The sequence below is a fragment of the Ahaetulla prasina genome, chromosome 1 (assembly GCF_028640845.1).
Source record: "Ahaetulla prasina isolate Xishuangbanna chromosome 1, ASM2864084v1, whole genome shotgun sequence".
Taxonomy (NCBI): Eukaryota; Metazoa; Chordata; class Lepidosauria; order Squamata; family Colubridae; genus Ahaetulla; species Ahaetulla prasina.
The window spans coordinates 174,039,693-174,183,305 of record NC_080539.1 but is presented as its reverse complement, the minus strand read 5'-3'; the positions used below and the strand labels follow the sequence as shown (position 1 = coordinate 174,183,305).

The 143,613-nt window shown below is 38.4% G+C and overlaps 5 protein-coding genes across 14 annotated transcripts in view; 2 read left to right on the top strand and 3 right to left on the bottom strand.

The window, feature by feature from the left end:
- The window catches only part of CNRIP1 (cannabinoid receptor interacting protein 1), a 9,333-nt gene extending 5,521 nt beyond the window's left edge, over positions 1-3,812 (bottom strand). Inside the window, exons 1-3 of one of the 2 annotated variants that reach the window (XM_058182094.1) lie at positions 3,589-3,812; positions 2,859-3,062; positions 596-740 (exon numbers count right to left, since the gene is read on the bottom strand). In XM_058182094.1, the coding sequence (XP_058038077.1) occupies positions 596-740; positions 2,859-3,062; positions 3,589-3,674 (435 nt within the window). In that variant the 5' untranslated portion in view covers positions 3,675-3,812. Of the gene's footprint in view, positions 1-595; positions 741-2,858; positions 3,476-3,588 lie in introns of those variants that run through there. The other variant, XM_058182101.1, reaches the window with a different exon arrangement.
- An 18,648-nt stretch (positions 3,813-22,460) lies between these two features.
- PLEK (pleckstrin) lies at positions 22,461-46,548 on the top strand. The gene is made up of 9 exons (XM_058182039.1): positions 22,461-22,654; positions 33,327-33,482; positions 35,774-35,955; positions 36,837-36,928; positions 38,006-38,190; positions 41,069-41,173; positions 42,975-43,058; positions 45,167-45,236; positions 45,897-46,548. Exons 1-9 carry the CDS (start codon positions 22,595-22,597, stop codon positions 46,034-46,036), a joined length of 1,074 nt encoding a protein of 357 aa, XP_058038022.1. The 5' UTR covers positions 22,461-22,594; the 3' UTR covers positions 46,037-46,548.
- On the bottom strand, positions 35,875-60,375 carry FBXO48 (F-box protein 48). 6 transcript variants are annotated; one of them, XR_009155008.1, is made up of 6 exons: positions 60,257-60,375; positions 58,420-58,780; positions 55,692-55,884; positions 41,479-41,571; positions 38,480-38,656; positions 35,875-36,633 (listed from the first exon to the last, which is right to left on the bottom strand). XR_009155008.1 is itself a non-coding variant. In XM_058182073.1 (4 exons), exons 2-3 carry the CDS (start codon positions 58,744-58,746, stop codon positions 55,705-55,707), a joined length of 507 nt encoding a protein of 168 aa, XP_058038056.1. In that variant the 5' UTR covers positions 58,747-58,780; positions 60,257-60,375; the 3' UTR covers positions 41,188-41,571; positions 55,692-55,704. The 6 variants fall into 6 exon arrangements, 4 of the variants coding, with proteins under 4 accessions (XP_058038056.1, XP_058038051.1, XP_058038065.1 ...); XR_009155006.1 differs by lacking the exon at positions 35,875-36,633 and having other exon boundaries at positions 38,421-38,656; XM_058182073.1 differs by lacking the exons at positions 35,875-36,633; positions 38,480-38,656 and having other exon boundaries at positions 41,188-41,571.
- A 52-nt stretch (positions 60,376-60,427) lies between these two features.
- APLF (aprataxin and PNKP like factor) lies at positions 60,428-89,944 on the top strand. Of its 4 annotated transcripts, none has more exons than XM_058182002.1 (12): positions 60,436-60,562; positions 61,722-61,818; positions 64,650-64,721; positions 65,943-66,109; positions 67,686-67,857; positions 69,542-69,659; positions 71,105-71,184; positions 72,062-72,462; positions 79,375-79,497; positions 81,414-81,460; positions 85,765-85,806; positions 89,336-89,944. In XM_058182002.1, the coding sequence occupies exons 2-12, from the start codon at positions 61,729-61,731 to the stop codon at positions 89,542-89,544; spliced, it is 1,521 nt and encodes a 506-aa protein (XP_058037985.1). In that variant the 5' UTR covers positions 60,436-60,562; positions 61,722-61,728; the 3' UTR covers positions 89,545-89,944. The 4 variants fall into 4 exon arrangements, with proteins under 4 accessions (XP_058038011.1, XP_058037985.1, XP_058038002.1 ...); XM_058182019.1 differs by lacking the exon at positions 89,336-89,944 and adding an exon at positions 86,598-89,324; XM_058182010.1 differs by lacking the exon at positions 60,436-60,562 and adding an exon at positions 60,590-60,727.
- Positions 89,945-122,032: 32,088 nt separating this feature from the next.
- On the bottom strand, positions 122,033-130,961 carry PROKR1 (prokineticin receptor 1). The gene is made up of 3 exons (XM_058164623.1): positions 130,848-130,961; positions 128,239-128,865; positions 122,033-122,852 (listed from the first exon to the last, which is right to left on the bottom strand). The coding sequence occupies exons 2-3, from the start codon at positions 128,730-128,732 to the stop codon at positions 122,156-122,158; spliced, it is 1,191 nt and encodes a 396-aa protein (XP_058020606.1). The 5' UTR covers positions 128,733-128,865; positions 130,848-130,961; the 3' UTR covers positions 122,033-122,155.
- Positions 130,962-143,613: the final 12,652 nt, after the last annotated feature.

Sequence of the window (143,613 nt, the reverse complement as noted above, 5' to 3'; positions counted from 1 at the left end):
CAAGAGGAATTTTTCAAGTCAGAGATGAATGCATCCAGCTCTGACCATAACTCTTCCAAGCTAAGGACCTCTGTTCTTGCCCCATTTGCCATTTCAATTTCTGATATTTTAATCAAGGATATACTTTGAGGTTATGGGCTTGGCAAAGTAAAGGTGAGTTGTAGTTATAGCTGCAAGCTTCACAAATGCTTAAAAGGTGAAAGTTCGTTGTCAGAAAAAATCAGACAGGACATCATCTGAAATAAAGATTGTGCATTCTGGGAAGAAACCCCCTTCTTTCGAGTAGCAAGTAGGAGTCAGAACAATCTTAGGGTCAGGAAGCAAACTGCATTGTAGTTAGGGGTTTCTTTTCCATAACAGCAGACCACAAAATTAGTTTGCCTCTTTTGGAAGCAGGGAAAAAGGCAAATATAAAAATCTGAAAAGGTGTACACAGCCCAAGCACAGCTCATTATCATAAAAATGAATATGATCAAATCTATTTCATATATCATACAGTTTACTGTTTTCACTCTTCTTTCTACTAACTTTATTCCATTTATTTTTCATCCTCCTCCTCCTCTTCCTCCACCCTCCTTTCAGAGATATACACTACCTGTAGGTTGACTTGTATAGGTTGTCTTTCCCCACTTTTGGTATGAGGAACTCCTTCTGTGTCATAGATGCCAGTGTAAGTAACAAGTTGTGGTTCTCTTGCTGTTTCTTCAAGGGGCACATTGACTCCACCTATTCCCATTGTCCTGAAATAGAGTTTGGTAATCTTAATATCTGTTAATACTTAATGATCCCATTGTTTTGAGATGAGAATTTTTGTTTAAAAAAATATCTGAACTGTGATGATTTTCTATCCATGTGGTCTATCCACTGCTTTCTCCCATGCAATAAGAATTGAATAGATGATCAGGCAGAAAAATCTATCAGTATGGACTCTAGGTATCAAAAATTACTTATGGCACATAATCAATTAAACTGTGATGGGGAATAACCTCTTAAATGATCTTTCACTCAAGATGAAATATTGAGGAGGAAACATGTAGAAAATGGTTATGTACTGCCATGGAAAGAGGGGATAGGAAGGAAAAATAATGCTTTTTAAAAAAAATTTACATTTATATCCCGCCCTTCTCCGAAGACTCAGGGCGGCTTACATTGTGTAAGGCAAGTCTCATTCTATTTGTATATTTATATACAAAGTCAACTTATTGCCCCCCCAACAATCTGGGTCCTCATTTTACCTACCTTATAAAGGATGGAAGGCTGAGTCAACCTTGGGCCTGGTGGGACCCGAGCCTGCAGTAATTGCAGGCAGCTGTGTTTAATAACAGGCTATCTTACAGCCTGAGCCACACCGCGGCTTTAAGTCTGTCTTCATCTCTTTTGACTAAAATCCATAATGCTGATTCCACCATCACTTAAATAACATTAATCTAAATTAAGACAATTGAAATAAGGAAGATAGCATGCTCAAAGAAAATTGTGAAGACTTAGTAATCTTGGATGCTGCTAGTTCAAAAGGCAGAGAAAGGCAAGATACAGCCAAACTCTGACATAGCTTAAATTAGGAGGATGTGAATCACCCAGCTCCAACGATTTAAATAAAGATTCAATAAAGAGGAAGCCTGTGCACAGCTGTCTACCAAATTGCTAAATTATAGACTAAAAGTGTTCAAGCTGATCCAGTACATCAAATCAATTCAGCAATTCAATTTGAATATTTTATTTGAAGGCATAAGTTGCCTCAACTGGCGCAATCATTTATATTAAACCTGTGCATTGCCCTGTTATTACAAAGCAAAATGTCCCCATGTCCTCAGGACCCCAGGTCTCACACATGGCATCAGGTCTCCAGATATTCAGAAAAGAGAATTTTCCTAGCTTTACCTGGAAATACTCTGCCTGTAAAGCACATGTGCACTTTCAGGCTACAGCCTTTACTGTTGTACTTCTCTTCACCTAGAATAAGCAAGCAACCTTGTGACCTCCAAACAGCAACCTCCCCGAGCACCATCAGTTGCAAAGGAACATGGGACTTTTAGCTACAACATCTGGAAGGTGCACACACATACACACCCCTCCCAATGCTTCGAAACAGGAGCCTTGGGAAGCTGGGCCACATCTTACCCTGTTCCCCAAACACAGCATAGCTGTATAATCTACCCTTTTAATACAAGCCATGAACTTGCTGATCTCAAGGGGCTGAAAAGATACCACAGGGCGACTGTATTCTAAATAATAGAAATTGGTCACAGATGAAATCTGGTTAGGCCCCCAACGTAGAGCCGCACCCAACAGAGAAGAGGCTGGGTGAGCCGGGCGGAGACCGTTATATAACCAGAGTTGGAAAGCTTTCGTCCATTAACCAACCGGCTTTCCCGCATTCATTCAGGACTGCCACCGTTCTCCTCAACGTTTCTTGCAGCGGTCTCTATTTTTTTTCGTCCCCGGCCTAAAGCCCTCAAGATCATGGCAGGTTTAGGCCTGGGTCCCCAAATTGCTTCCCCCCCCCCGCCCCCGCCACCTACGCTGTATGGTTTCACCTAGCAGGGCGCGACTAGGGCGTTTCTCCGAGCCTTAGCGCTCTCCGAGAAGCGGGGAGGCAGGATGGGTGTGTTCGATCACTACGGTTGCTTGCCGGGGTTGTTTAGTGAAGTGCGTGTGGGGAGAGGAAAAGAAGGGAGCGAGGCATTGTCCGAAACCGGCTAAGAGAAGCTGCAAATCCCACGGCGGGAAAATGGAAGCGCCTGCCTCATCCGCTCGCCAGCAATAAATCTCGGCGCTGTACAAATAAGGGCGGGCGGATTAACGAGGAAGAGAAAAGCGGCTGGCGGGGAAGGCGAGAGAGAGGGATGCGCACTTACGTGGCGTGGATGGTCCCCGGCTTCACGGCCACCTCCACCTTGTATTTGGCCCCCGTCAGCAATTTGATGGTGCGGTTCTGACCGAACCTCTGCCCGTCCACCTTGAAATAGACGGGCCCGTCGTTCGGTTGGATCTTGAGGGAGACCTTGATCCGGACCACGGGGGGCACCTCGGCCATGGTGCTGGCGGCGCGGCTGGAGGAACTACAAGAAAGAGGAGGAACCCGCGCTCAGCCCCCCGCGAGATGACGATCGCGGCCCGTTAAGCACCCGCTCCAATCCGGAATCGACCAAACCGGGCCCATCTGTGCCTGGTCGGTTTTTCTAGCCGCGAAAGCGAATCCGGTTCGGCCTGCTTTCTGCGCTCGCCCAATCCACGGGGGGACCGAGGGAGGGGCTCAAACCCGAACAGCTGGAGCGCGGGATAAGGTGGGCGGAAAATCGGCCGGGGAAAGGGGGGGTGGAAAGCGTGGATTCGAATTGACCCGATGGAAGAAAAGAGCTTCAGCCGCTTGGCCCGGCGTCGTGGCTATAATTCGCTCCCTTCGCCCGCGGAGGGCGAAGTTGATCGGCGGTAGCTCTTGCCTCGAACAAGCGAGCGTAGGCGCCCCCTGCCCGCCTAGATCCATTGCTCTTGCACTGCATTGGACTGGTGCAACGGAGACTGCTTTAGTTTCTCGGTACCGTCTCCTCCCGCATTGCTAGCTGATGGGGAAGCAAGTTGGCCTACCTGAGCTTTGACCTTCTGGCCCTTTGGAAGATAAGACAAGATAGTATGGGCAGGGGTTTGTCTTCTTGGTATCCCGCACGTTTCATTAACCCAAACTAGGTAACCCTTCAGTGGGGTTTTCAAAGTGTCTTGTGCGTTCATATATAGGTCCTGGGTAATCGATTCATTTCACACACACACCCTAAAAAAAACCCCGCTTAAGATGTTACCTAGTTTGGTAAGGAAATGTCTGGGAGCCAAGCAGCAAGCTCCGAGGACAAACATCTGCCCAAATACCTTACGCCACAAAATAATATGCAACAAGATACCTTATGCCACCAGACTTGAAATTCTGGGTTTAGAAAATTTAGAACTACACCGCCTGCGGTATGACCTGAGCATAGCTCATAAAATCATCTGCTACAATGTCTTTCCTGTCAATGTCAACAATACATGTTCCTGTCAACAATACATGAGCACACAATAGATGCAAACTTAAAGTGAACTGCTCCAAACTCGATTGCAGAAAATATAACTTCAGCAACAGAGTGGTCAATGCCTGGAATGCACTACCAGACTCTGTAGTCTCATCCCAAAACCCCAAAAACTTTAACCTAAGTCTGTCTACTGTTGACCTCACCCCATTTCTAAGAGATCTGTAAGGGGCATGCATAAGTGCACCAGTGTGCCTACCGTCCCTGTCCTAATGTTCCCTTTAATTGTGTTCACTTTATGTATTCAATTCATGCTTATACTTATATATATTATTTAATATGTACTCGACAAAAAAATCTATAACCGGAGCTATGAATATTTTCTACAATTTTCTAATAAGATGGTATGTTTTCCATCATCACCAGCCTTTTTCAATCTGGTGCCCTACATATGCCTTAGAAGTGTTTGTGCTTGTGGCTCTCAGCCGGCCTTCTCCAGTGGAACCTATATGGGAGGCTACAGGCGCTGGACAGCCAGGGATGATAGAAAGGGAGCTACATTCAAAACTGCTTCCAGACTGGAGAGAATCTTTGGTTTCATTGCCAAAATTAAAGAAGGCACCTGAGCAGACACAGAGCATTGCTCATATGTTTTTCTGGGGAGCTTCCCAGGGCCTGTCCTCTTTGTTCAATTGCTCAAAAGAAGGTGAGCAAGAGAGTGAAGACAGAAGTAGGAGCAGTTTAAGTAAAGAAAACCTGACCAATTAATCCCTTTCTTATTATCCTAAAGTAACGATGATTACAAATCATAGATAAATTGTTGGAATTCCTTTATTAGTCTTCTTAACTGGTTTTTATAGCAAATGCAGCACGGTGGAGGCAAATTCTTCATTCCTGATCATGCCCATTTTCTTTAAGCATTCAAATAATGGTAGCAAACTTGAATAGAATAGAACAGAATAGAATAGAATTCTTTATTGGCCAAGTGTGATTGGACACACAAGGAATTTTTCTTCAGTGCATATGCTCTCAGTATACATAAAAAGACAAGATACACTTGTCAAGAGTCACAAGGCACAACACCCAGTGACAGGCTTTAATAAAGTTCATAGCTTGAACTGCTGCAGAATGGGGCTCTGACAGCAACTTTGGGTGTCCCAAGAATGGTGCGTGTAAAACCTTTGATATGAGACTTTCATTGTGTGTCAGTTTGCTTTCAGGTCCAATTCAAGGTGTTGATTATCACATTTAAAGCCCTGCATGGCAGTGGGCCAGATTACCTGAGAAGCCACCTTACTTCTATCACATCAGCTCATCCCATCTGGTCAGGCAGGGAAGGTATGTCCAGGAGTTCCAGGCTTCCATGACAGCCTTGGACCTGATTCAAGTAACTGATGGCCCTACACACATTGGGGGAGCCACACTGGACTTGATTTATATCTCTGGACAGTGGTTTAATGATCTGGTATTAGGAGATTTAGTGACGGAACCTGTGTCATGGTCAGATCATTTTCTCCTTCGCCTGGACTTTCGGACCGCCGCTCACCACCGCAGGGAGACGGAACCAATGCGTTGGTTCCGTCCCAGGCGCCTGATGGACCCCGAGAGGTTCCTGATGGAGCTTGGGCTGTTCCCTGAGAATCTTGCCCACGGCACGGCTGAAGAACTAGTTGCGGCCTGGGAACAGGCTGCGGCTGGGGCTTTGGACCGTGTCATGCCTTTGCGGCTTCTGACCTGGCGTAGATCTCAATTGGCCCCTTGGTTTTCTGAGGAGCTGAGAGAGATGAAACGCCGGAGAAGACGCCTAGAGAGTACCTGGAGGTCCAGCCGTTCCGAGGCTGATCGGACACTAGTTAGGTCTTTTTCGAAGACCTACCTAGTGGCACTGAGGGAGGCGAAACGTTCTTACGTTTCCACCCTCATTGCGTCGGCAGATAACTGCCCGGCCACCCTGTTTCGGGTGACCCGCTCCCTCCTTCATCAGGAGGGGCGGGATGACCCCTTGCAGGGACGTGCCGAGGAGTTTAGTGGTTATCTATACGATAAAATCATTCAGCTTCGGGATAGTTTGGACCAAAATTGCGATGATCCAAGTGAGATGACGGAGACGCGTCTTGTTGAGGTTGTCTGGGATGAGTTTGATTCTGTGGCTCTCGAGGACGTGGACAGGCTACTGGGGAGGTTACATGCCACTACATGTTTACTGGACCCGTGTCCCTCCTGGCTGGTGCTGGCCACTCAGGAGGTGACACGAGGCTGGCTCCGGGGAATTATAAATGCTTCATTGTTGGAAAGGGTTTTCCCCGCCGCCTTGAAAGAGGCGGTGGTGAGATCCCTCCTCAAGAAGCCTTCCCTGGACCCAGCTATTTTGGGAAATTATCGTCCAGTCTCCAACCTTCGCTTTGTGGTGAAGGTTGTAGAGAGTGTGGTGGCATGGCAGCTTCCCCGGTACCTGGATGAAGCTGTCTATCTAAATCCGTTCCAGTCCGGCTTCCGGTCCGGGTATAGTACGGAGACAGCTTTGGTCGCGTTGGTGGATGACCTCTGGAGGGCCAGGGATAGGGGTTGTTCCTCTGCCCTGGTCCTATTAGATCTCTCAGCGGCTTTTGATACCATCGACCAGGTATCAAAAGGGTGCGCAACTTGGGTGTTCTCCTGGATGGACGGCTGTCGTTTGAAGATCATTTGGCGGCCGTCTCCAGGAGAGCTTTTTACCAGGTGCGCTTGGTCCGCCAGTTGCGCCCCTTCCTTGACCGGGATGCCTTATGCACGGTCACTCACGCTCTTGTCACTTCTCGTTTGGATTATTGCAATGCTCTTTACATGGGGCTACCCTTGAAGTGCATTCGGAGGCTTCAGTTAGTTCAGAATGCAGCTGCGCGGGTGATCGAGGGAGCCAAACGCTGCTCCCGTGTAACACCGCTCCTGCGCAGTCTGCATTGGCTTCCTGTGGTCTTTCGGGTGCGCTTTAAGATTTTGGTTACCACCTTTAAAACGCTCCATGGCTTAGGGCCCGGGTACTTACGGGACCGCCTGCTGTTACCTTACGCCTCCCACCGACCCGTACGCTCACACAGAGAGGGTCTTCTCAGGGTGCCATCCGCCAAGCAATGTCGGCTGGCAGCCCCCAGGGGAAGGGCCTTCTCTGTCGGAGCCCCTACCCTCTGGAACGAACTTCCCCCTGGTTTGCATCAATTACCTGACCTTCGGACCTTTCGCCGCGAATTGAAAACGCATTTATTTATTCAAGCGGGACTGGCCTAAATTTTTTAAATTTTTTTAAAAAAATTAAATTCTAAATAATTTTAAGTGGGGTATTTTTTATGAATTTTATGGGTTTTAAATTTGATGGTTTTAAATTTTGGGCATTTTTGGAATATGTTATTTTAAGTTTTTGTTTTAATTTGTATATTGTATTGTTTTATAATCTGGCTGTACACCGCCCTGAGTCCTTCGGGAGAAGGGCGGTATAAAAATCTAAATAAATAAATAAATAAATAAATAAATAAATAAATAAATAAATAAATAAATAAATAAATAAATAAATAAATGTTATAGAGTCTGTCAATTAAAGAATTTCAGCTGGTGGGGTCAAGGAAGAGGGCCTTCTCTACTGTTGCCCCTGCCCACTGGAATATCCTCCCCTCAGACGTTAAGTGGCCCATATTCTCCTGGCCTTTCAAAAGAGTTTGAGGACCAGGTTCTTCCAACTTGGATGGGGCTTGTAGAGTGGCACATAAGCCTGGAGGTAGTTAGCTCCCTGAAGTCCCTTCCCCTCCCTTTTAACTTTTAACTTAGAATTGTGGAGTGGGAAGAGACCTCAGAGGTCTTCTAGTCCAACCTATTCTTGGTTTTTACCTGGCTCCTTTTATTGATGTATTGCATTTTATATTATTTTTATGTTTTAATGCTGTTAATTGCACCCCAGCCAGAGCCATTCTGAGAGTGAGATGGATGTTATCTACGACAGACAGACAGAAAATGGGGAAAAGCTTTTCAGCTGGAGGGCTACATTTTTTAATGAATAAGCATCTTGGTTCACATGCTATCTGTGAATGGGAATGGACAATCTTTCATATCCTTGGTTCATACATTAAAACTGGTGTCTCAACTCAACTCAACTCAACTCAATTTTATTGAGAGCTGCATCAGGGTTGTGTTTGGCCTTGGGGCAGCCAGGCTGGGCATAGTGAAGGTGGGCATGGCTGGCTCAACATCACTTGTGTCAGGGGTGCCTGTGGTGGCCTGAGTGCTCTGCCAGTGAAAATGGGCTCCCAAGCTCCATTTTCGGCTGCAACGGCCTCCTGTAACCCTCTGCCAGCAAAAACAGAGCTCTGTTTTTGTTGGCAGAGAAACCATGGGCCAGTACTTTGCTGTTTCCAGGGTGGCCCCGCGGACTAGATCTAAGCAACCCGTGGGCTAGATCTGGCCCCCAGGCCCTGAGTTTGACACTCCTGCATTAAAACCACCCATAGCTTTCTCAACCAAATTATTTTCCCAGTAAGAAAGCTACCTAGAGAGAAAGAGAAAGAGAGAGGAGACAGAGATAGGAGAGAGAATAATTCTCTTCTAAAGCAATACAACTTGGGAAAAGATATATTTCAATGACATCAGTGGAAGTTTTGGAGAAAATCCTAGCTGCATTATTGGAAACCCAATTCCTGCCTAAATTGTTGAATTGAACTCATCTCCTGGAGAGCATCTTGTTTTCTCAGTAACCATGTAGACATGGATTTTAAATGCTTTCTTTGATTTCCTGGTTGTCTCTCATCCATGAAAGTGTTAACCAGAACAGTCCAAGGTTTTTAAATATGGCCTGCCCACTACAAGATTGTCATCTGCAGGGTATGTAAAAGTTGCTGTAATGTTTATGGCTTCAAGACTCAGAAATCAGTATAGTGTGAATTACATTGCCTTTTAAGAAAAGTCTATGGATACTTGGTGAGAGAGAAAGAAAGAGGAGCAAATTCTTATGATTAGATTCATATAGAATTGTGTAATCCACATTTGCAAAAACTGTCCATTATAAATTTACATTTCCCACTTAATAGATTATCCTGCTAGTCTTATCAGCTTCTCTTAGAAAACAAGAGAAAACTAGTCTGCTTCCTTTTGATCCCCTATTATTAGTAACAATACTATACAATATATTTTAAATTTGAATATGTTTAAAAGATTTATTCAAAAATAATTTGAATATGTTTAAGAATATGTTTAAGAAAATAGATGGTGTAGATATACCATCTATATCTAATGCCTTTCTGATGTTGAGACCCAAATCAAGTGAACTTCCTAGTATTGTTTTCAACCGGGTTTGATTACAACCGATTACTGACTGTTTTAATCATGAAAAGAATAATGATGGGGAATAGATACACAATTTTATTTAAGTTGCAGAGTGGGGAAGGTCCAGCTTTAAATATAGTTTCATTTGATATTCTTTAAAAAAAAACAAAAACAAAAAGTTCATTATATATCCAAATATCAAACTACGACATCTGCTACTGGTTGTTTCTGTTTATATTTTAACTTTTAAAAATAGTAGGCAAAAAAGTTTAAAGCATATATAAGTATTTTTATCTGGGGACTTGATTTTATAGTGAAATAGGGGAATAAATCTGCCTTGAAGTAACTTATTTGTGCAGAGGAATTAATCAAATACACATACACAAATGCTATAATGTATCTATTTACTCTGTTATTACCACACTGCAAGATCTGGTTAATAGATCTTGTAGTTTCGTAATAACAGAGTAAATACACACATCATTAGATCAGTCATGGTTAACAAGTGAAGTTAATAATTAACAAAATGCTTAGCAAAAAATGCAGGAGCTAGGAAGAAAACTACCGCATATTTTTATTGCACAATGAACTAGACTTTGTAAAAATTGGGTAACTATATTAGCTTTGTTAATATTCACTTGTAATATTTAACAAAAAAATCTAAGTTATGACCTAGATGACCTGCATTATTGTCAGAAAATCAAATAATGGGTCTCATTTTTATTTATAAAATGTATTGGCTTCCCATCTTACAACAGGGTAGCTCTTCTGACAAATGTCCTTTCAGCACCACAGGTGTGGATAGTTACCAGGGAGGCGATATTTTTAAAAGGTTATTCAAATTAATGCATTGGTACAAACATTCAGATAATTTCCTCATATATATGTTTATATACTATATAACCATTTTGTGTGATGCTTATGTATATTGTGACAAAAATAAATAAATAAATAAAATAAATAATGTTAATTCATTCTGCTAGCGTCAGCTTTGTAATCAAACTGGGGGTCAGTTTTGAAAAAAAAAAAGTTTAAAAAGTGCTACTTTAAGCCTTTATACAATGAATGTGTGCATTACAGTTACCTTATTTTTTCGGAGTATAAGATGCACCGGAATATAAGACGCACCTTAGTTTTTTGGGGGGGAAATAAGAAAAAAGCTGATTGGCAGGTGGATTGGCCTCCCGGAATACCCCCAATCAGCTGTTTCCAGAGGTGAATTTTAGCAACAGGTTCCTTGGTTGTGAGCTCTGTGCCTTGCTTTTTTTTTTTTTTTTTTGCTTTTTTTTCTGCCTCTGAAACTCTGTTTCAGAAAAAAACTTTTTTCTGCCTCTGAAACAGAGCTTCAGAAAAAAAGCCTCTGAAGCTCTGTTCAGGAGCTTCTTTTCTGAATATCCGCTTGGGGCTTTTTTTCTAAGATTCGTTTGGGGCTTTTTTCCTAAGCTCCATTTGGGGCTTTTTTTCTAAACTCCGTTTCTGATGCTTTTTTCAGTCTCTGAAACCTCCATTTGAGAAGCTGGGTGGGGCTACATTCGGAGTATAAGACACACCCAGATTTTCACCCTCTTTTTTTGGGGGTGAAAAATACGGTACTTATGACTGAAAGAAAATCTTCAGTTCTGAATATCTGAATAACATGAGAAACTGTATGTAAGGATAAATGACTAAATTTGTACAATCTGGTAAAAAGTAATTGGAAAACAAATGTATGAGAAAATAGCAGTGATGTCATTAAAGTATAAGTTTTAATTTACTCAACTTAGTAACAAAAAACACTTTGTAATGGTTAATGAAATGAACATAGATTTATGCACACTTTACACCTTTATAAATGCAGAATCCACATTTGTAATTCTGCAAAATATTATTCACTGATACATTAATATGTGCTCTCTCTTCCAGATTTGTATATGGCTTTTAAATACCACTGATCCAAATTAAAAATGTAAAACAATATTTTTCCACAAAGTGTCACATGTAAAAAAATAAAACATAAAATATGTGATTGTTATTTGAAGGATATTCCTTTGGTGACTGGACAAAGAATGTTTTGACTTTTACAGAAAAAAAATCAAAATGTGTTTGATATTTTACATATTGACCATAAACTTTGAAGGCACAGGTCACTCAGTACACAAGCATGACATTATTCCTTTCAGCTTTTTTTAGTTTGCTTGATTAGTATTGGAAATGTATAGTTTGAAGATGTCATTGAACACACAAAATTGGTCAAACTTTATTAAGTTTATCAGACTTCAGTATGTATCATTCCAATGATATCTGATGGCAAAACAAATGCTTGATACTAATCCTTGAGAAACAACAATTTCTCAAGGAATCTTTATTAACAGTCTTGGTTAATTATGTTGTACAGTTGGAAATGGGTGAAATTATTATTATTATTATTATTATTTATTTGATTTTTATACCGCCCTTCTCCCGAAGGACTCAGGGCGGTGTACAGGCAACAATAAAATACAAAACACCACAATATACAATTTAAAATACGAATTAAAAAACTTATTATAATTAGCCTAGAACCTTAAAATTTATAAAACCAAACCCCATTTAAAATTAGTAGAAAATTTAAAATCGATAAAATTTATATAGTTAAAATTTAAAATTTAAAATATAAAATTTAAAATTTAGGCCAGCCCCGCGCGAATAAAAAGGTATGTCTTCAGTTCGCGGCGGAAAGTCCGAAGGTCAGGTATTTGACGTAAGCCTGGGGGAAGCTCGTTCCAGTGTGGAGCCCCCACAGAGAAGCCCCTTCCTCTGGGGGCCGCCAGCCGACATTGTTTGGCGGACGGCACCCTGAGAAGTCCCTCTCTGTGAGAGCGTACGGGTCGGTGGGAGGCATATGGTAACAGCAGGCGGTCCCGTAAGTACCCAGGCCCTAAGCCATAGAGCGCTTTAAAGGTTCGCTACTATGCTACTGGTTCGCACCAGTTCGCACCGGTTCAGGGGAACCGGTAGCGGCGGTGGCAGGTGGTTCAGAGAACTGGTAGCGGCAGCAGCGTGAGGCTCTACCCAGCCGCCTGGACATTATTAAAACCAGGAATTAACCTGTTTTTTTACCCTCTGTGCAAGCCCAGAAGGCTTTGTGCATGTGCAGAGGGTCCAAAATCGCACGTGAGGCGCACACACTTCCAAACTGGTAGGGAAGGTAAGTAGATTTCACCCTTGGTTGGAAAGCAACAGGTGCACTCTTTAATAATGAATATGATGGGACTTCTGTATAGCATTATATGGTTATGATCACCTAAACTTTGGTTGAATCCATGTCATTTTATACAAGATGATTGTAGAGAATTAAACTCACTACCTAGGTACTTCTAAACCAAAATAGGCAGCTTGCAACTGTTTCCTTCTTTGCACTCCCAGAAATTCTGGTAGTTGAAGTCCACAAGTCTTAAAGTTGCCAAGGTTGGAGACCCCTGCTATAGATTCCCAGTATTTTGGTTTCTCCAGAACTCTATTAGATTATGGCAGATGAAATAAAGGAGGAGAGAAATGGGAAAAACCTCATATAACTCAGCATTATCGAAACCCCTTATCCACTCCCATCTCTATTGGTTTCGTCTGTCATCTAAGCTGGAGAACAGTTCTGAAGAATTTGAAAATTGCTCATTATTTCGAGCTTAGGGCTTAGCTCACTAAAACTGTAGATGTAGTCATTTTTCCTACAGGGAATATAGCACCCATTGCTGTGAGGAACCTACATTAATATAAGACAAAAATCTTATTTCCAGTACCAGAAGAGGGCGCTTTTGTTATTAATGTAAGACTTCACCGTAATTCATGTAAGCATAGAATTACAAATCTTTAGCACTTTGCTAGAGCTTTGTAGCCATTTATTTTGTTTTGTAAAATAACAGCAGAGTTATTTCATATTTACTGTGGGCTTTCCAATCTCTTTCTTCTAAACCCTCCTTTTAGTGTGATAATATTTTTTTTCAAAAAGCAAATGTTAAGTCTTATTCTCATATTTTCTTCCTGCGAGAATGGGAATAGCTTTTAGACTTCGTTAGCACATTCACCTCAACTGAGAATCTTTTTTTTTTTTTTTGTCTTAAAAAGTTTTATTTTGACATTCTTATCCAATAACATATCCAATAACATATTTAATGTACCCTCATATACAATTAATCGGATCTGCCTGGTCACCACCCCCTTCCTTTTCCTTTTACTCTCCTTCTTTACCTTCTTCTACTTACCCCTGAAGGTTGGACAGAAAAATTAAAGAAACTAAGTCGGAAATATGAACTATTTTTGAGAGATTGCTAAGGGAAGAAAGACATTTTAGAAGAAACCTTGGTGAATATTGGAAGATGGAACGTTGTTTTGATATTGATTGATGAAGGTTGGATATTAAAAACTACGTACTTTATTCAAGAATAAACACTAACTCAATTGGAAACTTTGGAGAATTCTAGGAGTGGAATGGTCTGATATATAATGGAGTGGAAGAAAAGTATCTTCTTTGTCTTTGGAAGGGGAGTGGAGGTTTTAAGGAACGACTATGGATTATGATTTGTGCTAGATTTTAATTTTTGTTGTTAGTTTTATACCCTGTACTCGGTTCTCGGAAGTCCTGGGGGGTGGGGGGAGGAAGGGGAAGGGAGGGGGAGGGGGTAGAAAATGGATTGATAGTTAATGTACAAAGATGATTGAAGATGTATAATTAATGTAAGATCGGACCTGCCTGGTTACTACTTTAGAATGAAGGGAAAGAAGGAGTAGAAGAGAGAAGGAGGAAAGAGAAGAGGAGGAGGAGGAAAGGAAGGAAGGAAGAGGGGAAGAGGGAGAAGAAAGGAATAGGGAGGAAAGAGGAGAGGATGTAGATAAGAGAGGGGGAGGATGGTTATGGAAACCTCAACTGAGAATCTTATAGACGATAGTATACACAATTCTCTAACTGAGCAATACTAGGCTGACAACTTTCTTCAAATTGGAACTGTTTCATTATTTTTCATAAGATTCATTCCAGGTGCTTTTTCCAAATGATGCTCCCTCCATTCACCGAGAGATATGAAATATAGAAACAGGTCTTGCAAAGGATTGGGAGACATCAAGCCTTCTCCATCCCCTCCCCTTTTCCAAACATAGAGCTTGATCCCATACAGCTTTTCAGGAATAAAAAAAGCTATGGGAAAAGGACGAATTGGCAGAACTGATCTCTCAGCAGAAGCCTTGTATGTGTTGTGTCTGCGCCCCCTGAGCCGGGCCTCCTGCCAGAAAGTGACTTGGAGCCGGGCCTGCTGCCAGAAAGTGACTTGGAAAGTGAGGGGGAAGAGCCGTCAGGACTTACCTCGGGAGCACCAGCTTCCCTGGCTCAGCTCCAGGAGCCAGAAGCAGGCCAGGTGGAAGAGACAACACCTTCAGACCCAGCTGATAGCAATCAGGCTTGGTTGGACCCTAGGTTTCGTAGGCAGGAGAGGAGGGAACAACAGAAGCAGGGGTGGGGCAGGCCTAGGAAGTGCTGAGTCATGGAGCCACACCCCACAGAATATAAAGGCAGTGAGCACTGCTGTGTCTCTTCGTAGCCGGCAAATCAACTGATTAACTAAGAGCTGAAGTGACTCACCAGCATTGAGGGAGATATCAGAGAACTTGGCAGACGTTCGCTATTCTGCTGCCAGAGCTGATAGTGCCGGCTAATTAAGCCATCAATCGGACGGAGGCGAAGGAGGACAGAACAGTATGAACAACAAGGGTGGGTTCTACTTACCTTTACTACCGGTTTGCATTGTGCCCGCACATGAAGCTAATGCGCATGCGCAGATCACTTTTGATGACATTCGGATCCATGGGCGGAGCCTCCCGCCAGTTTTACTACCGATCTTATAGAATCGGTCCGAACCGGGGACAACCCACCACTGATGAACAGGTCTAAATCTAGGGGCCTTTCTCCATTTGCATCAAAGCATGACATAAATAGGGCATGCTTTTTTGTCTGGCTATATGTCGGAGAAAGGCTTAAGATGTCCTTAACTGTAATGCTATCAACTACAGCAGAGGTCTTCAAACTTGGCAGCTTTAAGACTTGTGGATTTCAACTCCCAGCATAGCTATGCTGGCTGGAGAATTCTGGGAGTTGAAGTCCACAAGTCTTAAAGCTGCCAGGTTTGAAGACCTCTGAACTACAGGAATCTTTCCTCTGCATATTCCAACATCCCCCAGAAGGGGACTTAGCATGAGTAAGATCTGTAAGGCTTTGTAACTCGTTACCATGGAAGGAAATCCGAGGACAATAGGTTCTTGAAAGAGAGTCATTTGAGACAGAATAAAGATGAACAATGGGTACAATAGATTTCATTCTTGCATAATTTTTCACCAGAACAGAGTTGATCAGAGAGCACTTGAGTTCAGCAATGGGAAAACCTCTTGCTCATAATGTATTCATGATCTAAAAATACCATTACTGAATGAAGGGAAAACCCATCTAGGTATTTCTGCTTTCTTCTCTTCTGAGGATTGCTTGAGAAGGTAGGCTACATTTATACTGGGCTTTTATGGTGTTCCAAGCTTCTCTCATACATTATTGTGTCAAGATCCATAATTATGATCCTTAATTAACAAAATTCTTAAATAATAAAATCAGAATCAGAGCAACAGATCCTTCTCTGTGGGGGCTCCCACACTCTGGAACGAGCTTCCCCCGGGTTTACGCCAAATACCTGACCTTCGGACCTTTCGCCGTGAACTGAAGACACATCTTTTCATTCGCGCGGGGCTGGCTTAGATTTTATCGATTTTAAAATCTTTATTATTAATTTTAAATGGGTTTTAGTTTTTATATATTTTAAATTTTTAGGCTAATTATAATAAGTTTTTTAATCTTGCATCAGTTTTTGTCAACAGTGATGGCACTCATCCCACATTTCCTAATTGTATAAGCAATGAGCATGACAACTTAACTAATGTTGATTTTACAGAAGAAAATGTTGGTAAAGCTCTAAGTAAATTGAAGCCATCTCTATCCATTGGACCTGATGGACTTTGTGCTTACTTTTTAAAAAAACTCTCTAGTAATCTAGCAGAACCCCTAAGTATAATCTTTAATATAGCTTTTACTACCAGTTCCCTTCCCAGTCTCTGGTCACTAGCCACAGTCATTCCAGTTTTCAAAAAAGGCGACCCCAGCTTAGTTGATAATTATAGACCAATCTCCCTATGTTGTGTCGCCTGCAAGGTTATGGAATCCATCATCAACCAATCCATTACCTTACACTTAGAAATACACAACCTTCTCTCAAATAAACAATTTGGCTTCAGGAAAAAATTATCTTGCAATTTACAACTTCTCCACTGTAAAAACCTATGGACTACAAATCTTGATCTAGGTAAATCAATAGATGCAATATACATAGACTTCTGTAAAGCTTTTGACTCAGTAGTACATGATAAACTTCTCCTAAAATTAAAATCCTATGGCATTTCAGGACCCTTACACAACTGGATATCTGCTTTTCTGTCAAACAGACAACAAATAGTTAAAATTGGTAATGCTCTATCAAATCCTGTTCCTGTCAAGAGTGGTGTTCCTCAAGGCAGCGTTCTTGGACCTACTCTCTTTATAATATACATAAATGATCTTTGTAATCATATCTCAAGTAACTGTGTTCTCTTTGCTGATGATGTCAAACTTTTCAACACCACTGACAATACATCCACAATTCAAAAGGACCTTGATCATCTAACTGCTTGGTCTAAAATTTGGCAACTACAAATCTCAACCAGTAAATGCTCAGTCTTGCATATTGGAAGAAAGAACCCAATCACAAAGTACATGCTTGATGGACATTGCCTCAGATGACCCCACCCTGTCAAAGACCTTGGAGTTTTTATATCTAACGATTTAAGTTCCAAAGCCCACTGCAACTATATAGCTAAGAAGGCTCTAAGAGTTGTTAACTTAATTTTACGTAGCTTCTTTTCAAAAAACACCACGCTACTGACCAGAGCATATAAAACATTTGTTAGGCCAATTCTCGATTACTGCTCTCCTGTCTGGAACCCATATCATATATCTGACATCAACACAGTTGAGCGTGTCCAAAGGTATTTTACGAGAAGAATTCTCCACTCCTCCGAAACTAATAAAATACCTTATTCCACCAGACTTGATATCTTGGGTCTAGAAAACTTGGAACTTCGTCGCCTTCGACAAGATCTGGGTTTAGCATATAAAATCATCCGTTGTAATGTCCTTCCTGTCAATGACTTTTTTAGTTTCAATAACAATATCACAAGAGCTACCAATAGATTTAAACTTAATGTCAACTGCTCCAGTTTAGATTGCAGAAAACACGATTTCTGTAACAGAATTGTATATACTTGGAATGCATTACCTGACTCTGTAGTTTCTTCTCATAACCCCAAAGGCTTTATTCAAAAACTGTCCACGGTTGACCTCACCACTTTCCTAAGAGGACTCTAAGGGGCGTGCATAAGAGCACATATGTGCCTACCGTTCCTGTCCTACTGTTTCTTCCCCTATGTATATATATGTTTTTAGTACCTCGTTTCTCCTCGTATATACGTTCATATATTATATAACCCTTTATGCAACACTTGTATTATATATATTGTTATATTGTTATGACGAATAAATAAATAAATAAAAAATAAATAAATAAAATAAGATTGGCCTCCCGGAATGCCCCCAATCAGCTGTTTCCAGAGGTGAATTTTAGCAACAGGTTCCTTGGTTGTGAGCTCTGTGCCTTGCTTTTTTTTTTTTTTTTTTCTGCCTCTGAAACTCTGTTTCAGAAAAAACTTTTTTCTGCCTCTGAAAGCCTCTGAAACAGAGCTTCAGAAAAAAAGCCTCTGAAGCTCTGTTTAGGAGCTTCTTTTCTGAATATCTGCTTGGGGCTTTTTTTCGAAGATTCGTTTGGGGCTTTTTTTCTAAGCTCCATTTGTGGCTTTTTTTCTAAGCTCCGTTTCTGATGCTTTTTTCAGCCTCTGAAACCTCCATTTGAGAAGCTGGGTGGGGCTACATTCGGAGTATAAGACACACCCAGATTTTCACCCTCTTTTTTGGTGGGTGAAAAATACGGTACTTATAAGTGAAAGAAAATCTTCAGTTCTGAATGTCTGAATAACATGAGAAACTGTATGTAAGGATAAATGACTAAATTTGTACAATCTGGTAAAAAGTAATTGGAAAACAAATGTATGAGAAAATAGCAGTGATGACATTAAGGTATAAGTTTTAATTTACTCAACTTAGTAACAAAAAACACTTTGTAATGGTTAATGAAATGAACATAGATTTATGCACACTTTACACCTTTATAAATGCAGAATCCACATTTGTAATTCTGCAAAATATTATTCACTGATACATTAATATCTGCTCTCTCTTCCAGATTTGTATATGGCTTTTAAATACCACTGATCCAAATTAAAAATGTAAAACAATATTTTTCCACAAAGTGTCACATGTAAAAAAATAAAACATAAAATATGTGATTGTTATTTGAAGGATATTCCTTTGGTGACTGGACAAAGAATGTTTTGACTTTTACAGAAAAAAAATCAAAATGTGTTTGATATTTTACATATTGACCATAAACTTTGAAGGCACAGGTCACTCAGTACACAAGCATGACATTATTCCTTTCAGCTTTTTTTAGTTTGCTTGATTAGTATTGGAAATGTATAGTTTGAAGATGTCATTGAACACACAAAATTGGTCAAACTTTATTAAGTCTATCAGACTTCAATATGTATCATTCCAATGATATCTGATGGCAAAACAAATGCTTGATACTAATCCTTGAGAAACAACAATTTCTCAAGGAATCTTTATTAACAGTCTTGGTTAATTATGTTGTACAGTTGGAAACGGGTGAAATGCTACTGGTTCGCACCAGTTCGTACCAGTTCAGGGGAACCGGTAGCGGTGGTGGCAGGTGGTTCAGAGAACTGGTAGCGGCAGCAGCGTGAGGCTCCACCCACTCGCCTGGATGTTGTTAAAACCAGGAAGTAACCTGGTTTTTTATCCTCTGTGCAAGCACAGAAGGCTTTGTGCATGTGCAGAGGGTCCAAAATCGCACGTGAGGCGCACACACTTCCAAACTGGTAGGGAAGGTAAGTAGATTTCACCCTTGGTTGGAAAGCAACAGGTGCACTCTTTAATAATGAATATGATGGGACTTCTGTATAGAATTATATGGTTATGATCACCTAAACTTTGGTTGAATCCATGTCATTTTATACAAGATGATTGTAGAGAATTAAACTCACTACCTAGGTACTTCTAAACCAAAATAGGCAGCTTGCAACTGTTTCCTTCTTTGCACTCCCTGGAATTCTGGTAGTTGAAGTCCACAAGTCTTAAAGTTGCCAAGGTTGGAGACCCCTGCTATAGATTCCCAGTATTTTGGTTTCTCCAGAACTCTATTAGATTATGGCAGATGAAATAAAGGAGGAGAGAAATGGGAAAAACCTCATATAACTCAGCATTATCCAAATCCCTTATCCACTCCCATCTCTATTGGTTTCGTCTGTCATCTAAGCTGGAGAACAGTTCTGAAGAATTTGAAAATTGCTCATTATTTCGAGCTTAGGGCTTAGCTCACTAAAACTGTAGATGTAGTCATTTTTCCTACAGGGAATATAGCACCCATTGCTGTGAGGAACCTACATTAATATAAGACAAAAATCTTATTTCCAGTACCAGAAGAGGGCGCTTTTGTTATTAATGTAAGACTTCACCGTAATTCATGTAAGCATAGAATTACAAATCTTTAGCACTTTGCTAGAGCTTTGTAGCCATTTATTTTGTTTTGTAAAATAACAGCAGAGTTATTTCATATTTACTGTGGGCTTTCCAATCTCTTTCTTCTAAACCCTCCTTTTAGTGTGATAATATATTTTTTCAAAAAGCAAATGTTAAGTCTTATTCTCATGTTTTCTTCCTGCGAGAATGGGAATAGCTTTTAGACTTCGTTAGCACATTCACCTCAACTGAGAATCTTATAGATGATAGTATACACAATTCTCTAACTGAGCAATACTAGGCTGACAACTTTCTTCAAATTGGAACTGTTTCATTATTTTTCATAAGATTCATTCCAGGTGCTTTTTCCAAATGATGCTCCCTCCATTCACCGAGAGATATGAAATATAGAAACAGGTCTTGCAAAGGATTGGGAGACATCAAGCCTTCTCCATCCCCTCCCCTTTTCCAAACATAGAGCTTGATCCCATACAGCTTTTCAGGAATAAAAAAAGCTATGGGAAAAGGACGAATTGGCAGAACTGATCTCTCAGCAGAAGCCTTGTATGTGTTGTGTCTGCGCCCCCTGAGCCGGGCCTCCTGCCAGAAAGTGACTTGGAGCCGGGCCTGCTGCCAGAAAGTGACTTGGAAAGTGAGGGGGAAGAGCCGTCAGGACTTACCTCGGGAGCACCAGCTTCCCTGGCTCAGCTCCAGGAGCCAGAAGCAGGCCAGGTGGAAGAGATAACACCTTCAGACCCAGCTGATAGCAATCAGGCTTGGTTGGACCCTAGGTTTCATAGGCAGGAGAGGAGGGAACAACAGAAGCAGGGGTGGGGCAGGCCTAGGAAGTGCTGAGTCATGGAGCCACACCCCACAGAATATAAAGGCAGTGAGCACTGCTGTGTCTCTTTGTAGCCGGCAAATCAACTGATTAACTAAGAGCTGAAGTGACTCACCAGCGTGTAGGGAGATATCAGAGAACTTGGCAGACATTCGCTATTCTGCTGCCAGAGCTGATAGTGCCGGCTAATTAAGCCATCAATCGGACGGAGGCGAAGGAGGACAGAACAGGATGAACAACAGGGGTGGGTTCTACTTACCTTTACTACCGGTTTGCATTGTGCCCGCACACGAAGCTAATGCGCATGCGCAGATCACTTTTGATGACATTCGGATCCATGGGCGGAGCCTCCCACCAGTTTTACTACCGATCCTATAGGATCGGTCCGAACCGGGGACAACCCACCACTGATGAACAGGTCTAAATCTAGGGGCCTTTCTCCATTTGCATCAAAGCATGACATAAATAGGGCATGCTTTTTTGTCTGGCTATATGTCGGAGAAAGGCTTAAGATGTCCTTAACTGTCCTTAACCAACTACAGCAGAGGTCTTCAAACTTGGCAGCTTTAAGACTTGTGGATTTCAACTCCCAGCATAGCTATGCTGGCTGGAGAATTCTGGGAGTTGAAGTCCACAAGTCTTAAAGCTGCCAGGTTTGAAGACCTCTGAACTACAGGAATCTTTCCTCTGCATATTCCAACATCCCCCAGAAGGGGACTTAGTATGAGTAAGATCTGTAAGGCTTTGTAACTCATTACCATGGAAGGAAATCCGAGGACAATAGGTTCTTGAAAGAGAGTCATTTGAGACAGAATAAAGATGAACAATGGGTACAATAGATTTCATTCTTGCATAATTTTTCACCAGAACAGAGTTGATCAGAGAGCACTTGAGTTCAGCAATGGGAAAACCTCTTGCTCATAATGTATTCATGATCTAAAAATACCATTACTGAATGAAGGGAAAATCCATCTAGGTATTTCTGCTTTCTTCTCTTCTGAGGATTGCTTGAGAAGGTAGGCTACATTTATACTGGGCTTTTATGGTATTCCAAGCTTCTCTCATACATTATTGTGTCAAGATCCATAATTATGTTCCTTAATTAACAAAATTCTTAAATAATAAAATCAGAATCAGAGCAACATCAATATCCCAGTTTCTTAAAAACTCAGACATTAAAACTGCTAATAAGAAAGTAAGATTTTCAACATTCTGAAAATTTAAGACAGAGGCATCTGTAATAAGCTTTTCCAGAAAGGCAGCACCATTTTTTCCAGAAAAGAAAATATGGAAAATTATGCTGAGAAGGCGACATAAAAATCATTCCTATTAATAAGAGCCCTAAATAAGGGCTTTTATTAATGGGATTATCAAATAATCTTCATCTGGATCTAATTCAACAAAAGCAAAGTGCCACGTTTATTTCGCTTTATTTGTTAAGATAACTGTTTTTTGATGACTGACAAAAGTTAAATAAATATCTCAGGTTGGTAATTGCTGAGTTGTCCTCTCATTTAATGAAAAGATGCCTCTGGGTTCATGTTATTTGTGTGTACTTAAAAGAGAAAAACATTCTTAATTTAACCTTTACATTTGCTTCTACACGTCCTTCTTCCGGAAGAGGAAGTGAGCATGCTTTCATGTGATTAACAATCAGAGGAACTTGTGAAAGTGATAACTATATAAATGCAACTTACAAAGCTCTACTGAACTCGACTAAAGAAGAACAGTGCAAAGATGGAGCAAGGACCTGAACGAGAACCCCGGCGGATAAGGGAAGGCTATTTAGTGAAGAAGGTACGTGAGGATTATACGGAATTACATTCCTATGGAATTACAGCTGTGTATTTGTCTGTATTTATAATATACATACATTTATTATACTATACATATAAGTATAATATATTTTTTCTTTTTCTTCAATTGTGTCTGAATCTTGGAGACTGTCTGGATGAATCTCTGCAGTTTTCTTAGCAAGATTTTTCAGAAATGATTTGCCTTGCTTTATTTCTGCAATATTTTAGAGATTAGTACCTTTCAGGCTTGTTGGCATATGATTTCCATTTTCTACCAATGCTAAGACTGAGGAATGGCAAAAATGTAAATTGGTACTTATTTTCCTTGAGGATACAGGGATTGTGATAGTGCCAGTATCTAAACCCGAGAAATGTACAACCAGAAATATTAAATCCTCCAAGATTTAATATTATCATCCATTTGTCTGGCTGATTGACTGACTATTTGGCTGCCAACTCAACACTGTCACTCACTGAAAAGACTTCTGCAAGCATGGCTTTCTCTCTCTCCAAGATTATGGGTGTGTTACTGTCCCCATCCTCACCTGATCCTGAATGACATGAAGTGAAGGGAGGCTGAATCACAGAATGCTAAAGGAGCAGTTGAGTATGTCTAGTTTAATGAAAATGGGGAGACATGATAGCAGTGTTCCAATATCTCAAGAGTTGCCACAAAGAAGAGGGAGTCGGGCTGTTCTCCAAAGCACCTGAGGGTAAGACAAGAAGCAAACGGGAGGAAACTGATCAAGGAAAGAAGCAACTAAAACTAAGGAGAAATTTCCTGACAGTCAGAACAATTAATGAGTGGAAAACTTGCCTGCAGAAGTTGGGAATGCTCCAACACAGGAAGTTTTTAAGAAGAGATTGGGCAACTATTTGTCTGAAATGGGATAGGGTTTCCTGCCTGAGCAGCGGATTCAATTGAATCTCCAAGGTCCCTTCCAACTGTATTATTCTGTTCTCTTCTGTTCTCTTCTGTTCTTAGTAATCAGAAAGACAATGTAATTTCCCTTTCCTAGTAAGAATTAGTCTTAATGGCCAATTCTCTAGGTTAATGACCAAAACTATGCTGTCTTAAATTTGTAGTTGCAACAAATCTTTCTAATCATCCAGTCTGTGGTGGAATTTTAATTGATATCTTGCATTTTAATCAATCATTTAATTTTTTTATCTATTTAAGCAATAGTGGGATTAAATGCAGTATAACCCACAGTGGAAAGCTCTCTTTTAAAGCATGTTTTTAATAAACAATTATTCCAAAAGTTTTTGTAGGAAGAATTAAATTAAATTAAGACAACTTAAAGCTCTGAGTGATCAGGCTTCCATAAAATCTGGATAAAACTATGCATTATGACAAACCATACTATTGAAAGTGATACGTTGGTTTTGGCTTATCATGTTGTATGAAGTTCACTGTTTTGGTGTATGATCCAGAGTATGGCTTAGTGTAGTGCAAAAATCTAGCTCTGTATGGTTATAGAAAGCATTGTTAGCCCCCAAAAACAAAAAACTGCCACTGAATTCTTCTTAATTAGGGCTTCAAAGACAAAAACTGAAATCCTGATTAGGCATGAAATTTATCATGTGATTAGCAACCTGTTTGAGGTTCCACCCACGCCTCCTTGTTATTCAGTTCCAGCTATACCATGAAACTAGATTTCACTGTTAGTAAGATTGCTTCCTTCTCAGTTGCTGCCACTTTGAAAATCAGCCTTTGAAATAACACACCTCATCTCTAATCAGCACTAAGAAAGTGTTTCCCCACTTCTAATGTTATTTGCATGGTAAAATTTCTACAGAGAATGTGGTTAATGAGCAAAAGGCTTAAACTTTCTCTTTTACCCTACTGTGATTTTGGTAACAGTTGCCTCTTTTCACTAGTCCTGTGCTTGGTATATGCACTGTATATAAAATGGGTTCTGTTGTCAGAACATTTATCTCTTATAAAAAGAAAAGGCTTGGCTTATCAGAAAAATTTTCCCTTGTGTAATGGCAGCTTCTGATTTTTTGTGTCCCTAGTGCAAAGACATTATTACACAGATGTTCCTTTCTTTTTTTCCTCCTTTCATGGTTTTCTCATTGCGGTAATTTGATACTAATTAAAGCAAAGGGGGACAAGTTTCTCTTTCATTTTTATTTTCCCCTGTAGATCCATAAAAACTCCATAACATGGAAGAACTGGAGTAAAGTTGAGTCCACTAAAAGTTATTTCTAGTATATTTGCGTTGGAGGTTAAAGATTTAGGGGAAACAAGGAAAGGGGAACTTTTGCAATACCGTGGGCAGGGATAGGAAAGTATGGAGGCAAACTACTTCCAATACAAGTAGAAACTGAAAAGAGATCCAGCAACATACCATACGTAAGGGCTGAATGGAGAACTGAGCTTCTAAAAATGATTGGGAAAACACAGGGTGAGGAAAGTTTTTTGACTGAATGGACCATCATTCGATTAACTACACGCTAATAACTAAATGGCAGCTGCTGACCAGCAGAGAATGTAGCAATCCTGGACAACATTGCTGCACAGAGAGTGTATGTGGGCTTAGAAGAGAAGACAACTCCCAAACCTGGCAGAGTTTATACATTTACAATGGCCCGGGAGTGGGTAGAGAATTATTTTTTATCCATTGCTGCATTCAAGAAGTGACTGAAAGTCAACTTGCCTTCAACTAATGGGAATTTGGACAATTTAAACCGCAAAATCAAGGTTGTGTTCATCCAATTCACTGATCTACATTTTAATGCTAGTATTCAATTAACACTAATAGCTAAATTTGTACAAGATATTACTCCCACTTGATCTACATAACACCCCCAGCTAAAATAGTAAATTGTGGTTTGTGGATCACTGGGACTTACAGGAACCCAGCCCTGAGGGATGATTAGCAAAGCTGCAGAGACAGTCAGGAAATGCTAAGACCACAAAAGCAAATTAAATGGAATATGGACGGAACTAAAGTAGGGCTCCTGTGTACAGATAAGATATTTCAGTTCATGGAATTATAAGAACAATGACAAGAACAGAATCCAAAGCACTGGTCTAATATTGTTCTTTGCTGGTTTTATTTTGCATTCCTTTTCTCCATTTCCTATAAATGTAAAGGCTTAGGGGAAAAAAGCACTATGTGATAAATGGAACATTATTATTTTTTTGCACGTCTCAGTTTTCTCCTCCTATCCTCCTTTCCATACCTTCACCTCCTTAATGCTGTGTCAGTATGGGAGAAAATCCTCAGATGATTGTTAAACATACATCATTTGAGGGGTTATTTTCCCATACTGACATAGTGTTGAAGATATAGACAGATACGCATATAAAACTGTAAGCAAATTAAAAACAGCGCTTCGTAAAACTTAGTCAAAGAAACCATGTCAACAGTAATTGAAACAAAAACTCATACAAAGGCTCAATTTTTTTTAAAAAAACAGTCTGCAAAAATCACATTTGTAGGTCTCATTTAGAAGCAGGGAAGAACCTGAAAATGAATTGAACTGCGCATGGGGGAAAAAAAAAGAATTCTCATTGAAATTGGCACAGTTCTGCCAATCCCTCATTCAAACTACTGCATTTGGCTCATCTGAAATGGAGTGCCTTCAAGGGCAGCTATATAGAGTGCCGCACATTGCCATGGAAATTCAGCCAGAAAAGGAGTAGTAGTGCAATTCCAGGCATATGGATGCTGAAACCAGAATTTAATGGGATTTAGATAAGTGTGTTTAGGACTGCATTAGGGGAATGCTTTATTTAATTGTGCTTGCAGGCTGTAACGTGCTTAACTCCCCAGCACAGTATATGTGATAAGATGTTTGGTTCTGAGAGGTGGTTTAAGCTGGGGAAATTACATCTTTGTAACAGAAAAGAGAAAAAGAGAAGTAAAGATTTAGGGAAGTGGCATGGATGCTATTTCTTCATTTTATTTAGTGTTGCCTTTTTTTGTCACACCAATATACACAAGTATCAATATAAAATAACTACATATCATATAAGCATATATATGAGCAAAAGTATGCAATAACTATATTAATTTGATATAATGAAAGGAAACAATAGGACAGGAACGGTAGACACTTTTGTGCTCTTATGCACGCCCCTTGTAGTCCTCTTAGAAATGGGGTGAGGTCAATAGTAGACAGTTTTTGGTTAAAGCTTTTGAGATTTTGAGAAGAGACCACAGAGTCAGGTAGTGTGTTCCAAATGTTAATAACTGTGTTGCAGAAGTCATATTTTCTGCAATCAAGATTGAAGCGGTTAACATTAAGTTTGAATCTATTGTTTGCTCTTGTATTATTGTGATTGAAGCTGAAGTAGTCTTCAACAGGAAGGACATTGCAATAGATGATTCTATGAGTTAAGCACAGGTCTTGTCGGAGTTGGCGGAGTTCTAAGTTTTCTAAACCCAGGATTTCAAGTTTAGTGGTATAAGGTATTTTGTTGTTTTCAGAGGAATGGAGAACTCTTCTTGTAAAATATTTCTGGACACGTTCAATTGTGTTGATGTCAGAAATGTGGTATGGGTTCTAGACAGGTGAACTGTATTCAAGAATAGGTCTAGCAAATGTTTTGTATGCTCTGTAACACCATTCCTGTGGCAAGAATTTATCCCTTGGCTTTGATCTTTGTTCTGGGAAAATAGTTGATTCCAGAGTTAGTGAAATCTATACAATTCCAGCTATCTGATTTTTTTTTTCAGCCTGTCAAGGAAAATGCAATACAGTTGCATGGGTTCAAGCTATTCACTAAGAAAAACCTTATACATAATGTGGTTACAGATTTCATTTGAACTTTGGTGTATTTTTGGGAGACACAGATCCTTCTTGATTTTGCAAAAGAAGCCATATAAATTGTATAACTAAATAGTAACACATTTTGGACCAGGCATTTTTGACTATTTTTAGATGTCTTTTGCAATCAGGATGCTATGAATTGGGAACCACCAACCATGCAGCACTCATTCTTTCTGGTTAACTTGACACAGTATTGTCAGCCAGTCACTCTATTTGCCAATACTCAAGTGCTTTTCCTGCTCCCTGCATACACTTTCTGTCCCCTGCTTCACAAAAATAAAACAATTTCCTCACTGTTTCTGGGCTCACCAAGGTGGCAAACTTCTATTACAGTGGAACCTTGGTACTCAACTGCTTTGAAACTCATTGAATTTGGTACTCAATGCATTTTGACTCAAAAATTTTGTCCTGGTACTCATCATTTGTTTGGTACTCAACACAAAATTTATAACTTGTCAGTGTCAGCTGCCTTGTGACTTACTACATTATTTCTTATAGGAAAAATTTTGTTTGGTACTCATCGTTTTTAGTATTCATCACGCCTCCCAGAACCAATTAACGATGAGTACCAAGGTACCACTGTATTTTCAGAACTCCTAGTGCCAGTCTGCTGTAATTCTGCATTTATTACTATTTTAAATTTATTGGCTGTCCAACTCCAATGGACTCTACCTAATTAGGTCAACTCAGTTCTAAAACAAGGGTTATAAACATCTATGTTCTACAAATGTTTACATTTGTAAGGGATCTTGAGGTCCCTGTGGAAATTTATACAAACCATTTTCTGGACCACAAATCTTCTAATAATCATTCCCAGTTCAGAACACATAACCTTCTTTCTGATTAGTTCAAGGAATGGAAGGAGTTAAGAAATCTATGCAACAATGTTTAATAAGAATCTGCATGGTCATCTATGCAATTTCTCCCAAGGTGGTTTGATTCAGGTAGTAATTCATTGTAAATGCCAGTGGAAGAAACCAACCTTGGCAGCACAGGGACAGAGAAGTGAGCTAAGTATGCAAAGAATGCCAATTTTGTAGCAATTTAAAAGTGCTCTTCAGCCTAAGACCAGTGAACAGAAACCTCAAGCACCTGCTAGAGCTCCAGCTGATATTTGTTGGATATTGGCAGCTGCATTTTAATTTTCCACAAGATCACCAACAAGGCCCCCCTCTGAAGGGTTGTAGGAAATTTAAATGGTAGTTTCTCTAGCATTCATCTGCAGATGATGCAGTAAAAGAGACAATCGGGCACACTGAGCACCAAAATGATATCACCCAATGCTCTGAATCCTATCACCAATTATTAGACAGTCTCAAGCCCTCTGTTGATGGTTAATCATCCAATTTAAGCAAATAGTGCTTAGTGGGCTTTTTCTAGAGCACGATTTGATGCCCTCCCATCAGCTCTACCCCATGGAAGATTTCATAAGACCCCTGATTCACAGAGTCTTTGCCCCATCCGGGAAGGTAGAAATTCTCGCCCATGTCCTCATATAGTGCCCTTTCTATAGTGCACCAAGATATGCCCTGATTGCCCCAATCAATTTCCAAATATGAGGGCCATGCAAATAAATTTTACGTTTATTATTTTTTAAGGGATGCTAACCCTACACACTTATATTAGGTGGTCAGATGTTTTTGCCAAGTTACAAACCTGTGCACAATTTTTAATTAGACATGCTGCTTTATTTTTCCCCTTCCCTAATATCTAATTGCAGTATTAAACTGTTTTCTTTTTACTGTAACCTTTTATTGTAAAGGCTGGTCAAAGGCCATAATAAAAGTATTTGATTTGATTTGATGCTGCTGCTACTACAGCTCATAACCTGTTTTCAAGTGCCTGTTATCAGCGTTTAGACTTATGGAGAAATTAAATCATTTTCCTATAAATTCTGCTTCTGTGTATCTATTGATGATTCAGTTAAGGAGGAGCTAAAGATGTTAGATATACTCACAGGGCTTTTTAAAATTATTCACATAGTTCAAGACTTCAATGCGTAAAAACAGATTCAGATCCTGATTACAGTGAATTTGGGCACAAATTAAGCCTTTATCGCATTTTGAAATATTGTTCCTTAGCTACTGCACATATATACGCACATTTTCAAACGAAATCAGTTATTCTGATCAGTAAGCCCTATTCTTCTTTACCATTAGTAAGTTTGATGAAAAGGATTCAATCATACTAGGCAATGGCAGAATTTTCTAGAAGGGCACTGCTGTTGCTACCATGTAATATATTCACTTGGGTCAATACTGTTCCAGAAATTTCCCTTTTGCAGCTCCAAAAGCTTTCCAGAACAGGTGGTTCTGAGTTTTTCAGATTTCTATTTTTCTTTTTTGTATTTTGTGATGAGAGGAGCATGCTTTTTAAGGAACATAACCGGTACCTTAAACTTTCGCAAAAGCTTAAGACACCAATTGCAATCCTTTGCCCTCTGCAAAGTGGCTGATTTTATAATCAACTATGCACCTTAATTATTTTCTTAATAGTAGTACATTAAATTTCCTTTTCCATGCCTCTTTTCTGTGAGGGCTTAGGCAACCGTATCAATTGCTTCATGTTAAACACCAGAAAGATCATTTTAAGGTAACCTCTCTCTCTCTCTCTCTCTCTCTCTCCCCCCCAATGTTTCTTGTCCCCCTATTTCTTTCCCTCCCCTAATCCTCCCTGAATCTTCTGTTTGGTTTTTAAAATGTCTCTGAAGTAAAGAGGGGTGGGAGTAAGCTCTCAACCTGATCCCTTGGCTGTCTGGGAGAATCAGAAGTTTTGCCTTTGGGAACCCTAGCTGAAGCAGTAAACATTAAAATGTCATTCCCGCATGAGAAAGCCAAACAAAACACTAAAGAAAGAAAAAGCTAATGTAATGGTTTTTAAAGAATAAAAAAGCTCCTCTAATGGAATGTGTGAATGACTTTGAGAGGGGAGAGAAAGAGATACTATCTGGGAACCAATCAGACGGGAGAAGGGGGAGCCCCCAAGTGTTTAACAGTCAGAGGAAGGACTTATCTTAATGGAGCAGTTAAAAGTGGCAACAGGAAGTTTGTACCATCAGATTTGCAAGATTCTATTAATGTAGTCTTACAAAAATGTGGAGTCAGCTTATCTAGTCATGTTTCCTATCTGGTTTATCCCAGACGGCTATTAGCTATTGCAGTGACTAAATTTGAGGAATAGCAAATGGCAGCATCTGGTTAACTGTGTCTATACTCAGAAGCTATGCAGGATCAAGCCTGCTTAGTATTGGATGGAGTATATATGTATATGCTCAGTCTATTAATTCAAAGGTATAAGTTTCCCCTGTTCAGTTGTGTCCGACTCTAGGAAGTGTTGCTCTTTTCTGTTTCTTAGTTGAGGGAGCCATGGAAGATGAGTCCGTGGTCATATGGCCAGCATTTATTTATTTATTTATTATTTATTTATTATTATTTATTATTTTATTTTATTTGAATTTATATCCCGCCCTTCTCTGAAGACTCAGGGCGGCTTACATTGTGTAAGGCAATAGTCTCATCCTATTTGTATATTTATATACAAAGTCAACTTATTGCCCCCCCAACAATCTGGGTCCTCATTTTACCTACCTTATAAAGGATGGAAGGCTGAGTCAACCTTGGGCCTGGTGGGACTCGAGCCTGCAGTAATTGTAATTGCAGGCAGCTGTGTGTTAATAACAGGCTGCATTAGCAGCCTGAGCCACTTCCCAGGCCCTATAACATGACTATATGTTGAGGCGCACAGAAAGCTTTCCACTGAAGTGGTACCTATTTACCTCTTCATATTTGCATGCTTTCAAACTGCTAGGTGGGTAGGAGCTGAGGCAAGTAACAGGAGCTCACCCCATTGCATAGTGCTCGGTGCTCAAACCTGGACTGTCAGCTTTCCAGCTGACAAGCACAGCATCTTTAGCTGCCAAGCCATCGTGATCCCGTCAGCCTGTTAATATTCAAAATACACCTCTAGGCTTTTTAAAGTAATTTAAAATCTTTGCTTTTTCTAAATCGTGGCACTTGAAAGTCCTCTTGCCTGCTTTTGATAGCTGCCAACCCACAAAGCAAATGTCACCTCTGCTGCTTCATCTGTAGGCCATTTGCTTTTACTTTCCTTGCTACACTCACCTTTTTCTCACTCTGTCTTAGCATTTGTTTTTGTAAACTCAAGACTGGGTGGGGTGAAATTGCCTCTGGCTATCAGACCCGTCAAAACTCCAGGGTGTGGCTCAATTAGCACAGGCAGCTGCAACATCATCTGGCATGCCTGTGAGTAAATTTATGAGTGTATGTCACAGTGCCTGAGGGAAGTGTGGAGGCAGGGTTTCTGCAGCTGATTTTCCGAAACACAGGCCACCTTTACTCCCTCACAAAGATGATCAAGGGCTACCAAAACTCTTAAAAAAAAAAAAAGATTCAGAGGAGATAATGGCAAACCCTTCCTGTTCCATGGCTAAAGAATTCATGGTTGTGTCCATGTACCAGTAGTTACCCAGGGCCAAGCTTTATCTTTTTTTAAAAAATCATGTGTTTTATTGAAGTTTGTTTTAACATAAAATATAATGAAAATAAAGATGAAGAAAAAAAAGGGGGGGGGATGCAGGATATTTTTTTAAAAAAAGAGAAAAGAGAAAAGGTGTTGACTTCCCATTCTTTCTAAACAGTAAGAGACTAACTTACAACCTCAACTTTTTATATTACCTATAATTAGTACAAGCCAGCTCTGTAACTACGCAATTATTAAACCTTCAAACTAGATTCTAAATTTCATTTTTTTCCCCCTATGGTAAGCATAAAAACCAGAAGCAATATCCCAGTAGAAACAAGGTCAAATAAAATCTCTTTGTTTAAAACAGTTGACATTGTCATCTTAACCAAATCCAAGGGCCAAGATTTATTTGAAGACTTCATTATTTTTGAAAACGTAGAAGCACTCCCCCCTACCACCACCTACAGATTTTGAAGCTCAAGCCTGTGCCCCTTGGATGTATTGGCTGTGAAATTCTAAAAGTTCTAGCTTTAATGCATTTCAAAGAATCAAGGTTGGGGAAGTTAAGGCATGGCCAACTGTTGGCAGGTTCATAGATCATGTTTAGTGGTGTCATATGGCCCTACCTATGGGTCTTGCAGTCAAGAACTCCCACCCCATCTCATGTTGTCTTACACTAATTTTCAATGCAAAATACTGAAACTCCAGAAGCATTCAGAAGCACTGTTGTCTGATTATGGGGGGAGGGAACATTGGAATGAGTTCAAAGAGTACAGAAAGAAAAAAGTGATAGAAAGGAGAATCTAAACTGCTGGAGTGCCTAAGAGAGAGCATAGAGCCCATTATAGGACATTTTCTCAAGTCTCCCCACTGTGACCACAAGCCAATCCCATTTGTAGCTACCCAGCATTCTGAAATCACCTGTTGATATTTAGTGGAAAAATGGCTGCAAAGCAAACTGTGTATATCAACTCATTCCTAGAATGTGAATATTCATTCTTATAACCTTTCTTTTGTTGTTACTTGCGAAGTCATGTCCGACCCATCGCAACCTCATGGACAACATTCCTCCAGGCCGTCCTATCCTCTACCAACCTCTGGAGTCCATTTAAGCTCACACCTACTGTCGTTCCATTCTTCTTTTGCCCTCAATTGTTCCCAGCATTAGGCTTTGCTCCAGTAAGTCCTACCTTTTCATTAGGTGGCCGAAATATTTGAGTTTCATCTTCAGGATCTGGCCTTCTAAAGAGCAATCAGGATTGATCTCCTTTAGGACGGACTGGTTTGATTGCCTTGCAGTCCAAAGGACTCAGAGGAATCTTCTCCAGCACCATAGTTCTAAGACCTCAATTGTTTTGTGCTATCCCTGGCTGTGTAGTTAATACTCTCTTAATTGATTGATACAGGGCAGTATGTTTAATACCTGGAAGCCCATGTGGGTAGTGCTGTCAGAAGATGGAATCGAATTCTTTAAGAAGAAGACTGATAACAATCCTAAAGGAATGGTTCCCCTCAAGGGCAGCACACTGACCAGTCCCTGCCAGGATTTTGCTAAAAGAACAGTGAGTATTTATGTTTTTTGAAGCATGCTGAAGTAAGGCCTAACCCAAGAGTAGGCAACACCTTTTATATTCAAGGGAAATGGGTAGGTATGTATTTAAGGACTGTATGTACATTGCCTGTGTATTTGTGTATGTAAATATGTAGCCTTCTTGGGCCAAATGATATTATGATATCACCAAGTAGGATGGGATGAAATTATTCTGAAGGCATCATTCCAAGCTATGGTGCATTTGGAAGTTGGGATGGTCTAAAAAGCAGAATCAATCTCTTAAACCTTGTGAAATCTTACGATCATTTATTTTGTTCCTGATTACCTCACGGGAACCATCCCATCCAACCCCAAAGCCCCAAACTTTTGCCCTTAGGATGTAATCTGAGATTCAAGTGGCTGTAAGAGAAGCGATGGAAGGCTGCACATGTCCAATAGGCTGTGCCCTAGTCTTGGCCTTTGGCATCCGGCATATATGACCCCAGCACATTATATTTGTGGTCCTCAACAGGAAGTGTTGATAGGAATAAAATCTTGACAGCACAGGTAACACCATCACTAGTAATCACAAATAGTATTTTTTATTTACTGCCAAAAGAGCCAAATAACTAATCACAAATAGAAATTGGATTGGCCAGAGTGAGTTTTGAACAAAATGGTCTTTGGGTTGGATCTAGCACAGCTGTTTTGTTCCTATGACTGAAGAATATAAAAAATCAGCAACATTAATGGAAAAGCTACTGATCTTAGAGACAATTTCCCTTGGCTCGGTAGTTACCACAATACTTCTGATATACTGCTAACTACTGTGTTCTCTTGTACTTTTAAGAAAAAAATAACAAAATCATTAGTAAAAAAAATGGATTCACATGCAACCGATGTACACATTTCCTCCCCCCACCACCTCAAATCATCTGCGAAGATCGTTTTTACAGTACTATGGTTTTGTTACTTACACATTTCAAATGACAGAATTGCTCTGGCATAGAATGCTTAGTACAACAGTATTTCCTCTCTTTTCAGCTGAGCCCTTTAGGCTGGTTGTGCAATATTTTCAGAAAAAGAAGTTTTCCCTTTCCCCATTCTCTGTGCGTGACAGGCCAGTGAGGATGGGATTTAAACGCTGAACTGTACTGCTTCCACCCACATTTCTTCTGAATTTTAAAGTTCATTGAAATCTTTAAACTGTGGATAGATTATTTATTTTCTATCCCTGTCCTTGTAGCCATTTCAGGGTAGATACTTTTAGGTGAATTGATACATAATGAATCAAATCTCTCTTCAGACAATCAGAACTCACTGAAACCTCCTGTCCAAATAATAGGGAGATATTTATCTACAAGTTATATGATAAAATAAAAAGGAGAAAGTATTTTGGTGCATCCTATATAGAAGTAAAAGGGATGCAGTGGCTCAGTGGCTAAGACGCTGAGCTTGTTGATTGAAAGATTGGCAGTTCAGCGGTTTGAATCCCTAGTGCCACGTAACGGGGTGAGCTCCAGTTATTTGTCACAGCTTCTGCCAACCTAGCAGTTCGAAGGCACGTAAAAAATGCAGGTAGAAAAATAGGGACCACCTTTGGTGAGAAGGTAACAGCACTCCATGCACCTTTGGTGTTTATTCATGCTGGCCACGTGACCACGGAGACATCTTCGGATAGCGCTGGGTCTTTGGCTTTGAAACGGAGATGAGCACTGCCCTCTAGAGTCAGGAACGACTAGCACATATTACGAGGAGAACCTTCACCTTTTATATAGAAGTAAATAAACTGAATAACGCTTAAGGTTCTTCTTGTTCCTTAGTAAAATCTATGGATCATCTGAGGAGAGTTTCAGCTTTGAAGTATGGTATTATCCACTTCTTAGACTGTGTTGGTATATACAAGGGCAAATGGATAAAAGGCAACATATTTATTACAACTGAGGGGAAATGTGTTTTCCCTATTTCAGCAGAGATTGGACCATATCTACAGCGCTTTGGAATTGGTTCATTTCAGTGGCCCATTTGCCACTGAAAGATGCCAAAAGATCCAGAACTGAGCACTCTTCCTTTTTTCTATCACCTCTTTTCTTTCTAACTCTGAGCTATCGAAACTAGGCACCCATCTCTCAATAAAAGAGTTCTTGCTGTATATTAACAATAAATAGGATTGTTTTCCCCCCGTTGTTTTCATGTTATTGCCTATTTAGACGTTTTAGCTGGGGAATAAACTATCTGTTCTACACTGCTTGCTAACATAAGCTGCCTACAAAAAAAAAACAACACTATACGGGCTCACAATCAAATGTGTTTCTATTCCAGTTTGTCTTTAAACTCACGACAGCCAAACAACAGGATCACATTTTCCAAGCGTCTCATCTTGGGGAGAGAGATGCTTGGGTGAAAGACATCAAGAAGGCCATCAAGTGCATTTTGGGAGGGCAAAGGTTTTCCAGGAAATCAACGAAGAAATCTATCAGGCTTCCTGAAACCATCAATCTGAGGTGCGTTCCAAAGCTAAGCATTGCTTATATAAGTGGGATGTGGGAAAATACTTCTATTTCAAAAGCTTTATTTTTATGAGGCCGCTACAGAAGCAGCTACTTGAATTGTTCTCTGTTGAAACTTGCCATCCAAATTCCTAATTTTTCTATATCAACAAGCTGGAATTAAAAGCATACCTTATATATTTTCTGGTCTCAGAAAAATAAAAGGGTGTCCCCCTCCCCTGTATTCTTGTTCTTGGGGAGCTTAAACACTTCTTTTGGCAGCAGTTCTGAGCCAACTTCAATCAGGTGAAGTAGCTATCTTTTTTTCTTATCACATCACAGATCGTCATCTCCAGCTTTCTGTTGCTTCCTAAGTTGAAAGTTGAGTTACTTCACATTTCTCTCCCGAGTTTAAAGAGATGTTTGGAAAACTTGGCACAAGGAGGTTTGCTTGAGATAATACCGAATATTAATAACTGGAAGAATATTAATTTCTTATTACACTCAAACCTTGTTCCAATGCAGATTATGGATGTAATCATGAGTGTTTGTCAACCTCAACAATTTAAAATGGTGGATGTCGTGCAAGCCAGGGAGCACAGATCTAGACAAAACCATTGTTTGGAAGTGTTGATCTATTCCTACATGTTCTTTCAGGCATAAGAATTTAAGCTGTCCACAGGATTGAGAAACCTGGAACAAAATCAATAATCCATTAGCACAATAAATAGCCAAGTTCTTTAGATGCTTTCCTGGGAATCTTAAAAATTTTGTGATTTTATTTAGCAGAAAGCTATATCAACAATGTTGCTGCTTTGTTTTAAAACATTTATTTACTTGCTGTTTTAAACAAATCACAATGTGGTTATATTACAACTCTTTTGTTTTCTGCACAGTGCTTTGTATCTCTCTATGAAGGACCCTAACAAGGGGATACGGGAAATGAAGCTGGAAAAAGACAAGAAAATTTTCAATCACTGTTTTACAGGTAGGAAGTTGTTAAGAAGTGCTTAAACAACATAAAAACAGGTAAATTAAAACATATACTTTAAAAAATGGAGCTGTAATGTATTCCAAGAAAACAGAATTATAGTGATGTCATAAAATAAGGAATAAAGGGCAGCAAATAAACTGCACAAATAAATAAAATAATCTGACAGATTCAATTCTAGTAGCAAGGATATCCTATCCTTGTCCTATCCTATCCCTATAATCAAATTGCATTCCAATATTTCTCAAAACAAAGAAACTTTTCCAAAAGCTTGGTAGCCATTAACTATTACATTTTTAATCCCAGGCATACCTAACATTCATTTCATACCATCCATCTTCTTGTTGCAAAACATGAGTTACAAAAATAATTAAGACTGTATGCTTTCCATAAATGGATGAGTCTACCAAAACTTTGTGAATGGAATAGAGAAATGATTTCAGTTGATTGAAGAAATTTGGAGTACCCTTTATAATGGTTTGGGAAATATTACAAGGAATTGCTGGGACTGAGTCCCTCTTCCTTTCCTCTTCCTTTCAGTTGCTAATGCTTACAAAAACTTTCTCTGAAGACATCAGAAAAACATTAGCTTCAGTATCCATTATAGCAGAATAACAGAATAAAGAGTTCTAGTCCAATCCCCTGCCCAAGCAGGAAACTACCATTTCAGACAAATGGTTGTTTAATCTCTTCTTAAAAACCTCCAGTTTTAGAGCACCCACAGCTTCTGGAGGCAAGTTGTTCCATTGATGAATTGTTCTAACTGTCAGGGAATTTCTCTTTAAGTTCTAGGTTGCTTCTCTCCTTGATTAGTTTCCATCCATTGTTTCTTATCTTGCCTTCAGGTGCTCTGGAGAATGGGTTGACCCCCTCATCTTTGTGGCAGCCCCTTATATTGGAATACTGCTATCACCCCTAGTCCTTCTTTTCATTAAACTAGAACTTTGTAATCTATTCAGATTCAGAGATAATCATCATCAGGGGATTTGCTTTTTTGTTTTTTTAATCCTTACTATATGTATTGCTTTTTAGGTATCTTTAGTGACCATCCTTTGTTCTTCTCCTTGTCATCAGGTGGTTCTGTGATTGATTGGTTACTGTCAAACAATGCATTACGAAATCGCCAAGAGGCTTTAGTGCTGGCATCTGCCCTATTGAATGAAGGCTACTTTCAGGCTGCTGGTGATACATCAAAGAATGCACTTGAAGGCCTATCAGAAAACCCCTTCTTGGATATGGAGGATGCCTATTATTATTTTGTAAGTGTAGTTTTCTTTATCTAAATCACAGAAAATTTCTGAAGTATACCTATCAAACAAGCAATAAGAAAAGCATCTGGTGTCATCTAATGCAGGGGTCTCCAATCTTGGCAACTTTAAGACTTGTGGACTTCAACTCCCAGAATTCCTCAGCTTTGCTGGCTGAGGAATTCTGGGAGTTGAAGTCCACAAGGCTTAAAGTTGCCAAGGTTGGAGACCCCTGATCTAATGAATTGCTCGCTCTCCCTATCTCACTCTTTTTAAAACAAAAAATAAAAGCTGTACTCACAGATGTTGAGGTGGGTATGGATGGGTGAATGAATCTTGGTGGCGCAGTGGTTAGTGTGTGGTACCAAGCTACTTCTGCTGCCTGTTGGCTGCTTGCAATTTTCCAGTTCAAATCCCGCCAGGCTCAAGGCTGACTCAGCCTTCCATCCTTCCAAGGTGGGTAAAATGAGGACCCAAACTGTTGGGGGCAATATGCTGACTCTGTAAATCACTTAGAGAGGGCTGTAAAGAACTGTAAAGCAGTACATAAGTCTAAGTGCTATTGCTGTATCTACAATTCCTTTTTTTTTAAAAAAAGAAAACATTGCATTAGGCCAGACCAGATGCTTCTCCAGCTGCCAATCTGAACATCATACACACTCTATAAATTGAAAAGTCTACTTTTTATGCTTCCATGTGCAACACATATAAATTCTGCACTAAATTTACTCTCAGAGTGATTTGGGTGTAAGGTTTCAGTAAATTAATAAAAATTGATAACTTTTACCCACCTCACCCCTAAAAAGCTGCACCAAATTTGTAGTCCAAAGCCATTCCCTTGAATTAATTATCTTTATTTTCATACATGGGTGATGGCAATTTAGTATACTTCAGGTACTTTAAGTATCTATTAGAAGACTTTTTTTTTTACTTTGAGGCTGAGCATGTGTTAACACCCAAGCTAATTTATATATTTGATTTATTTATTTATTTATTTATTCATATTTTTATACCGCCCTTCTCCGAAGACTCAGGGCGGTGTACAGCCAATAAAACGACAAGAAACCTAACAAATTAAAATAAAATATCAAGTTTAAATGATGATGACAGTAACAGCAGCTTGCATTACAAAAGTATAGTAATTGCAGAATGATTTAATAATTGTGTCTTAAAATGAAATTCTAAGCACATCTATATCAAAGAGTGGGGATTTACTTAATTTTGAATGGATATGCATTACCTTGTCCTGTTAATCTGTCAGTCAGTTATAATGGTTTCCGGCATTTATTAATTAGAAAATACTTTGACAGCTTCTTCTGAATAGAAATGTGATTCAGTATTTTATGCTGAAAATCACAGCATATAGGGAGAATCAGCCTCTTTATGGAGGCTCTTAAGCTGGGTCACTACAGTATAGAATTCCTTTGTACACATTTCATAGGAATGTGTAACTGTTGACTACAAACATATAGACTTTGCTATTCTTTTTTATCATGTGATGGTTAACCATAGATATGAGTCCAATATATATGCTTTCTGGAAATGGAGTCAATCCAACCAGAGTTCAGATATTGTTGTTTCTTCTCTATGAGAATTGCTTAACTTGTCCCATAAGTGAGCTTCAGGGATAAATTAACCATGGATCTGCTTGCAAAACATCTGCTGATCAATCTGATGACAACCACCCAAGGGGAGATCTGTTTTTATCAGCACCTGGAGCATGATCTATCATTTGAACCATGCCCTGACCAATCTACCACTCCATATCTCGCACCTTAAAAACTTTTTCCATTTATATTTTATGACATGGAAGATTATTCCAGGTGGGAAAGAAAGATGAAAGCAGCGTAGATGTTTTACTGCTTAAATTTCAAATAATGATAAAAGTTGACCTCTATCATCTCTGTTTTATAATCAGACCAATAAATCTCTTTAGCATGTGTACCTCTAGTTTGGCCTAAAACTGGACTCACACAACTTGTCCTCTACTAGCTAGAAAATAGTCAGCAATCTGATACCATCGGTATCAGTGACCATAATCTCCATAATGCCATAAACCATAGTGGCTAAATTGATGGAAGTTGATTCAAAAAATTGGAAGGTGACACATTACCTACCTTTGAGTTTCACTCTACATGTTTGTGCAAATGCAGTGTAAAAAAAATACTTAGGATCCTGATTAGCAAATCTCTAATTCATATAAGTTTGCTAACATAGAGTGGCCGCACACTACTTGGAAAAAGATAATCTTTTACTTGAAGGACTTTTAAGAGATGGATTTAATTATTTTATTTTGGCTGCTGCATTTTCTACCTGGCCATAGCCATCCTAACCTGGCAAAATATGTTAATAGTGTTTCAAGAGACCATATTTGATTGATTGAACAATACTCATGTCAGTCCTTATTGTCACCAAGCTGAATAGCTTCTTTTTATCATGCACCTTCACTTTTCCGTCCAGCTATATAATTCTGTGAATTAAGACACAGGCAACAAACTTTACAGTGTCTTCTAACTGAGCCCTTCTTTCGATTGATTGATTGATTTCATTTGGGGGTTACAGGTAGGTTGCATAGGACAAGGCAAAGTCTGCCAAAATCTGTTTATAACATAAAAGATAAAGTTAGTAATATATTTGTCAAGAAGGAAAAGCAGCTTTGGCAAACTACAAAAATAAGTTTTTGTCTGTTTGTCCTCTGTTCTAAAGACAAAGTAGACACACAAAAAATGTCCCTATTGGAATAATGGGTAGATAAGCCAATGGCTTCTCCATTCTCTACAACAAATAGGGTGTGTTTTTTTAAAAAAATGTCGAACTAATGCTAGCATTATGTAACAGTCCAATCCTAGGAGACATTTATCAACTTGGCTTCTTCAATGTCTTAAAATAGGCAGACAGTGGTTTCTTCTGTGAGGGCAACTCCAGTGATGATGACTCGGTCTTCAAGGAAGAATTCAGAGGCCTGGTGGTCAAACAGGGTTGTCTGCTGAAACAGGTTAGTGTATATCTTATTTTTTTGTCACATAAAATATAAACTTACGTCATACATATGTATGAAATCAACCGGTCTAAAAATATCACTAAACTACTGAATATTCTCCGAATTTTTCTGGCTATATTCTGCCTCTGCAGCATCACGCACTGTAGCATTGCTAAGCAGCGATCAGTTGCTAGTAGGGATACAGCCATTCTGCAGGTTTTCTGAGCTAGAACCCTACTCACTAGCCCCTAACTTGTTTCAACCCACAGAACAGAATAAGAGGTGGAGGGCTTTTTTGAAAAGGGAAAAACAGAGCTCACCTGCTTTTGAAGCAAGAAATATGCATCAGAAGGCAGGCCTGGAATTGAGAAGTCTAGATTTACTGTACATCCAGTTCTCTGAGCCGGTTGTTACTGGTATATGAGTAAATGTAAAAAAGAAAAAAGAAAAAAAGAAAGATGTCATCTGTTTTTGCAACAGTTTTGGAAAGAGAGCTAAAATATAACAAACAACCAAAAGAGTCATTTTCCTCAGTAGTTCAAATTAAATGTAACATTCATCTGATGTCCCAATGGTTCCAGACAGATGTGGATCTGGCTTTAATAGAATTATAATAGGACTTCACATAAAAGATCACTCAAAGATTTAAAAGCATGTGACTCATTGAGTTTCCAACTTGATTCATGCTGTTCTGACAGAAAATTAAAAAGTCACAACGTTTTGTGGAAATGATCAAGACCTACGGCAGAACTAAAAACTGATGATCAGTTTTTAAACGAGTTTCAAAGACATAAAGTTTTACTCTTATTTTTTGTTACCCATATTTAATAGACTGGTAAATCTTACTGAGAGAAAAATGTTTAACAAATTAAATGTGAAACATGTTACATCTATTTCATTAAAATCACAAATCACCAGATGTAAAGGTCTACTGCATTGCCTTTCATGCTGTCCATTTTGATTTTTGACACATTTTCTTTATTTTTCAACAAGCTTTTTATTAAGCTTAAGAAAAAAGAAAAAAGATACACAAAAAAGGGAAAAAAGAAGCAAAACTGATATTTTTATTCATATATTTATTGATAAAAAGCAAGCTTGACTATAAGTTAGGAAGAAAACTCATGTACTTGAAAGGTTGTATGCACATGATATAATTTATGTGATATTCGTATTGCATGTAATTATATGATAAATACATACAGGTGGCTGAGTTTAAACTAAACATGGAAACATTTTTGGTGGCCAGGATCTAAAGTTGAGGCAACAAGGCAAAATGAACTGGATAGAATCAGACATACCTGAGAGAAAGACAAAAGTGTTTCTGCTCCTCCCCACAATACCCTCCCATCCTATATTTGGAGGAAGGGCAGATAGAATACATTGTTTTAAAATAATAAATCCATTTTCTAACTTGCACTACAGCTGGTTCTGTTTGTCCCCCCCACTCAACATTATGGGATTATGGAATCATCCGGTCAAATGGTGGTAATCCAAAGCAAGAAGGCTCTAAAACCTGCAGGCAGGGAATTCAGCAATCACTTGTAATCCTAAGTATAGAAGTTATTGAGCCTGGTTTATATCAAATGTAATAACTCTAGTGATTTAATTGAGGGTCCCTCAAATATGAACAAAATAACCAATTTGATCATCAGAGTAAAGTCCAAAAAAATCATTGGAATCTTTGCTATTGATTTTATCAGAATGAAGATAATTTAAAGCGACTCATTCCATTGTGAGAACAAGGCTTGGTTATAGTTTGACATTTATGCCTGCATAGCAGAAAATTAAAAATTATGCTTTGTTAATATTTGTTTAGGGTCACAGAAGGAAAAACTGGAAAGTGCGGAAATTTGTTTTGAGAGAGGACCCTGCCTACATGCATTACTACGATCCTGCAGCAGTAAGTGTATATATAACTCAGTTTTGTTGAAATGCTATGTGGTGATGAAATCACCTAATGAACAATATAGGAATAGTATGTTTACTGCTAATTTACTATTAGCACCCATAATTTACTACTAGCACCTATCCTTCTTCATAACAAAGCTCAAATACATTTTATCAGCATTAAATGATGCAGTAACTTTTTGCATCACTTAATGATGCCACTTTCCTGAGTAGACAACCCTTGTGGATTTGTATAGTTTTGCATATTTGTCTCTAGTAGTACTGAACTTCAACACGCAGAATCAATGGTAGTTGAGGGTTCTAGTTTTTGGAGTCCAAAACATCTGGATGTCACTTGTGTGGAAAAGAGTGCTCCATTGTCTCTGTACATGAATACATTTTGTTATCCTTCAAACACTTGGACAACCAAAAGTATTCTTTATGCACACGTGAAAACAAAACTTCACAGAAAATGGGACTGTGCCTCTTATATCTTTGAGTGCCATCTCTATTTCTCCCTGACTTCCTTGTCTTGAGCAAAGAAGTCCGAAAGGGAGCTTGGACACCTCTTGTCTTACCTACTCCTCTTCAGCAGTTTTTCTTCTTGTTATTAAGTCAAAGGTCAACCAAAGAATTTACTGAAAGAAAATAGATTCTCATTTAGCTGTTGAAAATCCAATAAGGCACTAAATTATTTGTAATAATAGGACTGTAATAATAAAACTGTGTCTTAGAGCAATTTGTTGTGAAATGGTTCCTCACAAGGAAGTTCCCGGGGTCAGACAGTTCATGAAGAAGATCTCTAAATTAATATGATGCTGTTTCTTCCAAACCACAGATCTGACTAAGACATGTGAGTCCCTTCCTTCCTTCCTTCTTAAGAAGATCCCTTCTGATATCTTGATGAGGTCGGGGAAGGGATAGGCAATATATAAGGAAGTAATCTTAGGGCTTGTGTGCAAAGTCCCGTTTTCTACAGTTTATTCTTCATATGTTTCCTTAAGAATTTCTATAAAGACTCTGTCTTTGCTGGAGATGTCAGCAAAACTACTCATACCTTTAATCTATATGCCAAAAAATGTCCTAGAAGTTGATTTCTTTTCATTTTTTTCTTTATCCATTCTCCCAAAATACAAACCATTTTTGTAAATCCAATAGAGGAAAATTATCTCCTGGTTATTTGTACATCCCTTTTAATTATTAATTATTCAATTATTAAGACATCAACTGGTTTCTCTTGTATGTGTGATCTCTTTTTCCATGTCATTCTTCTAGCCTGCCATTTTTAAATCCACTTTCAAATGAGTCTCAGTCTTATCACATAAGACTTGTTCCTCTTTGGTAACTTCTTTAAAATATAGTCTATAGAGGCAGACACTCTTAAAATTAACTTTTAGGTCTAGACTCTAGAATTTAAAAATATCCTTCAGTACATCTAATGTTAAAATATTTGTCTTTAGTTTGCACTAATAAGTCAAATTTAAGTGTACTTCTCCTTTAATTGCAATTGTTCTTTCTGGTTTTCTCTAGTGTTCAACCTTCAAAGTCTCATCTTACCTTTAAAAAAAATTAAAGAGAATTTGAAGCAAAAGTATTTTCCTGTGGGAAGGATTTTTATGATTAATTCCAAAATCTTATTTCAAATCCACCTGGACTCTTAGTTTATTTGTAACCTTCCAAAATCAAAGTTCTAACTACACTTTTGCTAGTAACTTCAAAAAAACAACAACAAATTAAGTGCTTAGTTTTATTTAAAACTTCTCTCACTAAGGATTGAAGGAGACTCAGCTGGTACTGTAAAATCTATTGATCCAAAGATTCCTAGTAGCTGAAAAGCAGTTAACAAGCAACTTACAAAGTAATTAGAAAAGAGATTATGAAATCCAGTTTCAGACGGCTATACCCTCATGTCCCAGAGCTCTAAATCCACTGTAAAACAGTCCCCTTACAATCCCCTCACGAGGAGCAACTGTATGGAGGATTTATGGTCAATCTCATCCTTATCCAGAGAGAAATTACAAAGAGCTGGTCTACATGCCACTTCTGCATACTACCACTAAAAGCAGAGCTGTCTTTCCTGGAGTTTCAGTCTTCATGAGTATTAAATGAAATTTCTTTCAGGGAGAAGATCCACTTGGAGCCATTCACTTGAGGGGCTGTGTAGTGACAGCGATTGAAGACACATCAGATGGTAATCATTAAGCAGGAGTACTTAAATTAAAAGCAGTAGTGCAATTTTGGAGAGATTTGCCAAAAGTGGGGTGTGTGTTCCACATGATATTTTGTACCGAGCCTCTCTTGCCTGATTTTCAGATTAGCATTCTGAAAATTATAGCATAGCTAATAACATTGTCTTTTCACTCCCAATATCTGAGAAAATGTTGCTTCCAAGGCAAGCCTGATTCATTTATACATTAGTTCATTTATACATTAACTATGAATAAATATAAATATCTTAATAGTAATTTATGCATGTGCATGCTGTATACTTAAATAGTATATTTTATATATTGTTGTATTCCTACTGTCTGGAAGGAGGTGAGGTGCCCTCCCTCCTTCCTTCTCTCTCTCTTTGGGGTGGAATCCGATTCTGGAAGGTGGCAGGGCTTAATTTGCAGCTTAACTTTAGACCGAAAAAAAAAATTGGACCAGTTGGTTCTACATAGATAAGCAGAAGGAGAGCCTTATAAAGGTAGAAATTTTGTGTGTGGATTAAATGAAAGTGCGAAGAGTTTCATTTATGCTTGTTATCCAGTGAGAATGGAAGTGAATTATTTCTTCTGAGGCAGAAGTGCTGAAAGAAGTCCTCTCCCTGGTCCTTTGCTCACTTTTCCCCCCCTCTCCAAATCAGGCAAGAAAAATGAAGTGGAGGGAAACCTCTTTGAGATTATTACCGCAAGTGAGGTGCATTACATCCTTCAAGCAGCCACCTCTGCAGAACGTACAGAATGGATCAAGGCCATTCAGCTTGTCTCTAGAACTGGAAAATGAAAGACTCTTGGTTTTAGCAAAAAAAAAGAATAAGAAAAATCCTCAAAAGCGATTTACCAGCTCAGTAGCTCTCTGGAAAGGAACATCATCTGGTTTTAAATTTAAACTGTTATTTAACAATAGATTGTTTTAGAATTGGCAGAATATTTAATGTTGTGTAGATCAGATGTTTCTATTTTCCTCTATTCCAAAGAAGAATGGTAATCTATAGATCTTCAGATGCTGCTGACGAACACCTAGCAACTAACAATATGGCCAACGATAAGGGATGGTGAGGGAATCAGTTTACTAGCATCTGAAAGATCCAAAATCCCCCACTTTTTTGTTTAAACCTCAATCTTACATATGATTAGGATCTTCTATTACACTTTCTTTTTATGGAGCAACTCTGAAGCAGATGAATGAATAGCTATGATATCTGTGTTAAGATTGCTGCATGGTGGTAGGGGAGAAAAATGTTTTCCTTGTAAACAGTATTTTCAATAAAATATATTTTTAATAAAGTTTAACAAAATAAAGCTAGCATTATTGTCTTTGCTAAAAACACAAACCTTCAGTTCTTTTATTCAATCTTGGCAATTTTAAGATGTGTGGACTTCAACACGGTGGCTGGGAAATTCTGGAGTTGAAATGTATGCATCTTAAAGTTGCCAAGGTCGAGAAACACTGTTCTATGTCATAAATACCTGAGAGCTTGTAACTTAAACACAAAATTATGTCAATTATATTTTTCTGTTTGATAATAATAGTACTATTATTACATCTTACTAACATATACATCATATCCTCCGATACAAGTTCAACAAAAATACATTTTTGAACTTTTGCTAATTAAGGTGTAAATTTGATTCTCCTTCAATTTTTGTATAAAATGGGGGGGAGGTTGTTTAGCACATAGTTACAAAGTCTTTATAAAGTTTTCCTAACAGATGTTTGGGAATTATAACTTCCAAAATCTTTCCATTCCCAATACCTCTGGAGGGTAACGTATCGGAAAAGCTGAATTGCAATGATCCATTTTTATTTCAATTAGATAAACAGAGATGGAGATAAAGATATAAACAAAGTTTTGAAGACATTACTACTACTACAACTAGTAAACAAGAAATGTGCACCTTTTACACCTTTACAAGCCAAAAGAGCAATACTTGCAAAGTCAGCATTTTAATAGCAGATATTAAGATATTTCACACATCAGCTATTATTTTCCATATAGCCAAGTATGTAGTGTGACCAACTTTAACAATCATTCATTCTAGGAAATATAAGCTCTAGTCCATCTGCATATGTTGAGAAAACAAGTAGTCCTCGACTTTCAACAGTTCATTTAGTGACCAATCGAAGTTAAAACGGCATTGAAAAAAGTGACTTATGACCCGTTTTCACACTTATGACCATTGTAGCATCCCCATGGCCAAGTGATATACATTAGGGTGTCTGACAACTGGTTCATATTTATGATGGTTGCAGTGTCCTGGGTCACGTGATCATGTTTTGCGACGTTCTAACAAGCAAAGTCTATGGTGAAGCCAGATTCACTTAACATCAGGGGTGAAATGCTCCCAGTTTGGACTGGATCATCTGATCTGGTAGCGATGGCGGCGGGTGGGTTTTTTTTTTTTTAACTTTTAAAAACATTTTTTCTTCGGCCAAAAAAATGCTTTTAAAAGTAAAAAAAAAAAAGCCCCTGATGATAGCGCAGCTCAGCTGGGATCGTCTGAACCTTTTAAAAGCATTTTTTCTCAACCTCTTCGGCCGAAGAGGTTGTAGAAAAAATGCTTTTAAAAGTTAAAAAAAAAAAAGTTGGCCATGCCCACCTAATCACATTACTCCCGCCCCCACCAAGCCATGCCCACAGAATCGGTAGTAACAAATTTTACATTTCACCCCTGCTTAACATCCATGTTACTAATTTAATAACTGCAGTGATTCACTCAACAAATGTTGAGTGTCCCCACCTTATAAAATGGGGGAAACTCACTTAACTCACTTAACAATTTTCTCAGCAGCATAAATTCTGGGCTCAATTGTGGTCGTAAGTTGAGGACTGTCTGTAATATGAGCAGCAGAAGAGGGGTAACAGCTTGCCCCCTATCTCTTTTGTTATTTGATAACTAGTCTTTGCCATCTCTGTGCATGAAGTTAGGCCTTGAATAACAAGAAGACTTCTCCCACCAGAGGGTTAGAGTATAGCATAAAGCAGGGGTCTCCAACCTTGGCAACTTTAAGCCTGGAGGACTACAACTCCCAGAATTCCCTAGCCAGCAAAGCTGGGAGTTGAAGTCTCCCAGTCTTAAAGTTGCCAAGGTTGGAGACCCCTGGCATAAAGAAGGTCTCAGAAGGAATCAGATAAGCAAGAGTGTTTCATTTTCTGGCTGACTGTGTGGAGCTTTTCTGAACAAGGTGAAAGTTGAGTGAGTTCAAGAATTTCTACTGAGTTCCAGTTTCCTAACTGCAGAATTTGATCACATGAAGTAAATTATCATCAGAAACAATGTATTGCATAATTAATACTAGGTCAAAGAAAATGGATCTTGTGTTTAATCAGCCACCAGAAGGTCAAAACTGGTGTTACGGCAGAAAATCAGGCTACAGAACAGTTGATTTTCAGACAGGTTCTACAGAATTGTAACTCATTCTTTTCAAAAACTGACCCAATGGATTGATAAGACATTTTCCAGCAACTGACCAGAATCATTTCTTTCTTTCTTGGAAATGATGCTTTGGAAATACGCATTGAAATTTATAAGGAAACATCACATTTCTAGGTACATAGCAGTAGTGTGTTTCACTTACCTTTGCTACCAGTTTGCTACTGGGACTACGAGCATGTGGTGCTTCTGCACATGCGCAGAGTGTCTGTGATGATGTCTGGGCAGGTGGGTAGAGCCTCCCGCCGCCGCTGCTACCCATTCACCTGTACCAGGGCAAACCTGTAGCAACCCACCACTGATACATGGGTAGATAAATAATTTTACCCAATCATCTGAGAACATTTCCAAAATAGCTCAATAGCAAAAGCAATAGCACTTAGACTTATATTGCATACTGCTTTACAATGCTTTACAGCTCTCTCTAAGTGGTTTACAGAGTCAGCATATCGCTCCCAACAATTTGGGTCCTCATTTTACCTACTTTGGAAGGATAGAAGGCTGAATCAACCTTGACCCTGGTATGATTTGAATTGGCAAATTGCAGGCAGCCGGCAGCCAGCAGAAGTAGACTGCAGTACTGCACTCTAACCACTGTGCCACCGCGTCTTATCAAGCATCAACAGAAATAATATCTGGGATTATAATGTATTCCAGAGGCTCAAAGTGCACTACATGTATTGCCTTATAAATAAGTAACAGTTATAAGAGGTGAGCCAGTATTATTAACATCTATTGGAGGTGAGAACTCAAAGAATGGCTAATTTAAGTCCATTTAGAAGTTGTAATTAAGATACCTGTAGAGAGAAATAATTTTCTAGGTAATTCACAATTTAATCTTTTTGAATCACAATCCTGTAACATTTCTAAGATGAAAGTATATAATAATATTTCTAGTTGATTGGTATATTCTTACATTTTTACTAGAGAGCAAATTTTGCTAAACACAGACAGCTGACTTCTGACTAAACATGTATTACATTACAGTGAAAGATTAAATTTACTTTTCCATAATTCAATAATTCTATAATTTAGAATTTACTATTCTAAACAAATATGTATAACTACTGTATGTATATGTGTATGTGTGTGTATGTGTATGTGTGTGTGTATACACACACACACACACACACACACATACATACACACACACACATACATACATACATACGTATGCATCCTGAATCAATTCAAGGTAGGATATAGGCTTCTTTTCCTGAGCTAAAAGTAGGGGAATCGTCCCCAATCCTGTGCTGAACATGGACAGAATATTGATAATATGTGTCAAAATACTCCATTTTAAAATATTCGAGATTTATATTAATTTAACTAAATAAATAAAAATTTAAAATGGAGGGGCATAATATAGATTTATTGTCAATCATGCCTAAGTAAATAAATAATCCATTGCACTGCTTTTAAAGTGAAATCAGATGTTGACATATGGTACATTTCTGTGCTGTGCAGATAGAGGGTGGGTATTTTGAGGTGTGAATAATTTTATTTATTTTTCATGACTTCAATACAACTAGAATTTCACATCTCGGGGTGGTTCATTCAGACATCTAAATTAGAATGCAAGCCACATCATAATACACATTAAAAGGAGCTCAAAATTAGGATAATACAGTATCAAACAGATGGCACCCAACATAAAATTCTAATCTCCAAAAGCTTTTTGAAATAATCAAGTTTTGATAGCTTTCCAAAATATGATTGAATTAGAGTCCATCTGGATCATAGACTAAAATACAGTGACGCTAATTTCACAGCAATACAGAAACATTTTTCGGTATCTCAAATCTTCACCTCCTGGATTAAGGATTTAATTTAATATTTATTTTTATTAATTTTAATCTAATCTAATTTAGTCTAATTTAATCGGTTATAATTAATTTTAATTTAATATTAGTAATTTCAATAATTTTTAGAACCAAGTGTTAAAAGATAGGTCAGAATTACAGAATTACAGTAACCCAAATAATTGACATAATCAGCTGATTTCAACAGCAAAGGTCTGTTGAAATCAGCTGATTATGTCAATTATTTGGGTTACAAGACTGAAGTGGGGGAAGCATCACTTAATACAAAGGGAACAATGGAAATCCACATTCTCTAGTTTCTTTGCCTAGAAAGACTGTTTGACTTCTATAAAATGCAAATCTGGTGATTCTCAGCTTATGGTTCTCCATATTAAGGTCTCTACTGTAGCAGATTTTACTTTATGTTGTGCAGTTCTAATTTTGAAACCTCTTTTAAATGAGAAAACAGCTCAGGAAAAAATGATCATAGGAAAAGTACTCATCTGGACATTCATACAAATTCACAGTTTTTTGGAATGAGTTGTAAGAATATGCCTTCCAAAGAAACCTACTCACAACAACCCATTATGGTAAATCAGTCAATGCTGACAGGAACATGGATATTTCAGTGACTCAAAACTTGAAGGAAGCCACAGGAAGAAGATAAAGCTTGCTCTGAGAGCTACTGCCTCCTTGATAATTTGCAATGTGGTTGTTACCAGTCAAGTGCTCTCACAATTAAAAATATACTATCATATGTTGCAAACCAAGGAAACAGGATATCTAATTTATTATTGTACAGTATCTGTTTTAAATAGTTAAAAGAAGTCACTGGGGCTAAGGTCCACACCAATGCAGAAAGAAAATTTATCTCACCATTATGGATTCAAAACATAATCATCTGCATTAAATGTGTGTATGCCGATAGAAAGGCATAAATGTAGTAGCAACACAAATACAGTATCTCTGAGAAAATTCAGAAACTATGTGACCTGCTGGCTGCAATCTCTAGAACCCAGCTGAGCATTATTGGAATAGCCCTCTAGATATGTTGAATTATTATGCTTATAGTTTCTCTGGTTTGGCACTATGGAAGTTGTGATACATTACCTCAGGAAAGTGCCATGTGAGAGAAAACTGAAAACATATCACAAACACACTTGTGCATTTCAATGTATGTATGTATATACGTAGGTATGTATGTATGTGATATTCACTTACCCTTGCTACCAGTTTGCACATGTGAGCACGCATGGGGTGGGGGCACAGAGCTGCAACCATTGGAGCTGGTGTGTTCAACGACGAGCACGACTGTGGTGGTGGCGGTGGGACACGTCAGGACAGCGCTGACCACCCACTTGTCAGCAGGCCACTCTCCTGGCCAGGTCTGACCACAAGTGGCACTGGCAGGCAACGAGGTGTGTGGCTGGCGTGAAGTACAGGGAGGCGGCAGCAGCGGCAAGACTTCTGGCAGCAGCACAACACAGCCACTCGTCAGCTGTTTGCCCCTGCAGCCATGCATACACTTCCAGACATGCTTCCCAGGACTATGCACCATGTTGTCAGCCCGGCCACGCCACTGAGACCAAATGTCCCATCGCAATTGCCGCTCGGGGCAGACCTGATCAGGAGAGCAGCGTGCTGACAAGCATTTGGCTGCTGCTGTCCTGACAACGCTGTCCTGACACGTCCTGTCACCTCCACCTCTTGGAGCAGGACTCTGTTTCTGCTTTTGACTGTATGCAAGGAAAGCAGCAGAAGTCTTTCTTTCTTTTCCTAAACTCAGCCAGAAATGAGTCTTTGTGAGACTCGGCATGCTGCCAAACAAGGCTTGCAGAGTCCTGCTCCAAGAAGCGGCAGCAGTGGGACCTGTCAGAACAGCACCATCAGGACAGTGGCAGGGTGCGCCCCCCCCATGCCTCGTTTTGGGCATGGAAAACCTCCTGCACCAACCTGGAAGCCAAAATGGGGAACGGGGGTGTTACACGAGGCCCCCCCGCACCCCATTTTGGGCCTGGAAAGCCTCCTGAACCAACCTGCACCCCCCCATGCATGCAACCCTCCCTCATGCATGCGCGGCAGAGACCAGAAGTCCAGCTGGCTGGCAGCATGCACACATGCGCTGTGGAGCTGGACTGAGGCAATGGCTGGGGTGCCCGCAGAGAGGGTCTACATACCACCTGTGGCACTCGTGCCATAGGTTCGCCATCATGGTTCTCCGAGCCACAAAAGTGATGCTGGGGTTGCATGTACACCATTTTGCACCACTATGGGCCACCATTTTTTATACTCCTAGCTCATATAAATTTCTGGTCATCTTCCTCACCTCTGTTTTATGAACAGCTTAAAGCTCCATTATAGCCCATTATTTTCCTTTTGAAGAATTATTATCAAATTGTTTATTTTTGTCATAATTGGCTTATTTAGAGATGCATAAGTGAAGTATAGACTGAGGTAAGAGGCACACCTAGCCTCTTAACTTTTTAAACTTTTTTTAAACTTTTAAAACTTTTTAACTTTTTAAAAAAAAGATGTAGGGAAGTTTAAAGATCATAATATAATAAACTTAGCACGAATCTGAGGTCACTGAAATCCTAACATTCCATATATTTGAAACGATGTTAATTGTAGCCATTGAAATGCATCTAGAACTAAATTGTTCTTGCACGACAACAGCCATTATTATTTTTTCTTTAATGTTATTACAGTATGTAGTTACTATTTTTCGTTCTTCAGTCTTAAAAAAGCCCCACTAAAATTATAATAAACATTTTTTAAAGTTGGGTGTTTTTCCCCAATCATAAATCAAGAGTTGCGTTTTTTCTTTTTCTTTTTCAAGCTAAGGATCACATATGACTTTTGAAGAGTGTTTGTTTTAAGCACCATCTTGGGCAAGGGAGAGCAAAATTAGAATATATAGTGTCCCTGAAATATCAACATCTTTCTATTTTTTTTTAAAAAAATCTTATTTCCATCCTCCCTTTTTTTATTTTTCAGCTTGGTTTTAAGCTAATGTTGATTAAACATTATTCTCTCCGCCCCCCCCCCATGCTATGCATTTCTGCTATTGGTTGATAAGATATTTTTTAAACAACTATTTTATTATTCTCTCAAACTGTTTGCATTAACTATTTTAACATTATTTTCCTTTGACTCCTTTTTAAAAAGTTCATGCTTGAGGCTGAGTCACCAAAAAGTGTATTCAAATATGTGTTTTTGTGTTTTCTCTGCTTCATTTCTGGCTTTGAATTTATTTGCTTTTGAAAAATACTATAACTTGTCTTCATCTCCAGCTTCTTCACTTATCTGTCTGTCAATGATACATTCTGTTCTTCTGGAAATACTAGTGAGGAAGTAAAGAAACTGCTCCACTGAAACTCTTTGCACAGTATAGCATTGCACTCTGAATGTAGATGAGCAAGATCCATTGAATTCATGAATAAATGTTCTATTGGTTCGATGGCTACCTAGAAGTAAATTCTACTCCTAGCTTAGCTCAACCTATATCAGTATCATCCATCTACTGAGAGAAATCCAGAATTCCACAGTCCAGAAGTTCAGACACAATAAATTTCAGACTCCAAATTGACCAAATGACTGTGATCGTATGTTGTAATATAATATTATTTAGGTATCTCGCTTATACAAACTAGAAATAATAACTTATGTTCTAGTTTACCTTCAATGAATGTATGTGGTCTAAAGGACAGTTTGTTACAAATGTACACACGTTTTCATTAAAAAAAATCTCAAGATTTAAATGTTAGTTTACTGTCAGATGTTAATTCATTTGTAAGAATACTAACCCAGCCAGAGTTCTTATTATTCAATTATCATGTTACATAATTTTTTGCATACTTTAAAGAATTCAAATTCCTCAACATTAAAAAAGTTAAAGAGAAGAAAGAATAGAAAGAAACAGGTCATTGAAGTGACACAAAAGAAATACTTCAAGGAAAGCTTGTGCAGTACATTTTTTCCTGCCTCCCTCTTGTGCCCTAAAATGCCTCTTGTACAAGAGGAAACTAAGCCAATAAGTAATCTTACACAGCCATAATAGGAATGGCCCAATAATAACTACAACAAATGAAGAAAGGAATTTGCAATGCTGTTGCACCATGAGTGTTGCAGACCTGTCAATTACTCCCTTTCTTGCTATAGCTCAGTATGACATTGCTCACAAAGTTTATCAGATCCTCAATCCCTGGATACCTACCAAAAATTTATTTTTGGGTGTGGTGGGGAGTAGATTCAAAGATCTGCAGATGAAAAAATAATTGGCTATAACAAAAATATTATTCTTCATTCTATCAACCCTTTCAGACTTCAAATTGCTGTGAAAATATCAGTTGCTTTTTTTTGAAGGGACGTAATTTTTTTTTGTTTAAAGTTGACATAGGTCTATTGAACTTAGAAGGAAGTATCATGTAATTAATAGGCTGTGGGTACTTCTCACTAAGGTTTTAGTATGACTCATTCATAGGCTTAATTCTCAGGAGTTTGATTTGTGATAAAATAACAAGTATTGTCTCTGCAGAAAGTGTTATAATTTTCAGATGATATTTTTAAATAAGAATTCTATTCAACTGTCTTAAAGATATATTCTATGTCAATTAGGCTTTGTGGGTAAAAACTCTTATCACAATTTTGACTAATATTTTGGATTTTAATCCTAATCTATACATCCATATATACACACACATATAGGCCTATTTTAAAATTTAAAAACCATAGTGAAATTTAATTTCAAATCAATACCTTTAATTACAATCTTGAAACAAAATGTTTAAAAGCAGATAAATTAGTCAACCATTCTTTATTTTGATCAATGACCAAAGATAAATCAAACTGTTTAGCAAAGATCTTCCAAATCAATGTACTTTAAGGATACATAACCTATATATCCTCCGTAAGTTTTACATTACAATTTCCATCATTTCCATTAATGGACTTGCAAGTTTGCAGTTCTAATCATTTAGAAGCCACCTACTTAATAAATATACATTATTTATAAAGTGCCTTTAATGAGCATCAAAGAACAATTTGTGCATATAGCCTGTCAAATTATGTAATAAAGTATTAAAATATTTACAATTCTGAAAGTGTAAAATTAAATAAACATGTATAAAGCAGCCACAAACCAAAGTAAAGAAAATGTACACATATACAGGCACACACACACAAACACATATATGAACTCACAATTTCCTCTTCTCTAATTTCCTCTGTATAAAACTCTTTCCAGTTCAGCTTCCAAGATTTCTCCCCAGGTATCTACATCCATAGGGTACATACATTTTTCTGGCAAATTACTCCGTGACTGAATATTGCTATATTTTCCACTCAGCCATTCATACTTTACTTTGCTTTTCCAGTAGTTTCTATGCAGCGTGACCTGATAAAAGCAATTAGAGGAAAAAAAGGAAAGAGATATAAATGAAGATACAAAACATAGATTTCTTATGTATAAAAAGCCTTATCTTGCAAGCAATTCCATAATGGGGGGTGGGAGTGGGGGTGGAATCAACTCTCATCTTCTTAAAAGCTGGTTTCAAGCCAGATTATTCCAATTTTTCACATGTGAGATTCTTAATTACCTTAATTCTTAAAATTATTAAGAATAATTTCACTATGTGAAAACTCTCTGAATTCCCTTCATTAGTATTGCAAGTCTTTTGAAACCAGTATTTTAAAGATGATTTATTTTAGGGAAAAAAAAGATTAGAATGGACTTCTAATATATTGCTGCCCACTAGTGATTCATGGAAACTATTACATTCTCATGCTAGAAGATTCAGACCTTAAACCATTAATGTTACAAGCAATATGGTTACTGGTTTTTTTAATATAAAAAAGTAGTTTAAGCAGAAGTGGATTAGGTTAAAGAAATGGAGAGTCGTATGAAGAGTTTCATTGTTTCTCTTCTGAACCTAATCACATCATCAGCCAAAAGGTCTTTCCCCCTTTTTTTAATATCTACATCCTACAACATCTTGAGTCTCCAAAGACCTATGCAAGGGTCCTTTTTGTAGACTTTAGTTCAGCATTCAATACCATCATTCCAGACATTCTTCTAACTAAGCTAAACCAGCTACAGGTACCGGAACAGACTTGTAAGTGGATCACAAGCTTCCTAACAAACAGGAAGCAGCAGGTGAAGCTAAGCAAGATCACATCAAATACCTGTACAATTAGCACAGGGGCCCCCCAAGGCTGTGTGCTCTCCCCACTTCTCTTCTCTTTGTATACCAATGACTGCATCTCCAATGATCCATCTGTTAAGCTACTGAAGTTCGCAGATGACACAACAGTGATTGGTCTCATTCGAGACAATGACGAATCCGCATATAGACGAGAGGTCGAACGACTAGCCTTGTGGTGCAACCAAAACAATCTGGAACTGAACACACTCAAAACCGTAGAAATGGTGGTAGACTTTAGGAGAAACCCTTCCATACTTCCACCTCTCACAATACTTGACAACACAGTATCAACAGTAGAAACCTTCAAATTTCTGGGTTCTATCATATCACAAGATCTCAAATGGACAGCTAACATCAAAACATCATTAAAAAGGACAACAAAGAATGTTCTTTCTGCGCCAACTCAGTAAGCTCAAACTGCCCAAGGAGCTGCTGATCCAGTTCTACAGAGGAATTATTGAGTCTGTCATTTGCACCTCTATAACTGTCTGGTTCGGTTCTGCAACCCAACAAGAAAACACAGACTTCAGAGGATAATTAGAACTGCAGAAAAATAATTGCTACCAACCTGCCTTCCACTGAGGATCTGTATACTGCACGAATCAAGAAGAGGGCCATGAAAATATTTACAGACCCCTTGCATCCTGGACATAAACTGTTTCAACTCCTACCCTCAAAACGACGCTATAGAGCACTGCACACCAGAACAACTAGACACAAGAACAGTTTTTCCCCGAAGGCCATCACTCTGCTAAACAAATAATTCCATCAACACTGTCAAACTATTTACTGAATCTGCACTACTATTAATCTTCTCATAGTTCCCATCACCAATCTCTTTCCATTTATGACTGTATGACTATAACTTGTTGCTGGCAATCCTTATGATTTATATTGATATATTGACCATCATTTGTGTTGTAAATGTTGTACCTTGATGAACGTATCTTTTCTTTTATGTACACTGAGAGCATATGCACCAAGACAAATTCCTTGTGTGTCCAATCACACTTGGCCAATAAAAATTCTATTCTATTCTATTCTATTCTATTCTATTCTATTCTATTCTATTCTATTCTATTCTATTCTATTCTATCTATTTGTTCTAATATTTAATTATACCTGTGCAACTTTGACAGCGGATTCTGCTAGGTTTTTTTTGTTTTGTTTACATTTATACCCCGCCCTTCTCCGAAGACTCAGGGCGGCTTACAGTGTATAAGGCAATAGTCTCATTCTATTTGTATATTTTTACAAAGTCAACTTATTGCCCCCCCAACAATCTGGGTCCTCATTTTACCTACTTTATTTTTATTACATATCTTGAGACCCTTAGGAACATGCTGTCACATTTTGATAGTAAAATGACAGTTTTAGTCATTGCAATTTATTGCTGTCAAGATATATTGTAAAATAGGTATGTTAAATAGAGTTATAAGGATTTTTGATCTATAGTGATTGCCAATTGCTTACTAGACATAATTTAAGCTGCAAAATCTTAAAAACAATTGATTACAGAAATATATTGTCTCCCCTCATATTTCTTTCTAGTTTTAACAAAAAATAAAGTAAGTAAAATAGTCTTATACTACAAATCAACCTGACAAGTAAAAACCCGAAAAACTTGACGAAGTTCAACGGTGCCAAAAGACTTAGTGATACTGTGCCTGCAATATTAGATCTGGATATAAGAAATCATAATATAATCAAGCCTCAATTAAACTTACCTTCCATGAGTACCCTTTTCCTCTGTCACCATCAACCTCTCGCTGACAGACCGCTCTTATATTTAAACAATGTTGTTTCCATAAATCATCACAATGCTCAATGGTTTGGTTCCAGCTCTTGCAAGTTATTGCGGCATTGCACAAGCTGTGAATGTCAAGTTTGCTAAAAATCTTTATGTTAACTTCTAGTGGAAATAGTTTCACAAAATCCCCTTGACTGTTGTGTTTCTTCTGTTTGGAAGATTTAAAGAACAATTTCTTACAAGTAGTTGTTGCATCAGTCTGCTGGTTTTGTTTAGAGGATTTCTGTTTAGACCCTTTTTTCATAGTTCAGACTTTATTTAAATACCAATCAACCTTTCTGAAAAAAATAAAAGTATCAGATATGAAACTGTAATCAACTGTTTAGATACATTTGCTGCTACTTAATGTCATTAAAACATTATTTCTGGCTAAATATCAGTGCTTAAATATTTCTCTGTATATAGTGACTGTGAGCACAATCATTTTGGGAATTTTGGCTTTAATACTACTGCTTATTGCTTTTTCTGAATGATACCTTGCCTTTCTTAAGGAACATATTTATAGATATATGAGTGTGTGTCAGTGGTGGGTTGCTCCCAGTTCTGTCCAGTTCTTACGAATTGGTAGTAAAAGCAGGGGGAGGCTCTGCCCACCTGCATGTCATAATGGACAATCTGCGCATGCTCCCGTTGTGAGCCGGTAGTAAAGGTAAGTAGAACCCACCACTGGTGTGTTTGTGTATGTGTCCACAAAGGCAGGCATATTTTTTTCTATTCAGTTAAAATGGAGCATTTTGAAGTGATACACTAACTGAAAAGTAGCAATTATACAGAGACAAATTTTCCAATCTGAGCCACAGGAAATAATATATATATATGTAGCTTAGGGATGAACTGTGGAGTCCTTAGCACTCCCAGAAGTTTGTTCACAGGATGAGTTGTGTTTGTGGGTGCATATACAATTGTTAGGAATGCCAAACTTTAAAGGAGCCTATTTGTACCCTGTTTTCCCCAAAATAAGACCCTATCTTATATTTTTTTTGAACCCTGAAATAAGCACTTGGCCTTATTGCCATGGGCTCAAAAACCCAATTGGGCTTATTATCAGGGGATGTCTTATTTTGGGGGAAACAGGGTAGTTCAGGGTTGAAACGAAGGATCCTTGATGCTCTCTGAGCTTGGTTTTCTACTTGGGTAATGAAACATCTGCAAGAAAACAACCTCAGAGACCACCAAAGATCCCTCATTTCAACACTGAGCTACATTCTCCTTTATTGAATGGAGAAAGATTGCACATTTTTGTTCTCAAGCAGATTTGGTGAAATTTTGGTGTTCCAGAAATCCCAATAACCCCAGCTAGCTGGAGAGGGAGTATTTTGGCAACATTTGGAGAGTCAGGGGGTTGGGCTTGAAATTTTCACTTTTAAAAGTTAGATACATGTAATTCTGTATCAACATCTGTTTTGCAATTCATAAAAAGTTGTCTTCTATAAAACATGTTTCCTCAAGGGGTGGGGAACGGAGCACCAAGGACCCCTCATGGCGAATTTTGGATATTATGACGGGAAATTTGTGCACTTTCCATATCAGTTCTGTATAAGTTACGAAACTGAAAGGAATTCGCCTCAGAATGTACGTCAACAGATTGCCAGAACCTTCTCGAGACACCTTTGTTCCCAAATGACGGCTGGGAATCCCATTCCCGAATAGCCTATCGGCGCTATTTAATTGCCCCGTTCCCAGCTCCGCCCTATTCGGTGATTGGATGCAATCGCGACGTCACAGAGGAACGCAGGAGGCTCGAGGCCGCTCACCTGGCTCCCGGCCCTCTGTTTCCGCCAACGGCTTTAACGGCTTCTCCATTCGAATTTGTTTATTTACTTTTTTGTTTGCTTGTTCCTTTCCCCAATTCCAAATTACGTAACCAGAGGTTCCCGAAACACCCGCCTTTGCCGATAAGCATTTTGGGAGCTGTAGTTTGGTGGCGAGGCAGGAATTTACGTAGTGGATTTGTGGCGCAGTTACGGGTGTGTTTCTCTTAAAAGGCAGCGAGCTATTGGTTACTTAGGAACGGTATGTTTCAGCTCAGCAGATAGGAGGGATATATACAAGAAGGGACGGTATGTTGCTCTTTTTTCTTCCCCCTTGTGGAATCTTGCATCCGGGGGGAGGAAATACGAGAGGCCTGTTACCAAGTCTGGTTTCAGTTAGTGCCAGTGGACGGGAGCTGCCCTTTGCCGCTGCCGCTCGGGGAGATAGTGATAGGAAGAGGCTCTTTTTTGGGAGTAAGTGTCACAGCGGTGCGCCAAAGGAGCGCCAGTTTGCATTAGTATGTTTGTGTAGTTGGCTGAGGACGAACGGCACTGGCAGCGAATTCGCGGCAAATGAAGGGAAGATACACGCTTCCAATTGAATCAGACTGTCCACTCGCGAAGTTTACCAAGAAGGCTCTTTACTGAAACAAATTTGAGTACCTTATATCTTGATGGAGGCTCTTCAAGACTTTTGGCATGCTTTTACAGGGTCTTATTACAGCGTCCTTGCATTCAAAGCAGTGAGACCGTCCCGCTAGTCTATTAGGGGTTTGTCTTTTGCAAAAGTTTGGTGAAGTGAAACCGTTAAATCAATAAGATTTAATGGACTTAGTTTGCAAGCTAACAAAAAACAAAACAAAACATGTAAAGGTGGAAGGGCTAAAAGAAGTAATGTTGCTTGGTTGAGTCACTTAAGAATACGGTTAGAGTTCATTGCACCAGATCCAGGGTGCATAAAAAATAGATTTTAAAAAAAATTAAAAATGGATTTATTAAAATTTAAATTGGATTTTTATTTTTTTTATCAAATTTATTTTAATAAAATGCTTTTGGAGTAAAAATCTATCTAAAGATACTTTTCTATTTAAGATACATTAATAATTTAGTTTACTCAGCATGAAATGGAGCTTAGTTGTTATAGCATGAGACTGTATATTCTGCAATTACATTTTTGGTAGACTCCATGAATCTAAGCTCTACAAGCTGAGATAACATGCACTGCATTGATGCACTCACACAAATTTCACAGTAACCATGAGATAAATTATAAAACAAAGTTCAGGAATATTCCTTTATCCTATTGTTTTGCAAATCTATGTACACTACAAACTGTATGATTGTTTGAAGAGAAATGCATCTGTGCCACCAGGCTTAAGTGTGAGGAGGAAGGGCAAGCAGTAAAAATGAAAGTGAAACCTTCTAAGCAGCTTATGGGTATAACATTAAACAGCACCTGTCATTTCAGATCCATCATGGCAGTGCCTGTTAGCAGGCATCCACTCAGCTGCTGCCTGCCACATCCCTCACCTGGTATCACTGCTGCATCACCAGCTGTCCCATTAGTGAGTCAACAGTGGGTCAGCGGAGGAGCCGCTGCGGGAAGAGATGACAGTTGCTCTTTAAAAATTATGGTTTAGATCAAGTTGATTTAAATCAAGCCTTTTTACTAGTGATTTAAATCAAATTGATTTAAATCAAATCCACCCTGATCAGATCTTACATGCACATTGTAAATTATATGCTGAATACACATTTTATTCCCATTGGGTAGAGCAATACTCTTAGAGCATCTGATAACTTTAATATAGCTTGTATTGTGGCTTGGTTGACATTAGAAGAATAATTTGGGGTTCCAACTTGAGCTGGGGTTTGATTTGAGATGCTCCTGACTAAGGCTTTGATCCTGAGGTCATTTGAAAACTGGAAAGGAAGATTGCCCTCAGATATGTAGATTCCTTCCTAGGTGTGGATTTATTATGAAACGATATGGTTTCTTCCCTTATCTTGAGAGGATTGCATAGCACTTGGATGGAAAATGCAAAGTCCTGGATCTAATGGCAGTTCAGCCATAAAGTTTGCTGGAGGTTCACCAGCTGGTAGCCATCTCTCAAATCTAACTTCTAAAAGAAGGAGCAAAAAGTAAAGATTCTAGAGCTGAATGCAACTCTTCCCAGAAATCTCTGGGTGCAGTGCAGTGCAAATGCAACCAGTGACTCTGATTTATAGTAATTTTATTAAAGTGTATAATTGCAATGGTAAAAACTAATTCAAACTATAAAGAAAAATAATGTAGAAAATAAAAAAGGAAAAATAGAAGAAAAATAGAAAAGAAAGAAAACCATGCATGTAGCAAAGAAAAAAAATATAAAAGTAGTGTCCTTTCAAAACTTCAGACTGGGTTTGAGCAACATGGCTGTTCCTCCTCTCTTAGAGTTTTGAACCAGCAGGCGACTCCTATCATGTCTCCTTGTGAGGAACAGCAGTCTGAAATACTTACTTACCAGAGTTCTCAAAACTCCTGTTTATCTGGTGAGGAATAATCAAAGAGATTTAACGTCTCTTCATTCCACTGCAGTCATCTGCTCTGCTTTTCACACAGTCATTTTCAGTCTATCATTTCTTCCACCAGAATCCTTTTGTTTTATCCTCTTTGAATTAATTCTTATGGCATCCTTCAGCATATTAACCTCTTTCTGAGTTCAGAAGCATACATATATTAATCATAATTTCAAGAAAAAATATTTCTGATAGAAGCAAACATTTAAAGGCATATAAAGATGTAAAATGCAAAAAGAAAAACCAACATAAGCAATAAATACAGCTAGATAACCATGAAATCTCAAATACCCAGGTTTACTACTGGAATAACATCTCAGTTTTCAAGTTATTTCTGAAAGTTATAACATTTTCTTTAACAAGAATGTTTTGGGCATTTTTTATTTCATCAACCCTTGCGATTGTGCTTTCTAATTTGCAGATTACTGTTTACTTTCAGTAGTTGAAAGAAGACTCATACTGATAATATGCTATGTGTCTGATTGAGTACATATATCATATTTTCCACTAGAGGTCACAATATGCAAGTTCTGTGCAGGAACCCCGTCCCACAATTGTACTTCATGAAGTGCATATTGTGTATTATAGTTATGTAGTATATAACATACTTGAAATTATAATTATGTTCACTATTTTCTTTTTAGTTTAATAACAGTTTTTCCAGTTATTTAGATCTATGTAAAACTAAATGGATGACCACAGTAAAAGAAACCACAAGACAATTTGTTATATGGTATTTTTGAGCTCAGATTTTATGGATCACAGTTGAAATCATTTAGGAGTAATGTTGTTTCATGCTTGTATTTTGACCCATTAGCCATGATGTAATATATAGATGGTCCAAAAAAGGACAAGGCTTTTGTATCTTTAATAGGAGTGCACAAATGAATTTACTTAGATATTGTTTGCATGATTATACATATCTTCTGAAGCTCCCATTCTATATTGCTGTTAGGGTGGAAGAGCTCTGTCTTTAGTTGTTTTTCACTGTCTATTTCAGGGGTAGTCAACCTTTTTATACCTACTGCCCACTTTTGTATCTCTGTTAGTAGTACAATTTTCTAACCGCCCACCGGTTCCACAGTAATGTGCCATGTATCGTCGCCTGCGCATGCTTCTCGCACATCGTGGATTGGGTTTGGGGGGGGTGCCAGCTACCAGTTCTGCTTGTCTGTTACAGCTGGGTGGTGTGGGGGGAGATGCGCGAGCTATTCTGGGATGAGGCTCTTTTTTTTGCAGTCGCACTATAGCGCCATTTAGTTTCACTTACGTAATGTAAACTAAACTTATGCACGGGCGATACAAATAGTATATTTTTAGAAATTTAAATTGTCAAGGGGAATTTTATGAAAACCTAATGAAAATATTTTTAAATAATGCTATGAAATTTTTTTAAAAAGTCAATTAAATAAAAAAAAAGGAAAATGCTTCAGTATCGAACAAAACCCCTACCGCCCACCATGAAAGCTGGAATGCCCACTAGTGGGCGGTAGGGACCAGGTTGACTACCACTGATCTATTTTATAGATAGTGAATATAAATATAGAAAGTAAATGGAAGTGATTTTTGGTTTTGTTTTCTTCCTTTCTCTCTGCCTTAATATGACTATGTATTTAAATTAGCCCTTTTAGTTCTTAATTAGATATCTTAATCGGTATTCGGCATGAATTGCCATGCACACTTTACTGTGTACAAAAGAATGAATAGAATGTTCATAGGTAACAGTATTTTCATAGGTAAAACTAAAGAATTTCTCTTTGAAGGAGATAGTTTATTGATACAATGTTTTTTCCCATCCTATTATCTGCTGAGAAATAATTGAATTGTCTATTTCCAGGTTACAGATAAAAACGTTCCCAGGAAGCATGCTATTCTGAAAGTAGTTGGTGACCAGCTTAGCATCAAACTGGTGGGTAGTATTTGCTATTTTTCAGTGTAAAACAAACTAAAAGAAAAATCTAAGTTTTGTACAATTTATTCTAATATTGACTATCCCTTTCATTTTTAGCCTTATATTGAAAGAGGTTAAAATGATGGAATTCAAAATATGTATATTTACATATAGAGATTAAGGATTAAAAATAATAAACACTTTTTCAGAATAAACTTTTAAGTCTGTTTTGTATTTAATTAAAATACAATCTGAATCCTTGATTTGGTTCACATATTGCAAGCCATAGATTGTTCAGGAGGTTTGAATCAGGCATATGTTGCTATCCTGTTATTACATCATGTCTGCAAATATATTTCTAAAACCCGCAAATAGATACAATATTGTGCAAACCCAGGAAAAATCATGTTTTCTTTAAAGAGCTGCAAACAGATACTGAAAAAGTATCTGCACTGGATCCAAAGCACATTTACCGTTTCTATTCTTTTAGTTCATATGCTATAATGACCAACAGGTTCGCCAATTATATTTGCACCTATCATGATACACCAGCTGAGCCTTTTATTTAAGAATCAATTACTACTATTAAAAGAGCTACCTATTTTTCTAGACTTACATGGAAAGTTGAAAAGAGAAATGGCTATTGAAATGAACAACCGAAGTGCTGTGCTTCAAAATACAATCAGCCATTACTTCAAATTTCTCTTTTCATTTCCTAAGAATCTAGTGAATATATTTGTGAGGTAGGATTGAAAGAACAGCTATTTATCTTCAGTAATCCAATAGTCTTTAGTTTCCTTATTTCCACTATATCATTCATGGTAGGTGAAAAACATTTATACATGTGTCATGATGTCAGCAAGAAATGTTCTGGTTTGCATATCAGATATAATTGTGCCATTTGTGCAAAACAATCATTTGACATCATCGTGGCTTGTGATCATTATTGTTCAGCTACCCACAAGAGAGCCTGAACTTCTTTGTAGTGGCATTTGGCAGGAGTGTAAATTGATGGATATACCTCATGCAATGAATTTTCTTGATCCTGTACTAGTAAGCTTTATTTGTGGTCTGTGAATGCAATATATAACAAGGATTTTCTCATTGTAGTTTAAAATAATTACAGTATCTCTCCCAGAATAAGCTGCATTGTAATAGAATCAGTGCACATTAATTAAACCTATTATGTCCTACAAGGTCTTCACTAATATCTATACTAAGTATCTTCTTAATTGCCAGGTCCATGTGAACCTTTGTTTTTATTGGCCTGTTGAAGATGACCAACTATTTCCATTGGATAGAGATAAGTGGCATCAGTTGTGTCCAGCTGACAGTTTTTCTCTGTTGGTAGACAAATATATCTTCAAGATTATGTGTACTCCACTGGAAAAGGAAAACCTACTAAGGTAATGAGATTTGATGTTGAATCAATGAGTTTCAGTGCCAAATTGCCTCTTACAATTTAGTCTGATAGGCAATACGCTAAATGAATCAAATTATGTTTGGCTCATTATGGTAAGTGGTAGCTATTCTTTATCTCAAGTTAGCTGTAATTGCAGGTATTCCTTCCTTCTCCATAAAAAAATTAAGACAAATCCTGTAACATATGCAAAGTGTAATTAGAGATTTTGATACCTATATATACAAATTATATAAATATATTAATATTTTAAATATTCAATGTTCTTGTATTAGGTAATTGAAATATCAGGGTTCTTTTTCCAAAATGACAAAAAGTAACAAAAATTGTAATGACAGAGTTCAAGGACAACACTGCAGAAACTTCTGTATAGTATTTCAGAGCAAAAGAGATTTTTTTTGGTCAAAAGTTCATTCCAGATATAGAATGAAGTAGGAACATTAGCTTTACTAAAATAGCAGGGGAAAAATACCTTAAATTTATAGGGCATTAAATTCATAGTATTTAACATAAAATACTTATTTTTCTCCTGTCTATGAACAGCGTTTGTTTGGTACTAAAAAAAAAAATACTGTAGCACTTGTGTACATGCCTATTATCATGGAAAAACTATCAGAAGATTATATAGCATATGGATTCATTACATTGTATTGTACAAATTCTTTAAAAGGCGTTCTTTGGAACAGGCAGGATCACATATGAAGCAACCATCCATTGTTATATTTTCCTGGCTTGCACAGCTGTTTTGAAGCAGCTTCCAGCTATCCCTCTGCGCATGCAGAACCACTTTGTTTAGCAGCAACAATGGGATCAGCTTTCCAAGCAGCAAACAAGCCTAGAAAAAGACATAGCTCCTTTAAGATTAAAGAAAAAAAGCTTCTTGTAGATGCTGCTTTTGATTCCAAGACACTTATTTTGAAAGATTTGCACATTTGTTTAATGTATATTTTTCCATAATTCATATTAGCACATCACCAGTTTTAGGCAACTTTAAAAGAAAAAAAAAAACTTAGGCACAACAACAAAGTAATGCCTTCCTTCAATTCCAAAGTAAGGGGCACTATAATGTTTAATGTTTAAGACATGGGTTTGCCTTCATCTATAGTTTAAAAGTCAAATTTGGAATATGCTGAAATTAGGCTGTGTCAAATATTTAAATGTTTCCGGATACATCCAGGATTGCCCTGATGTTTGGTAAAATTATTGAATTTGTTTATTTCTTCAATCTGTGTTGGTAAGTTTGGGCCGGTCACTTTCTCCCAACCTTAGAAGGCAATGACAAACCCCTTCTGCAATCTTGCAAAGAATACTGTAGGGACTAGTCGCCAGATGTCAAAAACTGACCTGAAGGCACAAAATAAAAAGGGTTAAAACAATAATAAAATAAAACAACAGCAGCAACAATAAGAAACAAATAAAAATAATTCCACTGAAATAATTTGAGTTCCAAATCATAACTTTGGGTAGACTTTTATATTTATAATTCTTCATTTCTTTTACTAAGTAATGTGTAGCAATCTGTGTCAATCCATTGCCATTAAGAGGTTTATTATTTTTAATAGGGAAAATGATAATTGTGGTGTAGAAGACCTACCAGATCAAATCCCTACAACTCTGCAGTCTACTATGAAATCTCACAGTCAGCCTTCGGAACAATCAACAATCCCTTCTAGCAAAAAACAACTTCCAGAAGTACATTCACTTATGGAAAAAGCAACCGAAATCCCAGAGAAGGTACTTTTCAATTTTCGTGTACTGCAATTTTATTAATAGAAAAGTAAATGAATTTTATGATGAAGATGCTTTTTGCATATAATAAGAAATGTGAGGTTATAGAAAACCTATTTTCAGAGAGATTTTAGTGGCAGGACTGGGCCAGTAGGGTAAAATGGGTCCCCAACCCCCAGGCCATGATCTACTACTGGGCTTTGGCCTATTCAAAATGGGGCCACATGAGTGGTGGGCGAACGCATATGCATAATTCCACTTGTGTGAGTGGCGAGTGCTTGTGTGCGAAGCTCCATTTGTGCCTGCCACTCACATAGAACTATCCCCATCCCCCCCCCCCCACTGGGTTGCCAAGCCAGAAAGCTGAGCTAAAACATAGATCTCAATCTATTATCCAAGATGTCCTCAGGTATTACTGGATTATTAGTTTAAATCTTGTGATCACAGGTGGCATCTCAAGAGAGGTTGTTTTGGATGAAGTTACTTCTGTCATATAAAAAGTGTCATTACCCAGTGAAAGAGTTAGGTTGAAAGTATATCTCTTTAGTGTGAGTGGAATAGTCTTTGTTGAATTTGCTGGGAATAACGTTTTTAGAAGTTTTTGTTTGGGCTGGAGACTAAAAGCAACATAAATAGGGAGCAGTATGGTAACTTTGTTCTTTGAGTTATGAAGCGTCTAGCAAGGAATATTTTATAATCCTCTCCTCCCCTCCCCTCCCCTCCCCTCCTCTCCCCTCCCCTCTCAAGAGCCAGTTTGGTCTAGTGGTTAAGGCTCCAGGCTAGAAAGTGGGCGACTGTGAATTCAAACATCCCACCATAGTCATGAAAGCTAGCTGGATGACTTTGGGCTAGTCCTTTTCTCTCAGCCCAGCTCAACTCACAGGATGGTTGTTATGGGGAAAGCAGGAAGAGGAAGATGTAATAAATATGTTTGCCACACTTTTACATATGTCACTTGTAGAAACAATAAAGGCAGGATACAAATAAATGACTCTTGGCAGTTTGCCTCCTCTGAATCAAGAGCAATACTCAGTAAAAACCAAGAAACAGATCATAGTCATCAAAAAGAGAACAGAAACCAAATAAAAAAACAACAATAACTTGTAGCCCTCAGTTTATGATCACAGTTGAGTCCGGAATTTTGATTGTAAGCTGTTATGGTCATCACATAACCAGACTCAATTTAACAATGACTTACACAATGGTCATTGAGTTACCATGGTCATTTAGCAAATGATTTGCTTAATGCCCATGGCAAAACTGGCACAAAACTTAATCATATGACTGTGGGATGCTACAACTAGACATAAATGTGAGGCAGTTGCAAAACACCTGAATTGCTGTCACATGATTGGGGTGATGCAGCAATAGTAATTTCCCGGACAGGTTGTAAATAACTTTGAGTCATCATAACTGAATGGTTGTTAGGCAACTGCTTATGAGTCAAGAACTACCTGTACTCAACTTCAGGGCCAGGGAGGACAGTTAGGTTTTCAGGGACTTTCAGAACATCCATACGTGAGTTGGCTAGCGCATGATGCAGTTGCATAAATATAGGAATTTAAGGTATATTGTAACAATATTACGGCAGTTATGGAAAAAGATCATTTATCTCATGTGCATTATTGTTTTTTTAATCTCTGTGCAAAATACTTAATAATATATTTGCTTTTTTTAAAAAAATTTTTAGTTTACTCTTCCTAAAAAAGAAGAATCAAGGCCTGCTCAGCGAAAAAGACAGCTTCCAGAATGGATGCTGCCAGCAGATCTAATGGTTTCAAGCCAGTCAACCTCTGACTCTAAAAATGGTAAGTGTGGAGATTTGTGATGGAAGTCATCATAGCAGTTGCCTTTACTAAATTCTCCTTTTGGAGTTTGGAATAATAGAATTTCATTTACTTTTGCTTGAGATTCGATACTGTGTCAGCAACATAATTGAGATATATAGTGAAAATACTCCACTGAGATCATATAAGATCAGCATAATCAAGATTTTATACTATGTTGATTATAAAGTATTGTTGTTGCTTACAAATATAGGACCAACTAACTATATTTCTAATTAAGTAATGAAATGGTAATCAGACATGAGATTGATGATGGCTCCCATTAAAAGACAACACACCATTATTAGTTGATTTTCTTCATCTGAAAAAGGTTTTGAAAATAATGAGCAAAGATTCTTCAATAATATATTTTGTTTGGTTTAGTATAGACAAAGAACAAAACAGATTGTATCTGATTCTAATGTGTTTTTAGGGTTATTTTAAATGTAAACTGCATTTTAAGAATTTCAGAACATCAGAAATTAAAATAATTATGTAAACAGAAGTTGTAAACTGTATGTCCTTAAACATGCATCCATCTTGTACAAAGCTGTAATTAATATTAGAGTGTTTACACATGTTAAACCTTACAGAATGTAAGTCTTCTAAATTATTGCTTGTCTGCTTAGGTAAGGACGTAGTTAGTAATTACTGTTTATATAAATTATATTGAGCAGTCTTAAAGTCTTAAAATATTTTATTTTCTTATTAATATGATAATCCAAAACACACTTTTTTTTACCTTGCTTTGAATAGAGCCAATATACTTTCCATATTTTGTAGCTTTTATTATAAACCAAGGAAAATGGTTCTGAACATTGATAATAAAAAAGACAGTTAAAATTAGTATGCACTAGTTGGTAATATTTTTTTTTAGAAATAAATTTCTGACTTTATGAAGAAGGCGGGGAAAATTTTGTCACTGATACAGTAGGGTATAATTTATTCATTAAAATATGATCTTTAAATAACTATAGACATACTGCTGAAAATTGTGTCTGTTACAATGATGAATGCTTTCTCTATCTCAGCAACTTTAAAATATGTGGACTTTAACTCCCAGAATTCCCTAACCAGCATGAGGTACACTGACCTATAACATATACATGTTGTTATACATATAACTATTACATATATATATATAGACATATAACTATATTATAATTATGTGTATATATGTTATTACACACACACACACACATATTGTATCACCTATACCACACAATGATTGTTGGATTCTTCGGTAAAGCATTGTTTTAGTATTTTACAAATCAATAAAATTGGTCTTAAGTAAAAAGAATTTTGATACATTGTAATTTATTCTTAAAACAAGGCAGTATGAAATCTTTGTGATATGTGCAGTTATTCATAGCTTAAATGATAAAGTTGTTCTGTTCAGCAGAGTTTTTTTTTTTAAACCAAAATAGGTAGTAATGAAGAAGTAAAGCCAGGTGTAAGTAAAAAGCAGAAAATTATTGAAAGTGAAGATTCTGCCCTTCTAAAAGAGGTATTCTTTTCTATTTTTTCAATTAATACTTCATATTATTAATATAAAGGACAAGACTATACTGGGTTTTGCTATTCTGTTCATAGAAATGCATAATACTTATATTGAAGAACCTTATCAGTAGAGAAGCAGCTATCAAATATTAGGGCCAAGAGAGTGATTTGGTTCAGTCCAAAAGGTTCATCCTGTTTTCTACTTCTGAAGCACATAACAGCCAATTCATTTATTTCAAACATGTTCCTATTTTCTTCTATCTGATATTTTGTGCTAAATTTTTTTCTCATAAAAGTCACTGGTTGCTTTTCATGCTATTAGAAAAGTCAAAATTGTATAGCCAATATTAGAACTTTAAATGTCCACACTTTTACTAGCTAGAGGGAATTAGTCTTGAAATTATTTTTGCATATTCCTAATTAGGCATTCCATTGACTTCCCTTTTCTGTTCTTTCCTTAAACTAAATTCTGCTTATGACTATTTTCTTCTATCCAAATTCATTTTTTAAATCTCAATTTCAAGATCCTACTGTCAAAAGCAGTCTCTTTTCTCATACTTCACACTATATTTTGCCCAGGTTTATGATTTACCAACTTCTTGTTATTTGGAGAGAGGGTATTTGCTAATTTTCAACTTTCTTCCAAAATTTCCTCATTTTTCCTTAATATTGTTATTTTTTATTCTCTAGCATTCATTGTCCTCATCGTTGTTTTTCTTTATGTACGTAAGATCCATGAAGCAGGGACCTGTCTAATTTTGATTGTGTTATGTCTTGTATACTGATTAATTAATCTATTTTAAATTAACTCTATTTTCACATAAATAACAGTAAATTATAATCTGTTTCATGAACAATTTCATACCTATTTCCACATGATATAGGGAATATTTACTAAAGATGTTGTGAAGAAAATACCAAAGAATGGAAGTAAAAAAATATCTCAGAAAGCTGAAAGTTCATTTGAACAATTTAACAATGAGCTGGATGATGAAGAGCTGGACCTGGACCTCAAGTCAGATGGACAAGCATCTCAGCCTGCTCAAGTACATACAACAAATATAAAAGAAAACAAATTGGAGAGTGTTGACTCTAAAACCAGGCAGGTTTATAAGGAAAAGCCATCACAATCATTACTCAATCAGGGTGATATTCAAGAGACTACTCTGAATCAGGCTACTGGAATAGATACTTCGAATATAACAGAAAGTCAAGAGATGCAACAGAGTTCTCACATAAACAAACCCCTGAGGACTGCTTGCCAGTATGGGAAAAGCTGCTACAGGTAAAGTCAAGTTGTTAAACTTCTAAATGGCAATTTACTGATGCATAACTATATAGTCTGTGGACAGGGGGTTCTTTTTATTTATATTAAAATCTAAGCTGTTGACAGACTGTATTTTGCTTATGTTAAATATTTTGCTGAGTTAATGCAAAAATAACTTTATAGCACTTAGTCTTATTTACCAATCCAAAGTGCTCTCTGAGTGATTTACAAATGTCAGCATATTCCCTTCAAAAATCTGGGCCCTTATTTTACTGACCTCGGAAAGATGGGAGGGTGAATCAACTTTGAGCTGATCAGTATTGAGCTCCTGGCTGTGGGCAGAGTTAGCCTACAATATTGCACTGTAATCACTGCGCCGCCAGGGCTCCTTTAAGCTACTAACAGTCATACAACTTGAGAGTTTGTTTGGCATACTTCCATTTGTTTCCATTGAGTAATGCTGTTCACCTTCTCACATTTTTAAAAGAGAAATTTAAGTTCTTTCAATATGTAATTCCAAGATCCTTTCCTCAGAATATTGTGTATCTAAGAATTGAAATACTGCGATGCATAGCTTACTCGGTATTATGAGTGTTGCAGTTACATGATATGTGCTGGATGTGTAATTACATAAGTAATACTGGAAAAGAACATCAGTGTTCAGACAAAGTAATGTTCAGGAATTTTTAAGAATCTCTATATTCTATAAACGATAGGAGAATGCATTGTGTTCATACAATATGCAGAGTTTAAACTTACCGCTGCTCCAGAAGTTTAGACTGGAAGAAATGGTAGGCAAAACAAAATATTGAAATATGATGGTTCTCTACTTATTTTCTTCTCATTATTTTATATTATATCTTTATATTATATTTTATATTTATATTTTATATTATATTATTATATTATATCATTATTATAATTATTATTATTCTTATTTTCTATTCTCTTCTCTTCTAAATGGATTGAGTTTCTTTATAAAGAAACGTATGGGAAAGAACTATCTATACAGGTAATCCTTGACTTTAGAATATTCATTTAGCAGTCTTAAATTATGTTTTTCAGTGCTGTTATTAATTCTGAACAGTTGATATCAGCACTGAAAAACATGACTTAAGATCAGTCCAGTGTCCCTGCAATCATCTGATTGCCATTTGGGCACTGGGATATATTTATGACAGTCATAACATCCTGGTATCATGTGATTGCTCTTCAGCCTTCCCAGCTGGCTTCCAATAAGCAAAATGAATGGGGGAAGCTGGATTCACTTAATGACAATGACAAAAAAGGTTGTAAAGTTTGACAAGATCATGTGATGATTCACTTAACAACTTCATCAAATTGTATTAGTGATCAGAGTTCCAGTCCCAAGTGTGGTGTTAAGTCAAGAACTACTTGTATATTGAAAGTATATAAGAAAAATGGAATGCATCAAATTATTATTGCAGCCATTTTATTTGATTTCATACATTTACCAAAATAATTTATACCATTGGAGCTACCTTATATTTATTGCTCTGAAAGAGATCTCTGAACTCTTAAATAACTTCCATGGAAATGTGTATGGCTGTTACTTGTATTTGTTTATGGGTACTACAATTAGTTGCATAAGAAGTTTGTTTTGTGTTTTCTGTCAAAACAGTTTGTCTCTTTGTAACAATAACACAATGAAAAATAAGAGTATTTAGTCATATGTGGTTGCAACTTAAGAAGCTTCTGTTTGTGAGTGCTGTAAAAACACTTCTCTCAAGGCGAAGTTGATTCTCATTCTTTTAGAATAAATGGTACGGAAGAGAAAAAGGCAGAATGCTTCTTAAGAGAATAGCTGATTCTCTTTGCACACCAAAAGTAGACCAAAGCAGAAGATAGTCATTAACTATTGACTCTTGACTCTTGAGCAAAATCAGGTGCTAGGAGAAGTGTATAATATCAGTTTGTGTTTTCATTTTTTTAAGTTTTTCCCATCACATAGGAGGCACATAGTTTCCATATGTGATTCTTAAAAAGTAAAGGTTCCCCTCGCACATACGTGCTAGTCGCTCCCGACACTAGGGGGCGGTGCTCATCTCCGTTTCAAAGCTGAAGAGCCAGCACTGTCCGGAGATGTCTCCATGGTCATGTGGCCGGCATGACTCAACGCCAAAGGCGCACGGAACACTGTTACCTTCCCACCAAAGGTGGTCCCTATTTTTTCTACTTGCATTTTTTACGTGCTTTCGAACTGCTAGGTTGGCAGAAGCTGGGACAAGTAACGGGAGCTCACTGCGTTATATGGTAGCACTAGGGATTTGAACCGCTGAACAATCAACCTTTCAATCGACAAGCTCAGTGTCTTAGCCCCTGAGCCACCACGTCCTTCTTTTAATACATGGTATTAAAAGCATGCTGTATATGCTTGCAATTTATATGCATGGTTGTAATACCATGTAAGAATAGATGAACATAAATAGTATCCTGTTAAATTAGAGCCCTGTTCCATCTTGTTCAGCAGTTGGTTCTCTCAGTGGCCAGCCAACTGCCGAAGGAAGCCTACTAGTCTCCAAGCAGATGGTCTTCAGAGGCAGTCACATTGCCATCAAGGCTAATAGCCATTGATCCCCACAACTTCCTTGAATTGGTCCAATCTTTTTTTTAAAGTCAGGCAAAATGGTAGCCAGCTCCACCTCTGGTGGTAAAAGTATATGTCTTGACTGATGCTTCTGTGCTTTGATCAAGTTTGATCTCCAGTGCAGTAGATAAATATAGCAAATCCACTATGATCAAGTACATTCAGAGCTTGGAGAGCTGGAAGAAGAGAGAAATTTGTCTGAGTTTTAAAATGCACAGTATTGCTATTCTTCATGTGTTCACCCGGACTAGCATTGCCAGATGTGTGCTACAGATAGAAAGAGGGGGAGAGATAATACAATACAAAGCTTTATAATTCTGTAAAAAATTACTGTCTTTTCAATTTGCACTGTTTCATGCCTATCTAACATAAGCTTTATGAGAGACAGTGTATTCTCTGTCTCCAGAAAATTAAATTTTTTTTTAATATATATATATATATATATTATATATACATACATACATACATACATACATACATACATACATATATATATATATATATATATATATATATATATATATATATATATATATATATATGTTTTCTGAGGTTTTCACGGGTGTTTGTATATAGGTCTTTGGTTGTTCGGGTTTTCTCCGTAAAATTGGAAGTGTCTTGGCGACGTTTCACGAAGTCTCATTTGTCATCTTCAGGCTTCAGCTTCGTGCTTCTGGGAGCAATGTGTGATCGCAGCTGTTTCTTCCTTTTAACTGCTAGTGGGGTTTGAACTGATTGGGTGGGAGCTTGGCTGTGCTCTGATTGGATGGGGTTTTCTGTGCTCTGATTGGCTGGGGTGTGTCCTGTGTTGGTGGGGGCTTGGTTGTGCTCAGTCTAGTCTGTGCTGCAGGGGATTTGAGCTGGTGAGCTGCATAGCTGTTGTTTGGCTTTGTGGTCCTGCTACATCTTCATAGTGGGTGTCAGTCTGCTGCATGAATGGATTGGAGGGGTTTGAAATGGCTAATGTTGCAGTGCGGTCTGGCTTCTGGTCCTTGGTCGTGCTTCATGATCAGTGTGGGTTTGGGTCTGCTTTCTGGGTGGATGTGCGGTGGTGACATCCTGTGTGGACCTTGTGAGTGTGGGTCTGGTGTCATTCCTCGTGTTAGGGACTCGTTTGTCAATAAGGGCAGGTTTCCAAATGGCTGGTAGGCGGAGGTGTCATCTCGCTTGTTCATGCTGTGTGGGCGTTTATCTCAATGGCTTCTCTGATTATTCTGTTGTTAAAGTGTTCAGTTTTGGCGATAGTTCTGGTCTTTTAAAGTCAATATCATGTCCTGTGACTTTAAAGTGTTGGACCAGGAAGAAGTTGGTTCCTCTTTTGAATGAGTTCTTGTGTTCTTCAATGCGCACTTATTCTTCTGTTGGTTTGTCCAATGTATGTGGTGGGGCAGGCGGTGCATGGGATTTCATATACTCCTTGATTTTCTAACTCAATTTTGTCTTTGGGGTTTCTTAGGATGGTGGATATTTTTCTGTTTGTGCAGAATGCTGTCTTGATGTTGTGTTTGTGGAGGATCTTGCTGATTCTGTCTGTGGTGCCTTTTATATATGGGAGGAGGGCTGTGCCGTTTCTTGTTCTCTGTCTTGGATTTTAGTGGGGGTTCTTTTGGATTAGCTTGGTAATCTTATTTGTTTTGGAATCCATTGGATGTTAGTACGTTAGTGAGAGTGTCCAGTTCGGGTTTTAGGTGTTGTTCATCAGCTAAGCATTTTGTTCTAGAGATGAGTGTCTTGGCTACGGAGTTGATCTGTGCTGGGTGGTGGTGTGAGAGTGCATGCAGATAGCGGTTTGTGTGTGTTTTCTTCTGGTAGATGGTGTGTCCTAGGAGCCATTGGGTTTCTGTAGACTAAGACATCCAGGAAGGAAGTTGGTTATTAACTTCTGTTTCCATGGTGAACTGTATTTTGGGGTGTAGGCTATTGAGGTGTGTGAGGAAGTTGTCAAGTTTTTCTTTCCCGTGTGGCCAGATTATGAAGGTGTCGTCTACATATCTGAGCCAGAGTTTGGGTTTGTGATCAGATTTTTCTAGTGCTTGGGTTTCAAAGTGTTCCATGTAGAGGTTGGCAATGACAGGTGAAAGGGGTGATCCCATGGGTGCTCCTTCTACTTGTTTGTATTTTTGTCCATTATAGATGAAGTATGTGTTGGATAGGCAGTGGTTGGTCAGATCTAGGATGTGCTTGGGGGGGTTATATTTGTTTTGGATAGCTGTCAAGGCTTCTTTGATTGGCACTTGGGTGAAGAGGGATATGACATCAAAGCTCACGAGTAGGTCGCTGGGCTGTAAGTTTTGTTTCTTTATGATCTCTATGAACTGGAATGAGTTTTTACGTGTGAGGTGATGGATTCTGCATAGGGCTGTAGTTGTTTGGCGAGAAATTTGGCTAGGTTTTGTAGAGGTGAGCCTATGGAGCTGACTATGGGTCTGAGTGGGGGTTCCTTCTTTGTGTATCTTGGGAGGCCATAGAGCTTAGGGCATCTGGATGATTTCTCTGGGAATGATTCTTTGTTGGATTTCTTCGCTGATGGGGAGGCTTTTATTTTGGATCTAGTGGTTTTTCTAGGTAGGTGGTGGGGTCTGTGTTTAGGGGCTTGTATGCAGGGTCTTGGAGTAGGTTGGTTAATTTGGTTTGGTAGTCAGATGTGTTCATAACCACCGTGGCGTTGCCCTTGTCTGCTGGTAGGATTATTATGCTGGTATCTTTTTTCAGGTTAAGTAGTGCTGTCTGTTCCTCTTTGGGTAAGTTGCTTTTGGGTGGCTTGCTGGTGCAGAGGATGTTGGAGATCTCGAGTCTGATTTTGTTAGCGTCATCGGGGTTGATTTTGGTCAGGCTGGTTTCAACTCCGCATATAATGGTTTCGTGGGGTTGTTTTGGGGAGTGACTGCAAAGTTGAATCCTTTGGAAAGGACATCGGTTTCAGCTTTGGTGAGGATCCTATCTGAGATGTTATGCACTGTTTGTTTCATGTGTTGCTGTGAGGGTGGAGGGGTTTGTTTCTGGCGTTCTTGTAGTCTTCGGAGTTTGTTGGTGTGCGTGTCTGTCTTGAGGGTGGTCTGTGTTTCGGCCCTCCAGACGGCAAGTTGTTTGGATTTGTCCCAAAGTGCAGGGTGCATCTTGTTGCTGAGTTTGAGGTGAAGTGTGAGGAGATCTTTGTTGATTTGATCTAGGAGGAATCTTTTTGTGTGAAGTTCATTTCTGATTAAGGCCAATTCTGTTCTTTTTAGGATGCGTTTGGTGGCTGCAGAGTTGGAGTGGAATTTCAATTGGAAGCATTTGGGGATTAAATTTTGATCGCGGCAGTTTCGTAGGAATGCGAGGTCACATAAAATGGAAGCTCTTTGGACTTCTAGTTTTTCATAGGTCCTGGTCAGATGGTGGATTTCCTCCCCGTTCCTCACACCCACACAGCATGAACAAACGAGATGACACCTCCCGCCTACCAGCCATTTGGAAACCTGCCCTTATTGACAAACGAGTCCCTAACACGAGGAATGACACCAGACCCACACTCACAAGGTCCACACAGGATGTCACCACCGCACATCCACCCAGAAAGCAGACCCAAACCCACACTGATCATGAAGCACGACCAAGGACCAGAAGCCAGACCGCAGCTGCAACATTAGCCATTTCAAACCCCTCCAATCCATTCATGCAGCAGACTGACACCCACTATGAAGATGTAGCACGACCACAAAGCCAAACAACAGCTATGCAGCTCACCAGCTCAAATCCCCCTGCAGCACAGACTAGACTGAGCACAACCAAGCCCCCACCAACACAGGACACACCCCCAGCCAATCAGAGCACAGAAAACCCCATCCAATCAGAGCACAGCCAAGCTCCCACCCAATCAGTTCAAACCCCACTAGCAGTTAAAAGGAAGAAACAGCTGCGATCACACATTGCTCCCAGAAGCACGAAGCTGAAGCCTGAAGATGACAAATGAGACTTCGTCAAACGTCGCCAAGACACTTCCAATTTTACACGGAGAAAACCCGAACAACCAAAGACCTATATATATATATATATATATATATATATATATATATATATATATATATATATATATATATATATATATATATATATATATATATATATATATATATATATATATATATATATATATATCAAAAAGAACTATTTGCTTCCTTTTATTTTAATTGAAATAGTTTTGTAATATATATTCCTTCTGTTTTTTATTGTTTTATTGTCCTTTGCATTAGTTTAACTGAATTAATAGTGTTATATTTCTCCCAGCTGCATACATTTGAAATATATCTTGATAGTTGATGTACTATTTCTAAATTTCACAGAAAGAATCCTATACATTTCCAGGAGTTTAGTCACCCTGGTGATAGTGATTATTATGACTCAGAAGCTTTAAGTCAGGTTGATGATCATAGGCCTGAATGTCCTTATGGAACAGCTTGTTACAGGTAAGACTGATCATTTAGAATAATTTCAAAGTTTAATTTACAGTTTATAGCAAGAAATTATCTTTTACAAAGAGCCTTGGTGGGCCATGTTTTAAAAGCATAAGTTCCATAGGGTACATTTTTTAGCAATGTGTATTACAAATGACAATTATCCAGTATTTTTTTTAATTAAACAGCTGCTTAACTCTCATTCAAAGCTTTTTATAAGCTTTTCTACATGATATAACTGAGATGATGGTCTTTTACAAAACAATGATGGAAATTTCTAAAACTCTGGAATATTTTAGCTGAAAGCTAACCCTTTAGAGCACTGGTGTCAAACTTGCGGCATCACATTGCCGTCACGTGATGTTTAGCAATGTTTTTCCCCTTTGCGGAGCTGTGGTGGGTGTGACGCATCTGGTCCGCAGTCAGTCAGTTTGACACCCCTGCTTTAGAGCATGTGCTACTGGGTAGAGTTCTTGTCTGTCCCTTCAGTATTCATTTGATTTCCATATCAGCTATACTATCTGGATTCTTGTTTTTGTTTGCCATTTTTAAGTCTTTGCAAAATTTGTTGATTCTTTTTATCTCTGGAAGATTTAACTTTTTATTGACTTTCCTGCAGACAAAATTTTGTTACACTGAGGTGCCTACGGCAACAAGAATGCCTTTCAGAAAGAGGGTCTGAAAATTTTCCACCACTAATGAGCATTCATTTTGTTTCATTGATTTAGCAGAAAGACACAGCCAAGGCTTTTGCTGATTACCAGTAACTCACTAAAAAGGTCACAATGAATTGTTCTTCTTAATTCCCAACATAGGAAATCCCTGCCTTATCGTGACTTCAATAGCTTTGGATTCCATAATAATAATTTCAGTACAAAAGCCATCTAACTTATTTACGGGACCGCCTGCTGCCACCAGTAGCCTCCCATCGACCTGTGCGCTCTCACAGGGAGGGCCTCCTTAGGTTGCTGGCCAAACAATGTCGACTGGCGGCCCCCAGGGGAAGACCGTTCTCTGTGGGGGCTCCTGCCCTGTGGAATGAACTACCCGTGGGGCTACGCCTACTCCCTGATCTTCAGACCTTTAAGTGCGAACTTAAGACTTTCTTCTTTCATCAAGCAGGGCTGGCCTAATGATAAATTTTAATTGAGGGTTTTTTAGTGGGGTTTTTAATGGGGTTATTCTATTCTATAATTTTATCCACGTATTTTAAACATTCAGCTTATGAAATTAGATTTTTAACTACATTGTATTTTAATTTTTTTGTATCTGTGTTTTATCTATGCTGAGTCTTCGGAGAAGGGCGGCATAAAAATGTGAACAATCAATCAATCAATCAATCAATAACTGACCTTCTATCGTGATCCTCAGCAAAGTTGGGTTTAATGGCTCAAGCCTCTGTAGATGGCATTCAGCCATCCACATTGGGCAAACCTGTTGTTCTTCCCTCAAAGCTGAAGAACAACAAGTCAAACTCATGTACCCCTCCCCTTCTCCATTGCTTTATTTGTGGCGCCTCCAATAATGCCAAAAATCAAGGGAGAGCAGTTTTCTTGTATTCTGGACACCCTATTTTGGTTGCAGGCCTCTGAAAAGACTAATATATTGCAATTCCACCCTGGCCCAATTATTTTTCAAGGAGGAATCTTAGGCATAGGAGCCTATGATAAATGGAGAAATACTTCGAAGTTTTACCAATAAAGATGGAACTGGCTAAAGTTGCCACTCCTCTCGGAAATGAATGGCTCAAAAGTTATTTTTTCAAAATGAGAAAATCATATTTTCAGTATGATTATAATTGATTTGCTTCCCTTTGAAACAAAGTTGAAGAATTGTTTGCTTTGTTTTTTATTTTTATTTTCATTCGAAATTTCAGACGATTAGATGAAAAACTCAGGTTTATCTTCTCTAACTGTTTCTCTTTGCAGAAAAAATCCACAGCACAAGTTGGAATATAAACATACAGCTCCTCCTGGTAAAGTGCTTTTATTCTAATATATATGAAGAACAGGTCTTTTTTAATGTAACTAATGTGGTAAAATTCCGCAAGTAGTACTGTGCCAAGGTAGTACCGTGGAAGTGTTGTTGCTTCTGCAGTACGGTGCAATTCTGCTGGAATGGGAATTGATGTGATTTTGGAAGTTGGAGCTTTTGATTGTAAATTAAATAATCAAAAAAGATGTTGCTTATTAAAACTATACTAACATAATACATTAAAATATACTGTATTTTAGTAAAGTTAACAGATATTAAAGACTGAACAGAAGTGTCATTTGAACCAAGTTTGGTGAGCATTCTGGAAATCTCAGATTACCTGCCAGCTAAAAAAATGGGTTCTCTTCTGAGCTACCATACATTTGAATTACTATAAGCACTTTTAGGTCCAATGGTTAAGCCAAACAAAAAGAATTCATGGCAAAATTGTTAATTTTCCCATCCAGCAGAATATTAAATCAAGCAGATGTAAGGATTTATCCATAAATCGGCAAAACGTATTAACTAAGCAATTGACAAGGGAGAAGGAGAAGGTCAGTTATGATAAAGAGTGGAGAATTATATTTAAAATATAACTGAATTCTGTTGTCAAGGATGAATTGCTTTAGGTTTAACCAAACTTTCTTAGAACCAAATGAAGTAGCTGTTAAGCTGTAAAATTTAAAGCTGCTATAGATTACTAACTGCCTTCCATAATGACATAAATTCACAAAGTTAAAGAACTTAGTCAACTGTGAATAAAAACTAATACGAGCCAAAATTTTAGGGAGCAAAGCTCTATGTGAGACTTTACAAAAATTAGACCAGATTCTAATCTTAATGTGGAATTAGATACTCATCAAGGATTTTGCAGCAGGGATTTAAAAAACTAAATTAGACAGTATAATTAAATTATGGTAACACATTTGCACTCCATATAAAATATCACTGATATATTAAATATAATTACACACAGAGATTTTATTCTTCTTGTGACTAGAGCTAAAGCTATTGCATTATCAATATATGAAAAAGGAGCTGACTGTATATAATAAGAAAGATATGGGGCAACTTTGGCAGGCAGGGAAAGGGTATAAAAAATCAAGATGATAGGCATGATCACCTTTTTAAAAATATGGGATTAGATACATGAAAAAGGACTGGGGCTTTGATTATGTAATTTTTGTTGCCAGGATGCTTTTTTTATTAGCCCCACCTGTGTGAGTGTCTCTGGCCATCTATATTCCAGTCGTGTCCATAGAAATAGCTTGAAATCAATAAAGTATAAATTTGCCATGGCAGAGTAGAGTGTTTCATACCTTAATCCCTTTTCCCTGCCGTCTTGAAAGAGGCGGTGGTGAGACCCCTCCTCAAGAAGCCCTCCCTGGACCCAGCTATTTTGGGTAACTATTGTCCAGTCTCCAACCTTCGCTTCGTTGCGAAGGTTGTAGAGAGTGCTGTGGCGCGACAGCTACCCCAGTACCTGGATGAAGCCGTCTATCTAGACCCGTTCCAGTCCGGCTTCCGACCTGGATACAGCACGGAGACAGCTTTGGTCGCATTGGTGGATGATCTCTGGCGGGCCAGGGACAGGGGGTACTCCTCTGCCCTGGTCCTATTAGATCTCTCAGCGGCTTTTGATACCATCGACCATGGTATCCTGCTGCGCCGGTTGGGGGGATTGGGAGTGGGAGGCACCGTGCATCGGTGGTTCTCCCCCTATCTCTCCGACCGGCCGCAGACGGTGTTGACAGGGGGGCAGAGGTCGGCCGCGAGGGGCCTCACTTGTGGGGTCCCGCAGGGGTCGATTCTCTCGCCCCTGCTGTTCAACATCTACATGAAGCCGTTGGGTGAGATCATCAGTGGCTTCGGGTGAGATACCAACAGTACGCTGATGACACCCAGCTGTACTTTTCCACCCCAGGCCACCCCAATGAAGTTGTTGAAGTGCTGTCCCGGTGTTTGGAAGCCGACGGGTCTGGATGGGGAGAAACAGGCTCAAGCTCAATCCTCCAAGACGGAGTGGCTGTGGATGCCGGCATCGATTCAGTCAACTGCAGCCGCAGTTGACTGTTGAGGCGAGTTATTGGCCCCAAAGGATAGGGTGCGCAACTTGGGTGTCCTCCTGGATGATCGGCTGTCGCTTGAAGATCATTTGACGGCCGCTCCAGGAGGGCCTTCCACCAGGTCCGCCTGGTTCGCAGTTGCGCCTTCCTTGATCGGGATGCCTTGTGCACAGTCACTCATGCGCTGCTACCTCTCGCTTGGATTATTGTAATGCTCTCTACATGGGGCTCCCCTGAAGTGCACTCGGAGGCTTCAGTTAGTCCAGAATGCAGCTGCGCTGGTGATAGAGGAGCTACGCGTAGCTCCCACGTAACACCGCCTCCTGCGCAGACTGCACTGGCTACCTGTGGCCTTCGAGTGCACTTTAAGGTGTTGGTTACGACCTTTAAAGCACTCCATGGCTTAGGGCCTGGGTACTTACGGGACCGCCTACTGTTACCACATGCCTCCCACCGACCCGCACGCCTCACAGAGAGGGACTTCTCAGGGTGCCGTCCGCCAAACAATGTCGGCTGGCGGCCCCAGGAAGGGCCTTCTGTGGGGCTCCCACTCTGGAACGAGCTTCCCCAGGTTTACGCCAAATACCTGACCTCGACTTTCCGCGAACTGAAGACACATCTTTTCATTCGCGCGGGGCTGGCTTAAATTGAATTTTAAATGTTTAAATTTATATTAATTTTAAATGGGGTTTTAGCGTTTGGTAAATTTTTAAATTTTCAGGCCAATTTGAATAAGTTTTTTAAATTCCGTTTTAATTGTATTTTGTATTGTTCATTTTATTCTGCCTGTACACCGCCCTGAGTCCTTCGGGAGAAGGGCGGTATAAAAATCAAATAAATAAAATAAATAAATAAAATAAAATCCCAATAAAAAAGAGTATGAAACAATAATACATCTGGGCCCTTTTTCTTTTTGCCACAAATCTTGACAAAATTTGAATAATACAGTCCCCTAGTAGTAAGAGGCAAAAAGTTCTGTTTTGGTTCTTTCATTCTAAAAACACTTCAATCTCCTTTATAACCTAAATTGGCGTGAGATGAAGTCTGCAAGCTCTTACCATCTAAAGTACAGAGGAACAACTAGTTGTCAACTGTGATAAAAAGAAAACAATTGTTTTCTCCCAAAGTCCTATCATCTGCTGTTTCCTGTAAAAATCAGTGGTGCTAGTATCAATTTTAGGTACTTAACTATTTGCATTTTTTTTTCAACTATGAACAATCAAGTTCATCCAGGCCAAGCGCTGTCATACTTCGCATGGTTTGAATGCTGTCTTTCAGTGTGCCAATTGCACAGCAATGTTTACCGTATTTTTCGGTGTATAAGATGCACCTATTTACCCCCCACCCCAAGAGGGTGAAAATCTGGGTGCATCTTACACGCCGAATGTAGCCCCGCCCACCAGCCGGCCCCCACCCTTCGGAGGTTATGCATCACATTTTCTGGCGGCGGGGATCCTCACATTAGGGTGCTGTTTGGAACTGGCTGAAAATCCCTGCTGCTGCATTTTCATGAGGACGTGCGGTTCTGCAAATTGCATCGGGGAATTGAGGAGAACGTCGGAAAACACAATGCATGGAGGCAACGCTCTTTTTCCTCCCCGATTGCCCGAAGCAATTCGCAAAGCCGCACACCCTCCTCCTCCTTTTCTGCAGACTCACTTTCTCTTTCCTCCTGGCCAAATCCACCTCCTGGGCCAGGAGCAGAAGCTGACTTCAGAAAAGGAGGAGGAGGGCGCGTGGCTTTGCGAATTGCTTCAGGCAATCAGGGAGGAAAAAGAGCATTGCCTCCCTGCATTGCATTTTCCGGTGTTTGTTCCTTTGTAAAGTGTTTAGATTGTACACTTGGACCCATCTGTCATAAACAGGTGTTCTCCTTAAATGCTTTTAAAATGAATGGAATGTCAAACTGGTGGCTATGGTATGAGTCAGGAATAAAATTTTCAAGAATTACTGATGCATCTTTCCTAAAGATTAAATATCACTATGGATGCATAAGTTGATTGGTTTTTTGGGTAACTGGAAGAGCCCTGATACAGAACATGTTTGGCTATTCTGTGAACCAATATAAATAAATAAGTTACAAAACCTCTTCCTGCGATTTGGTGGCGATATGAGAATGGTTAGAACTCCAAAGAGATGCACATAAGTAGAAAATTTACTGGTGTTCGTTTTCAGTTATAATAAAATTCCTAGCGGTTTGGGTTGTTTTATTGGTAATAATTTTTTTTCTTTTCTCTAGAATCTGAAAGAAGGCAGACAAGATCAAAAGTTACAAGAAAAGGTGAGATTCTGTACATTTTCAAACAGCACTGGCCTATAAGCATACGGGAATTCAGTAATTAGTTTTGGTCACCATTCTACCCAGATAAATTAGTATAAAAATACTAAATCCATCATTGTAAAACAAAGATAAAATGGCTTCGAGGGGAAGTCCTAGTTTGTTTATATAGGTGATACTGTTCAGAGGCCCTCTAAAATTAGAAAGGAAGTTCATTTTTCTCAGTATCCTAACTTTATATGGATATGCTACATACATGTGCTTTGTACAGGTAGCCCTCAATTTACAACCATTTGTTTAGTGATCAAAGTTATAATGGCACTGAAAAAAGTGACTTATGACTGTTTTTTCAGAGGTGAGATTTTTAGAAAGAGAACTACTGTTGTGCTAGAGAAATAATTACCCATATCAACTTGAATTCTGCAACTTAAATTCAGGTTATGTCAGGCTACAAAGTTGACATCCCTGTAGAAAAAGAACACAAAACAAATAACTGGATCATTTTGTCCAAAGAAGGAGCATTCATATAAGATGTTAAGTCTGCAACAGAGATGAAATCAAAGGATTTATGGAAATTGAGTTGTATTATTATTATTATTATTATTATTATTATTATTATTATTATTATTATTATTATTATTATTATTATTATTATTATTATTATTATTATTATTATTCAATGTATTCAATAGTTAGCTGTTAAAGGTGCTTCAAAGAAGTAACGTTCAAATAGAGCTAGATAAGACGAAAAGAGACAAAATTGACTATATGAGATTATTTGTTTCATTCTGCAGAGGGAAGGAAAGGGACAGTTGCTCTTGGAATTGTAAAGCAGGCAAGAAGAGGAAAGAAGATTATGCTTCTTTATATTCCGTTTAAGTACTGGTACTGTAGAGGAAGCAGTGATCCAGTGGTGAGGAGAGAGGCAGCCAGACATACGAAAGGATAGAGAGGGCAGAAAACGTAACGGGAGTGAAAGAGGTCTTGATTACATTAGAATGCAACAAAGAGGACTTGGAGTTTTTCATCATCCAGCATACAAGATGTTCTCTTTTCTAAGATAGTAGAAGATGTAATCACATTCTGTCCCCGATTGCCTGTTCTTGCCAAATACATCATTTCAGGCAAAATGATGAATGAAAAATAAAATGGGATTACCAGAGCAAAATTGTGATCAATTCACTCACTTGTCTATTGCTTCCTAGTGTTTCTTCTGAAGGTTAAAAAGCTTATCAAAAGCTAGAGCTGATGGTTTGCATTTCACATAATCCTTTTCAAATGTTCTTGGTAGAACTATGTGACCTGGCTAAAGTCTCTCTCCAGTCCTGCCTCAGTAGTTTTGCATTATATATTGTGATACAGGAAATTGAAAAGGCTATTCTTAGGAATGCTTTAAAGAGAGTTTTCATTCCAGGATATCTGACTTATATGTATCTTTAGAGAAAAAAAAATCATATTGACACACTTGGGAAATTGAATCATTTTTGTATACAGGGTGGTCCTCGACTTACGACCACAATTGAGCCCAAAATTTATGTTACTAAGTGAGACATTTCTTATGAGTTTTGCCCCATTTTACGACCTTACTTGCCACAATAGTTAAGTGAATTATTGCAGTTGTTCGGTTAAGTGAATCTGGCTTCCCCATTGACTTTGCTTGTCGGAAGCTTACAAAAGCTGATCATATGACTCTGGGACATTGCAACCGTCATAAATACGAACCAGTTGCCAAGGAGCTGAATTTTGACCACATGATCAAGGGGATGCACTTTTTTTAGTGTCATTGCAACTTTAAAAAGTCACTAAATGAACTGTTGTAAGTTGAGAGCCTTAGGAAAGAAAACTAAACTGACAAAAAAATTCTGGGTTAGCATTGTGTCTGTGGGCCCCGAGCCGGGCTTCCTGGCAGAGAGTGACTTGGAGAGTGAGGGAGAAGAGTTGACAGGGCTTCCCTCTGCAGAAACTTCCTCTCTGGCTCTGCTCCAGATTCCAGAGGCAGGGCAGGTAGAGGAGGAGGAACTGACATGGCCTCTTTCCCCTGACTCCTCCTTCCCCCTGGCAACGCCCCAAGAGCCAGCTGAGGAGGATCAATTGTGGCTAGGTGCAAGATAGTGACGCCGAGTGAAGTGTGCGCAGCAAAAGAAAAGAAGGGGCCGGCCCAGGGAGTACTGAATCACGGAGCCACACCCCACTGGGTATAAAAGTGGGTGGAACTGCCTTTGGGCTCTGTGACGGACAAAAACTGACTTTTGGAAACTTCGGCTGCTTTATTGCGAGACTCAGGAATTGGCTTTTCAGACTTCTGTTTACTTCTGAACTCTGGGTTGCTCCAGCAACAGACCACAGTAGCATTGAAGAGATAAGGAGAACTTGGCAGGCATTCGCAGGTTCGTTGCCAGAGCTGATATCCGTAGCAAGAATAAATTGCTGGCAAATACAGTCAGCTCGTGTGTCTTCTGGGGGATGGTTGAGGGGGGGCAGAACAGTTAGCTTTGACTAACCCAGAATAGTACAATATATACATACATATATCTTGAGGCTTTTCATCTAAATGTGAATTTTCTAAATATGATGATAATATCCCATCTATTACATTGAATGTGTAAGGTCTAATTATCATTAGTACTGTGCAAAGTTTTAATCTCAATGTCTTTGGTTTTAAGTTCCAGTTTAACAAATCAGAAATAGGCAAAGTTATTTTGTTTCAGTAGTTTGCATATTTCTGATTTGTAAAATGGAACTTAAAACCAAAGACATTGAGATTAAAATATGCTTTTAGGCCAATAATTTCTAAAAATATCAATCTAAAAATACCAGCTTTTCCATAAATAATTATTATTGTTGCAATGCCAGCTAATATTTAAAATAGTACTACAAGTCCTCTACTAACAAATCACTACTTCTTCAGAAGAGTAAAATTTTTCTATATGCTATTGGCAATGCTAGCAAGAAATACTGGCTGGTAAGGTTGTGTGAATATTAGACTCAGAAAAAAATGTTCAGGTGGGTTTTAGTTGATGTAATGATATCAGTTAAATATTTTTATTGCCTTTCATAACATTAGGCCACAAGAAATCAGAGAGGAGTTTGGTGGCCATCAATGTGGAATAATGACAATCAATTCAATTAGCTTTTGTGCATAAAAATGGATTTTCAAATTTGTTTAGAAATTGAGATAAGATCAAATACTTTCCAAATCAGAATTTGAGTGGTTTGTATTGAGAGCATTAAAGCTGGAATGATGCCACTATCAAATACGATGAGATACCAGTGGACTTGTTCTCTTGTTTCACTAAGTAGATAGATTGAAGAGGTAAGGCTGCATCAATTTACTATACATATTTTCATGCAGTTTCTGATAACTCTCTTTTCTCACCTATCCAAATTGTGTTTCCGTATTGGTAGAAAAAACTAATTTATTTGAACATCAAGTATGAACTTATTAGGTTTATAAGAAAGGGTATATTACTCTCATTTGGCATTGGACATTGAAGCCCAAGATTTTAATTCTTTATTGTTGAAAATTATATAGAAAGAAGTGTTCTTGCGGATGAGAGTGATGATGATGGGGAAGCAAATGAATATAACTTGAATGACAGTTTTATAGATGATGAAGAGGAGGAAGAGTGTGATCCTACTGATGAAGATTCTGATTGGGAACCAGATTTTCAAGACAATGATGGTGAAGATATGGACATGCTTCTCAAAGAAGCACAGAATTTTGTTAAAACCAAGAACTAACTGCATTCAAATATTTTGATAAGAGTTTATAAAGCATCATTCACAATATGAAACATGTATCCAATTAGGTAATGTCACTTTTTAAATAGTGACTTACTTTAATTTTACTTCATAAAATTGGATTATATGTACATTTTCAAAATATCATGACTCCATAGCTGATAATGCTTGTGAAAAAATCTTATGTGTTAGGTAGTATACTTAAGATTGCTGGATTAAAACCATTTTTGTAGTGATAGATGTGGCTTTGTGATTTAAAATGATGAATGCTTTCCTAAACTTTGTATTATTAACACATTTCATTGCACATATGGATAAATAATAATTCCATATGGCACTAATTTGGATTTTATTTCTTTATTCTGTCAGATTGATAATAAAACTATAAATAGTAACTGCATTTTCTTGTAATATGCTGTTTAAATATTTTCTTGTAATATTTAAGTAATATTTCTATTTGAGAAGAAAGTATATAAATTTATTCTGAAAGACAATTATGTTCCCAATCTCTCTTCAATGTTTAAACTATTATATTCAATGGGCTGAAGCTGAAAAATATCCTAATTTTATCAGCTTTACACTGCAACATCATAAAATGTCTGAATTGCACTTTGGATTTGTTCTATGCAGATAGCAAGTATGAATATCAAGAAACGATTCCATCTGTCATTCTCCTGAGCAAAAGCAGTAAACTCTGGCAGACATTAGTGTCCAAAGTGCAGTACTTTCCTAAAATGTCAGAACTGTATTGCAAGACCTTTACAGTTATGAATCTTAGCTCTAAAGAGCCAGGAGTCAGTAGATCTTCATGTCTTGTGTTAAACCATAGTATGATTTGTATGGTTTTGGCACCTCATGTTGTGCAAATCCAGCATTTCTGGACTTTGTGGCTTAGAGTAAGGTGGGAATCTAGCCAGTGTTTCATGGACTGTTTCCAAGTCACAAAAAGAATACTGCAAGCTTTATTTTATTTGCGCTTTATTTTCAGAGCTTTTAATAGTGATTTTAAGAGGTATGGACAGTTTATTTTTTATTCTATTTAACTCGTGGGATAAAATAAAAGAAAATAAAAGATCACAATGTACCTGGAACCGGTTATAAAAAGGTAATCCTTTAACAAAAGATCAGATTAAAAACCTTGCTCAAATTCAAATTTCCCTCAGTCCTAAATAATATTCAATAAGCTGATTCAAACTGGGTAATTAATGCTAATTTGTCTCAGCCAATTAAAATGAGCAACATACTCTATTATTTTGGAGCAACTTTAATTTTCTAATTGTGCCTCTTTGCATCTTATATTTCTGACACCTTCCTTCCTATATGAGACAACTGTTATTTGCTCCTCTCCTATATTACTATATTTCTCTTTTTTATTCTTTCAAAAGATACAAATGGAATTGTCCCCACCCTAATAATGTTTTAGAATTGGGTATAGGAGTGGGAGAATAAACTATTCTCATTGCAAATTCCTTCTGCGGTTCTATTTAGGGATTTGAAGAATCATTCAATTTTTCATGAAATATTTCTAAATAATATATAATATGGTACATAGAACAGTAATGCATTGATAGATGGAAAAGATGACAATTGAATGCAGTACATTTTTTAAAAATAGTTCTTAGCTAGTAAATTAAATGCAAAATCAAAGTTCATAGCATAAAAATGCAGTTCTTAAACCTAATAGAAAAACTAGCAATGTGATGTGACTGGAATAAAAATCAAAATATAGTATATATGCAATTTCTAGAAACCTCATCCAGGTCAAGTCATTTTGGAATGTTCAGTATGGCTGCACCAGATGGTTTGTTGAGTTCCTATATGAAGTATTTTCAGCAGAAAAAAAATGAATCGGTAGCCTCAATTTTTAAATAAATGAATGTGTGTGTGTTTAAATAAATAAGCTGAACATGTGGAAAGTAAAATCTGCCTCTTCCAATAGGCAGTTTTATTTTACACAGTGAAATGTCAAAGGCTGCTTCTGCCAAATAAAGTTATGTGAGAGGAACTATATTTGTAATATGAAGGAATAAAAAAGACATTTTAAAATACAATGAATTGAAGTGAATCTCATCACATATTAATTACTGAATGGAAATCTAGCCTGTGTTTAATTTATGCCAAAAAAAATGGGATTAGGTTCAATTTTTCTCAGTGGAGAACATTTCCTAGGAATTTTATGCTAAGATAAAGGAATAAAAATTCAGCCTAAAACCTCTAAATATCTCAAACTATTATTGAGACAATTAACATTAACTGTGATTAACTGCCTTTTACCAAAAAAGATAAAATAATATCACTTGTGTAATGGAAGAAATTAGGATGGAATTTTCCAGTTTATCTATAAAACATAAGTGTCTGTACATCAAACTCATATCTACTGGCTAATTAACTCAAATATCCTTTATGTTCTCAACATTTCTAATGAAGCAACTCTGCAAGATTCCTTTTAAACAGATGTCTCCTCATGGAATAATTTGGCTAAAATTCCAAAATATCTAGGGTGCAGAATGAATGAGGAAGAATTACTAGGCAGAAAGGAAAGATGGGAGCAGAAACTCTGCTGTTTATGTGATAGAATTAGCACATATAATTTCATTGTGTAAATATGTTTTAAAATGGCTGCCAGTAATTCAAAGTTTGGTCAGAAGTGAGTGTATCCATTTAATCAGGTTATTTAGAGCTAGGGTTTTCAAACTTCATTTTGCAGAACCTGCTTGTTAAAACAAAAATCCTCAGAACCTCTGTTTAAGAAAGGTGAAGCTTCTGAAAGTTAGCTAACAAACCTTCCCCTTTCAACTATATCTTAGTGACTAAAAGAAAAAAAAAGTCTCTGCAAGGGACTCATGAAACAATATCCTTTCTATAAAGGACTAAATCTTTGTCCCTTGTGGAGAAATTATTTTTAAGAGTTCCTTTAAAAAAACTCTCTTAGGGTTCTCTCTCTTAGTTCCTTGCAGAGAATTCCCCTTCCCCTAGTTCCATGGAATCCATTCAAGATTTTGTGGATCCCTAGGCTTTATGGGACCCAGTGTGAGAACCTCCATATTAGAAGACCGTGCCCTGGAAACAAGCAGCTATTATACTTTTGGAAAGGTGCCCTGAACTTAGATATGGTGAGAATTAACTTTATTGTCAGAAGTGTTCCATCGTTTTAATTAAATTGGCAGTTTTAATACCTTTTGCAGAAGGGCATTGTCCAATTCAGCTTCGTACTGAGAGTGTCAGTCTTGGGAAGGAGTTTTATCTGAAAGAAAAGGTGCAATATAAATTGGTCATAGATTATGTCTATCAACTCTTTTTTGCTTGGTTGGTTTTATATAATTAAGCAAAAGTATTCCAAGACAAAGGAATATATACTGGACTTTTAATATTCCTATAGATAAGATTGCTATCTATCAGCTGTTAATTGCACTATTAGTCTTCATCGTGTTGTGGGAGCTACAATGCTTTTGCAATGAAGCCTGGAGCTTGACTTTGGTGTCCAGTGAAGCCTGGAGCTTGCTTGACCTAATATAGTATATAAATATTAATTTTTCCTCCCATCTTCTGCCCCACAACATTCATCATTTATTAAGGAGGCGTTGAGTTGCACTTTTTGTTTGGGTTCTTTTGCAGGAAGGTGTGATTTCTTTTATTAAGAGAAGAACAGGCAATTACTTTTCAACAGAGCACACTTTCTACAAGAGCAAGCCTGGTTTTGCAATAATGATTTCTCTGGTCTCCCTCTGACTTTTATTAATGCTGATAGCAGCTGAATTTCCTGATGTTTACAACCATGACCCCCTGTGCTCTCTTTCCTCCTGTGCTTTTCCATGAATTTCTATAGCACGGAAAGAAGTGACCAAGAGAATTGCTGTGCTCAATTTCCATATTTGGTGATAGTCAGTTTTAGTGAAGCAAACCACAACTACCAATTTGTTATTAGATAGGGTGATCTGTCAAGATGCCTTCAGCTAACTGGTATACTTTTTTTTAAAAAAAGAACTCTGCTCATTGCTAGATTCATAGAGTTTGGGGAATAAGGGAGCTGAAGCAACCATAGTATAGTATGTGCACAGTGTCCTCAAACTACATATCCTTTCTTCTTCTCCCTTACTTTTCCTTTTTCTACTTTTGAGTGGGATTTCTTGGTTTTTGCCTCATTTTCCCTGTGTTTTACAACATAGCAGAAAAATGTAGGTTTACATTTACTGCCTTGAATGTGTGTGAGAGAGAGAGGGAGATTTTAACAGGAATATTCCTTGAAATTAACTTTTCTGATACCTGTATTTATTTCTCCATCTAATCCCAATTCTCCATACTTCTGATGATGATGGACCTCTTAAAGCAGTCACAAAGAACCCCACATTTTGTCTCTTCAACCCGGTCTTGACAATACTTTTCACCATTTCATTTGAGTGAAATAGATGCTCCATGAAAATGTTCCTTCTGTTTGGGGAAAAAGTGGAAATAGCATGGTGCCAAATTTGAACTCTATAGTAACAGGGTAAAACAGTGAAATCCAATTTTGTAATTGCCTCTTGGATTGGCTTATGTTCTATAAGCTAACATTTTCTTTCTGGCTCCTAGTGATAAACTGAAATTTGCCCTACTGTCATGATTCACCATCTTCATTTTTGTAGCATGACAACAATTGCCTGCAAATTACTGGCTTTTGAAGGTTTTATCTCTACTGTCATCATACAAAGAATCCATCTTGCACAAAGTTTCTGATATTAAGACCATCAATAATGTGACCCACACATTTCTGTGAACTGCCAAGCTTGACAGCAATTTCTCTGAGCGATGCACTGATTGTTAATCAGTTAATATTTCTCATATGAAACTCATTGATAGCTGTCAGAGATCATCTGCTTGGCTTTTAATAACATAAGTCATCACTTCGCAATTTAATCTCTTTGCATTTTTTGTTCCAGCAACACACAGTACATAGGTCAACACATCATCACTATAAACAAGCTGCATTTACCAATGAGTCAATTGTAGGGACTTATTCAGCAGTCAATCATGGTATATTGGTTAAAGGGTTCACTGCCGGTTTCCATTTTATTATAATAGCAGCACAGTCTTTTCTTACAATATCATCCCACCCACCATCTGTTGGTGGCTTATAATGTTGGAAGCATTACTTTTCAGTCAACCCTTATAAATTCTATGACATAATTTTCTTTGTTGCAACAATTGAGGAACATAGCCACTGAGGCTTCTATAAAAGACAGCCGAAACTGAAAGGCACAGCCACAAGAAATAAAGTTTTAGAGCTGCGGTTCTTTCCCACTTCTCCAAATAAAAAATAAAGAGGGAAATGTTTATTCTTTCCTTCCAAGTGGCTTACAAATATTAAAAAAAACACATTATTAACAGGAAAGGGAACTGAAAACAGCTATTTTTGAAGGATCTGGATGTGTCAGGTGTGATCAACCAGATCCATATATGAAGAGTTCAGTTAGCTGTTTTATTGCACAAGCCTACACACAGAAATATTCTCGTATTGATGGTTTGCACCTCGATAAGACTACATAAGGTTCAAAGGCATTGAAGGTTGGACTTCACACTCTTGTGCCCACATAAGGATTCCAGATTATTTCCCTATTTGACTCCTCCCCCTGGCTTGGCCAATCTTTGTTCAACAGAATCAGAGATAGAGTGCAATGCTATTGAGCTCTTAAGGCTTGCCATAGTTTATTTGATGCTGTTGTCAAAGATGAAAGTTGTTCTCTGCTTTCAGGATTCTGTTTAGAATTACAATCTTTTCTTTTGAATATACATATCAAATGTTGGGATCTGAGTGAAAGCAAGTTTATCATGCTGCTTGTTTTGCCCATCTGATGCTTTCTCTCAAACATCAATGCATCAAGCAACATATAACAAGAACTTGGCTGTTGAAAATACATCGGCTTTGAGTTTTTCATTGCATCTCTTAACTACAGGTAGTCCTTGACTTATGGCTGGTTGCCTAACAACCCCTCATTACCACGGATCTCTGTGATGGTATTTACAACTCAGTTCCACAGTTCTGATGATCACCCCCCTCCCCTGAGATCACATAACTGCATGTCGGGTGTTCAGGAACCAGCCCATATTTCTATATTTCTAGCTGCTTGCAATTGTGTGACCACGTTTTACAACAGTTTTGCCAAAAATTGGCAATTACTTCCAGTTAGTGAACCGAGTGTGATCTTATTTACAACTGTCATGAGTTACAACCATGATGGGCAGGCTCCATTAAAGTTGTTAATTGGATTATCTGTAGATACTCTGAGGTCCTGACTATTGAGAAAGTGTTTTTTCTTAGCTGTTTAAATATATGTTGGCCCATTCCACATTACAAAGAGTGATATGCAGGAAATTTTTCCATGAAAAAATAACAACAGAATTTTGGATAGTATCTTGAAAGCCACAATATTATTCCCTAGTAGCACTGTGAGAATGTTTCAGAAAGCATATCAATAAATCAATATTCAACTTAATGACAGTGATACTTATTGGTGTTTTTTTTTTACTTGTTGGTGATTCTGTCTAGTTCTATTGTCTACCTTTCAAGAAAAAGAGAGCCAGTTTGGTCTAGCAGTTAAGGCACCAGAGACTCAGTTCAAGTCAGCTGGGTGACTTTGGGCCAGCCACACTCTCTCAGCCCAATCCACCTCACAAGGTTGTTGTTGTGGGGAAAATAGGAGGAGGAAGGTGTGTTGAGTATATTCTCGTCCTTGAGTTATTTGTAAAAACAATAAAGGCAGGATATAGACAAACAAAAGTTCCTGAGACCACAGGCAATCCAAATAATCTGTAAATTCATAAAGAATAGAAGAAATATGGACATGCAAGGAAAAAGAAAGGAATGGGATGAAAAATGAACGCTTGACCTAAGCAAAATGGAACAGAGTTTTCTGAGCAATGTCAGTGATAGGCAATAAGTGACTCTTTGGATGTTAGTGGTTTAAAACTCCCATCATCCAGCCCTATTTAATAACGCCAATGATCAAGGATAATGGTAGGCGTTGTGTGACACTACCTCATGTCCAGGAAGATTGAAATGATTGGTAAAATATGCACTGGAGTTTCTGAAATGCTGCTTGCCCCAAAGGAAGGAGGAGAGAGGTAAAAGTTATGAAGTCACCTTCCATCCGCAATTCCTTGTACCTTTGGAAAACATACAGCATGTGAAGCTATGTAGCATAAACCAGCATTATGACTTCTTCATACTTCCTCCTTCCATTAAGTTGGTGCCATTGACCCCATATGCTTTTGGTGAGTGCAATGGATTTTCTATTTATGAAATAAGCAACCTCCAGTTCATCATTGTGCAGATTGTAACCTTCAGTGGTATTAATTGTCATATTTTAGAGGAATAAATATGCATCCATTTGAAATATTTCTAGATTGCTTCAGAAAGTATTTCATTTGAGGTTCTGGGAAGCAAAATATTTCAAAAGAATTAAATTACTATTACTTTTCCAGCAACAGCTGGTCCACTTGCATTCACCTTACCGAGTGCACAAATTACATTGTGTAAACTAAATTGTTGACCAGACAAAACAAGATTAGAACTGCAGTTAACTTTGGGGTGAGATCAGCAGAATTCTAACTACAGAGCAATGACCTTCAGCAGTCACTGAAGTAGAACATTTTCAAAACCAGTAAAGAAAGTGTAATAGTCAACAATCCTGAGGATTATTTCAACGGATTGAACACTTAAACGATGAACTCTTGCCATATGACAAATGCAAGGTTATGTTGCTGTACCTCACACAGTTACAAAATTATGGAAATATGTAAGATGCTCATTTTAATCATGATAAAGTGAATGTTTTCCCATACCTTCTGATGATTAGAAGAATAATCTATCTGTTATAGGCTATTCCTGCTTTAAAACTGACATTTATATCCACAGATATATGGTTACATAATTGGATCTTATTTTCACATTATTTGTCTTTTGTAATTAAAAAAACATTAAGTAAGATTTATTATATGTTTCACCAAGTGGAGCCAGAAACAAACTTGGGGCAGGTTCAAGTAATTTCATCTGGGAACAAAGTGTGAATAAGTATCATTGTTTAACTTACAAATGTACATTGTATATAAATGGACATAGCATGTACAGCACCAAAAGATTTATATAGCAGTATAAAATCGCTAAAGAATCTGAAAAGCCCAGATAAGGAGATGACTTTGAGTCAGTCCTAAACTATGACAGATATATCCAGCTATATAATAAAGTTAATATATTACAATGTATTCTGCTAAAGTACTGGTCATGTTTTGACATATTTAGTAATATCATTTTAGTAAAGTCTCACAATGAGTTCCTTATTTTAGATCTCTTCAAGTGATTAATGCTGGCACTTAAAATGATGAATTTTCAAGGCTCCCCTTGAGTGGGATTGAAAGAATTCTCTCTCAATTACAGGTATTTTTAAAAAGAAAACTCTTTAACTCCCTTGTTCTATGACTGCCTGTCAGGCATGCCTGCATTCAAAACCCAAGAAAGAAAACATCCGACTCCATGTTTGTAAAGGAGAGGTATTTTTACTGAGTTTGAAATGATAGCAATGAAAGAAAAGCAAGATTTTAAGCAAAAGGTACGAAAGTTACATATTGAAAGTATCCCCAAATCCCTCCCCCCAAGGACCCAGGCTGAATGTCTTATCCTCAACCCATATGACATCATGTGGGATGCATCTTCAGGTGTTTTTGCCCTTCTGGTATTCCGGGATGGTTGATCTTGACTGGTTATAAACAAGTCCATTCAGCTGCACAGTAAATCATAAAATCAATCCTCCCTTTTCATTCACACAGGTCATCTGTCTCCACCTCACTTCCCTACACAAAGGCCACTCCCCCCCCTGTTATTATGGCAGCTGATAGCAAGCAAGCATCATAGAGGCCGATATTGCCACTGAACCAACTACAACAACCCATCTATTGATTCTTTTTTCTTATTGACACATTGAAAAGTAATCCTGCATTTATCAACACATCTTAGTTGAAGCTGGGGAGGGGGGATAGAAAAGCTTATACAGCTTGTTGACTTGGAAATTAGCTTTCTAGAACCTGCAGATCTCAAGGATGAAGGAAAGGAAGGGGCTGTTTTTTGCACTTTGAACAAAAGACAGGCAATTAGTTTTGAATTTTGGATCAAACATGGCAAATGTATGCCAGCCTCACTCCTTCAATATCAGTGGGAACCTTTTATAAAAAGCCAAATGGAAGATAGGATAGAAAATCTTTTTTTCATCTTAGCTTTCCAACTATTACATAATCTGTTCATTACTGCCGTAATCAAATCTTAGGACCAGCCAGCGAACAAACAGGTTTTTTTGAAACAAGTCTATTCAGAAATTATACAAATGTCACGGGGAAAACTATTTAAAATGAAAGCTCACTTACAAAGCGTCTGTAGATAACATTTCCATTAATAAAGTCACTGAAGATTTCTATTAATATAATAGTATTGTGCGCTATCAGATACAAATGTGTTCCAACTCCAGCTCACCAAAATTTTGAGCATATTCATACTGTATATATCCTAATTATGTTGTGTTGTGAGGAGGAGGTTAGATAGTGAATTGTAAAAACATCCAAAAAGCCCTTTAAAGACAGAGTTAAGCAGAGAGACATATCTGGTATATCGAGTCATAGGATCATACACTGTAGATGTTGGCAGGGACTAGTCCAACTTCTTCCCAAGGTTTAAATCAACTTCTACAGCAGCAGTCCCCAACCTTTTTGGCACCAAGGATGTTTTCGTGGAAGACAATTTTTCCAAGGATTAGGGAAGTGGGGGGGGGATGGTTTTTTTAACACATTTGCCCATTGCTCACCTCCAGCTGTGCAGTCCAATTCCTAATACGGTACCGGTCTGTGGCCCAGGGGTTGGGGACCCCTGTTCTATAGCAGCGATCACCAACTGGTGGTCTGTGGACCACTGGTGGTCCACGAGAAAATTTTGGTGGTCCACAGAAAAATTGTTTGCATTTTTTTATATTGCACTAAATCAGAAGTAATCAAACTACAGCCCCTGGGACAGATACGTGCAATGTGTTTGTGTTTGTGTTTGCTGCAGAGAGTCTCCCCCTTTGGGGTCTTTTTCTATGGGTTGGGGGGGAAGAGAAATTTTGACTTGGGGTCTGCTTCAGCATCCTGGTACGCAGCTTTGGCGAAGGCTGCAGGGAAGCGCCGCTGGTGGCAAAGAGAAGAGGGCCTCGTTCCAGTGGGACTGCATCATGGCCTGGAACTGGCTGACCATTTCAGCCCACTAAGCCTCCAGGTGCCTTTACCTGGCCTTGCACTCCTGCAGGTCTTCCCTCTGCTTGGAAAGCCTATGCTCATAGTCCTCAGTGAGGTGCTTCTGCTGAGCCTCCTTCTCCTTCAGATCCAATTTGAACTAAGCCAGCTGTTTTGCCAACTCTTTCTCATGGTGGCTGCTTAGCTCCAACAACTGCTTCCTGTTGGGGCCCTAAGGAGCCCGGGCGGACAGGTGAGCAGTGGCTGGGATAGGAGGGGGGAGAAGAGGCTGGTGAGGCACCCCTTGACATGAGTGACATTGAGTTGGCCATGCCCACCCAGTCACATGACTACCTAACACGCCCACCCAGCCAGTCATTAGGCAGACCATATTAGTGGTCCGAGGGATTTAAAACTATGAATTTAGTGGTCCCTGAGGTCCGAAAGGTTGGTGACCCCTGTTCTATAGCATCTGTCAGGCCTGGAAACCATATTAGACTTTAGGGTTCCAGACGCTGCCACATTTTTCCCCTGAGGGGAGGAGGGGGGGTTGAGGGGTATGGTAACATTCTTCAAGCGGTCAAGGTCGGATGGTGTTAACGTCTGCAGGAAGAGTGGCAAGAAGATATTCGAATGAACTGGAAGAACGTGGGACCATGTGACCATCAAAGGGGTCAGGGGGGTGGGACTCTTGGGGTTTTTATAACTGGGAAAAGAATCCAGAACTTCAGTTTTGGAATTGCACTCATTGTGTGCCAGTCTCCTCATGCTAGTAGAGAACTCTGGAAAAGAAATGTCTCTGAGTTTCTTTTACGCAGAAGAGGTATTTCTGGAACCTTGACATTATTCCAAAACTCATAACTTTCTTTTGCTAACAGTACCCTCTCCTCCTCTCAGAGGGGGCCCATTAGAGGGGTGCTGGGCCCCAGTCTCCGCAACCTCCACAGCGGTGCAAAGACCCAGTGAAGATGGAAGAGCAGCAAGTTGAAAGCGTAGAAGGAGCGCCGAAACATGAATCTGACGATTTAGTTGAAGTCACCTATTTCCCATCGGAGGAGAGGACTCGAAGCCCCGAAGTGGTAGAGCCTGCTTGTCAGCTTGGAGCACGGCCCAAGGACTCTGATTCATGGGTAAGCTGCCAGTCGGGAGAAAACATTTCCACGGGGCGGAATGGAGAGCCCCCTCCCTCTTCTCAACCTCACTGGAGGACAGTAAAACCTGGAGAATCGGGAGAGTCACTAGATTGGGATCTGAGAAACCCCCTGAAATCCCAGTCCCTATTAGACCTCCCTGAAACTTTTGAGCGTCTGGAAGTGAGGCCCCGCATAAGCTCAGCCCACCTACCTCGAGAGCCTTTAGCTCAGCCTAAATTCACCTTCCCTCCCACCAGAGAAAGAGAAATTACTGAAGCTCGAAGCCGTTCCGATGAACGCAGAAAGACCTCCCTTCCCTCTTTCGGACGGCAGGGAGTTCAGGCAGCACCAGGAGCTTGGGGGGAATCGCAACTCCCCCCTCCAATCGACCTTTCCCGCCAACAGAGGCCTACGCTGCCTCCAGCAGCTTCTATTCCTCCTGGCTGGGCGTTTTATCCTGGACAAGGGTGGATCCAATACCAATGGCAACCAGCCAGTTCAGCACCTTTCTTTCCTGTGGGCCCCACGCCGATGTTTGTTTCATCAGCTGAAGCATTTCAAGGACTTCCTTCTCAGCAGCCAGGAGGAATTCCACCCCCCTTTACAGCTCAACAACCAGCCACAACAGCAACGGCCCCGTCCCCGCAAATCCCTCTTCAGCCGCAAGCAGGCCAGCTAAACCCCCCTGCACCCCCTCCCCCAACCCCTCCCTCTTTCAAACCAACCTTTGATGGGAATCCACACCACCTGGCTTACTTTCTCAGCAGAATTGAGGCTTATGTTGAACAATATAGACATCAATACCCATCAGAAAGAAGCCTAATCAACGCCATCTCGGATGGTATGAATGTAGGGCTAGCCTCAGAGTGGATAGCTCAGCTATACAATGAACATGCACCAGAACTAAACAATGTTCACAGATTTATGGCACTGCTTCGCAACCGGTTTCAAGATGATGACCTAATTGCAGAATGTGAAACCTCCTTAAAAACAATGAAACAAGGTAACAAGCCGCTAAAACAATTTGTATGGGATTTCAGAAGAGTTGCTGGCAATCTTAGACATTGGCCAGAACAAATTATTCTCCACTACTTCAAAGACGCGATTGATCAAAACATCAGAAAGGCCTGCTCCACCAGAGGAATCCCAGAACAACTTAATGCCTGGTACAACATGTCCATCGCTCTGGACAGAGAATTCAACCCCCTCCAAAGCCAATCACCAACTACAACTCCACAACGACCACCTACAAGATCCTCTCTCTCAAGACCAACCACACCCTCCACCTTTCAACCTTCAACAATAATCAAATGCTACCGTTGTGGAAAACTAGGACATCGGACGTCAGTTTGCCTGAACTCCCCGTGCAACCCCCCACTTCGGTTTCCCTAACAGACTGGATGAATTCGTTGAAGAAAGGTTGGGAAAACACAAAAAAGGCCTTAGCTGTGACAGCTCGGAATTACAAAGCCCAAGCTGACAAACACCGTTCCCTTCAACCCCCTTTTCACATTGGAGATAAAGTCTTTTTGTCTACTAAGTATCTAAGATTAAGGATACCCAGCAGAAAATTTGGTCCAAAATTTTTGGGTCCTTTCCCCATTGTAAAAATTATTAATTCCGTTACCGTCCAACTCAAACTCCCTCGCATGTTGGGGAAAATACACCCGGTATTCCATACCAGCTTATTAACACCTGCTAGACAGTCTGATCTGAGACCTCACCCTACCGCTCCCCCACCCCCCTTGATAATCCAAGGTGAAACCCACTATGAAATCAAGAAAATTCTTGACTCTAGACTCTACAGAGGTCAATTACAATACTTAGTCCACTGGAAGGGATACCCATTATCGGAATCTACTTGGGTCAAAAGTTGGAAAGTAAATGCTGACAATTTAATTAAACAATTTCACGACACTTTCCCTGACAAACCTAAGAAACCTCTTGGAGAGGGGAGGGGGGGTAGAAGGGAATTGTGGACCACTGACACTCTTCTTTATCGACTCTTTGTTTTCTTTCCTAGGATATAGCTTCTTTTCAAAGGGGGGACGCCTGTCAGGCCTGGAAACCATATTAGACTTTAGGGTTCCAGACGCTGCCACATTTTTTCCCTGAGGGAGGGGGGGGTTGAGGGTATGGTAACATTCTTCAAGCGGTCAAGGTCGGATGGTGTTAACGTCTGCAGGAAGAGTGGCAAGAAGATATTCGAATGAACTGGAAGAACGTGGGACCATGTGACCATCAAAGGGGTCAGGGGAGTGGGACTCTTGGGGTTTGTATAACTGGGAAAAGAATCCGGAACTTCAGTTTTGGAATTGCACTCATCGTGTGCCAGTCTCCTCATGCTAGTAAAGAACTCTGGAAAAGAAATGTCTCTGAGTTTCTTTTACGCAGAAGAGGTATTTCTGGAACCTTGACAGCATCCTTAAGAGGTGTCCTCCAGCCTTTGTTTAAACACTTCCAGCAAATGGACCAGTACTCCTGATGCATAGTCAAAAACGTATTAGAAAATATTCTCTGATGTCAAACTGAAATTTACTTATTATAATGTTAGAGCTGTTGTTTCTTGCTCTGCCCTATGGAATAACTCTGAACACATCTATCCTGACTTATATGAGACAGTCTTTAACATGCTTGGAAACAGGTATTTATTTGTTAATGTTCATAGTATAATATTACAAATTTATTATTTTCAACGCATCATTTGCTGCAAATTCCTCAAAAAATTCTTTAAAAGATCTAAGCAGAAGATTCTCATATTTTAGGCATTGATGTTTCCTTAATATGTTGGACAGCTTTATTTTGAAGTCCATAGTTAAACAGAGAGATAGAAAATGATTTTTTCTATTGGAAATATTTAGATGTTTTGCCAAAACTTTGCTATTAAAAACCTTATAAAATACAATAAGTAGATATTATGCTTTGTGGAAAGCCATTTACCGTATATACTCGAGTATAAGCCGAGTTTTTCAGCACGTTTTTTGTGCTGAAAAACGTCCCCTCGGCTTATACTCGGGTCTATACGGCTTATACTCGAGTTTTTTTTTTTCTTTTTTTCACATTTTACCGGACGGCGCGGGGAAGCCCTGCCGGTGCAGTGAGAGGGCGGGGCGGGGGAGCCGCCAGCCTTCTCAGCTGAGGGAGGGAGGGTTTCCCCAACCGGTAGGTGCCTCATTTCCCACCCTCGGCTTATACTCGAGTCCCCAGTTTACCCCAGTTTTTGGGGTAAAATTGGGGACCTCGGCTTATACTCGGATCGGCTTATATTCGAGTATATACGGTACATTTAAAGATTTTGTGTCATTTGAACTATAAAGTTCTTATCTACTTTCATATAAGAAGTGTAACAGTGAACTCTACTGTATTAGACAGCTCTAACTAACCAATTTTTATTTATTTATATAGAAATGAGAAGTCAATCCTGCAGATTTAAAAATTTACATTACTGAAAATTGGATGCAGGAAGCTTAATAGGTATATCAGCCCTATAAAGTGAACTAGGCTAAGAAATCAATATCATGTTAGTACTACTTTTATTGTAACAACCACAGTAACAGAATCTTACAGGTCTGAGTTTGCTTTCGGCACCCCTCCCTATTTCTTCTTGTGATTTAGGCAGGGACTTACTTGCCTGAGATGTTTTCTCAAGTTATTTTCACGATTCAAGCTCAGTCCTCCTTTTAACTTACAGTTGCCTTGGTAGCAGCTGTCTCTCCTGTCCCTCAAGGCCATTCCCTCTGCTCTCTATATGGTACAATTGTCCAACAGAGATTGACAATTGCTTAGTGCTATTGTTAGATAATGTGATATGTTTTGTGTTTTATAAATTAAAGCACATGTACAATTAGCATTTTCAAAATCATAGATATGTCTTTCAAAAGCAATGGACATTCCTATTTTATTAAACCACATTCAGGAGTCATTGGCAGCTAAAGTCTCAGGTCACACCCTGTTTCTGTGTTTGGAAGAACAAGTGTTTTGTGACTACCCGACCACAATTTACAAACATCCCTATTCCATAGATCCAAATATAATTTGGAAAGGAACGCAAAACAAAATTGGAACAGATGAGTTTTCTTATAGGCATGTTGTGATCCCATCCCATCAGTGCAATATCATGATTCATGAAGAAGTATGTTGATTGTGAAATTACATCTTCCACATTCTTGAAACTTTATCATGGTACATGCTAGGCCTTTTCAATGATGTTTTCCTCCTTTTGTTTAACAACCAAGCTAACCATACCTTACACAAGTTACTGAAAAATTATATTATTTTAGTTGGCCATAGCAATCCAGAGATACAGTAACTCCCTAGATGCATGCAAAAATGCCATTTGATACCTGGGATTGTTTTATTGCATTTGTGGACATCTTGGAGTGCTTCACATTGAAGTTCTGGCCTCCAACCACTTGCCATAGTTCATTCTGGAAGCTATAAAGGCTCAGAAGAATCCTTTGGAAGTCAAACTGGTTGGTGACTGAAAGGCAGGTTACTCCACTAGTGGCAGGAAAGAGGAAGAAATATAGGAATTGGGTAGAAAAGATGATGGGTGACTCAGTCGTGGATCAGGGTAGAAGTGTTGGATGATCAAGATTGAAAAAAAAAAACACCTCAGAAAAGCATGAAGCTCTAGGATACAATTGCAGCTTAATGTCTTTATCCAAAAAAGGAACTATTTCACTTGTGGTCTGTTAAAGCACTATTTAGTGCAGGGGTCTCCAACCTTGGTCCCTTTAAGACTTGTGGACTTCAACTCCAAGAGTTCCTCAGCCAGCTTTGCTGGCTGAGGGACTCTGGGAGTTTTTATTTATTTATTTTTTGTCATAACATTATATATAAGCACATATAATGAAAGAAGAACAATAGGACAGGAACGGTAGGCACTTTTTGTGCACTTATGCATGCCCCTTATAATCCTCTTAGGAATGGGGTGAGGTCAATGGTAGACAGTTTTTGATTAAAACTTTTGGGAGTTTGAGAAGAGACCACAGAGTCAGATAGTGTGTTCCAAGCGTTAACAACTCTGTTACAAAAGTCATATTTTCTGCAATCAAGATTGAAGCGGTTAACATTAAGTTTGAATCTATTGTTTGCTCTTGTGTTATTGCGATTGAAGCTGAAGTAGTCTTTAACAGGAAGGACATTGCAATAGATGATTTTGTATGTTAAACACAGGTCATGTCGGAGTCGGCAGAGTTCTAAGTTTTCTAATCCCAGGATTTCAAGTCTGGTGGTATAAGGTATTTTGTAAAGGGACCAAGGTTGGAGACCCCTGATTTAGTGGTCTACTCATTTTCACTGCTATACTGTGTTTCAAATGATTCTCTGGATGCAAATGCTTCAAAACCCAGCTTAAATTTGGCATGCTCAATAACTTTCCTTAATGTGGTACTCCAGAAAGCATAGATTATGCATCCAACTGGGGGATATGGGAGTTATAGTATCACACATCTGAAAGGCTAGAGATGCAAAGGCCATCATTTCACAAATCCTAGCAGGGGTTTTCTATTTCTAGCTCCAGTAGGCTGTATAATTTTACAGTATGAGAAACAGCTGAACTGTAGCTAATGAAGTCCCACCAAATAGAGTTTACATCTATTAATAGAATTTAGTTAGCTTAATGGTGCAATTGGGAGCAATTGGATAAGGGTGCTTTTTTATAGTTTGAGGATACTGTAAAGACTGCTGTAGCCAGAAATATTGATTATTATTTTTTTTGCAACATATGGCAACTGCCATTACCGGTGATAGCAAATCTTGTTTGCTTTGGTCTTCCAGAATCTTTATAAATGCATTTATTGCCTCCAAGCTTAAAGATGTGGATGTTTGGTTGACTCAAGGGAACAGGTGGGTAAATTATTATACAAATCTGAAATATACCAAGCAGAGAAAAAATCACAGAGATGGAAGGAGGTAGTTAATTCACAAACTTTAACCCCACTCAACCCATTAAAGCCTCCCTTAAAGCTATCCAGCTCAACTTAAGCTCTGGAAAAAGGGAGAGGTCTTCCCTCTCTTGATGGATGGTTGGTTTCACTGTCAAACTGCCCTTAGAATTAGAAACATTTTTCTCCTAAGGTTAAATTGGAGTATGCCTTCCCTATCATTTAAGAGCACAGTTTTATAGGTTTACACTCTGGGATGAAAGGAGAAAGGTCAAGGGGGCTATGTAAATTAGACCACAGCCAGTTCTAGCAATCATTTATGAACACAGCTTTGCTTTGTATACACTGATCTTCCAGTACTAATGGCTAAAGCAATTAGTACTCTCATTCATGCTGTTTTTCTGTCTCTTGATTCTCCCACTCCGGTTTTTTTAGTTCCCTGTCCACTTAAATAATGTGAGGATCTTGAAAGTATTGCATCATTTTGAGCATATTGGATTGGGTCTTAGTAAAAGTATTCCGTATCTGAATGTAGTTTTGGGGACAATCCTCCATATAGCATGTTTGATCTTTTCTAATAAGTACAAGGAAAGTTTTGTTGGATCTGAAGCACCGTCAGGAGGTGTGGGCTGTTTGAAAGAACCTCATACTTAATCTTGTTTTGTGACCATTCCTTTTGTTCCTCTGTAACTTCTCTCTCAACCATTATTAAATATTAGTTGACGGACTTAGTAATAAAAAACAAAAACAAAATAAAACCATCCTCAATGGCTAAGAATGCAATTAATTTACTAGGTTGCGATCTTAACACTTTTTTATGATTCCTTTCACACTTTGATGTCAGTAGAAATTTCAGTTCCTTGTCATTTGGATTCCACTTATGTTCTATGGAAGTACATTTTATGGATTCTACTCTATACCAGTGGAGTTATGTTTGTAATACACTGTTTTTCTTTTAATTCATATGGGAAAAATTTTGGAAGCAAAATTCTTGCTTGTCCCAATATTTTTCTTAGTTTTTCTACAGTACAGTAAGTTGCATCTGCTTAACTTAGGAGCTCCTTAAAATCATTCTCAGCAAAAACTTTATAAAAAACAGGATTTATTTCCCACTCTATATTTTCTTTCTACTCCTCTACTATTAAGTCTGACCTAAATATTACTATACGGCAGCAAATACTGTGCAGATGCACACAAAGGTATAAAACTGTCTTCAGACACAACATTGTTGAGTAATGATTGGTTTCTTGGAGTGTAAAAGAAAGTATTATGCAGGAAAAATATGTGATTATAGCAGTGGTGGAATCCAAATTTTTTTACTACAGGTTCTGTGCGTGTGGCTTGGTGAGTGTGGTGTGGTTTGGTTGGCATTGCAGGGGAAGGATACTGCAAAATCTCCATTCCCACCCCATTCTGGGGCCAGCAAGAGGTGGTATTTGCCAGTTCTCCGAACTACTCAAAATTTCCAGAACCTGTCAGAACCTGCTGGATTTCACCTCTGGACAGTGTAATATTGTAAAGCTGTCTCATTATGTGACTTTGCGTGACCATTTTCACTACGTGAAAAGACAAAGACTGGAATACCAACTTAAACATATTAAAATAGGATAGTTAAATAGATACCAAACTCTGATCCATGTCATTCTTCCTATAATTCTAAATGATTAAACAGATTAATGATTAAACAGATTTACAGATTTACAGAAACACAACTGTGCCTTTATGTATATGTATGAGAGACACTATTTCAGATAAAAGTGAGCATGGATTGCAAAGGATTATTTTATTAATTTACCAAGTTAATGTGTTTATGTACTGTTCCTTATGTTTATGAAAAGGATTATGCCTGTGTTGGAAAGAAAATGTTCGTGCCAACATAGTCCATTGGCAATACTGCCATCAGTATGACCAGCTCTGGCTTTTGAGGCCTTCTGCTACCCTTCTGGAATGCTTAGTGCTACACATATTTGTAAACATGGCAGAAAGGGTTTAGAAAAGTGAGAAATTTTTTTTTGCTGAATTTCCAGCTTTAGCATGCCCAAAGATAATAGAAGGTTCTGGTCTCTGAGTCTGGCTGCATCTTCCATCCAAAATCATTACATTCAAAGCACAAAGATCTCACCAACAGGCAGAGAAATGGGGATGACAGAATTAGACCAGATAAGTTTACAGAGTCAGGACTTTTTAACCACTAGAGATACTTGTATTTCTTGTATGCACCATGGGAATGGTGCATTTCCCAACTGCAGTAGTGATGACACAACTCTTAAGAGATTAGAAAAAGAAGACTCCTCTCAGTGCTGTGAGGCTTCCTGAATTCAATTTTGCTGTATTCTGTGGAACTTGAAAATGGCTCAGCTAAGATCACAAATAAACATAGTTCTATATATCACAGTGTAAGTTGTCAACTCGCATGATAGATCAAGTTCCAGTACTTAGATTTTGATCCTACCTACACAATCAGCCTAGTATTATGCATTCTACAGCAACACTGAAAGACTGACATGTGACATATTGAGAAGTAGGCAAAGATTAGCTTCAGACAAAGTTGAACTTTCTAAACATCACTGCTAGCTAGGACTAGTAGTTCTGAGCTGCAAAACCCCAAGCAATCATGAAATGGCTACAAAGAGAGTTGTCTGTATGTCTTTTGTGCCATGTGATAGTCACTGTGGTGGTATTGTAGCCCCTAACTTCCCCTCCCCTTATACGGAGAGCTTTTCAGTGAATTCATCAGTCCCTTCTTGAAGAAATTTAATGAAGCATACAACACTGCATTACTTATAGTGCTACTGGGATTATCACTGGTATGTTTTAATGAATCTCTGTTCAGCCACTGATAATTCTTTGTGAACAGCCGACTCATTATAACATAACATAACATAACAACAGAGTTGGAAGGGACCTTGGAGGCCTTCTAGTCCAGCCCCCTGCCCAGGCAGGAAACCCTACACCATCTCAGTCAGATGGTTATCCAACATTTTCTTAAAAATTTCCAGTGTTGGAGCATTCACAACTTCTGAAGGCAAGTCGTTCCACTTATTAATTGTTCTAACTGTCAGGAAATTTCTCCTTAGTTCTAAGTTGCTTCTTTCTTTGATCAGTTTCCACCCATTGCTTCTTGTTCTACCCTCAGGTGCTTTGGAGAACAGCCCGACTCCCTCTTCTTTGTGGCAGCCCCTGAGATATTGGAACACAGCTATCATGTCTCCCCTAGTCCTTCTTTTTGTTAAACTAGACATACCCAGTTCCTGCAACCGTTCTTCATATGTTTTAGCCTCCAGTCCTCTAATCATCTTTGTTGCTCTTCTCTGCACTCTTTCTAGAGTCTCAACATCTTTTTTACATCGTGGCGACCAAAACTGGATGCAATATTCCAAGTGTGGCCTTACCAAGGCATTATAAAGTGGTACTAACACTTCACGTGATCTTGATTCTATCCCTCTGTTTATGCAGCCCAGAACTGTGTTGGCTTTTTTAACAGCTGCTGCACACTGCTGGCTCATATCTAAATGGTTATCCACTAGGACTCCAAGATCCCTCTCACAAGTACTACTATTGAGCAAGGTACCACATATACGGTACAGGTGCATTTTGTTTTTTTGGCCTAAATGTAGAACCTTACTTTTTTCACTGTTGAATTTCATTTTGTTAGATAGCGCCCAATGTTCAAGTCTGTCAAGATCTTTCTGTAACTTGAGCCTATCTTCTGGAGTGTTGGCTATTCCTGCCAGCTTGGTGTCATCTGCAAATTTGATGAGTTCCCCATCTATCCCCTCGTCCAAGTCATTGATGAAGATGTTGAAGAGTACTGGGCCTAAAACAGAGCCTTGGGGTACTCCACTGCATACTTCCCTCCATGTGGATGTAGTTCCGTTGAGGACTACACGTTGAGTGCGGTTGGTCAGCCAGTTACGAATCCATCTGGTGGTGGTGCTGTCTAACCCACATTTTTCTACTTTATCTAGTAGTAGGTTATGGTCTACTTTATCAAATGCTTTACTGAAGTCCAAGTAAATTATATCGACAGCATTCCTCTGGTCTACTAATTTTGTCATTTTGTCAAAGAATGCGATAAGATTAGTCTGGCATGATCTGTTTTGACAAACCCATGTTGGCTTTTGGTTATTACTTTGTTTGCTTCTAGGTGTTCGGTGATTCGTTGCTTGATTATCTTTTCCAGAATCTTCCCCGGTATTGAGGTCAGACTGATAGGTCTGTAGTTTCCTGGATCTGTTTTTCCTTTTTGAAGATGGGAACTACATCAGCTCTTTTCCAGTCCTCTGGCAGCTCCCCTGTGCTCCAGGATCTTTGAAAGATATAGTTCAGTGGTTCTGAGATCACGTCTGCCAGTTCCTTCAGAACCTTGGGGTGTAATCCATCCGGTCCTGGTGATTTGAACTCGTCTAGGGTAGACAGGTGTTCACTTACCATTTTCTTCCCTATTTTAACTTGTGTTTCTAATCTGTTTTTTGTAGTGCTGTTTTTGATAGGTTGGATTGTTTTTCCTTTTGTGTAAAGACAGATGCAAAATATGAGTTAAGTAGATCTGCTATCTCCCTGTTGCTTGTCCTTCTTGCCACTTTCTCCCAGCAATGGGCCAATTGTTTCCTTGACTGATTATGAATTTGGGAATGCTATCATGGACCATTTGATGATTCTCTATGGACCACAACTTGGTGCCAAAAGATACAGGAGAAAATGTGAAGAAAATGTATTATAAAATTTTCACTGACCTCAAGAAATTCTTAAAGCAAAGGGAGAGTGTGTGTGCAATGCAGATGAGTAGAAAGTTTGCTCCCAAAGAAAATCCACTGGATGAATTCAAAATCACCACCAGTTATAGACTTCAAAATAAAATAGAAAACACAAGCAAGAGTTTTGGGATTGGACTCAGTGTTTTGTTAATATGATTTATTGGGCGAGGGATTTTCTGTCTTCACTGTGAGTTGTATTGTGTGTGGGGGGGGTGCACTGAGGGAGGTCAACCAATCTCATTGTACATATGTTGTGCACTGAAAATAAAGATTTGGAAAAAATATCGGACCCTAAAGAGACCTATGGCTAGGTGGCTGGGTTTAAGCAAGCCAGTTTGAACAATATAATGGCTACACATTTGGGACAGAAGAGTTAGCTGAACAGTCATTGAATAGCACGTATCCTAAGACAGGAGTCTCCAACCTTGGCCACTTTAAGACTTGTGGACTTCAAAGCTGGCTGAGGAATTCTGGGAATTGAAGTCCACAAGTCTTAAAGTGGCCAAGGTTGGAGACCCCTGTCCTAAGAGATCAATAGCTGCTACTTGCTTTTCTCTGAATGTTAACACTCCATAAAATGACTTGCTTTCCTTTCCAAGCTTTCATTTGATTAATGTAAAGGAGGGTGAGTCCAGAAGGCACTTGCTTCTATCCATAGTTCCATGGAAAACACTCCCTATATACAGAGAGATGCATAACTAAGCTTTTCCCCCACTATATACTGATATCAGCAGGAGAAAGACTTTTGCCAAACATCTGCAAAAGCACAGATATCTGAAAAACAAGTACTTGATGTTTATTTTTATACTATCTACTGTATATTGGAATGGGAATTTATTCAGGTGATGCCCTTAGTTATCAGTTGTATGATGCTTTACAGGAAGCATGGCTGCCTTATATAAATGATTGAACTCACTTCTGCCTAGGATGGGACTTAGCATATAATTTGTTTCAGGCAATAAGCAGAAATCAGAGCACTGTGTTCTTTTGCTTCTCTTTGTTGATTTTGCCGTTTAGGAGGTAGATATACTGGCTAAAAAATTACATGCTGGCTTAGTTGTTTGTCACTGGAGAAGCTGCAGAAGTGGATTCCCATAATGTTTTTAATAGAGATGTACTGCTATTGTATAGAAGATGAAGCGGGTTGGTTTTTAGGGCTAGAATTAATCAATGGAAATAGACTAGATTTTAGAATGGAAAATGGTAATAGACTAGATTTTAGGGAAATGGACTTGATTTTAGAACAAGCTTTTCAGTGATAGGAGACATTCAACATGGGAAGTAATATCTTAGGGTAGGGCTGGGCAACCTGGGTTACATACAAAGTACAAGATTCCTTGGACCATCTGAATGTTTCAGCCAGTTATTTTTCTTTTCTCTCCTGTATTTAGAAGAATTGTAAGGGACAAAAGAGGTGCCTTTTGTTTGTGAAAACCTATTTATTAATGTATAAATGATGTATAAATCAAAATTTGAGACCACCCCACTCATAGCAAGTCTATATGGGGTGGGACTAGAACTCGCACACTCTTAAGTTTCTAGCCTGGTACCTTAATCACTACATCAGACTGGCTCTCATACTCTTTTATCCCCGACCAAATAAGTTTTGCCATTTTTGCTAATTCTGTTATCTTCACGATCCATTCCTCCATTCTGGATAGTTCACTATTTGTCCATCTTTGTGCATATAATAATCTTGCTGCAATAAAAATGTCATTTATGAGCACTCGAGTGATGTAGCGATAGGACAAAATGACAAAGTGCAGAGAGGCTGAAAATAAAATTAATATAAATATATAAGCTAAATTTAATATATAAAGGCTAGAAAACAATATCCTTTCCTTATTGTGTGATAAAACTCTTCAATGGAAGGAAATAAAGGCTGAGGTATCTCCAGAATTGTGTAGATGCATCTTGCCCAGTGGATCTTGCACTGAGCAAATAATCTGTTTGACAATTTTCAAGGTTTTTTTCTAGCTCTGTGATTTAACTTCCAAACCAGGAGATGCAGACAACTTTTTTTTTAAAAAAATGCTGGCCTAAAATGACATTGATATACTGTAACAACATCCCTGTGTAATCAAGTGTTATAAGACACTGTTTTTGCTGTGAAGACCTGACATTGTTGATATACAAAAAACGTTAACTAATTGGTATCTTGCCTAGCCAGGTCCTGTGAAAACAGGAATAGAGTAGGATGAAGTGGGGAATAGGATTTAACAATGGACTGCATGTGGAAGCTTAGCTGTGGTGCCAAGTTTTTAATATTTATGATTTGAATAGATATATGTATTGTTTTGTTTCATATTGATGCTGCTTTCATAATTGATTGGAAGACACCCAGAGTTCATTTAAAAATGGAGGGCTCTTTAAAATGTTTTAAATAAAATATATAAATAAAAAATGGTAGATATAATAAATATCATACTGGCACAAAAGATGATCAGACTTACCAAATGATACATTTATGATAATCTGCAGCAATATATTTCAGAATGATATATATCTTCTTGACCCCGTTAGTCAATGTGTGCCTAAACATAATGATTTTCCAGCCTGTCATGTTTATTTTGGCCATATTATTATTTTAAACCATAATTGCATTATTTATCTCCAGCAGGAATATGATATTCCCTCTTGGTTTTTGCCACTGTATACAGCTGGGCTATAGAAGGGCAATATGACTGTAGCAGAAATCCTAAACGTATTTTAATTTCTTAGGGCACAGCTTTAAAAACATTAGAAGCTTCTTTTGGGAGCTGTATATATTGCATCAGTGAGTATATTTAACTCAAATACATTGTAAATGGAAAGTAATTTATCCTTTTAAATACCGAAGGCTGGAAGTTGAGTCTAAATATATGTACTCCTTTTGAATGTGTCTCATTGTTGCATGACTGAAATGGAGATTGCCAAGATATCATGGAAAGCAATGATAATGTAGATTTAGGGGGTGGGAGGGGTGGGGAGAAACAAATGTCTTGACTCTCTTTTTGTCCTTCAAACTACAATAAACTTAAACTTGATTACTATTTCTTTGTGATGTTAGCTGCAAGCAAAAAAAAAAAAAAATCAGCACCCAGCCCTTTATAGATTCTCTTTCTTTCAACAAAATGGGAATCAAAAGAGTTGATTTGACAAACAACCATTTATATTCAGGAAATGGCAGCATCTAGTTGACCTTGGCTGATCTTGAAAAACTAAGTAGGATCAGAAATGATATTACTCAGATGGGAGGCCACCTAAAGGTCCCAGGTAGACAGGGAAGTTGATAAATGTCCCCGGAAAAAAGCAATAAAAACATTTTGATGCAGCCGGGTGGGGGGGGAGAGAAACACATGGATATGTCTATGAGGTCACCAGGAATTGAGCATAATATGAAAGTAACTTTTTTTAAAAATAACCAGTAATTGTAGTAGACGAAGAGAAAGAGCATGAAAAACATTTTTGTATCCTTTCCTAGAATTTGCTATTGTAGAAATGCTATTGCATTTCTTACAAAACAAAAAGAAAACAAAAACCTACCAAAACCTGCCTGGGCGATCAGGTACACAATACAATAATGTCAACATGCCCAGTATCGAATTCAGTATTCTGAATTACCGCAGTGAAAATAATCAGGAAAAATGGCAACTGAAGAACCTGCCTTTCTTTTGGAAGATTTATTGCCATTTTTCAGGGAAAAAAACATTTCTGAAGCAGCTTATCTCAAAACAGTTTCTCTATATCTTTATACGCATTGGAAATGAGTGTATTTTCTTACATATGACGATAAGTCTGGTAATGTCTAGAAGGAGTGCTTTGAATGTCAAAATATTGACGTGTTCAAGTATTTTGCTCTTTTTGCAATCAAATGTTTTTCAAGGCAGCTTACAAGCAACTGGTGGCAATTATACGACACAAACCCAAATGCATATTCACGTTCTCGCTCTTTTTCTCGCACATATTCATTCAGCAATCTTTTATTAATAAGCACTTCTTCCTCGTAAAAGCTACTAAATGCCCCTTTGGGCTAATGTTGGAATATTCTCCTGCCACAACAGCAAACAAAATTTCTGCCTACAGTGAATAACCTGCTGGGGACAGGTTGGCTAATTATGAGGAAATGAATATTCTCTTTGAAGAGTTTTTTTTTTTAATGAATCATCCCAGATGGTGTTAGTCAATGAAACTGGAAGATGGTGCAGGAATAATATTCAAAGGGAATAAATTACTTTTTAAAAGGTCTGGTCAACGCACAATGGTATTTATTTATTTTTATTTATTTATTTTGTCACAACAATATATGTAAGTATCATACAGAAAGATTATATAGTATATAAACATATATATTAGTGAATATTAGGAGGTATAAGCATATATATATATATATATATATATATATATATATATATATATATATATATATATATATATATAGGAAGAAGAAAAGAAAAACAATAGGACAGGAAAAGTAGGCACATTTGTGCGCTTATGCACGCCCCTTTGGTCCTCTTAGGAATGGGGTGAGGTCAATAGTAGAAAGTTTTTGGTTAAAGCTTTTAGGATTATGGGAAGAGACCACAGAGTCAGGTAAAGTATTCCAAGCACTGATGATTCTGTTACAGAAGTCATATTTTCTGCAATCTAGATTAAAGCGGTTGACATTAAGTTTAAATCTATTGGTTGCTCTTGTATTATTGCAATTAAAGCTGAAGTAGTCTTTAACAGGAAGGACATTACAATAGATGATTCTGTGAGTTAAACTTAGGTCTTGTCGAAGGCGACGGAGTTCCAAGTTTTCTAAGCCTAGGATTTCAAGTCTGGTGGGATAAGGTATTTTGTTGTTTTCAGAGGAATGGAGAACTCTTGTAAAATATTTCTGGACTCATTCAATTGTATTGATGTCAGAGATGTGGTGAGGGTTCCAAACAGGCGAGCTGTATTCTAGAATTAGTCTAACAAATGTTTTATATGCTCTGGTTAGTAGTGTAGTGTTTTTGGAAAAGAAGTTATGCAAGATTAGGTTTACAACTCTCCTTTTTTGCTATGTAGTTGCAGTGGGCAACTTGTATGTTGTCCTATTAAGGTATCAATGGCAACATGTTTTTGTAGTAATACCATATGTCTTTCTGTCCTGGCTTTAGTGATTAGGAAGCATAATGCTGTGGAGATTCTTCTTCCTTTGGGGTTAATTCCAGCTAATTTTAGCATGGGAAGGACAGATTTCTGTTGGCTCCTCCCTCAATTCCTATTTAACTTCTATGTGAAACCTCCAGCATTCTCTCCAATGTTTAAATGTTTAACTGTTTATTTTTTAAAAAAGATTTAATGGACTTTTTAAAAAATCTGTAAACTGCCCACTATCATGTAGAGGTGAGATAGGTGGTTTATAATTATGATTAATTAATAAATAAACCACTGGGTATTATTATGAAATCAGACATCATCAATTTACAGCTTGCTTTTATACTCCTCCCCACCGTGGGTGAGCAAGTGATGTCATCAAAATACTTTCTCTGTGTCTGTAGGCTGAGAAGGTTAGGATGGGAAAGAATAGGTTTTGATTTAACCCAAAGCAAGACAGAGTAATTATGGGTTTTGGAATGTCCCAAGTCTATAGATTCTCCACCTTTAAATTTGGATGGGGTTGAAGTCCCCTAGATAAAAAGGATGAAGAGTTTGGAGGTTCTCTTAGACTCTCACTCTTGTTAAAAGAGCAAGTGGAAACCATGCTCATGAGGGCTTATCCTTAAAATTCTTCTGCTCTCATTGCACCAGTTCTTAGGTCAGGAGGTCTTGCCTATGGTTACTCATGGCTTGATAACCTCCTGTTTGGACTACTGTAATACTACATGAGACTGCCCTTGGACCATCCAGATGCTTCAATTAATCCAGAATGCAGTGGTATAGGTAATTATGGATATAACATGCCATGATATCTGTGTTTGCTATGCATGACTGAAGGGAGAAGGCTGCATTTCAGAGATCTTACCAATACATGTTTTATGTGCTGTTGGGAGATGGATTTTGGGTGAAGTATTAATAGAACTCCAGGGCTTATCACTCTGGTCTAAGGATGTGACCAGAAAAAAACATTTCAATACTTATATATATATTTAATTTGTTTCTAACAAGAGACTGTATCATCATGCATGAAGCATAAGACCTTGGCTTAAGCATAGATTTTATTATATTGTTTATCAGTACAGTATAGCTTTCATAAAGTTATTTGTACTGTTTAGCTGTGTTTGTGTGTGTTAAATTTGATACACCAATGTTCCAAATACACATAAAACATTCACTGTTAATTCCTAAGTTGGGGATTTTGGGCAAGACTACAGATGATGAATAATAAGGAAGAATAAGTGTTTAAATTAACCACTACACCATGATGGATGCTATGCAATTTCTACTTGAACACATCTAAACTCCTGTTTCTCTGTGTAATTAGTTCCATGGTTGAACCATTAATTAAATAGATTTTAATTGAACCATTGTTTCTATTATCTCTCCCGCTGCTAAATGAATCCAGTAAAGCTAGAAAGTTAGTATTACTGTTAGTTTAAGTATTTTTAAGGATAGCCACTGCTATATGCCTCAGTCATGATGATAGAAAAAGAATGGCATGTACCTTATCCTTGAGTCCCGACATCTAAGGTAAATATATAAGTTATAGTGTATGTATTATATGTATATATGTATTATATATATATGTATTATATATATTATATGTATTATATGTATTATGATGCTGTGGTGCAAGTTTTGTGGTGTTTCTTGTAGACCCCTATAATTATTGTGTTTAACTTGTATATATTTATTGTCATAGAATATGTTTACCTGTATTATTTTTGAATCTTATCTCTTTCTTTACACACCAAATGTGGGTTTCAGCAGGTTCTGACCATTCTGGAGAACCGGTAGCAGAAATTTTGAGTAATTCGGAGAACCGGTAGTAAAAATTCTGACTGGGCCCACCCCCATCTATTCTCTGCTTCCCAGCTGATCAGGAAGAAATGGGGATTTTGCAGTAGCCTTCCCCCCGGATTGGGGAGGGAGTGGAGATTTTACAGTATCCTTCCCCTGCTATGCCCACCAAGCCACACCCACAGAACTGGTAGTAAAAAAATTTGAAACCCACCACTGTTACACACACACACACACACACACACACACACACACACACACACACACAATCTTGATGCAAGTACTTGGTACCTTGAATAATTCTCATAATAGCTGCAATAAAGCTGCAATAAATCTGAAGCCTAGCACAAGACTCGTTTCTTTTCTTGTGCCTTGTGCCGTTTGCATTGCTAAATAGCGTAGCTACCCTTCTTCAAAGTAGGACTGCAAGTGGGATTTGAAGAAGGAAGCTGAAATAGAGCTGATAAGATAGTTTTTCTGATATTGTCCAGGGTGGGGATGGAGAAAGAGAGAGCAGAAAGATATTGGAATAATACCTTTTGCAGGCTGGTTGAGATGACCAGCAGTTTGCATATTACTAGATCAGGGTTCTGCAACCTTAAACACTCAAAGAGCCATTTGGACCCATTTCCCACAGAAAAGAAAACACCAGGGGCCACAAAACCCTTCCCATGCCTTGCTATTTCTTCAGTGGCCACAAAACTAGCATATGTAGTTGAATTAAACATTCTGTTTTCTTCTAAACTTTTCTTGGATTTATTCATGGTTGGTGTACTGGGGGTTGAAAAGCTCAATAAATTTGTGCTGGCAGGTGTCACACATTGGCGGTTATGACACATATTTTGAGTGACAGGGAGCCCCAGCAGAGTGGTGAAAGAGCCACATATGGCTCCAGAGCCATAGGTTGCTGACTCCTGTACTAGATGAAGAAGACTATACAGTATGAAGATGAGGTGTACATCTCTGTTGGTGTACTCATAGGTCAAATAGAGATGACTTATTCTCCTTTCCCTATGTGAGATAAAATTAGATTTGAGGCGGACCAATTTCATCAAGAGATTGCTATTACCTCTAGCTCAGGGTGCAAGAATGAAGAAAATGTGGAAAACATATGTATTTGAGATAAATCCCTTTCAAATGAGCCCTTAAAATCTGTTGATAGATCTCTTGCAGGTTGTCACATCTTAAGTATTTTATTGTGAACCTCCTCTCCCACATTGATTCATAAATACACAAGACCAAGGTACAAAAGCTCCACTTGACATCAAAACTAGTTTTACAAAATGACCAATGTTTGTAGCATTACAATATGAAATTCTCAAATCCTAATAAATAGAGCCAACTATCCTGATTTGCATTCAGGCCCTCATTGATTGCTATTGTCTGTTTCAAAAATGTGGATTCCTCACGGAGTGTATGATGAACCTAATGGCACTGGTTTTGTGGAAGTTTATGCAGAGTTTGTCAGTGTGGGTTGGTTGCACAACAGTGTGGTCAAAACATATAATAATTGTCAACTGAGCTTATAATTAGCTCTTAGTAGTTTATTCCAACTTTATTTTGGAGCAAGTTCCAGTAGATTTGATGGGATAATTTTGAGTAAACCTCTATATATTTGGCTATAAGGAAAAAGATTATCGCACTAACAAAGATCATTCTCTAGGACTGACCATCTCTTCTTACACTCCAAGTGTTATCCTGGGATGATGTTATTTGGAGGGAAGAGTAGGAATGTTACAATAATTAGCGCTCCCCAACTATTCAATTACAAACCTGGTTCTTTTCAGGGCATCCAAAGTTACTGGCTCTTTCAAGTAAGCTTCTTAGCTGAAGATGTTGTTAATGCCTTATAAATTGTCCTGGAGAAATCTCAGAGTAGGTAATCCTTGTCAAGATTCCTCTTACCAAGTGAGGTAACCCTGAAGACAATGGGGATGAAGCCCAAACTTTTTGGCCCATCTGGGGCTCCCTCCAAATGGGTGGGATTTCAACTCCCCAAATGCTCAGCAATAGTTATGCTAAAGGCATCAGTGTCAGTTTAAGCATTGTGACATTATGATGCAAGCATTGCCTCATCGTACATGCATTGTAACATCATACTTAATGGGCAGGATGTATTTGCCACTTGTCACTTTGCACCCATGGATACTTAAGGCTAGCTGGGGAATTCTGGGAGTTAAAGTCTACTCATCAGGAGGTTGGTCATATTCAGCAAGGTCGGTTCACAATATTTGATAAGTTCCCTGATTTTCTTGACTGCATGATTTTGGGGGAAGGGGAAGGACATTTTGGTTTCAGGAGAATAGTAGGGAATTTTTTTTTTATCAGACAACATTTGTTCTGTGTTTCAGATTTGCAATGTGTGCTTTGCATTTTTCAAGTCATGGTAAATATTTGTAAGAAAGAACAAATTCATACATAAAATGCACAATGTTTGTGCTTCTTCCAGCTTTCTCAGTTATTGTTTTTTCCTGTGAATTATAACTAGTCAGGAATATATTTTCAGTTCTCCCAATTATATATATGTGTGCTAACTGATTTCCATGGCTTTTCATTCTATCTGAGTACCACAAGCATAATTGACCATCTTCTATTCAGCAGTTGAATTACAGGGCGGCCGAAAGACCTTTCCTTTTTAACTGTTCTGGAGCAAGTCAGCTCCAGGTTTTAGAAAGCTCTGAAAAATGATAAGGCATCTCAAAAAACTATGGTTCAGAAGGCAATATGAAGTTCATTATATTCTAAAGTAACAAAGGGATCCTTATCTACCTATGTAGCTTGTTGTTAGATCGCTTTAAACAGCAGTCACATCAATGTTATGGTAGACTAATGTTAGGCAGCCTATTTAAATTTAAATAAATAAATAAATAAATACCTACATAAAAATAAAAATATGACCATAATAATGAAAAAAACCCAGTGTTTTCCAAATATAGGGGTCTGCTTTCTTTTTCTCTAATGTAAGTACAAGTTAAATAGATTTGAGGACTGGGAAGAAGCTGACAGAGAAAGTATAGCAGCTCTATCAAGCCTGCAGTAGGAATAAAAACATCTCATCCATACATCTATAAACATCAATAGGCTACAAATTTTCTGCAAGAAAGGGATATTACTGATACTATAAAAGGATACTATTACAAAGAAGAGAGCAGGAGTTTTACAGAAAATTTGACTAATTTCAGCCATTCCGGTATCCAGCTTAAGGGATCTTATCACAGTATTGTAATTGCTGGGGTAGGTTCTGACAATATAAAGAACATTTTGAAGCCCATTGATCCATGACAATTGGCTGATCATAAAAGGTTTCTTTATCTTTCACATGGAGTGAACATGCATGTTGTTTGCCTCTGTCCTGATAGGAAGTAATGAGGATTTTGATGAGAGTCAAGAAAGAACCTTAGATTTTGGAATAATCCCATTTTTTCCCCATCATTTTTTGATTTCCCGCCTAGATATACAGTAAATATAATTTCAAACCAGAGAAACTGAGTCACAACAAAGTGGAATAACAGTGATAAAGCTGGTTGTGCTCCAGTGTTCTGCTTTCTGAAGCATTTCAGGGGTCGTGTTCAGTCTGTGCTCTGCTGGACAGCAACTTCCCTGGTAAATGTTGACACATTGAAAAAAAGAAGAAAGCAAAGCAGTGAGTGAATGAGGCTATAGAATCTTGGCTGTGAGACTAATATCTGTCAAGATTTCATTTTAGTCTAATGCAGTCCACCTCCTCAGTGATGGGCATTGCGCTGGTTCTGAGGTCCATATCTACACTAGCCTTGGATCCATAGTAGGTGGACCTCCACCTAAGCAGCATAATCTTCTTGAAGTATTTCATGGTGTTGTTCTTGACTGTCACGAAGCACATGGTATTTATCATGCTATTGCTCATGGCGATGCATTCCACTATGTAGAAAGCGGTCAAGTAATGCTTTTCCTTCACAAAGACAATGGGGAAGAAGTCACGGACGATTGTGAAGCCATAGAAGGGTGACCAGCAGAGAACATAGGCAGTTAGGATGCACATGAGCACCAGGACAGTTTTCCTTCTGCAACGAAGCCTTTTTCTGATCTGATCTGTCTGGAAGCCCGGCACAGTTTTAAACCAAAGCTCCTGTGAAATCCTGGCATAGCAGAGGGTCATGGTGAAGACCGGTCCAACAAATTCGACACCAAAGATGAAAAGGAAGTAGGATTTGTAATACATCTGCTGGTCAACTGGCCAAATCTGTCCACAGAAAAACTTCTTTTGGTTTTTTATCATGAACAGTTCAGTCTCGGTTGCAAAATAGGCGGATGGTATTGCAATGACCAAGGAGACGATCCACACCAAAGCAATGAGACAGGTTGCTGTTTGGTAATTCATCCGAGGTTTCAATGGATGAACAATGGCAAGGTACCTACAAAATACAGAAGTTTCCAAATTTGTATTAGAAATGATCCACTTGTTTTGGCAAATCAGCTTAAGGTAATTAACAGAAATGGCCATTTGTTTTATTGGCCACCGAGCTGCTCTTATTCCAATATTTAAGAAACTAAATTGTAGATACTGTATCATTGATATAATGCTACTAATTCTAACTGAGAAATTGGGAAAACAGTCTTATTCTGCATTTCAAGCCCTAGTATAATTTTATTTTTCAACTGGGGAATATAGCTCCCATCATCATCATTGCTCTGTAGACTCCAAATATAGCTTTTCCTACTTCACATATCCCAGTCTGTTGGGCTACTACACCCACCATTCCTTGACAAAATAGAGTGTGGTTAACTATAGTTTATCCCAGCGGTGAAATTCGGCCGGTTCTATCCGGCTCGCACGAACCGGTAGCGCCAGCGGCGGAAGAGTGTACCCAGCCGCTGGGATGTCATTAAGTCCCATTTTTGACCCTCCGCATATGTGCAGGTGACTATGTGCATGCGCAGAAGAGGCATGCATGCTCACACTCCCGAACTGGTAGCAAAGGTAAGTGCATTTCACCACTGGTTTATCCACATCTGCAGGCCACCAAGAAAGAAGACATTGTCCTAATATTTCATCAAAAGACCTCTTCCACTAATGTTGAAACATAGCATCCAATAATAAAGCACTCCAAGAGATTCATAGGAAGTTACATGATAACCCCAGAAAAAACAGCAAGATACCACTTGTTCAAAGGAATCTGGGACTATTTTTCTGTAATTTCTTCAGATTTCAGATAAACCTGCAGACACTGGTCACAATCATACACAGTGTCTGCTCTCCCCTGCCTTTAATTTCAGAGAATCAGGGAGGGTTAATTCTGAGGTACTTTCTCTATCCCTATTTTGTCCTTTGGACAATAGGCTGTGATACTTTCTCCTGATTCCTAAGATTATTCCTATAGCACTTTACGCTTTACAGTCGCATACAACATAAAAATCCATATGTTGATTTTGTAATATATGATTTATGATTTTATGTATGTTTGGATCGAGCCACTATGGGTTATTTATCGTGCCGTGGCTTAGTATGATGTTCAAAGGCTGAATCTGTACACTTTGGGTGACTGATAGTGTGAGAGTTATTGTTGTGTCTGCGCCCCCAGAGCTGGGGCCCCTGCCAGAAAGTGACTCAGAAAGTGAGGGGGAAGGGCCATCAGGACTTACCTCTGGAGCACCGGCTTCCCTGGCTCAGCTCCAGGAGCCAGAGGTGGAGGAGATAACGAGGCCTCCGTCCCCTAACTCTTCCCCCCCCCCCAGGCCATGCCTCCAGACCCGGCTGATGGCAATCAGGCCTGGCTGGACCCTAGGTTTCATAGACAGGAGAGGCGGGAACAACAGAAGCAAGGGTAGGGCAGGCCTAGGAAGTGCTGAGTCATGGAGCCACACCCCACAGGATATAAAAGCAGCAAGGGCTGCTATACCCCTTTGTGGCAAGCAAATCAACTGCTTAACTAGAGCTGAAGTACTGTTCGTTCCTGGGTGACTCATCGGCGTCGAGGGAGATAACAGCGACACTTGGCAGACACTCGCTAGTTTGCTGCCAGAAGCTGATAGTTGCCGGCTAATGAAGTCATTGCTCAGACTGAGGAGAGGGGGACAGAACAGTTATGGCTCTGTCTGAAGAGGTCTGGGGAGACTGTACAATTTGTGTCATGGAGTTTCAGAGGCAATGTGGTTTCCTTCAATGAGCCACTTTGTGTCACCTTGAAGACTTGAACAGCAGTGCTGATAGTGCCAATAAAGGATAATATTTGTAGCTCGGGATTGACATGAGGGGTCCTTGGTGCTCTCTGAACTTGGTTGATGATGTTACCTAGTTTGGGTAATAAAACATCTGCAAGAAAACAACCAAGCTCAGAGAGCACCAAGGACCTCTCAGTTCTAATAGTATGAAGAGGCTTCTGAGCCTGAGCCTCTGCTACCATTTGGAATAGTTAGGGAAGGCATCAGAAATAATGCAATTGCTTCACTTTTAATATGTGGCATTTGTGTATGTGGGAGGATGGTGGAGGTTGTCATAGCTCTTCTTCAGTTAGGTGATTGGACTGAAATTTTGCATAGCCCTAGGGAATTAAAAGGGACGTGGTGGCTCAGTGACTAAGACGCTGATCTTGTTGATCGAAAGGTCGGCAGTTCAGCGGTTTGAATCCCTAGCGGCGCATAACGGAGTGAGCTCCCGTTACTTGTCTCAGCTTCTGCCAACCTAGCAGTTCGAAAGCATGTAAAAAATGCAAGTCGAAAAATAGGGACCACCTTTGGTGGGAAGGTAACAGCGTTTTGTGCTCCTTTGGCATTTAGTCATGCCGGCCACATGACCACGGAGACGTCTTCGGATAGCGCTGGCTCTTCAGCTTTGAAACGGAGATGAGCACTGCTCCCTAGAGTCGGAATGACTAGCACGTATGTGCGAGGGGAACCTTTACCTTTAAGGAATTATTGGTCAATGTTCACAACATCATACTATTAACTCTTCAAGAAATATCAGAATGTGCTAATCTCTTCTTTAGATTTTTTTAAAAAACTCATTTTGTACACTGGGATGAGTTTCTCTTCACAGAAGTTTAAAAGAGAATGATCAAAAATATGTTTATATCCTTTCTTTTCTCTCTGCTTGACAGCGATGTCCTCCAAAGTTCAGGCTGTACAATAAAAAAGAAACTCAAATCTTGTCTTTCCTTCGACACCAAATCTTTTCTGCTGTAGCGTAATATTTTCCATTTCACTGCTCTCAAATATTTTCTATTTGATCTTTGCTGAGCAAGTGGTTTCCATTATTTGTACATCAGATCCAACATCTCAGATGATGATACAGGTTGTATCAAATAACTGTGTAAAAAAATTATTCCTGGTGCATCGCAGAGTAAACTATTTGAAGGGAGTATACACTTATCTATAGGTTTCCCTACACATTGCTATTAATCTGGCACATTTAAAAATGCAAATATTTAGAGAATCCCATGGTGCATCCTATAGTTTCAACTATAAGATTGATATCTCTAGGGCAGATCCATATTTTAAAAAGGAATGACAAATTCTAATTTTCCCACATTTTTAGCCTATTCTGCAAAGATATCACATCAGTATAAAAGTAAAGGTTCCCCTCGCACACATGTGCTAGTCGTTCACGACTCTAGGGGATGGTGCTCATCTCCATTTCAAAGCCAAAGAGCCAGCGCTGTCCGAAAATGGTCATGTGGATGGCATGACTAAATGCCAAAGGTGAATGGAAAGCTGTTTCCTTCCCACCAAAGGTGGTCCCTATTTTTCTACTTGCATTTTTTACGTGCTTTTGAACTGCACAGTTGGCAGAAGCTGGGACAAGTAATGGGAGCTCACCCCATTACACGGCGCTAGGGCACCGCTGAACTGCCGACCTTTCAATGCACAAGCTCAGCGTCTTAGCCACTGAGCCACCGTGTCCCCTCATATCAGTATAATTGTCTATAAAAACAAATATGCTGATGAATGTATCAATGTATATTCGAAAGATGCCATCAGATGTTGAATATGTCAAAGGCCACTGAAAATTGATGCCATAAATATCCTTAACTCATTCCAAGATTAAGCTGCTGTACAAAATAGAAATAATGCTTGAACAGAAAGGATTGCTATCTCTATAGGATGTCATCTGGGCAAGCCTTCCACAAGTTGGCATTCTCTCCAATGAGTTGGTTTATAACCCCAGCTACAGATCGCATGTCCGAAAACGGTAGTCCTCGACTTTCAACAGTTCATTTAGTGACCATTTGAAGTCACAATGGCACTGAAAAAGTGACAATTTTTCACATTAATGACCGTTGCAGCATCCCCATGATCATGTGATTTACATTTGGATGCTTGACAACTGGTTCATATTTATGACCATTGCTGTGTTCCCGGGGTCCCATGATCCCCTTTTGCAACCTTCTGACAAGCAAAATCAATGGAGAAGCCAGATTCACTTAACAACCGTATTACTAATTTAACAGTGATTCACTTAACAAACGTGGCAAGAAAAGTCGTAACATGGAGGAAAACTCATTTAGCAAATTTCTCACTTAACAACGTAAGTTTTGGGCTCAGTTGTGATCGTAAATTGAGGACTACCTGTCCTGGTTAAGGAGATGAGGATTGTAGTTTTGCAATCTGAAGGGAAGAACATTTTTCACATAAGTATCTAACTGACACTAAGCGCTGCTGCTAATAGAGCATGTATACGTATTTTATCCAAACTTTGCCATTTTCAAATGCAAAAAAATCCCACGAATTACTTTGGGTTTTTTTTAAAAATCTTTTCAAAAAGCCTGCAGATCTACATAATTGCTTTAATGTAGGATTGTTGCCTGAAACAATAGAATCTCTTGTGGAGGGGAAATTAGGCAATCTTTGTTCATGATTAGTGTTTCATTGCAGCCTCCTTAATAATTACACTGGAAAGATATTCCTTTCAGTCTTGCCTGCGTTCCATATCTGAACACTGTTCAAATCCTTCGAGATATTTCAAAACCTGATGCCTGAAACGCAATAAATGGTTTGGGGATCAAGTCCCACTAGGACAAACAAAGCAGCGGCATTTTGATTTATATCTGAGATGTGTACAACATGCTGTTTCAATCGAAGCATTCTAAAACTGCAAAAAAAAGGAGATCTGATTTTTGCTGGTGAGTGGTCAATTGGGAAAGCACAATTCTCAAAAACGTTTTGCTTTCATTCTGCAAATTGCCTTCTTCTGCAAATGACAATAATTATTAGCACGTGAAACAAACAAAGAGCTGGGTTTTTGAAAACAAAATGCTTATTACTTTGGAACCATTTGCAGCAACCACAGTATTCGTCCCTTCTTCGTAACCACTTCTAAAAGAGCAGAAATCCATCACCTATCATTAATGTAGTAACATAGGATTACTTAAATTCCAGAGGCGAGTAACCTTAGAAAAGCCATCAATGTCACTCTCAGAAAGCCAGAAGAGATTATCCTAAGCAGAGGTATAAGTGGAAGATTTCTGCCCAAACCTGAGGTAGTAATGGCGGTTGCTTGCTAAATTGCAGGTGTATGGCCCCACTTTCAATCTGCACACAGCTCTGCCAAGATCTAGCGAGCTTTGTTAGATATTCCCCCCTAGCAGCTTTTTATTATAACTCTCTGCTTTTGATGTCAAGTGATAACTGTGATTTATCTTTCAGTGCAATGATGGTGAAGGGCTCTGAAATGGAAGAAGGCTTCCAATAAATCATATGCTTTTTTTAAAAAAAGAAAAGAGGAATAGGGAAATTAATTGCAAAAACAATAGAAACAGCAATTCCTGGCTGCAGTCAACCCTGGTTTCCCAATAGTTTTCTTACCTGTCCATAGCAATAGCTAAGAGTGCATTAGTTGAAACATAGAGGGAAACGGTGCGCAAATAATTGATGGATGCACAGAGGATGTGGCCATGCTCCCAGGATAGTTGGCGCACCACATAATAGTCCATCTCAAATGGACAGCAAACAATGGCCACAATGAAGTCTGAAATAGCCAGGTTTGCAATGAGAAGATTGGTGAGATTCCGCAGCTTCTTATAACGGATGAGAGCAGCAATGAAAATGAAGTTGCCAATACCGCAGACCAACATGATGCCAGCCAGTGCCACACCAATGACAATTTTAGCAGCAAAGAAAGTGCGAGTCTTGGTCACATCATCATCATCATCCAAGAGCAGATCATAGTCACTGTAGCTGAAGTTGAAAGGGAAAGTGAAGTTTTGATAAGCAGGGAAGTCTCCGATACGGTTGCCATAGATAGCAGCAAAACTGGTATGTGGGTATGTGCTATTGGGATGATGTGCTTCCTGCTTCATGGTGTTGTTCTTGTCTCTTTTCTTCAGTGATGCTGTATTGAACTTTGTCTTTTCACCACATCCATGGGAGAAACCTCACCGTTCTGTAAATCATGTTCTCAACATCTTCAATGGCAGCAGTATCATTTCTTACCTTTCAAGACAGGAAAGAAGTAAATCCACTTAGAAAAAGGCTAACATACAGTTCTCTTCCCCAAAACCTATATTGAGGCATGCCAAAGATTGGGAAGGACAAATCTTTTTCTAAGATCCGTTCCCACTTCTTTATGCTCAGACAAAACAAGGTCCCTTTTGTCAAATCCCTGTGAGAGGCTTTTTCAGGTAGTTGCATTTTGTAAGAATATTTTCTACGCAAAGACACTGATTGTCAGTGAGGAAAGGGAAGAAATAAAGTTACGTTTGCAATCTGTGAAACTCTCCTAGAGAAACAAAATTGCCACTCTTGCATTTTAGCAACCCAAGTAATTAAATTGAGTGTGATGAGTTTCATGCCAGCAAAGATTTTGTTTTGCAAGTAGATAATTCCAGTACCAGTTTAAATTTCTCAACTTTTTGTTGAAGTCAACAAAACAGATTGATTGACTACCTCAACCACAAAGGGTCAATAAATCACTCCAAATGCACCAAAGTAAAGGGACGTTGGAGAGTCTTACTGTGCAATGGAATCAATGACTCCATCCTGCAGGGACAAGGGAACCAAATTCTTCATCTGCTTGGAGATACTATGCTTATATAAATCAAGAATGGCTATCCAAAGTTTTAGGTAATGTTCTCTGATGCCCTAATCTGAGTTCTGGCCATGAAGGGCTTTCCACTTTCATGAGTAAGGAAGATTTCCAACGTTGAGTCTCTCAAATATATATTGTGCCATTTATATTGGACCATCCGAGTGAATCTATAAACTGGATTCGAAGAGGTAACTGAATTTCAAACTTCACCACTGTTTTGGATCTGAAGTTTGCTCATTTACCTGGACCACTTTCTTTTATATAACGAAAAGTGCTTTGCAAAAAATAGGACTTGGTTGGTTCGTTATAAACAAAATCAGCAGTGCAATGGCTGCTGAAATAGCCTCTGGACTCCAGGGGAAAGGATGTGATTAATCCAATCTGTCTGTTTTGGTTAGAAATAGTGCAAACTTCCCCAGGAAAAAGAAAGAGGGGTTGAAAACGAGGAATTTTATATAACCTTTCATAAATGACATTATCTTATGTAGTCTCGTGTTTGTGTTTCCATTACTGGAAGGAAGACTCATATGTAAATTTGCAAGACCAGACTGTATATTTTATGTATATTTATGTAACTACCCAAGTGGAGCAACTGGATTCCAAATGCTGCAAAACAGTTAGACTTATTTTGCGTTGTGGAGATGACAAGCAGTGTCCAGTATTTTGTCTGGGTAATAAAGAAGATTCTGCTTCTGCTGATCAAACATCAGTCATCATAGACTGGAGCAGCCTATATATTCCATCACACAACCAAATAAACAATTAAGCACAATTTCCTAACAATACATTGGAATTCTCAGGGCAATGAGCAGCTAGATTTTGCCATAAGAAACATCTCTGGGGAAGTTCAGTTGCTTATCATGTTTCATGTGTGAAAGGAATGTGTGATGCAAATGAAGAGGGAAAACCTTTCACCTAAGTCCGTCTAAAGAAAAAGATAAAAAATGCAGACTTGTTAGAGGCTTCCTGAGGCATTAGGTGGTTGCCAGGTCAAATCTTTGTTACTGTTCTGTTGGTATTCACATAATTTTGTGTGTGTGAAATTTAAGAGGAAAAAAGTCTAAAAGCACCATGTGTATCAGACTTATTCAGAACTAAGTTTCACTGACCCATGTCAGTGTTTCCGACAATTCTACCCCAAAGAAACAGCCTTAGGAATAAAGCCTAAATTTCTAGAGATTAATCGCTATAATGTCTGAGAAGAGTGCAATGTCAAACTATTTTCTCTCTGTGGCAGAAAAAAAAAAGAGCAGAAAAATCCAAACTCAAAATCAGTGTACCCCTTGACTGTAAACAAAGATATAGTCAAAACAAAGTTGTAAATTGTACATACTGTTATTGCTGATAAAAACAAAGGCACTTTAAAAAAAGATAAATCAGACTGTACCTGTTCTAGAGCTTTCACTTAGGACAAATTCTGATTTCTTCATATGCTGTAATCCCAAGAATAATTGGAGAGTCTTGAAAATCACTACAGAGTTAGTGAAATTGAAGAATGCTGTCTGGTTCTAGAAGTGGAATTGCAGAATGCAGGTCTTCTTTAGAGCTGAGCAAGAACAGAAGTCCGGCTCCCTGTGTGTCTGCATCTAAAGTCTATCCTCAGTAGGTGGCATCTTTATGCATATGTAATTTTAAAGAGGCAGTACTCTTTCTGTCATATTCTGATACACATGTGATGTATGTTAATAAGCCATTTGTGTATTTTGCCCAGCCTTCAATAAAATGGATTTTTTTTTACACCTTTGAGTTTGTCAAGGGGAATTATCTTAGAAGGCTTGTCTTTGTGATCTACTTAGATCACTTGACAACCAGAGAAATCCTCTCTTTTTCCTTCTCCTCTCCAAAAGAAATTGTGCTTTTTTGCTGAAAATCTGAACATAGTATGATTTTCCAAAGTGCTTTTCTGGACAGAAGTTTCAATTATTGAAATTGTTTTAGGCAGCTAGTGCCATTTCAAAGGTTTCTGGAGGCTGGTCATGCCCTGGACCCAATGTGATTGAATTTATTGCATGAAAGCTGCCTTCTCAACTTCTAACTGAATAAATAAATACTAGGATAAGAGATAAGTCCACATAGAAACAGTCCATCCAATCCAAAGCCTTTGAAAATGCCAGCAGCCCAAGGAGCTGCTGATACAGTTCTACAGGGGAATTATTGAGGCTGTCATCTGAACCTCTATAACTGTCTGGTTTGGTTCTGCAACCCAACAAGACAGACACAGACTTCAGAGGATCATTAGAACTGCAGAAAAAACAATTGCTACCCAACCTGCCTTCCATTGAGGACCTGTATACTGCACGAGTCAAAAAGAGGGCTGTGAAAATATTTACAGACCCCTCACATCCTGGACATAAACTGTTTCAACTGCTACCCTCAAATTGACGCTATAGAGCACTGCACACCAGAACAACTAGACACCAGAAGAGTTTCTTCCTGAATGCCATCACTCTGCTAAACAAATAATTCCTTCAACACTGTCAAACTTTTTACTAAATCTGCACTACTATTAATCTTCTCATCGTTCCCATCACCCATCTCCTTCCACTTATGACTGTAACTTTGTTGCTTGTATCCTTACGATTTATATTGATATTGATATTGGTTCCTGATTGCTTATTTATACACTATGACTATCATTAAGTGTTGTACCTTAGAATTCTTGATGATCTTTTCTTTTATGTACACTGAGAGCATATGCACCAAGACAAATTCCTTGTGTGTCCAAGCACACTTGGCCAATAAAAAAAAAATCCTATCCTATCCTATCCTATCCTGTCCTGTCCTGTCCTGTCCCGTCCCGTCCCGTCCCGTCCCGTCCCGTCCCGTCCCGTCCCGTCCCATCCCATCCTATTCTATTCTATTCTATTGAGTGATTGCAGTTAATGGTGTCATTTCCCCAAATTTTGCTTTTTCATGTCCATCATTTTACAGTAATTTTTCCCCTATGTGTAGATGAAATATTCAATTAATGTACTCAGACATCCTGGCACTGATAATTATATCTATCAGTCCATTAAATCTAAGTCACAAATCCTATGACATGATTGAATTTAAAACAGCATCACTATGCACTGAATGAAAAAGTATTTAGGGCTCCTTGTCGAATTCGTAGTGCCTCAAAGGCACTATTGAGACCATTTGTAAAAAATGTAAAGCCCTGAAATCTTTTTCCTCTTTAAATTAAAACCTGAGACCGAAACAGATTATCAGTTTCACTGTCCCCTCTCTGCTCTCTCAAACTCCCAAATTTTAGCTGTGCTTAAGGTTTGTGTTCCATCCTTTCGTAAACATGCAACAGAAGTGAGGGGAAAAAACCTTATAGTTAGTCCACTGGCCTTTAACTGTACTTAGAAACACTTGTGGGTCCTCTGCCCCCAAGAATATCTGACTACTAAATCTTACTATAGAGCGATGGACTATTTGGAGCTCTGTTGGTCATCTGACCATGTCATAGAAGTGAAAGTTTCATTACCCAAACTGACTGATTTATCTAAGCTGTTTGTATATATCAGTGTAGTCAACCTGGTCCCTACTGCCCACTAGTGGGCGTTTCAGCTTTCATGGTGGGCGGTAGGGGTTTTGTCCGATACTGAAGCACTTTCCTTTTTTTAAATTTAATTGACCTGTTAAAAAATTTTCATACCATTATTTAAAACATTTTCATTAGGTTTTCATAAAATTCCCCGTGACAATTTAAATTTCTGAAAATATACTATTTGTATCTCCTGTGCATAAGTTTAGTTCACGTTATGTAAGTGAAACTAAACGGCGCTATAGTGTGACCGCAAACAAAAAAGCCTCATCCCAGAATAGCTTGCGCATCTCCCCCACATCACCCAGCTGTCACAGACAAGCAGAATTGGTAGCCGGTGCCCCCACCCCCAAACCCAATCCACGATGCGCGAGAGGCTTGGTGGGTGTGGCAGGGGAAGGATTCTGTAAAATCTCCATTCCCTCCCCACTCCGGGAAAAGGTTACTGCAAAATCCCCATTTCCTCCAGATCAGCTGGGACTCGGGAGGCAGAGAATAGATGGGGGTGGGGCCAGTCAGAGGTGGTATTTACCAGTTCTCTGAACTACTCAAAATTTCCGCTACTGGTTCTCCAGAACTGGTCAGAACCTGCTGAAACCCATCTACCTTCACTTATGTGGGAAATTTACTTATGTAGGTGGTCATTAGCCCTCCAATACATTTTGCTGAATTGAGCAGCCCCTCTTCTTTTTAACATCACCCTTCCTGCTGCAGACAGTTGTTTGGTATATGGGGAAGTCAAATGAATTACAAGGGTCTTTGATATAAATTGACCGGACACAGCTTTTATTAAAGAGGGGCTGATGCTGCTGAATGAGAGATATCCCTTCTGTATCTGGAAAGCAAAACATGAAGGAGAAGCCTGAAAGAATGGTGGTGGTTTTTTGCCTTTCCAGTTTACTGCAAGCAATTCTCCTCCTCAAATACAGAATGCCCCCCCTTCTAGGCAATGTACAAAGAATGAAAAGCTTTCCCATGAAGCTTTCCTCATTTCAGAAAGCATGGATTCCTTGAAGATGAGACCCCGCCTCAGCAGCAGAAATGGGGAAAGAGATGCTCATCCCCACTGCTTTAATGACACTGAATCCTTTTGAGTCCAGACCTCAGTTGCCTTTCTTGTCAATTTACCTCTTTCATGTCTTGTCAATTTACCTCTGGGGGGACATTAGAGACAAATCATCATAATTTTTCATTCTTTTGCTGTTGTTTTTCTGGCTGGTTTTTTTTTCTTTTCAGAAAGATTCTGACCAATCAGAAATACATGTGTGTGTGTATTTATGTACATATGCAAGTAATACACATTCACATTTATTAGGTGGATTTACAAGATGGGTTTCAGTTGTCATTAGCAACCATAAACAAAATGACAAGTATGTAGTTGTGACAGTTATGTAGTTGTGACAGGTATGACAGTTGTGTAAGTATTTGAGGGTAGTTTATTGGTGGAGAAGGGTTATATTAAATTCAGAGTTGTCCTCTATTCATATATATAGGGTAGCTGCAGTAGGAATTAACATGAAAAAAAAAATCTGATTAGCACCAATAGAAATTCTTCTCCTAATGGTAATTGGTTCATGAGTGGGTATGTGAGATTTATTTAGATTGCATCCTGAAGGAAAGAAACCTTGAGATGTAAAAAAAAACAGACCCAGGAAACTATAGACCTATCAGCCTGACCTCAATACCAGGGAAGATTCTAGAAAAGATAATCAAGCAACGAATCACCAAACACCTAGAAGCAAACAAAGTAATGACCAAAAGCCAACATGGGTTTGTCAAAAACAGATCATGCCAGACTAATCTTATTGCATTCTTTGACAAAATGACAAAATTAGTAGACCAGAGGAATGCTGTCGATATAATTTACTTGGACTTCAGTAAAGCATTTGATAAAGTAGACCATAACCTACTACTAGATAAAGTAGAAAAATGTGGGTTAGACAGCACCACCACCAGATGGATTCGTAACTGGCTGACCAACCGCACTCAACGTGTAGTCCTCAACGGAACTACATCCACATGGAAGGAAGTATGCAGTGGAGTACCCCAAGGCTCTGTTTTAGGCCCAGTACTCTTCAACATCTTCATCAATGACTTGGACGAGGGGATAGATGGGGAACTCATCAAATTTGCAGATGACACCAAGCTGGCAGGAATAGCCAACACTCCAGAAGATAGGCTCAAATTACAGAAAGATCTTGACAAACTTGAACATTGGGCGCTATCTAACAAAATGAAATTCAACAGTGAAAAAAGTAAGATTCTACATTTAGGCAAAAAAAACCAAAATGCACCAGTACCGTATACGTGGTACCTTGCTCAATAGTAGTACCTGTGAGAGGGATCTTGGAGTCCTAGTGGATAATCATTTAGATATGAGCCAGCAGTGTGCAGCAGCTGCTAAAAAAGCCAACACAGTTCTGGGCTGCATAAACAGAGGGATAAAATCAAGATCACGTGAAGTGTTAGTGCCACTTTATAATGCCTTGGTAAGGCCACACTTGGAATATTGCATCCAGTTTTGGTCTCCACGATGTAAAAAAGATGTTGAGACTCTAGAAAGAGTGCAGAGAAGAGCAACAAAGATGATTAGAGGACTGGAGGCTAAAACATATGAAGAACGGTTGCAGGAACTGGGTATGTCTAGTTTAATAAAAAGAAGGACTAGGGGAGACATGATAGCAGTGTTCCAATATCTCAGGGGTTGCCACAAAGAAGTGGGAGTCGGGCTGTTCTCCAAAGCACCTGAGGGTAGAACAAGAAGCAATGGGTGGAAACTGATCAAAGAAAGAAGCAACTTAGAACTAAGGAGAAATTTCCTGACAGTTAGAACAATTAATAAGTGGAACGACTTGCCTGCAGAAGTTGTGAATGCTCCAACACTGGAAATTTTTAAGAAAATGTTGGATAACCATCTGACTGAGATGGTGTAGGGTTCCTGCCTAGGCAGGGGGTTGGACTAGAAGGCCTCCAAGGTCCCTTCCAACTCTGTTGTTATGTTATGTTATGTAATGTGAATGATGCTTCCACTCTGTGTTTGGATATTTATTCATTTATTTTTAAATGACTTGATTGGTGATCATTCTCTTAGCATTCTTTGTGGCTAGCTTAAAGGGGGCTGCAGAAAATGATATTGGGATTGCTTTTAAGGAAGAGATAAAAAACTGGATGAGTAGAGAAAGTGATATTGTGATATTTGATAGATATTTGAATACATTGGCTCAGAGCCAGTGATACAACCTATGGTACCTTTCTTCTGGGCAACAGAATAAGAGGAATGACCTCTAAAATAGAATTGTACAGCCTTTATTGTTCCAAGGGCTGCACATTTTTTCCACTGTAACTGTGTTTTTAGCAGGAAATGATGAAGAGAATCAAAGAGTGATTAAATATGGAAGAGAAGGGAGGAAATCCCCCCTTATTTCTCAGTTACCATATGAAAATTGTTCCTTCAGCCAGCCAGTATGAAGTTTTGCAAAATATATTAAGTATAGCAGATACAGTATAGTGAATATAATAGAACATAGCATGAAACTCTTACTTGGTAGGATATGGTCAACGGAGTACAAGTTGCCTCAAGATTAGAAATGCTGGCTGGCGTAGAATAGCCTGCTGAACATGCCTAGAGCACAAATGAGTTTGGGTTATGTTAGTGGTTTACTGACCAAAATATATTTGTAAGATGACATGAATGGCTGGCTGAAAATGAGATGAGAGAGTATTCTTCTTACTGCTTCCTACTTCTCCTTTTCCTTTTTTTGCACTTTTCATAATATTGCTCACTGCCTGTGATAATATGATAGGTATGTTGGTATAAACGTTTGCATGCATGTTGTGACACAAATTATTTGCCCTGAAGTTTTACTTCACCTTGTGAATCCCTTTTCCAAATAGAAAGATAACATGATATACTTAAATTATTTTATTAACCTGGAAAAAATATTGGAAAAAAAATTAAATCTCATGAAAGAATCATATCCACATGCAAAAGCTTATTTAGTTTTCCCTTCTTACTGTAGCTTGAATCTCTTACTAACAGGAATGCATGGACCAACAAAATGGATAAGCTGTCAAAGAGCAAAATCCATACCATTTTTCCCCCTGTCCCAAAGGGTTTTTTCAGGCGGTAATTGGACTTTCTTGCTTTTTCTCTGAAGACATTTTGCTTTAAAGAAAAAGGAAAAGGAAAAAAAAAGTCTAGTTGCCTCCTGAAAAAAGCACCTTTGGAACAACCATGACCTGGATGACTGAGAATCAGGGGTGGGTTCTACTGACCTTAGTGACCAGTTCGCATGCACAAATCGCCTATGATAACATCCGGGTCAGTGGGCGGAGCCTCCTGCCGGTTTTACTACCAGTTCTATAGAACCGGTCCGAATCGGGGACAACCCACCACTGGTGAGAATTTCTACAGACTTTTAGCTATACACCCTTTGAATGGCATGGGAGTTGGGATGGATTTCCAGAGGAAAAATTGCAGAATACAGGAACAAGGAGCACTACTCATTTGACCCTGAGGACACAGATAAACCTCCAAGTGCTTCAACAACCCTCTAAAAGAATGCAAATGATCAGCTGTCTGCAAGGAATATAAATCCTTCCATTCCCCACGATCCTGTCAGAGCTGAAGAACCTTCTTGGATGAGAAGCAAAATGTCTTCAAAGAAAACACTAGGAAATCCAGTTGCCTCCTGAAAAAAGCACCTGTGGAACAACCATGACCTGGATGACCGAGAATCTCTACAGACCATTTTTCCCACTCTTAGGCCAGTCAAATAGTAGATTTGTAGAATGTTTAGTTTCAGCAGGACTTGAACTCATGGTCTGAAATATCTGCAAGCAAACAAGAAAGCCTCCATGTTGGGAAAGGTTTCTTTAACTGTTTCTACATGCCAATCATCTAAGCCTTGTTTCTGATCCTTTGCACAAAAAATGGTCTCACTGACATTTGAGATGTTACAGTTATTTCAAATATCAAAAGCTTGAGCAGTTCCAAATTCTGACCCATCTATTACATACCCATATTCATGATAAATAAGATTACACAAAGCACAAAAAGTAGGAAATGTTAAGGAAAAGAAACTAAGACATGAAGTAAGAAAAGGGAAAGAGAATATAACTATATTTAATTTACGTCAACCCCATTTATTCTGTATCCTTATAAATCATTCTTGCTTCTAATACATTCATTTAGAGAGCCATACCTTGCTTTTAGTTTTTTAAACTTGAATCTCTCTCATTTTGAGGATCTCAACAATTTCATGCTATTCTGGTTTTCGCACTTTGCTTCCTTTCAACCTATTATTCACTCTACTTACACATACAAACACTTAGACACAAGTCTACATTCATTCATTCTCTTTGTAGGATCAAATCATACATTCTACTACCAGATCACTTTGGTATTCATTTCACACTCATCCAGTGCTCATTCATCCCTGACTGTAATTCTTTTTGCCTTATCATACTTAACTCACTCATTCCCATTGTATTCAGCTAACATTTATAAATTGACTTGCCAAATCATATTGGGCTCCTATAAACATAAGCTCCTATTTATGTTTAGATTTATATAAAATTTGCTGAGGGTTATTATGAAGTTGGCTGCTATGTGTTTTTATTCTACATTAAATATTCTATTTGTTTTTATCTATTTTATTGTAAGCCACCCAGAGCCATCTCTATCTATCTATCTATCTATCTATCTATCTATCTATCTATCTATCTATCTATCTATCTATCTATGAATTAATATTTGTTGTTGTTGTGGGGTTAAGATGTTATGTGGAAGTTACAAATTTGTGCATGTAGAATATATAACCTTTGTAACATGAATTTTGCTATTATCAAAAAATAGAAGGTATGGATAGATAGTAATCATACTTTTATCCTGAGAGCATCAAGCTCTTTGGGAATAAGCTGGTAAGGCCAAAATCACAGTCACATCACATTCATATAGACATATGTCACACATACTGTATAGTTCATCCACACATATGCAAAAACAGGTTAAAGGTTTCCCCTGTCCAGTTGTGACTAATTCTAGGGATGGTCATCTAGGGGTGCTAATTGGTGCTCATCTCCAATTCTCAGCCAAGGGAGCCTAGTTGTCTGAGAGATGCTTCCATCATCATGTGGCCAGCATGAAAATATGGAATGCGTAACCTTACGGCTGAAGTGGTACCTGTTTATCTGCTTGCACTTGCATGCTTTCGAACTGCTAGGTTGGCAGGAGTTGAGGTGAGTGATGGGAGCTCACCCCATTGCACAGTGCTCAGGCTCAAACCTGGGCTGTCCAGCTGACGAGCTGAATGTCTTAACTGCTGAGTCAAGGTAGTGTAATCATCATCAAGCTGAATTATGTCTAGAAAAAAATATAATGTTTCCCGAAGGAAGTGGATGGGAGTATGGCACCTCTTGATTCTTTGAACTTGCCTAAAGGATGAAAGGTGAGCCTACGGAAAGCAAATGTTTCTGGTAGTGAAGAAATTCTAGGTATAAATGAAGCTATCAAGATCTTTTTTTCCAAGGAGGAATGATGTGAACTGGCCAAATTATAAATTATAATTGCAACTGTGGATGCATTATTTAAATCCAGGGATGTGCCAAAGCAATCTGAGGAAGGGGTGAAGCAGGGCTTGTGGGAATCATGGCAGATTGTACTGAAAAGTCCTGCCTTCGAACTCAGTTCAGGTGCTTCTCTTTGCAATGTCCTGATATTTCTTGTTGATAACCATTTCTGGTATGTGGTGCTTATTTACTGGAATGGACAAAAATTGAGAACTCATGTTAGTTTTATGCTACTTGTGTGAATACTGCCAACTACCCAAATATGATGAAACATCTCCCTTTCTGAACAATTAATTTTTAAAGCATACAATATGTAGATCCTGAAAAGTGTTCTCTTCAAATGTGAGATGGGAAAATAATGCATAAAGACTTCATATTAACCCAATGCAGGGATGGATTCTACTTACCTTTACTACTGGTTTGCAATGGGATCGCGTATGCGCAGATCGCCTATGATGACATCCGGGTCAGCGGGGGGAGCCTCCTGCCGGTTTTACTACTGGTTCTGTAGAACGGGTCCGAACCCGGGACAACCCACCACTGGTCCAATGTATGGATTCATTAGGTTTAAACAAGGAATTCTAATTTGAGAAATCCAGTTTGGAATGCTAACCTCCCTAATGTATGTTACATTTTAAATATAAAAATTATGTTGATTTCTTTACAACTGAACCTACTGCATTTTTTTTTCTTAAGTAGATGCCTGCTGTTTTCCTCAATGTAAAAGTAAAAGCCTTCTTCAATTTAGAAACTCTACATAAAAAAAATTCTTGAAGCAGACATGGCATTTGTAGATAGAAAATTCAATCCATTAGACTGGGATGTCATTTTGAAATAAGGAATACAGGACTGATAGCTGTGGAGTTACTAGAAAGGTCAAAATTATTTTATTTCCCAAGTATTATAGTGCTGGAGATATCTTGACAACATTTAAATACACAAGAAAAGGTCAATGGTAGCAGAATTGAGGATCTGTCAGATTCTATTATGAATTCAGTTTTTTTTTTCATTGTTGAGAATTCTCATATGTTATCACATACACTTCATTATAAGTTCTTAGGAGAGCAGCATCAGTGATAAAAACTCAGTTTCCCCTTGTGTGCTTTCTGGCTTTCTGGCTAGCTCAGTGTTTGTGTCAGACTCCAAAAATCAAAAAAGACACATCGAGATTCTTCTAAGCAGTTTCCTTAATTGTTCCACACCTACCGAGAGAAATCTTGCCAAACTACAGCAGTCTACATGCACCACAAAACTTATACTCTAGGAAATATTAAGGAGGAGCCATCTTTACCCTCTTTCTCTCCCACAAACTACCTAAACTGCATTGTCTCTTGCTTCTCTATAATACACTCCTTCCTCCCCCTGGGAACCTGGAAAATATTCCATTAGAAATGTTAGGTTAAAGATTCTTTCAGACTAATGAGATCAGATACTGTAGTTCTGTTTCTGAATGCTTAGCTGAAGATCTTTACCAAGGAACAAGAGTAATTGGGAATATAATACAGTTTTCATTATAAACACCACTATATGCTCAAAGTGAACTGTTTGCTGTGTACACAATCTAGAGAAGTTCAGGTTTAATTTGCTTCTGCTAACTAAACCTGGCAGAAGGCATTTTCCTAGTCTGTCGTTGCCACACACTACGGGAGGGAGGAGGAGGTTGAAATGCCTTGCTAGACACAACATAGATCTTTCTCGTGGGAACCAAGGTCATCCCCCAGTGATGGGAAGAGGCGTGTGCCCGAGGAGCCTGCCAATTAACCTAATTGACCAATATGACCAGTGACACTTGGGGAAGGGGTTATTGCTGGCTTTTTGCTAAAACCACGAGAAAGATTCAAAATTGGTTTTCCACTAAGAGTGCCAATATAATGTACCCAATAAAGAAGTTCTTTGAGGAAACAGGTGGCCTCAGAGTTCTGATTTGCCTGGGATCATTAATTGGAACCTCGATACCTAGGTTGTTTATTTGATTATTAATTTATATTTGAAAACTCCAATCAGAGTAGATTTGGAGGGAGAGGTAAATAAGCCTGAAAAATACAGACTAAGAAAAATACAAACTAAGAAAACAGAAAATGTTACAAACATACACCACAATAACATTGTAACTAAACAAATAATTACAGTAATCAAAATGATATTGCAAAGAAGAAGGAGCAGGATAGCAACAACAACAATAACGATAATAAATGCAGTGAATAAGTCTCTTCAAACTTGATATCCTCCAGATGTATTACATATAATTCTCATAATTACGGAAATTATGATAATTGTAATCCGAAGAGCCTCGGTGGCTCAGTGGTTAGAATTCTGTACTGCAGGCCACTTCTGCTCAAGGTTGACTCAGCCTTCTATTCTTCCAAGGTGGGTAAAATGAGGACCCAGATTGTTGGGAATAATTTTCCTGACTCTGTAAAACCGCTTAGAGAGGGCTGTAAAGCACTATAAAGCGGTATATAAGTGTAATGCTATTTCTATTGCTATATAGAGGACATGAGGTTTGAAAAAACTGGGGTACTCAACTTGAATTTTAGCAAAAGAAAATGCAATGTATCTCAGTGAATTCCAGCAATCAGTACAGATCCTATAAATCCATAAAACTGTTCTTGTGAGTAAGAGAGAGAGAGAGAGAGAGAGAGAGAGAGAGAGAGAGAGAGAGAATTCTATTTATAAGCCAAGTACAATTTTATTTCTGTTTTTAGATATCAGAATGAGTTCTGCTTACTGATTGCTCTCCACGTAGCTCTGTGTTTAGGAATAGCAATAATAATAATAATAATAAATAAAATCCCAGGGAGAGCTAAATTGCTTGAGACAAACTAGAAAAACTGCCAATCCTTTAATTGAAAATGGCTATATAATTATTATTATTTATTACTGCCAAGAAATGCCTCAGAACTTTCTTGATAACAATCTCAGTGGAATGTAAACCATTGTTTTTAATTTTAAGTGTGCCAAGAAGATATTGTTGATTCAGCAAATGGAAAAGACATACACACATATATTTGTACTTTGTTTAAAGCATCAACCATAAATGTCCAATTGTCTTTCCTCCCGTTATATTTGTCCTCCCCAATTGTTTTCTTCTTTGTTCTTGTTTTTACTTGCAAATGGTCTAAACTGCATGCTACATCTTTGTTTTATGTTTAGCACCATATGTCTTCCTCATTTTGCAGCCTCCACTGTCTTCTCCTCTGCTTTCTGGAGAGTCATCTGTCCTTCAAAGAGCATAGGAAACGGTAGATGGAAATCAGAATGGACATTCTTTCCCCTTTCATCAGGGGAAACAGCTGTGGTGGTTCAGTGGCTAGAATGCAGTATTGCAGGGTAATTCTGCCTACTGCCAGAGGTTCGATCCTCATTGGCTCAAGGTTAACTCAACCTTCCATCCTTCAGAGTAAAATGAGGACCCAGATTGTAGGAGGCAATATGCTGACTCTATAAACAGCTTTGAGGGCTGTAGGCACTGTGAAGCGGTATCTAAGTCTAAGTATTATTGCTACCAAGACGATTCCTTTTGTAGATCAGGATCCTCCTGTCCCTGGAAATCAGCTTTTGGATCTACCTCTTTAAAAAATTTGATAACTCAGTGAAATAGAAATGCTTTTGTTTATGCATGTGAACTCATTCCATTTTATTTGCACCCCTCCCTTGAAATAAGTCAACACTTTACATGGTAATGCCATCTTTTATATCTTTAAAGAATTATTCTGATTGAAGTATTGAAATAAAATAAAAGTCCTGGTATTGCATCTCATAACTGGTTCTTCAGCTTCTCCTAGTTTTTGGAACGGCAACAATTACCTATTCAGGCACAAATAACACCGATTTTTGCTATCATTCTGACTTCAGAATAAATACTTCGGAAGCATCATCATTTTATCTAAAGAGACCCAGTTAAAAGCACGTATGGTAATAGTCAACAATGACCATAGTATTTTGCATGAACTCTAGATATTTCCTTTTAATAAATAAATCCAGATCTCATTATTCACAGTGCTACTAAGAATTACACCTATTCTATTCTAGAAGAATAAATCTACACCAA

Bases quoted from the DNA above. Each gene is read 5' to 3' on its own strand.
- PLEK (XM_058182039.1), top strand. From the start codon at position 22,595: ATGGAGCAAGGACCTGAACGAGAACCCCGGCGGATAAGGGAAGGCTAT. The intron at 22,655-33,326 runs GTACGTGAGGAT...TGATTGATACAG, and splicing joins AAGGCTATTTAGTGAAGAAG to GGCAGTATGTTTAATACCTG. The intron at 33,483-35,773 runs GTGAGTATTTAT...TTTCTATTCCAG, and splicing joins AGGATTTTGCTAAAAGAACA to TTTGTCTTTAAACTCACGAC.
- FBXO48 (XM_058182073.1), bottom strand. From the start codon at position 58,746: ATGAAAAAAGGGTCTAAACAGAAATCCTCTAAACAAAACCAGCAGACT. The intron at 55,885-58,419 runs GTAAGTTTAATT...TGCTTTTATCAG, and splicing joins GAAAAGGGTACTCATGGAAG to GTCACGCTGCATAGAAACTA.
- APLF (XM_058182002.1), top strand. From the start codon at position 61,729: ATGGCAGTGCCTGTTAGCAGGCATCCACTCAGCTGCTGCCTGCCACAT. The intron at 69,660-71,104 runs GTAAGTGTGGAG...AAACCAAAATAG, and splicing joins AACCTCTGACTCTAAAAATG to GTAGTAATGAAGAAGTAAAG. The intron at 79,498-81,413 runs GTAAGACTGATC...TTCTCTTTGCAG, and splicing joins TATGGAACAGCTTGTTACAG to AAAAAATCCACAGCACAAGT.
- PROKR1 (XM_058164623.1), bottom strand. From the start codon at position 128,732: ATGAAGCAGGAAGCACATCATCCCAATAGCACATACCCACATACCAGT. The intron at 122,853-128,238 runs GTAAGAAAACTA...TGTATTTTGTAG, and splicing joins TTAGCTATTGCTATGGACAG to GTACCTTGCCATTGTTCATC.